Source organism: Hemitrygon akajei, chromosome 1 (assembly GCF_048418815.1).
Source record: "Hemitrygon akajei chromosome 1, sHemAka1.3, whole genome shotgun sequence".
Taxonomy (NCBI): domain Eukaryota; kingdom Metazoa; phylum Chordata; class Chondrichthyes; order Myliobatiformes; family Dasyatidae; genus Hemitrygon; species Hemitrygon akajei.
The window spans coordinates 85,891,152-86,035,330 of record NC_133124.1 but is presented as its reverse complement, the minus strand read 5'-3'; the positions used below and the strand labels follow the sequence as shown (position 1 = coordinate 86,035,330).

The 144,179-nt window shown below is 41.3% G+C and overlaps 2 long non-coding RNA genes across 2 annotated transcripts; one reads left to right on the top strand and one right to left on the bottom strand.

Moving 5' to 3' along the window:
• Positions 1-33,429: 33,429 nt before the first annotated feature.
• Positions 33,430-41,028, bottom strand: LOC140732037 (uncharacterized). Its single transcript, XR_012099968.1, has 3 exons — positions 40,916-41,028; positions 34,306-34,497; positions 33,430-33,703 (listed from the first exon to the last, which is right to left on the bottom strand). It is a non-coding gene; the product is annotated as an uncharacterized lncRNA (long non-coding RNA).
• Positions 41,029-55,159: 14,131 nt separating this feature from the next.
• LOC140731995 (uncharacterized) lies at positions 55,160-128,172 on the top strand. Its single transcript, XR_012099961.1, has 3 exons — positions 55,160-55,257; positions 65,355-65,523; positions 127,460-128,172. It is a non-coding gene; the product is annotated as an uncharacterized lncRNA (long non-coding RNA).
• Positions 128,173-144,179: the final 16,007 nt, after the last annotated feature.

Here is a 144,179-nt window from a genome sequence, read left to right as displayed (position 1 = left end):
GTGTTGGTCCCCATCAGAATTGAAACACCGCCCTTCTCAGCAGGGTCTGGACAAACCAACACCAATGTATCAGGGACCTCAGACACCCCCACATCGGTCTCTGAGGACTCCAATTTCACTGACAAATAACCATCATATGGATAATCACCAGCACTGATAACCCCAAATCTCCAGTGCCCTGAATGGTGTCAAGGGTAAATGCTTCAGATACCAGTTGTAAAATGAACAGTACGACATGACCTGCGACCCGGTGTCGAGTATGGCTTTATGATAAATACTCTCTATCCGTAGTGACACACTGGAGCATGGTCCCGCTAAGCCTTCAGGAAAAGTATCTTTCGCTTTTGTAGGTTCCTTAATACATTGCTGGGAACATGTTCCCACCCAGATGCCAGGCCGTTCACTCACTGGGTCTCCTCTAAGTTTCCCGACACCCCTCCCTGCTTAGATACCCGGGGACTCACTCTCTGAGGGGCTTCCCGCCGCTCACACTCCCACCTGAAGTGTCCCTCTTTACCACAGTTATAACAGACACTACCGGCTCCCCCCCCCCACTTCTCACGGAACCCTGGCCACCCACAGCTCTCTGCGTAGTCAATCCCCTTCGGGGTCCCCCTCTCTACCAGTTTTATCATACTGGGGGGGGGGTCCACTCCCGCTGTCAACACCCGGGACATCTCAGTTTCCACTCTGCCACAATCTCCTTTACCATCTCCCGGGTTGGGATAGTTGTGGTCACTTCACCACAAGGGGTTACTACCGAGGACTGTACCCTGCTGACAGAGCCCTCCCGTGGATCTGATGCATTCTCCTCCTCCCGTACCTCTCTGATCAGCTCAACAAAGAAGGGGGGGGTGTGTCTTACAGGACTGTCAGAGACCCCAAGCGATCATGTCCAAGATTGGGCGCCCCTGGCTATCTGGTCCATCCTGAACTTATCCACTTCAGCGGCCTGAATGACCCCTCTGCACTGCAAACAATTTCAAATGTAAGCAGAAGGCTTCTCCTCTTCTCTTGACACATGCTCTGAAACCCCGCCATGAGCTCCAGTGGGCTCACTGTCGTACCAAAAGCGCTCTCCAATGCACCCAGTTAATCGGCAAGATTAGCTGAGGGTTGGCGAGTTTCACAGCTCTCACCACTTCAGTAGCCAACCCCCTCAAACTTTCAACCAATCTGTTGGTTTACATCATCAGAGCACTGTCACTCATCTAACAACTGAAAGGTCTGCTCCTCCTAAGTCTCATACTCCTCTTTCCCCTCGGGAGTGGGCGTTATTCCGGAGAATATTCTCTCTCCATTCATGTCTTCGCTCTTTATCTCTCGCGACAAAGGACCACAAAATCCTTGCTCTCAGACCCACAAGAAAGAACAATGTGCCTCTCTTTGGCTAGCATACATTCCAAAGGCCCCATTATCTCTAGTCATAACCCAAACATTGCTGCTACAGAGAAGCCTTTACTTTAGCAATGAACCATTACAGAGAGGCTATTACATTAGCAGTGAAACCTTACAGCACATTACACGTGATTTAACTATTTTAGCAGGGTTATGTTATGCTATTATTCTTCTACAGACAGCCTACATTTCTTGATATATTGCAGGGAAATTGTACTCCAGATTGGATTTAATCACTGAAGCATAAATCACTCAGTTAAGATCTAGTAAGTTGAGCCACTTACAATACTTAGTGTAAAGTTACTGCAATCTCTTACCATTTTGATAATTATACTGCTTTCTTTTACTTCTTCAACCACGGAGGACAATTCAGATATTCCCACAATTTTTTTCTATTTTCCAGATCTTTGCCCAATCGTAATCCATTCGTAGCCTTCCTATACACTCTTCTTGATGATGTAAGTTTGTGTTTTCAGTAAATTTAGCAACTAATCCTTGATGTGTTAATCCAGCTCAGTGATATAAATTGGAGGACCCAGCACTGAACCCTGACACACACCACTTCTCCATTGTGCATATTTTAAAAGATTCCTTTAAATATTTGCCAGAGCTACTCCACTGACTTATCCTTTAATGACATATTCACTTTGTTTGATATTCTATGCCCTCATAATTGCCTTTATCTAAGTTTAAAGTCTTTTTCTTTCATCCATTCTTCTCTCCCTCAAACTAACGTTGTGATCACTGTCAGGTCTCGGCCCGAAATGTTGACTGCTCATTTCAACGGATGCTGCCCGACTTGCTGAGTTCATCCAGCTTTTGTACGTGTTGATTTGACCACAGCATCTGCAGTGTACTTTGTGTTTAGGAAAATAAGGTTGATGCTGGATCCCAAGAGGGAGAATTTGTAGACTGCCTACAAGATGGCTTTTTAGAGCAACTTGTAGTTGAGCCCACCAGATGATCAGCTATCCTAGACTGGGTGTTGTGCAATAAACCAGGATGGATCAGAGATCATAAAGCAAAGGAACCCTTAGGAGGCATTGATCATAATATGCAATTTGAGAGGGAGAAGGTAAAGTCAGATGTATCAGCGGAGTTAAGGGAATTACAGAGGCATGAGAGAGGAGCTGGCCGGAGTTGAGTGGAAGGGGACACTAGAACGATGGTGGCAGAGCAGCAATGGCCGGAATTTCTTGGAGCAATTTCGAAAGTGCGGGATAAATACATCCCAAAAAGGAAGAAGTAGAGAGAACTGGAGGGCACAGCCTCAAAAATTGAGGGGTGGCCCTTTAGAACTAAGGTAAGCAGGAATTTTTTTAGCCATGGAGTAGTAAATCTGTGGAATGCTCTGTGGTGGAGGCCAAGTCCATGGGTATATTTAAGCTGAAAGTTAATCGTTTCCTGATCAGTCAGGGCATCAAAGGATATGGCGAGATGGCAGGTGTATGGGGTCGAGTGGGATCCGGGATCAGCCATGATAGAATGACAGAACAGACTCGATGGACTGAATGGCCTAATTCTGCTCCTCTGTCTTATGGTCTTTTGGTCTAAGTATTCTAAAGGCAGGATGACGCAATTATGGCTGACTAGGGAAGTCAAAGCCAACATAAAAGCCAAAGAGAGGGCATATAATAGAGCAAAAAGTAGTGGGCAGTTGGAGGATTGAGAAGCTTTGAAAAATTAACAGAAGGCAACTAAGAAAGACATAAAGAGGGAAAAGAGGGAATATGAAGGTAAGCTAGCCAATAGTAGTAAAGAGGATACCCAAGGATTTTTCAGATACATAAAGAGTAAACGAGAGGTGAGAGTGGATATCAGACCATTGGAAAACAATGCTAGCAATGTAGTAATGGAAGACAAGAAAATGTGGATGAATTGAGTAAGTATTTTGCATCAATCTTCACTGTGCAAGACACTAGCAGTATGCTGGAAGTTTGTGAGTGTCAGGTGGCAGAAGTGAGTGAAGTTGCCATTACTACGGAGAAGATGGTTGGGAAACTGAAAGGTTTCTTCAAGATGGGAGAAAAGCTGAAGAAAGGAAATTCTAGGACAGTTAATCTGACCTCAGTGGTTGGGAAGATGTTGGATTTGATTGTTAAGGATGTGGTTTTTGGGTACCTGAAGGCACATGATAAAATGGGCCAAAGTCAGCATGGTTTCCTTAAGGGAAAATCTTACCTGACGAAGTCTGTTGGAATTCTTTGAAGAGATGACATGCAGAATAGACAAAGGGGGATCGGTGGATGTTCTGTACTTGGATTTTCAGGCCTTTGACAAGGTGCCGGACAGGAAACTGCTTAACAAGTTAAGAGCCCATGGTATTACTGGAAAGATAATTGGTTGATTTTCAGGAGGCAAAAAGAGTGGGAATAAGTGGAGCCTTTTCTGGTTGGCTGCCAGTGATTAGTAGTGTTACACAGAGGTCTGTGTTGTGACTGCTTCTTTTTATGTTATACATCAATGATTTAAAAGGTGGAATCAGTGGCTTTTTGGCCAAGTTTGAGGACAATACAAAGATAGGTGGAGTGTCAGGTAGCATTGAGGCTGCAGAAGGATATAGTCAGATTAGGAGGATGGGCAAAGAAGTGGCAGTTGGAATATCATGTTGGAAAGTGTATGGTCATGCTCTTTGGTAGAAGAAATAAAAGTGCAGACTACTTTCAAAATGAAGAGAAAATTCAAAAATCTGAGGTGCAAAGAGACTTAAAAATCCTTGTGCAGGATTCCCTAAAGGTTAATTAGCAGGGTAAGTCTGTGGTGAGGAAGGTAAATATAATGTAGCATTCACTTTGAGAGGACCAGACTATAAAAGCAAGGATGTAATAAGGCACTGATGAGGCCTCACGTGCAGTATTGTGAGCAGTTTTGGGCCCCTTATCTTAGAAAGAATGTGCTGACATTGGAGACGGTTCAAAGGAGGTTGATAAGAATGATTCTGGGATTGAAAGGATTACCTATGAGGACCGTTTAATGTCTCTGGGCCTGTACTCACTGAAATTCAGAATTTCAAAAGGCCTCAACAGAGTTGAAGCGAAGAGGATGTTTCCTATGGTGGGGGAGTCTAGGATCAGAGGGTCCAGCCTCAGAATAGAGGGACATCTATTTAGAATGGAGATGAGGAGGGATTTCTTTAGCCATGGAGTGGTGAATCTGTGGAATTCATTGCCACAGGAGGCAGGTCATTGGGTATATTTAAGACAGAGGTTGATAGGTTCTTGATTGGCCAGGGCATCAAGAGTTATGTGGAGAGGGCAAAGGAGATTGGAGCTGAGAGAGAAATGAATCAGCCATGATGAAATGGCGGAACAGACTCGATGGGCCAAATGGCTTAATTCTTCTCTGATATCTTATGGTTTTATGGTCTTAATCCAGCTTCTTCTGCCCTTATGTTCTTATGACCTCACAGTTCCATGTATCATTCACACTCTCCTCCCTCTCGTATCTGCCTATCCCCACCCCACCCCAATCAGGATCTACCTATCACTTGCCAACTCTTGCTCTACCTCTTTGTATACTGGTTATCTCCCCTCTTTTTTCCAGTCCACCTGGATCTGGACCTGAAATGCTGACAGTTCATTTCCCTCCACAGATGCTGCCTGTTGCCCCTTTGTGTTTTGCTGCAGATATCCAGCATCTGCAGGCTCTTTCAATTAGGATGTAGGCAGTAAAACTAGACAACAAAACTGACCATCAGTGACGTGAAAAATCAATAGTGATCTGCAGATTCTGGAAGTCTGAAATAAAAATGTAGAAGTCTGTAAATACTTCATGGGTCATATCACATTTGTGAGAAAAGAAACAGTGTTAACATTTCAGGTCCAGGGTTCTATATCAGAAAGACTTTGACCTGAAATATTAAGTTTCTCCTGATCTGCTGAGTAATTCAAACTTTTTCTGTTTCTATTCTGAATGTCAGTTACTGCTGCTTTAATATATTATTATTGTTCTGGACCCATCATATAGATGTAATTGCAAAGAAAGCAGGACTTCCTTAGGAGACTGCGGAGATTTGGCATAATATTGGAAACCTTGACAAACTTCCATAGATATGTGCTGGAAAGTGTACTGACTGGCTGTGTGATGGCCTGGTAGAAAGTAGGAAATCCTATAAAAGGTAGTGGATTCAGCCCTGTACATCACAGATACAATCCTCCCAACCATTGAGCATACTTACATGAAACTTTGCCATAGAAAAGCAGCTTCCATCATCAAAGATCCTCACCATCCAGTCCGTGCTCTTTTCTCACTTCTGCTATCAGGTAGAAGATACAAATGCCTCAGGACTCGCACCAGCAGGTTCCAGAACAGTTACTACCACTCAACCACCCGGCTCTTGAACAAAAGAGAATGACTACACTCATCTATTGCGACGTTCCCATAATCAATGATTTTAAGAACTCTTTATCTTGTTATTTCATGCTCTCGTTATTTGTTGCTATTTATTTACATTTGCATTTGTGCAGTTTGTTGTCTTCTATGCTCTTGCTCTTTCACTGATCTTGTTTACAATTATGATTCTATAGATTTGCTGAGTACATCTGCAGGAAAAAAGAATCTTGGGGTTGTATGTGATGACATGTATGTACCCTGATATTAAATTTCACTTTGAACTTTGAACTCTATTGCTACTTCTATTAACAACAGAATTTAAGACATTTTAGATAAGTACATGGATTGGAGGGGTTTAGAGGCATATGGGGCAAATGTGAGCAAATGGGACTAGCATGATGGGCACCACGGTCAACATGGTTGAGTTGGGTCCAAGGGCCTGTTTCTATGCTGTACTTCTCTTTTGTACATCAGTATTCATACTCTCATGTTAACTTTAGAATGATGGAAAGGGCACGATAGAGCCATAGCACAGAAACTGGCCCTCCAGCCGGTGCCAGTCTGGTATTCTGCTTAGTCTCATCTATCTGCACACACCTCTCATCTGTGTACCTATCTAATATTCTATAAAATTATACAAGTGAACTCACATCTACCATATTTTCTGTGAGCTCGTTCCACACCTTGAGTGAAGAGGTTCCTCCGCAGATTCCCTGCTTGCATCGCCGGTTAGTATGGGGGTTCCACTTCGCAGGATTGCAAGAGGCTGCAGACAGTTGTAGACCAAACAGCTCCATCACGGGTACAACCCTCTCCACCTCCAAAAGGATATCTTCAAGAGATGGTGCCTCAAGAAGGCAGCATCTGCCATTAAGGATCCTCAGCCACTGGTGTGGCCCTCTTTGTGTTACCACCATCAGGATGGAGGTACAGGAGTCTGAAGGCCCACACTCATTGCTTAGGAACAGCTTCTTTCCCTCTGTCATCAGATTTCTATGAAACCATGAACACCATCTTATTCCTCTTTTGCACTATTTATTTACTTTAATGTCTTGTCTGATACTGCTTCTGCAAAACAACAGATTTCATGACATACACCAGTGAACCTGACTCTGAGGGACTTGAGGAACAACTCCTTCATGCACAGAGTTGCTTTGAATATGGAATGAGCTGCCAGAGAAGATGGCTGAATCAGGCACAATAGCAACATTCAGAAGTATTCTGGGTAAGTACATGGATCAAAGGTCTTTAGAGGGATTTACGCCAAACACAGGCAACTGTGACTAGCTTGGTGAACACCATGGCTGTCATGGATGAAATGGGCCAAAGTGCCTGTTTCCATGCTGTAATACTCAATAACTCTGTGGTGTTACTGAGGGAAAAGGAGCTGAAGTAAAAGATCAGCTGTGGTTTCATTGAATGCTTAATCAGATTGAAGGGCTGAACGGCCAACATCTGCTTCTATTTTTATGTTTCTTTTATGATTTTGAAATAATACAAATGAGTCCTTTTAAGCTTAAAGGGCATATTTCCCAATAATTGTTATAATTCTGCGAGAGACGGAAACACCAGAGACTGCAGATGCTGGAATCTGGATTAATTGTATTAATTCATTCAGCCAGATTTATTAAATTGCAATAATGAATAAGCATAATTTATTAATTGATTACTTCCATCTCATTGCACTCCCTCATTAATGTTTCTGGCTGCACAAGGTTACTTTCTTTCAGTTACACAAGGACAGGGCTATAGGCTTTCCCTTTGATGCCCAGTGCAAATACTTATAAGCACTTTAAGAAATGTAAGTCGGGGCCTCCGGCTGCGGTGCCCTGCTACAGTATAAGAAAATGATGGTGGCTCTTTCAGTATTGTTTGATTGTGGAATGATGTAGCTCAGAAGGAGACCATTTGATACTATGTGCTGTGTTGTCTCTTTGAGCCCTCCAATTAGTCTCACTTCTCTGGTCTTTGCCCGTGGCACTAAAAAATGCCTCCTTTTCAAGTACAAACCTAATTCCTTTTCAAAGTTATCACTAAATCTGCATCCAGTGGGCAATGTGTAATCATCATAGCACAAAGAGTATTATTAATACAGTATTTTTAAAATAAATAATCAAATATTCTTATGTTTGGTGTACCTAATTCAACTAAAATAGCGTGCATGCCTCTCCATCTTCCAGCACCATTTTTACATTCCAAAGCCAGTTTAATCCTCTGCAATTTATGACCTTATAAAGCAATGATCCCTTTTGTTCATCCCTTCCCATCTCCATTGTTCCCCTGGATCCTTCCAAACATTCCAAACTACATGAATGAAGGCCTTGATTAATGCAGTAGGTTTGAGTGTCCTATGGACTCGGACCCCAAGATCCCTCTGATCCTCCACACTGCCAAGAGTCTTACCATTAATAATATATTGTGTCATCATATTTGGCCTACCAAAATGAACCACCTCACACTTATCTGGGTTGAACTCCATCTGCCATTTCTCAGTCCAGTTTGCAGCTATCAATGTCCCGCTATAACCTCTAACAGCTCTCCACACGATCCACAACATCTCCAACCATTGTGTCATCAGCAAAGTTACTAACCCATCCTCCACTTCTTTATCAAGGTCATTTATAAAAATCACAAAGAGTAGGGATCCTAGAACAGATCCCTGAGGCACACCACTGGTCACCAACCTCCATGCAGAATATGACCTGTCTACAACCACTCTTTGCTTTCTGTGGGCAAGGCAATTCTGGATCCACAAAGAAATATCCCCTTGGATCCCATGCCTCCTTACTTTCTTAATAAACTTTAAAAAAATCAATCAGACTTGTAAGGCATGACCTGCCTTTGACAAAGCCATGCTGACTATTCCTAATCATATTATGCCTCTCCAAATGTTCATAAATCCTGCCTCTCAGGATCTTCTCTGGTTCCATACACACTTCTCCACTGTCACACTTGATTGGTCCTATTCTCTCACGTCTTATCCTTTTGCTGTTCACATACTTGTAGAATGCCTTGGGGTTTTCCTGAATCCTGTCCAGTAAGACCTTATCATGGCCCCTTCTGGCTCTCCTAATTTAATTCTTAAGCTAATTGCCTGCTAGCCTTATAATCTTCTAGATCTCTATCATTACCTTGTTTTTTTGAACCTTTCATAAGCTCTTCTTTTCTCCTTGATGAGATTTATAACAGCCTTTGTACACCATGGTTCCTGTACCCTACCATCCTTTCCCTGTCTCATTGGAATGTACCTATGCAGAACTCCATGCAAATATCCCTTGAAAATTTGCTACATTACTTCTGTACATTTCCCTGAGAACATCTGTTCCCAATTTATGCTTCCAAGTTGCTGCCTGATAGCCTCATATTTCCCCTTACTCCAATTAAATGCTTTCTTAACTTGTCTGTTCCTATCCCTCTCCAAAGCTATGGTAAAGGAGAGAGAATTGTGATCACTACCTCTAAAATGCTGTTCCACTGAGAGCTCTGACACCTGACCAGGCATTTCCCAATACCAGATCAAGTACAGCCTCTCCTCTTGTAGATGGCATGCAAAACAAAATGTTTCTCTGTACCTTGGTACACGTGGCAGTAAAGGGCCGATTTACTAATTTGCAAATTTTCCAGTTTGTTGTCCTAATTAATAAAGGTGCAGTTCTCCCTCAAATCTATGCTCATGTTTTCCATATAATCAGATTCCAAAAACTGAATTTTACTTATTATGATCACTAAATATGTCTTTGGCCAAAGAATCAGAATGATGCTTCCATCTGTACTTTTCTTGGCTGTTCTGCACAGTTTAACAGAATTGACAATGCCTTCCTCTCCAAAGGAGTTCTTTCATGGCCCAGGTAAATAGCATTGCTGTTACTTGATTCCATTTTCCCTGGTCCAACTTTATCCAGAGAATCTCTTGTGATGGACTCCATCCCATCTTCACACTGATACCCTAGGAATTTCTGCAGTACTTATCCTTATTCCCCTCTTATTCCTTACTTATGTGATATCTTTTGTCAGTGTTACCTGAGGGCTTTACACCAGTCTCCAGGCAGATGCTGATGAGTCCCAGCTCTACCTCTTCACCACTTCTCTCTGACTCCATTACTTTTGTGTTGTCATCTTGTTAGTTTACTGTTTAATTCTGGATGAGCTATACTGTCTCCTAATTAAATAACGGGGAGGTCATCACAATTGTCTATCATCTCTATTTTCTCAAGACCAGCTCCAATATCTTCCTGTCCAGATTGATGATGCAACACTATTCTTCATTGCACCACCCTATTTGACCCCAGCTGATTTACTAATTATCTATCATAGTTTGCTGGGTACCAGTTCATAACCACACATCCTTTTTCTGAGTTCAGCCCGACTGATGCTCTCCTGATCAGCTGATGCCCCACCGATACTCTCCTGATCTTTTGTAAACAAACTCTACTGCCTAGGGACCAGACAGTGCTGTTCCTTTCTTCCCCCTTCACTACCGTGGCTCCCAAAGTGATCACTAAGCAGCTTGGCTTTAAGCTTCTCATTCTTGTGTTCTCACTTCCCACTGCCTCTATGACCTCTTCTACCTCTGTGAGCAGATAGAAAAGGGAAAAAGAGGAAGACAGAGCCAGAAGTGAAAAATTGATTAACAGTAGGTATGAGTAAAGATGCCATTGTTTCCTTCTAACTAGAGTATGTATAACGTCATAAGACTTTCAGCAGGAATATGTTACATATTTATCTCTGCCTAAATTCCTGTGTCAATGTAATTATAAATCACAACACTCACTTTTATAATTGGGACTCGCTTTAAAATTGTTCAAGCTGTGAATTCCATCAATGAAAATAATAAGTGGAATTTTTTTATTGGCAAATGTTTCCACTGATTAAATTGCTTCATCTCTTTCCTTTTCATCTATCAGTCGATATGTGAAGCAGGATTGTTTGTTTTCATACAGACAAAACAGTGCATTGGTCAAGTTCTGCTGAGAGGGCACTTCCCAAAATCCAGTCCATCTTTTCCTTCAGTTGCTGCACATATTTAATTCCCCATTGTAACAGATGTGCTCTTTCAAATTGAAGCAATCTTTGAAGTTCAAAAGGAATTGCAATTGTGAGTTCTGCTCACAAGCCAGTTTTCTGCCTCTGGTTATGTGAAAGATAAGGATGAAATTTGCATCGGTGAAGAAGACTGGTAGATCATTTTGCATGTGCATGTCACTCAGGTCACAGAGCTCTTTATTGCTTAGTCCTTGTTGAACTGATCCTTCCTTGTGATGAATAAAGGTCTTTAATAAGGGCTGAAGATAGTGGAAATGCAATGATCTGAGATACTGAATTTATTTCTCTTTTCACAGGCTCTGCCTGACCTGTTTTCCAGAATTTTCTCTTTTTTTATTTTAGGCTCTCAGCAGCTTTTCAAGCGTTAATTCAAAATAAGTATCACAAAGTAGAAAACTGAAGATGCTACAAATCTCAAATATGCATGAAAAAACAGGAATGCTAGAAATATTTTTACTGGAGAAAGAAGAAAGTGTTAAATTTTTCAGGCTGATTAGTTTCCATCAACATTTCCAGGATTTTCCATTCTAATTAAAAAATACCATGCAAGTGACAAAATGATTATATCTCATGTAAATTTCTTAACTAGTTAGCAATGACCAACAAATTCCATTTAAAATATACTGAGTGGAATATCTGATACATTTTGATTCGATAAGATGATGAACAGGATGATAAAACTGAATAGAATTAGATGAAAATTGAGGAGATAAGAGACTGCAGATGTTGGAAATCTGGAGGAACACGCAGAGGAGCTGGCAGAATTCAACAGGTCAGGCAGCATTTATAGAGCAAAATGAACAGTTACCATTTTGAGTTGACACCCTTCATCAGGGCCACTAGGGAAAAAGTAATTGATCATGGAAGATAAACTTGGAAGATGGAAACTGAACACTCAGTTAATCCCAAAGGTACTGGAAATTTTATTTGCTACTTTCCTAAACAATAGACCATATTCATGTGATCATATGATCCCATTCTATCAGGAATAGGATTCTCCTAGTGTAATGCATCTTACAGTCAACACCCCTTGAGTTTATATGGGTTGTGAAAGTCTGGGATGTACTTACCTGAGAGTGTTTCCTTGATTTATTTTGCATTTTATAAGGGATTGATTGTAGCCTTTCAAAAGGTTTTGGATCCCACATCATTTCACACATTCTACATGTATCTCACATTATTATGCAATATTGGAAATTGGCTAGGAGTAAAGAAAGTGCATTCTGCTGTGGCACTTAAACATTTATAGAGGAAAATTTGATTCATAGTTTGCACATTTACTTGATTTTCAGCCTGTGAGAAATTCTGTATATGAGCCAATATAGAATCACAGTCATAAAACACTGCAGCACAGCAACAGGCCCTTTGGCCCATCTAGTCTGTGCTGTACCATTAATCTGCCTAGTCCCATCAACTTGCACCCAGACCATAGCACTCTATACCCCTCTCATCCAAGTACCTATCCAAATTTCTCTTAAATGATTAAATCAACCACACATCCACCACTTGTGCTGGCAGCTCGTTTCACATTCTCATTAGACAGACAGACATACTTTATTGATCCCGGGGGAAATTGGGTTTTGTTACAGCCGCGCCAACCAAGAATAGTGAAGAAATATAGCAATATAAAACCATAAATAATTAAATAATAATAAGTTAATCATGCCAAGTGGAAATAAGTCCAGGACCAGCCTATTGGCTCAGGGTGTCTGACACTCCGAGGGAGGAGTTGTAAAGTTTGATGGCCACAGGTAGGAATGACTTCCTATGACACTCAGTGTTACATCTTGGTGGAATGAGTCTCTGGCTGAACGTACTCCTGTGCCTAACCAGTACATTATGGAGTGGATGGGAGACATTGTCCAAGATGGCATGCAACTTGGACAACATCCTGTTTTCAGACACCACCATCAGAGAGTCCAGTTCCACCCCCACAACATCACAGGCCTTATGAATGAGTAAGTGATTACCCTCTGAGTGAATAGGTTCGCCCTCATGTTCCCATTAAACATTTCACCCTTCACCCTTAGCCCATTATCCCTAGCTGTTGTCTCACCCGACCTCATCATTTATCCGATCTATACCCCTCATAATTTTGGACACCTCTATCAAATCTCCCCTCTCCCCTCAATCTTCTACATTCTAGGGATTAAAGTCCTAACCTATTCAACCTTTTCATATAACTCTGGTCCTCAATCACGGCAACATCCTTGTAAATTTTCTCTGCACTCTTTCAAACATATTCACATTGTTCCTGTAGGTAGGTGACCAAAACTGCACACAACACTCCAAATTAGGCCTCACCAATATACAATTTCAACATAACATCCCAATTCCTGTACTCAATACATTGATTTATGAAGGTCAATGTGCCAAAAGCTTTCATTACCTGTGATGCCACTTTCAAGGAAAGTTGGATCTGTATTCTCAGATCCCTCTGTTTTTCCATACTCCTCAGTGCCCTTGCACTCTCTGCAAGACTTAACCTGGATGGTCCTAAATTCCATCTGCCATTTTTCAGCCAGTTCAGATAGCACTGCAAGCTCTGATAGTCTTCCATACTGTCCACTACACCCCTAATCTTGATATCATCCACAGATTTGCTGAACCAGTTTACCACATTATCATCCAGATCATTGATATAGATGATAAACAATTTATGGACCCAGCACTGATCCCTGCAGCATGCCACTGGTTACAGGCCTCCATTCAGAGAGGCAACCAACTACTACCACTCTCTGGCTTTTTCCACAAAATCAATGTCTAATCCAATTTACTACCTCAACTTGAACACCAAGCCACTGAATTGTCTTGACTAACCTCCCATGTGGGACCTTGTCAAAGGTCTTGCAAAAGTGCCTGTAGACAACACCCACTGCCTTGCCTTCATCAACTTTTCTGGTAACTTCCTCAAAAGCTTTATAAAATTGGTTAGACACAACTTACCACATAAAAAGCCATGTTGGCTATCCCTAATCAGTCCCTGTCCATCCAAATACTTATATATCTGGTCTCTTAATATCTTCCAATAACTTTTCCATTACTGATGTCAGGCTTACCAGTCTATAACTTCCTGGCTTATTCTTAGAGCCTTTGTTAACTAACAGAACAACATTAGCTATTCTGCAGTCCTCCAACACCTCACCTGTGGCCAAGGTTGTTTCTGTAGAAGCCCTTAGGATTCTCCTTCACCTTGTCTGCTAGAGCAACCTCATGCCTTCTTTTAGCCCTCCTGATTTCCTTCTTAAGTGCTTTCTTGCATTTCTTAGAATCCTCAAGCACCTCATTTGTTCCAGCCTGCATATCCTTCTTTTCCTTAGCCAGGGCATCAAAATGTCTCAAAAACCAAGGTTCCATAAACATATTATTGTTACCTTTAATTCTGGCAGGAACACACAAATTCTGTACTCTCAAAATTTCACTTTTGAAAGCTTTTCACTTACTAAGTACACCTTTGCCAGAAAACATCTTGTCCCAATCCACACTTGCAAGATCTTTTCTGATACCGTAAAAATTGGCCTTTCTCCAATCTAGAATCTCAACCAGAGGGCCAGAGTTATCCTTTTCTATAATTACCTTGGAACTAGTGATATTATGATCATTAGATGCAGTGCATTCTCCCATACAAACTTCTATCACATGCTTTGTCTCATTTCCTAATAGGAGATCTGGTATTTCACCCTCTCTAGTTGGGACTTCTATGTACTGATTAAGGAAACCTTTTTGAACACATTTGACAAACTCTTTCCCATCCAGTCCTTTTACATAATGGGAATCTCAATCAATATGTAGAAAATTAAAATCACCTACTGTCACAACCTTCTGTTTCTTGTAAAAGTCTATGATGTCTTTACAAATTTGCTCCTCTAAGTCCTGGAGACTGTTGGGTTGTCTATAATATATTCTCATTAAAGTGGTCATAACTTTCTTTTTCCTCAGTTCATAAGGCCTCGCTAGATGATCTCTCCAGTCTGTCTAGACTGAGTACTGCCGTGACATTTTCCCTGAATAGTAATGCCACCCCCTTTAATCCCTCCCACTCTATCATGTCTAAAACAATGGAACCCCAGAACATTGAGCTGCCAGTTCTGCCCCTCTTGCAACTAAGTCTCACTAACAGCTACTGTATCATAATTGCACACTCATCTGCCTTCCCTACAATTCTCCTTGCAATGTAATATACATAGCTCAGAACATCAGTTCCACCATGCTCAACCTTTCGATTCCTGATCTTGTATGTAGGTTTAACAACATCTGTCTCTACAACTACTCCACTATCTATTGTGGTGCTTTGGTTCCCATCCCCTGCATCTCTAGTTTAAAAGTTTCATCTCTTTTCAATGGTATTTAAACTGTTCAAATTCTATTCAACTGTAGTTTAATATTTTGGATTCCTGCTAAAGGTGTGAAATCGACTCCAAATCACTTGTAGATTAATTGGAAATGACATATTGCTGAACACAAGCATGAAAAGTATCTTTCATTAATGTCAGAGTGAAATGGCACACTAACAACTGACTGCTGTCGGCACAGCTCAGAATAAGATCAGTTTGTTAAATTTACCACATCATTAATACAGTAAACTCGAATATTTCTCTGAGTTAGTTATCTAGTCTCAGAACTCACATGATGACTGCTGTTGTGAAAGCAGAGGTGGAGAAGTGACAAGGTCTTCGTGTTACAAGGGCAGAGATTCAGAAACCTGATAACGTTCTTGAGGCAGACCTGCTAGTGATCAGCCAGTAACCCAGATGTTGTGTGTTTAATATTTAAGTAATAGTCGAGAAATCTTGTGTGTATATATTGGTTGATTAAGCACTCTTGTTCATTTAAATAATTCATTAAGGATTATATGTATAAATATGTGAATTGCATATACCATCGCGCTACCATGTGATATGTCTGTATCGCTTAAAGTAAGCTCAATGTTAGACCAGCATTTTCGGACTCATGCATCTTCCTTTGAATTAGTTTAATGCTTTGAAGTTACAAAGCATAAAACTGATGACAAGAAATTTTTAAAATGAACCCAAGATGGCTACAAACCTGTTGAAATGCAGCAAAACGTTTGAACTAAAAATAGCAGTTAGAGATGGTCGAGTTACAAAAAGCAGCACAGCACACGTTCTTCAGAAGGGAAGACATGATTAAGGTTTTTAAAAGAATTCAGAAAAGGGAAGAAATCACGGGTTCCTAAATACTGAGTACTGAGTGTTAATAATCATAAAAAAGAGGAAAATGGCTGGCTACATCAGAAAGATAGACATGTTTGACTACAGAACTGATAACTGGATTTTATATACTGGGCAGATAAAGCAGTATTTTGAAGCAAATGGAACAGCCAAAGAGAAGCAGGTATAAATTTTGCTGAGTACATTGGGTTTAAGAGCATCCAATTTGCTTTGAAGTTTGACTGCTTCAACCAAACTAGCAGAAATGAGCTTTGATGATATTGTCAAAGTAATGTAGGAACACTTAGAACTGAAAGCATTGGTGATTTAGGTTTCATAACTGGAATCAAAAGGAAGGGGAGTCCATTTCAGTGTACGTGGCTGAATTGAAGAGATTGCCTGAACATTGTCAGTTTGGTAATGGCTTCATGATGCATGGAGAGATTGTTTAGTTAGTGGAACCTTAGAAGAAAGGATCCAAACATGGCTCCTAACTGAAGCACAACTCAGATTTAAAAGAGCAGTTGAAATCGCTGTTTCAATGGAAGCTGCAGACAGAGGTGCAATTGAGTTGCAGTCAGGAATGAAAGTGAGAGTGAACAAAAATTGGAACATCTAAACAGAAAGTGGCTTAGATGACTAAATTGTGTTACCATTGTGGTAGGGGTTCACGTACACCAGACCAATGCAGTTTTAAAGGTGAAACTTGCAGAAAATGCAACAAAGTAGGCCCTGTACAAAGAGCATGTCAGTAAGACAAAAATAAATAGACTGCACAGAGAAGTGAAAAAGCAAAAAAGTTAAGTTTCAGTTTCAAAAAGAGCACTGATCTGCATGCTGTTGATGAAAAATCTTATAATGATGAGAGTGACAACGGACTGGCTGGTCTTGAGATTTACAATGTGAAAACTAGCAATAGATAAGCAATATGGCCTACACCAGAGTGAATGGCAAATTAATTAAAATGGAATTAGGTGCTGGTTCAGTTGTTTCAGTCGTTCCACAGAATGAGTTTGAGAGACATTTCAAGGATACTAAACTCCAGATATCCAGCTAAGAACTTACACTGGAGAAAAGATGTAGGTTATGAAACCTGTAGGAATGACATTTGTGATAGTGAAGTGCAACAACCAACAAGCCACATTGCGTTTGTATATGGGAAAAACAGGAGGAACAACATTGTGAGGACATGAGTGGCTGATCCAACTACAACTTGATTGGAGCTCCATCCACCATTTGTATGCCATATCTGCAATGAAGCAAACTGAAAGTGAATTAAGTAAGGTACTGGATAATGCCACAACTGTCTCCATGACAAACACCATGAGCCATTGCCCAACAGGTCATAAACAGCTGTTGGTACAACCTTTGTGCCTCCAGCTGGAAAGCATATTCGACCAAGGAAGGACCATGCTGGTCAGAGGAAGCATGAAAGTGATGAAAATTCCGCTCTGACTACAACAGTTTATGTAGGCAACATACCTGAGAAAGCATCTGACACGTTAATCAGATAGTTACTTGTGAAATGTGGTTTGCTTTTAAGCTGGAAGAGAGTTCAGGGAGCTTCAGGAAAGTTGCAAGCATTTGGCTTTTGTAAGTATAAAAATCCAGAATCTACTCTGCGTGCATTAAATTTATTGCATGAACTTCAAGTGGGAGATAAAAAGCTGCTTGTAAAAGTAGATGCAAAGACAAAAGCCCAGCTGGATGAATAGAAGGCCAAAAAGAAAGGAATCCATGCAGATACAAATTCAGAGGATTTGTCAGATGATGTTGTGGATGAGGAAACCAATAGGAGAGATCAGACCATAAAGGGTGCAATAGAAGGATTAATAAGAGAATACTCTAGTGATTTAAATGCATTTTTCCAAGATCAAGAAGCACAAACTAGAAGAAGAAAAAGAAAAGTGTCCAGAGATGTCAGAACCACTTCCTGCGATCTCAGAATCAACTCCTACAACCACCATGGAGGAGGCAACAAAACCTGAGATTGCTTTTATAGCCACAAGTCTCACCTGCCAAGCAGAGTGATCTCCCTCGTCAGGAAAGACAGAATCAGAATTAGAATCAGGTTTAAAATCACCAGCATATATCGTGAAATTTGTTGTCTTTGCGACAGCAGTACAATGCAATACATAATAGAAAAAAACTGTGAATTACAGTAAGTATATATACAAACACATATACATGCACACACACACACACATATACAGTTGAATTAAATATGTAGTGCAAAAATAAAATAAAAATGTAATGAGGTAGTGTTCATGGGTTTAATGTCCATCCATTCAGAAATCAGATTGTTGTTGTTCCTTTCTGCGTCTTGTGGCATATTGGGCAACTTTGCCATTTCTTTAGTATTTGTCTGTTTTTTTACGAGGCCAAGTTGCTAGCTCAATGCACAACCCAGCACCCCTATGCATGCAAGGAGCTGGCCAGGTTTGAACCCAGGACCACTCGCCTTGAAATTTAGTGCTGATGCCACACACTACCAGCCAGCATTCAGAAATTGGATAGCAGAGGGGAAGAAGCTGTTGCTGAATTATGGAGTGTGTGCCTTCAGGCTCCTATACCTTCTTTCTGACGGTAGCAATAAGAACAGGGCATGTCCTGGATGATGGAGGTCCTTAAAGATGGATAGTTTTTAAGGCATTGCTCCTTGTAGATGTGCTGGACACTACAGAGGCCCATGACAGAGGTGACTTAAGTTTAAAACTCTCTGCAGCTTATTCCGATCTTATGCAGCAGCACCATACGCCCCCCACCCCGTACCATACAGTGATGCAGCCAGTCAGAATGCTCTCCACATTATATCTATAGAAATCTGTGAATGTGTTTGATGACATATAAAAGATCCTCAAACTCCTAATGAAATATAACCACTACTCACCCCCTACACATCAGTATTTAGTAGATGCACCTTTGGCAGCAATTACAGCCTTGAATATGTATGGATAGGCCTCTATCAGCTTTGCATATCTGGACACCAACTTTTCCCCATTATTCTTTACAAAACTACTCAAGCTCTGTCAGATTGCATGGGGATTGTGAGTGAACAACCCATTTCAGACACACATTCTCAATTGGGGGTGAATACTTTTTTATAGGCACGTAAATGCACATAGATTTTATATTCATAAAGAAACACTAGGCACACAAATATCTGTACATAAGGTGAAGGACAGAAAATGATAAAATAACAGTGGGTTAGCGGGTGGAGGTGTTGATCAGCCTTCCTGCTTAAGGAAAGTAGCCATTTTTGAGTCTGGTGTGCCTCGCATGGATGCTACGTAGCCACCTCCCTGATCAGAGGGTTGAACAGTCCATGGGCAGGGTGGGTGGGATCCTTTATGATATCACTGGCCTTTTTCCAGCATCTTTCTGTATATACATCCTTGATGGTGGGTAGCTTGTCCTTGATGTTGGCATCGGAAGTGTGGTGACACTTGTGGGTTGCTCCAGCGTGATTCTGAATTTCTATATGTACGTATCTGGGGCTGAGCAATAGGACAGAATTCTTGGGGAGTTGGAGACAGAGATTTGGATATAGAATTACAAATAATTGCAGATGTGGTGAATTATGTATTCCTGCTGAGACTTGCAGGCTGAAATCAGGTTGAGGGCTTCAGAGGTTTATAGTAAGTTTGAAGTAGTTTATTATCAAAGTACACAGTATACGTCAGTTTCTGCAAGCCTGAGATTTATTTTTCTTGTGGACATAGCAAGAAGCATAATAGAATCAATGAAAGACTGCACCGACAGGATGGACAAACAAAAAATGGGCAAAGGACAACAAACTGTGCAAATACAAGAGAAAAAAAAAGCAATAAATATCGAGAACATGAGATGAAGAGTCCCAAAGTGAGTCCATAGGTTGTGGGAGCAGTTCAGTGACGGGTCAAGTGAAGTTAAGTGAAGCTGTTATACTCCTGGTTCAAAATCCTGATGGTTCAGGGGTAAACAGAAAGAACAGCATGAACACCTTAGGAAATTTCAAACTGGAATTGAGGAGCTTGGGAATGGTTTATATTACAAATATAATAACATGTACATGGAAGGGAGTAACAGATAGAATTCCTAGGTTTGTTATAAAAGTGAATACCTGAGTATTGTTCGAATGTTGAAAGGACTAGATAAGGTGAATATGTAGTGGATGTTTCCTATGGTGGGGGTATCCAGAACTAGAGCGCACAGCCTCAAAATTGAGGGGCGACCTTTTAGAACAGAAATAAGGAAGAATTTTTTTAGACAGAGAGTGGCAAATCCACGGAATGCTCTGCCATAGACTACGGTAGAGAACAGGTCCGTGGGTACATTCAAAGCAGAAGTTGATAGATTCTTCATTGCTTGAGGCATCAAAGGATATGGTGAGCGGGCAGGAGTATGGGGTTGAAATGGGATCCGGAATCAGCCGTGATGAAATGGCGGTGTGGACTCAATGAGCTGAATGGCCTAATTCTACTGCTATGTCTTATGCTCTTATGGTAATACCTTCTTTGTAGCTGTATCCATATGTTGGACCCAGGATAGATCCTCAGAGATGCTGACATCCAGAAACTTGAAATTGCTCACTCTTTCCACTTCTGATTCATCTATGAGGACTGGTGTGTGTTCCCTCATATTACCCTTTCTGAAGTCCCCATTCAGTTCTTTGGTCTTACTGACACTGAGTTTAAGGTTGTTGCTGCAACACTATTCAACTAGCTGATATAACTTGCTTCTGTACTCCCTCTCATCACCATCTGAAATTCTGTCAACAATAGTTGTGTCATCAACAAATTTACAGATGGCATTTAGGCTGTGCCTAGCCACATAGTCACGGGTGTAGAGAGAGTAGAGGAGTGGGCTAAGCACACACCCTGAGGTGTGCCAATTTTGACTGTCAGTGAGGTGGAGATGATACTTCTGATCTGTACAGATTGTGGGCTTCCAGTTGGGAAGTCGAGGATTCAGTTACAGAGGGAAGTATGGAGGACTAGGCTTTGGAACATTTTGATCCAAACTGTAGAAATTATTGCATTAAAAGCTGAGCTGTAGTCAATAAACAGCATGCTGACATAGGCATTAGTATTGTCCAGGTGATCCAAGGCTGCCTGAAGAACCAGTGAGATCGCATCCGTGGTAGATGTATTGTGGCGATAGGTCCTCACAAAGAAAGAAGTTAATTCTAGCTAGAACCAACCTCTCAAAGCACTTCATCATTGCAGATGTGAGTGACATTATCCTGCAAGTCTAAGAAAGTCTCCATAGCAATTAAATCTTTAGCCCTGAATGGGACAATTATATAATACACTATGTAGATGTGTTGCATTCTCTGTTGAGTAGGAGCTTACAGTGAAGTGTGTTGTGTACTTAATATTTAAGTAACATTTGAGCAATCTTATATATACACACACACGCACAATACATATATTGGTTGATTAAGCATTCTTGTTCATTTAAATGATTCATTATGGGTTATATGTATAACTACGTGAATTGCATTTGTCAACACACTACCACGCAAAATGTGCACCTCGCTTAAAGTAAACTCCAAGTTACACCACAATTTTGAAGTCCCTTGAATTAGCTGAATGTTTTGAAGTTACAAAATTGACAAGACTTGTTAATCACACATCACTGAGGCTTCCTTCTGACAGGTTCCAGTCTGTTAGCACCTGAGAGGAGTCCAGTGCCCATTTGATTGGTAGGCCATGTGAAATGCGGAGTCCTTGATGGCAAATGGCCCCTGAATAGCTTTGACTGGTTGCTATGGTAATAACTTCACATTTTCATGGCAAAGTACCCGACAACATTTTGCTAATTCAAGAAAATTGAATGGAACCCATCTATTCCTCAAGTTCCATTGATATTCCATGAAGAAGATTCTTCAGTAGGAGTCCTGATTACAGGACTCTGGTCTCTGAGTTGGGGATGGTTGGGTCTGAGGCTAAAACTCTCCAGAGGAAGCCAAGAACAGCCTTGAACATGCTACCAAATCTAGGATGCCATAGGCTCAAGCCCTGGAGATTTGGGTCCAAGCTCAGGAATGCATGAGTTTGAATCCAGATGCCAGGTCCAAACAAATGCTGAAAACGCTGAAAGCACTCAGCAGGTCAGGCAGCAGTGATAGAGACAGAGACATAATCAACATTTCACATCAGTAATTATTCATCCTAACTCAGTAAGAACTCAAGATTATGCCTGCATCTGAGATCAGATGCTCAGGACTAAGCCTGTGTCTGATGGTCAAAGTTAAGTCTGGATCTGAACCCAGCACATTCAAGACTAACTATGATGAGCTGTAGATACCCATAATAACACCTGAGAAAAGCCAGAAGTGAGGCCAGGACAATGAGTACTAAGTCCAGATGATTCTGTATTTGTTGGCCAGGCTTAAGTGCCCTGAGGTCTAGGTTTGTTGAATCATGTTGCTGCTGGATCACTGATAGCAGTCATCATTTACTAACAAGAGAAAATCTGCAGATGCTGGAAATCCGAGCAACGCACACAAGATGCTGGAGGAACTCAGCGGGCCAGGCAGCATCTATGGGAAAAAGTACAATCGCCATTTCGAGCCAAGATCCTTGTTTCCCATAGATGCTGACTGGCCTACTGACATTCATCCAACATTTTGTGTGTGTTGCAGTCATCGTCTACTGAGCTGGGATGCTGAACTTAATGGAGATGGTATCATGTTGAAGAACCCAAAGTGTTCAATGGGAAGCTGATCTGTCAAATGGTCACCTAAGCCAGCTTCCTTTTGTAGTGCATCTTCAGGCATGGACCTTCTATTCTTTGTGTGTGTTTGTATGTGTTTGTTTTGTACAGTACAGTGCTGCTGAAACAATGTAACATAGTTTATATATTTGTAGATATTAAGGGAATCAGGAGGTATGAGATTAGGACAGTGAAGTTGCTCTGGAGTAAAAGATCAGCATGATCACATTAAATAATAGAGCAATGCATGAGTCAAGATAACCCATTTATTGTTCTACTTCTTGTGTCTTTTATTTTGTCATAGATCTCAGGCTGTTTCTATAGCACACTCAACATTGGAATAGTTTAAACATGTTGCCTTACAACTAACATTTTCCCTCTTTATGCATAATGTACTTGCATATATATTCTCTGCTTCCGTCCATTTGCGGAGACTTTACAAATATTACAAAATATCGGAAGCCCATAACTGCCAGCAGCTTGAGTTTACAAAGAGAGATGACAAAGTCCTTTTGAATTGGATCAGATTCCACAGAGGAAGTATTAAACTGCAAAACATATACGAGGGAAACTCTGCCCACATCTCTCAATCCAAGGAAGACAATTAAAAAATAGATGGATAAAGTTTTTGCTCCTCTTACAAGTGCACACTCAATAATTATTTTCTGAAGCCAGTTGTACCTCACATGATCCTAGTTTGAAAAATTGGTTGATGAGCCACGAGGAATACCTTGCCAGAAAACAAGGAATAAATGCTTCATATCAAATAATCACAACATTTTGGCAACATTAAGATTTGAATTTGAATTGTTGGTTCAATCAAATCATTATTATCTTGGCATTGTATCACTGGAACAAATCATGCACTCTTTTCACCCCAAATGTTGCCTTATCATCTTTGGCTTTATCCATAGAGCAGCGGAAAGATGAGATTATTATTAGCTCTTAGCAATTATTTCCTTCTGCTTCAGTTTAAAAAATGCAGTCAATAAAATATGGTTTAAGATTTACTTAATAAAACTGCTGCAGGGTTTACAGGTGGTCTGTTTCAGTGCAGAACCAAATATTCTTATCAGGGTTGTTGACTGTACAAGATCTGTGCTTCTGGTTTCATATGCATGTTACCTTAGTTAGGAAAAGATGCTTAATTAAATAAGTAAACTGGCATTTATAGTCATGGGGAAAGGGAGAAGATGGTGGGTGATATGAAGAAGCTGATATGGGAAGCTCAGAAGGAAATAGGGATGAATAAATAAGGAGGTGAATTGAAGAATGAGAAGAAAATAAGATGAACTATCTTACTGTAGCCAACTAAAGTGGCAAACATAGGAAAGCAATCCCATTTCCCTGGAGAAATCCTTGTGAAGACCTGGAAAGAATTTGATTTCAAAGAGGCCTGCAGAAAAGCAGGGCCATTTGTTTTCAATTCAGTGAGAATGAGTGTAGCCTTAATTTTTTTCTTTCTAGGTTCCTTGCAGTGAAACATAACTCATCTCAGCTGGTAGTATGGCAAGATCAAATGACAGACAATTTCACTTGAAGCCTTGGGTGTCCTTCTGGCAGCCAGAAACTCAGAACATCCTTAAAAATTCATTTTTCATTTGGATGGAAGCAGACGATGTACTAAACAGAAGTTATCATTGCCAGATGTTAGTTTGCAGGCTATCCTGTATGAGTAGACACTGCAACAACTTTGAAATAACAGATAAATGCTTGTTTTGATATACTGTTCTATGTTCCATTTCATTTATAGTCCTCAAGATATTGAGCCTCTTAGATGAAAATTGTTTCATTTGAAGTAAGTTATTTAAAGCCAACATTACCTGATTAAAAAAACCTCATGTCCTGACCATTAAATCTCAGAGTATCTAAATTGCAGACTGTACCCACATTACCGTAGAAGATCAGCTCAGTTTTTCAAACAATTTCTGTTTTTAATTTGAGGCTTTCAACATTTACAATTTCCTAAGTTTGACTTGGCAATACTTATTTTTTAGAAATGAAGCATGTACACGTATTAAAATAATATTGGTTAAAAAGTATTAGAAATTAAAAATAGCAAAATAAATCCTGTACAGTTCTTTAAAAATGTATAGATCACAGAGACAGAGGAAGTGAAGCCATTGGGTCAGCCATTCACCAGAGAGAAAATTACTCTTCCATAGTCTAACTTAGGGAATTGCACCAGTGGAAAGATTGCAAAGGAATAAAATCTCAAAATTCATATTTGCTTTCAACGACCAAGGCTTACATCTTCTAATTACACTGTACTGTTTACCAAGCACCATCTGTCTGAAGCAGTGGTTGTAAGTTTTTACTTAGTTGCTTGGACCAAGAGACGTTCAGCAATCAGCACTTCATCTTTCATTCTCTCCCATAAGAGCCTAAGAGTCAGTCATAGAATGGTGGAGTAGATAAATGGGCCCTTCATCTGATTACATCCACTGCCCATCTGCACAAATCCCATTTCCTTATATTAGGTCAATAACCTTCTATGCCTTGCCTATTTAAATGCCTGTCTTATTTATGAATTATGGGGTAACTTGTCTCAAAGACTTATTGTACATACACTGTGATGAAGTGCTTTGACAGGTAGTGATGGAACATATCAACCCCTGCCTGAGGATTGTCATGGACCCACTCTAATTTGCCTACAGCCACAACAAGTCAACAGTAGATGCCTTTTCATTGGCTCTTCATTCAGCTCTGGAACATCTGAACAGTGAAGATACATACATCAGGATGCTCTTTATTGACTACAGCTCGGCATTTAGCATAATTATCCCCTCAAAACAAATCAAAAATCTCCAAGATCCAGGCATCAATACCTCATTGTGCAATGGTATCATTGATTTCCTGACTTGTCAGTTCGGATTGGCAACAACACCTCCTCAACAATCATCACCAGCACAGGTGCACCACATGGCTGTGTGCTTAACCCCCTGCTCTACCCGCTTTGTACTTGTGACTGTGAGGCTAAGTACAGCTCCAATGCCGTATTTATGTTTGCTGATTACACCACAGTTGTTGGCTGAATCAAGGGTGGCGAAGAATCAGCATATAGGAGGGAGATTGAAAATCTGGCTGAGTGGTGTCACAACACCAACCTCTCATTTAACATCAGCAAAACCAAAGAACTGATTATTAATTACAGGAAGAAAAAACTGGAACTTCACAAATCAGTTCTCATCAGGGGATCAGAGATGGAAAGGGTCAGTAACTTTAAATTCCTTGACATTATCATTTCAGAGGATCTGTCATTGGTGCAGCACGTGAGGTGCCATTACAAAGAAGACAGCAGTGCTTCTACTTTCTCAGAAGTTTATGAAGTTTCAGCATGTCAACTAAAACTTCGATAAACTTCTATAAATGCACGGTGGAGAGTACGCTGACTAGCTTCATCTCGGTATGGAAATACCAATGCTCTTGAATGGAAAAGGTATTGACTACAGCCCAGTCAATCACAGGTAAAGCCCTCCGCACCACTGAGCACATCTACGAGGACACTATCATCAAGGACCCCCATCATCCAACCCATGCTCTCTTTTCAAAACTACTATCAGGAAAGAAGTACAGAAGCCTTAGGTCCCACACCATCAGCTTCAGGAACAATTATTACCCCTCAAACATCAGGCTTCTGAACCAGAGTGGATAACTTAACTCACACCAAGAGCTGATTTCAGAGCTTATGGGCTCACATTCAAGGACTCAACAACTCATGCCCTCAATATTATTTATTACATATTGAATTATTATTATTTTGTTTTTCTTTTCGTATTTGCACAATTTGTTGTCTTCTGTACATTGGGTCTATGTCTGACTTTGTTTATCTTTTGTGTTTCTTTGCATCTACAGTGAATAATCTCTGGTGACATATATGTGCTTTGATTATATGTTTACTTTGAATGTTGTCTAAATACCTCTTAAGCAGAGTGATTTCACCAGTTCCTCTGGCAGCATGTTCCAGATATCAATCATACTCTATGTTAAAATCTTGCCTCTCAAATCCTCTTTAAAAATACTTCCTCTCACCTTAAACCTATGTCCTCTTAAAGAGTCATGTGGAAAAAGGTTCTGACTATACGATCAATCAGGTCACTATTCAGCCCCTTAATCTCTCTCAACCCCTACAGTATCTTGGTGAATCTCTTCTGTATTCCTCAGCACAACCGCATCTTTCCTAAACCAGGTCTGCATGCAACACACCTAACCAGTATTTTGTGAAGCAGGCACATGACGTCCTAACTCTTATGTTCTATGCCATATATGTCAAACTCAAGGCCCGCGGGCCAAATCCGGCCCGCGATGGAATTATCTTTGGCCCGCGAGATAATATCTAATTACTATTAAAGCTGGTCCCAGTAATCGAAGCGCCTATGGCGTATGATATGGCTAATGCTGAGTTTATTCAGGTACCAGGTTTTCAGGGTTTTTAGTGTTTATTCGGCAGTCTTCTTCATAAGAAATGGAATTTGTAAAGTGAAACACTTTGTAGTTATAGCAGAGACTGAGACACATGAGAGCAGGCTGAAAAAACGGAGGCAACGAAAGCTGCGTTTGCACGCGTCCGACTGATCCGGCCCGTATGAAGCTGCATTTTGCTCAATCCGGCCCGTGACCTAAAATGAGTTTGACACCCCTGTGCCATGACCTATAAAGGCACGTTTCTCATCAGACTTCTTCATTACTCTACGTACCAGTCTTGGCACTTTCAGACAACTACTGTTTTGAATCTCAAGTTCTTTGTGTGCATTAATATTCCTCATGGTCCTAGTATTAGCTATACCAGTCTTACTCCTATTTGACTTCCCAAAATGCACACTTGTTGGAGTTAAATTCTATATGTCAGTGCTCCACCCAAATTTCCATCTGATCTGTTTCCCTTTGTATCTTTCCCTGGTATCTATAATACCATAAATTTACCTTTCATTCTAGTAACATCCTCAGGGAAGTCATTAGTACCTACCACAATCAGCAAAGGTCCTGTACCAATATCTGTGGTGCATGACTGGTCATAGATTTCCAACCAGAAAAATATCCCTCCACCATTGCCCCAAATCTTCTGCTAACAAGCCAACTTAGTCTGGAGTCCATGTGTCCTAACGATGTAAGACCTTGCCAAGTACCTTACTAAAATCCATAGAGACAGTGTATATTGCCCTCATTCATCTTCTTAGTTACCTCAGGAGTAAGCTGCATTATCCCTCTTTCTATAATTCAGAGCTATAAGGGTCTTCCCAGTACAGATCAAGCAAAATGGAGCTCAGTGCCAAGTGGTTTACTGAATTCTTTTTTCCTGCCACCTGCCATTTGTAATATCATTGTTCTATGACACTTAAGTAGAAACAAATAAAAATAAACTTTGGAAGCAAAATATCTGAAATAAAAGCACAAAATGCTGATAACATTCCTCTTAGATGTCATGCTGGGTGTGTGAGCTGGTGGGAGGGAGAGATGGATGGAAAAGGGACTTGTTTTGTTCCGGTTTGTTTTTTTTTGTTGTCATTGCTGCTTGTGGTAGAACATAGAACATCATGGCACATTAGCCCTATGGTTTATCTCCCCTTCACCCTCATTTCATTAATCATTCACAACTTTATCTACTTCCTCTTCAAGTATCTCCAACAAACTTTGAGGGACAAAATTCCAAAGTTTCACCATGTTCTGTGAGAAGTTCCTGTATGTCTCAACCTTAAATGATTACCCCCTCCCAATCTTGAAACTATGTCATTCAAGGTTTGATCATCAATGAAAACACCTCAACGTCTACCCTGTCATGCAGGACTTTATGTTTTAAAGTCCCTCAGGACTTTGTTTTTTTTTGTGTTTTAATAAGAATCACTTCTCGTTCTCCTAAACTCCAAAAAATATATATCTGATTTTTTAGTAACATAATAGGTGCCATAAAAAGGAGTGTGGTTGGAGGTGAAGAAGGGAATAGAAGAACAGATCAGTGTGTCTCAAAGGGAGAGATTCCTTTGAACTGTTGAAACAGGAAGGGAATCCCTTATTGCCACAACAAGCCTCTTCTCTGCCCCCCCCCCCCCCCATGAGCTACAGAGCCAGTCTCTCTCCGTGTCAGAGACTTTCCTCCGCCAGGTCAGATGAAGCTTTCTACAGTGCATTGATAAAAACTGGTAAGAGTCGACAGCGATTTGGCAAATTTCTTTAGCCTCCTGAGGAAGTTGAGGTGTTGGTGAGCTTTCGCGGCCATGACATCAGTGTAATTTTACCAGGACAGGCTGTTGATGACATTCACACCTTGGAACTTGAAGCTCTCAACCTTTTCATACTTAACACTGCTGATATAGACAGGAGCATGTGCACGGCCCCCAATTCCTGAAGTCAATGTCCGGCTCTGTTGACACTGAGGAAAAGGATGATGCCATGACTTCAAGTCACAGTGGCGACGTAGTTCCAGTTCAGGATGGTGTACAATTTAAGAAGCGATCTGTGGTGGTGGTGTTCCTATGTGCATGCTGTCTCTGATCTTCTCGATGGTGGAACTTGCAGGATTATGAAGTGCACTTGGAAGCACCTGGATCATAATTACAGTATATTTTGTGGTGTGCTACACCCTGCAGCAATATGGAGCTGGTAGTGCTTACTACAGTCAATTGAATTGCACGTTCCCAGATGGCTCTGTGTTCCTTTAGTGTTGCTGGAGCTGCTTTCACTCAGGCAAGAGATGGATATTCTTTCACAGTACTGACTTGTGCCTTGTAGGTTGTGTAAAAGCTTTAGCATGACAAGATACTCTTGTAGTCATAATAAGTTTACTAACAAAGATGAACCTCTGGTTGAAGGAAGGTCTCAATAATGTGTTTGAACGATGAAGGTAGGTACTTCGTTTCACTTTTGTTGGACATGGTCATTGGGACCTGACTGGCATGAGTGTTACTTGTCACTTGAATATTGTCCAGAGCTTACTGCATGCAGTCATGGACTTCTGAATTTTCTGAGATATGGCAAGAGCTACTTCCAACTTCCAAAGTGCTTTCTTAACTTTAAAGCGTTCTTTAGTTTTCTGAGATTTTGAAAAAAATTGACATAAATTTAGATCTTGCTTTTTTCTGTTAAGTGCTACAGTATCACTTTCAATCGTTCTATCTGCACATTTCTGAACCAGTTGCATTGGCAAATACAAAACAAAACTAAATTCAATGCTACAATCTGCACAGAAAGAAGTATATTATATTAGTTCTTATACCAATTCTACTCCTTCAGAATCAGATTTATTATCACTGACTGGGAAGAAATTTTGATTTTTGTGGCAGCATTGTAATACAAAGACAGAAGATTGCTATAAATTACAAAAATAAATTCTGCAAGGAAAAAGCAATAATGAGATAGCGTTCCTGGGTTCATGTACCATTCAGGAGTCTGATGGTGATGGGGAAGAACTGTTCCTGAATCAATGTGGGTCTTCAGGATCCTGTACCGTCTCCCTGATGGTAATAATGAGAAGTAAGAGGGCATGCTGGGTATCCACAGTGATGGATGCTACTTTCTTGAGGCTCCACCTGTTAAGGATGTTCCCAATGGTGGAGAAGGTTGTGGCCATAATGGAGCTGGCTGAGTCTAAAACACCCTGAGGCCTCTTCCATACCCAGGCTGTGATGCAGCTGGTCAGAATGCACCCCGCTGTATAACCGTAGAAATTTGCTGGCGTCTTTGACAACAGACCAAATCTCCTCAGATTGCTAATAAAGAAGAGCTGCTTCTTGACTCATGGACAAAAAGCAGATTGTTTTAAATTACAAGCAATACCTCCTTTGCACATGAAAAAGTACTGTACACTGCAAATCCAAATATTAATTAGCAAAATGATAATTTACAAAGATGAAAATGAAGCAACATGATTGATGGCTGAAACTTTGAATATGGTAGGCAGATTAAAAAATAGTTTCAAATGCATGTTTATAAAAATATACCATATGGTAGGATTTCTATTTAATTAAAGTCCACTGCAAAAGACCTAAGATGAAACAAAGAAGCAGGATCCTACCACAAATCTTCCAAACGAACATGCAGTACTCATTAATGAAGGATACAAGTTCACACATGGGACAAAGAACATTGCAGACAGATATTAATAGGGTTGCATGCATTGAAGTAATTATGGTCTGGGAGTAAAGTTTGGATAACTCTTCAACTGGCACTGAAATTTATTTACGATTTTGTTATTTTTCTGAGTTGTTTCTTTAACATGCAAATTCAGTCAAATTTGGATTTTCTAGATTTTTGTTTCCACAAGGCAAATTTTTATATTTACTACAGATTAAGCAACTATTATCTTGTCCAAACAAAGAGATAAAACTAAGGCAGGAAGGGTTATGTATCCATAATTCTTTCCATCTTCATGGTGTGTTACATCAGGAGGACTAACGGAATCGTCAGGGATTCCTGCAACCCTGGCTTTTCTGTCTTCTCTCTTTAATTTTCCGGGAGAAGATGCAGGAGCCTCAGAGTCTGAATGACCAGAATCAAAAAAAGCTTCTTCCTGTGTGGCCCCCCCCCCCCCCCACTATCAGACTCCAGAACCAATCACCACTCTCACATTCTACTTTAATTCTTCCTCTTCCGTTATCATCATTTCAGCATTTCTTTTTGCACCACTGTTCACTGAACAATTTAGTTTTTTTGTGCTTGTCACTGTATTTACTGTTGTATTTATTGTCTATCTCAGTCATTCTCTCAGTCATCGAGGTCATTGTATATCAAGCAGCAGTAAATCAAGGCAAATGGACTTGCTGTGTTATCCAGAAGACATTTCGCCACTCATCTGAGAGTCTTCTTCAGTTCTAATCCATAGTGTGTGGTTTTCTGGCCTATTAACTCCAAGAGGCATTTCAGGGTATAGCAATCACAAGAGAATCACTTGCACAGGAAGGACAGGGAGGAAGCCATCTTTGTCAAACTGGAAAACCTATCCCTAAACCTATCCCTATCCCTATCCCTATTCATGCAAAGATAAGACTAGTGACCCTCTCATTACCTCTATGACTTTTAACCACCTTCAGATGATTGCTGTACCTTTAAACAACTCAAAGAGCTTATAAACCGGAGAACTACCTACCATGGATCAGAACGGAAGAAGCCCCTTGGATGAGTGGCTTCTAGACAACACAGCAAGTCCAGTTGCCTTGATTGACTACTGCTTGATATGCTGTATTAATTACTACCATGATTTGAATTTGGCCTCTGATGCTGTTTGAGTGGAGTTTTTTTTACCATGACCCTATGGACTGCCTCCAGGTGCTCTGATTTCACCCACGTTCCGAGTCAGGCTGGTAGATTAATTGGCTGCTGTAAGTATCCCTGTAGTATATGTTAATGGTGAATAGAAACAAACAGGAATTCATGGGGATGTGCAAGAGCGAATGGTTACAGGGGTACAGGAAAACAGGAAGAGGCGAATGGGACTGATACATTTATTCTCCAGAGAGCCAGCTAACTGACCTTCTTTATCATTGTCAGTACAAAGTGGTGTAGTAAGTTACCTTGGCCTTATGCTTGAGGCCATAGCAAATTATCAAGCCATAACTGTTCTCACAATACAATTTTCAGTTTTAGCTTTCCCATTAAGACAAAGAATTCTGAAATGGTTTCAGCTTACTGCTTTTGCACCCTCCCATACTTCCATTCCCCCAGTGACCACCATCCCCGGAGGCCCATTTCACATGTTCCCACTACATTTCCATTGGCTTCCAACATTGTGAGAATTGAATGGGTTTCCTTCACTGAGTGTGAAAATGAAAAATAACAACTTAATAACAACTGTTCATCTATCCATCCAAATACAATTAACTCCACTTCCAACCTATGAGAAGTAAGGCATTAGTTGTCTATTCCATTCTCTAGTGTCAGCTGTTGTTCTTTCCAGGATGTAGTTATATAACCATTCCATTCAATCTGTCCCACTACCTAATGCTCTTCTTGGGAGCAATCCTCCATACCTCCTCAGCCCTCAACGGCAGGCACAAGTTAATCATAGAAACATTCTGTCAATGGATTTCCAGAGCGATAGAAGTAAACCCTTCTAAATTGTCCTGAAAGTAAGCAGAATAAATTCACAGTAATGAAAATGAACTAGTATGAAGATGCTGAAAATTTGAAATGAAATCAGAAAATAATGGAAACACTTTAGCAGGTCAGGTAGCATCCGTGGAGAAAGAAATAGGGTTAGCATTTCAGAGCCAAGAATCTTCATCAGAATGGATCTTAGATCTAAAGCATTAACTCTGTTGGCAGACTGATATTAGATGAATTCTCTTAAATGTATAAGAGGATTCCTTTAGGTGTAAGTTGTTTAGGAAAAGCTTTGAAATAGCAACTATTTAACAAGCATTTTAGATAAAAGAAACTACGTGGTGATCATGGAAAGCTTGGTTTTCATGTAAAGCAGTGTCTGATGTTACCTTCTTCAATTATATCCAATGTGATGTAAATCATAGCTCATAGCCATTGGCTTAAGTCTGTAATTCAAGCTTGGAATTCTGCTGATCTTCAGAAACTGCTTCTATAATCACGTGACCGCAACCCCTTAATTGGATTGTAGTCTTGAAACCCTAGTTACATAATGATTTACCAAAGTATTTATTCGGAACGCTTGCCCTTTATAAGCTCATGTATGTTTGAACCACATATTCTTCTGTAAAAAATTTAATATGTAATATGCTGTAACAATAATAATATGTATCATTCTAAAATTCAGTCATTATCAGTAGGAGATTGATTTGCATTCTGTTTGCACTATTTTATTGGTTAAAATTATTGACAAATGCTGGCTGCGGTCATGTCATAGTTTGCTGTTGAACTATTAGTCTGTATCAGGAAGAATAGGGTAGAAGCCCATCTCCAGTACCATTCCGCTCTAGATCCGGTGAGGCAACATGGTGAGGTTGTGATGAAGACAGTATTTTGTCATAAAAGACCAACAGGATGATGTGAAGAAATACAACACTCTTTCTCAGGCTCTTCTGGGACTGCGCCAGTGCCCACAGCAGTGAGCTGAATGAGCTGTTCATTGTGAGGGTCACATGGGGATCTGTGGACTGCTGGGTGGATTAGATTAGATTAGATATATTCATTAACCACCTGCGTCAAAGCATACAATACAATGAAATGCGCCATTTGCATTAAGAATCAACACAATCTGAGGATGCGATGGGGGTAGCTTGCAGGTGTCCCATATTCTGCTGCCAGCATAACATTCCCACTATGTTCTGCAGAACAACACACAGCCAACTTTCAACAAGCAATAAACTGCTTTCGTACCCACACTCCATAAACACAGATGGGCCTTCAATCCCAGGACAAGCTACCACTGGGCCTCTGACCTCCTACCTATGACCCTGGGCTGGCCTACATTGGGTCTATGACCTCCAGACTTACCATCTGAAAGGCTTTGACCTTCAGGCTTTGATGTTCACTCTTGCCAAACTTGTGATTCAACCTTTTGGACTTGCCAACTACCAGTCTATTTTCACACTTAGGACCAATTACACAGTCTCAACTGGGGTGTAGAACTGGCATTTTTCTAACTTGCAATACAGTTGGTTTTGAAGGAGATGCTGAAGGACTGATTGGATGTTCCAGATGTAGTCTTGGGGGGTTCTTGGAAAAGATGAGGATGTCATCGAGATAGACAAATACATACCCGTGTAGCATGTCTGTAAGGATATTGGAAAATGACTGGCTGTTGGAGAGTGCAAATGGCATCACCAAATATTCAAAGAGGCCAGTGGGAGTGATGAACACAGTCTTCCTGACGAATGCGGACCAGGTTGTATGCACTCTGTTGTGACAAGAGTCCTTGACGAGGATGGCTTGGACACAAATGCTGGAGTATCTGAAACAAGGATACAGACACGGTATCAAACTGGATCGAGAACTGAGGACAAAACAAACATTGACAAGAACTCTGATAATGCTTAGGATTGAGCACTGAACCCAGGTTCAGCAGATCCATAAATACTCAATTCTTTGTGTCAAAAACATGATTATCAATCAACGGGAACGTCCTAAGCCCTTAAAGAGGCCGTGCCAGCTGTCCGTACTCCGGAGAATTACAGTGTTTAATTCTCAAAAGCTGGCATGGTTGGGAGAGTCCCCTAACAGGTCCCCTCCTCTACAGCCCACTCCTGAAAGCCCTGGTTGATCAGAGAGTTGGTGATGGTAATCGTGGTTGAGAGTCCGATCCAGGATGTCCCTTTCCAGCACCCAGCACCTTTCCTCTGGTCTGAATCCCTCCCAGTCCACTAGGTATTGTGGAACACCTCGAACAGTTTGCAACTCCAGAAGTCTTTTCACGGTGAACAGTTGTTGCCTCCTTGATAAACCTGGGTGGTAGCAAGGCTGATGCTGGTGGGGCGAAGAGGCTGGTGCATACAGGTTTTAATTTAGAGATGAAAAGTAGGGTTAATCTTTAGGGTTCTGGGGAGCTGAAAAGTGTAAGCTACTGGGTTTACTTTCATGACCAATGAACTTGGGTGCTAACTTTCTAGATTCCAGTTGGAGAGGTAAATCATGAGTGGACATCTAGACCTGTTGCCCAGGCTGTGAAACAGGTCCCAGACTTCCTTTTCAGTTTGCCTTGGTCTCTAATGACATCTAATTCCTTCTGCCTATATATGGTCCATACCCCTCCATTCATATGCCTATCTAAGATCCTCTTGAATGCCCCTATTGTATTTGCTTCCACCACGCCTCCCCCTCACCCCGGCAGCACACTCCAGGCACTCACCTCTCTGTGTGTAAAATTAACTTGCCCTGCACATCTCCTTTGAACTTTACCCCCTTCATCTCAAACGGATACCCTGGTGGCCAAACTGAATTTCCTCTGATTACAGGGCAGCTCCCAGATCCACAGGGTATATGCTGCTAACTGTCGACTTTGGAAGGAACATTTTGAACTCTTCTTCAACCATAAGTCAGTGGAGACCTTTCAAATTATCCCACAATGACCTGTTGAGGATTTCCATGACATTTCATTGACTACTGGAGGGCTAAAGCAGGCTATCGACCTGATAAAGACCAATAGAAGCTCCCAGGCAGGAGGTGTACCACAGAGGCTGATAGTGCTGCCAGCTTCTGACTCATCACACAGATGAAAATCCATTCCAGAGTCAGGACAATATTCCCCTGAATGTGACAACAATAACAAACCGGAACAAGGGAGGCAAACCTGATTATAAGATCTACAGATCTTGGCCATTACTTCTCCCAACATAGGAACAAGAGAAGACAATTCAACATTTTGTGCCTCCACCATTCAATAAATTCAATCAACTATTACTCTAGAAGATGTATACCTGATGACTTACACTTATTTGCACACAGTTTTGGTCTCTTTTATTAAGGAAGGACATATTTGCATTACAGGAATTCAGAGAAGGGTCCTTGAGTTGTGGGAAGAAAGAGCTCTTTTCTGATGACTGGGTAGTGGAGGCAGCTATCCACACAATGTTTGAGTAGTAGATAGGTGAGCACTTGAATCACCAACACATGAGGACTATGGACTAAACACTGTAACGGGGATGAGTGTGAGTACCCGATGACAGCATGGAAATGGGCGAAGGGCCTGTTACTGTACTATGATTTACTGAGTATTTTGCCACCCTTCTGACTTGTGAATTATAGATAGTGGATACAGGTGCATGAGGTGTTAGCAGTTGAATCACTCACTACAGGATGCCCTGTTTCTGACTGTTCTTATAGTCAAAATATTTATGTGGTTGGGTTAACTGATGTTCTGGTCAGTAGTGACCTCCAGGATATTGATGATTCAGAATCAGAATCAGGTTTATTATCACAGGCATGTGACGTGAAATTTGTTAACTTAGCAGCAGCAGTTCAACGCAATACGTAATCTAGCAGAGAGAGAAAAAATACGTAATAAATAAACAAGTAAATCAATTACGTATATTGAATAGATTATTAAAAAAATGTGCAAAAACAGAAATACTGTACATTAAAAAAAATGTCGTAGTGTCCAAAGCTTCAAAGTCCATTTGGGAATTGGATGGCAGAAGGGAAGAAGCTGATCCTGAATTGCTGAGTGTGTGCCTTCAGGCTTCTGTATCTCCTACCTGATGGTAACAGTGAGAAAAGGGCATGCCCTGGGTGCTGGAGGTCCTTAATAATGGACGTTGTCTTTCTGAGATACCGCTTCCTAAAGGTATCCTGGATACTTTGTAGGCTAGTACCCAAGAAGGGAACTTGATGATGATAATACACTTGATTGAGAAAGGTAGATGCTAGACCCTCTTTTGATGGAGCTGGACATTGCTTGGTACTTCTGTATTGCAAGTTACTTGCTACTTTACAGGCCATTGAATATAATCTAGTTGCAGCCATGAGCTGCTTCATTTGCTGAGGAGGTAAAAATGGAACTGAACATTGTAAATCGCCAATGAGTGTCCTCATTTCTGCTCCAATGATGAAGGGAAAGTCATTGATGTAACAGCTGAAGGTGAATAGGCCCAAAACAGTACCTGGAGGAATTCTTACAGTGATGCCCTGGGGCTTAATGACCTCTGACAACACAAACACTTTCCTTGATGCACAGTATCGGCTGTGTTCAGTCGGATGCCTATTTACTTCAGTTTATTCACAGCTTGCTGATGCCACACTCAGTCACGTGCGATCTTGATCACTTTCACCTCACCTCTGGAGATCATTCTTTGGTCCCACATTTGTGGTGAATTCTGGAGTGCAATGCAAACTCATCATTGCCAAAGAAGTTATAGGGGAGTGAATTTTAGAGTAAATGGATGGGACGGTTATTGGATTTAATTGAGCAGTCTTAATACGCTCGGCAGAGGATGGTGCTCGGAGAAGCTGTGCCGGAGGGGATGGTCGGAGGCTTTGAGGTTCGACGGACTCGGAGTCCACTGCGGTCAGGACGCTTTCACTGTGTGCTGTGTCTGCGAGGCTGGGTCCGGTGGCGCTTTCATTGTGTGCTGTGTCTGCGAGGCTGGGTCCGGCGGTGCAGTGGAAGTCCATAGCGGGGGTATTCCCTTCTGCCGCTGGCGTGGGATGATGAGTCTGTCGGGACCCTGCGGACTTGTGGAAACTGTGTGGTGATATCTTTTGAACTTATAGTCTTTTAACGTCTTTGGACTATTTTTACTGTGCCCATGGTCTGTTTTTTTTTAATCAATTATGCTATTGTTTGCACTGTTGTAACTATATGTTGTAACTATGTGGTTTTGTGCAGGACTTCTGGCTTTAGTTTTTGGTCTTGTTTGTCTGGTGGATTTGGAGCTCCTTTCCGGGGAACGCGCTAAGACGGTAGCATGATATTAATACGCAGCAGCCTCTCCGGACTCTGGGTTGGGGATTGCCAAACGTTATGTGGATTTTCTGGTGTAGTCTGTTTTGTCATGCGTTTTTGTGATATCATTCTGGAGGAACGTTGTCTCATTTTTTAACTGCATTGCATTTGTGGTTTCTAAATGACAATAAACTGAATCTGAATCTGAATTTGTCCTGTACAGTTGGTCCTCCTTATCCACGAGTTCCGCATGCACAAATTTAACCAACCGTGAATCGAGAAAACCTGGAAGTGCTCTTCCAGCACTTGTTGTTTGATCCTTCGATGGAACGAAGCCTCCATGTCACCCGAGGGATAACAACAGGCCTACAACCACTGCAAGATTTGTTTGAAGATGCAAAGAAAAAGAAGAGACAGCTTCCTATAACAATGTTTCTAACTAAAACATCTGCAGTTCTGAAGTCACGACGTTCAACGCTTGAAGATCCTCAGCCCTCAACCTCCACAGATCCTGACTTTAGTATTATTGAGCCTCCTCCAAAGCATCCTTATTCCCTAAACAAGACAGTGTAACAACTACTGTACAGGTATTACAGGTTTTACTCGTTGTTTGATCATTGTTCGCCTCGCGTCTCCTTCGTTCACTGCTTGTGTTGTAAGCAAGAGGAGCATGTACAGTTTTTTTTCTTGTCAATATTCCCTAAACATTACAGTATAACAACTATTTACACAGCATTTACATTGTATTAGGTATTATTAGTAATCTAGTGATGACTTAAAGTATACAGGAGGATGTACGTAGTTCATATGCAAATACTATGCTATTTTATATAAGGGACTTGAGCATCTGCGTTTTTTGGTATCCGCGGAGGGTCCCAGATAAGGGTCGCAGATAAGGAGGGCCGACTGTATTTTGTAAACAGGACGTGCCTGGCCAATTTTCCACATTATTGGGTAGATATCAGTGTTGTTACATCATGTCAGGAAAAGCTGTGCACCAACTACTGACTGAAACATAGGAAGTTGAGCTGGTTGCTGGGCAGAGATGGCCAAGGTTTAATTCTTCAAATTTCTTTTTACCTAAGCTTTTCTTGAGCTATATGGAGTTGAGGCGTTCTATTAACAGGTAGCCTTTGCCATTTGCAAAACACAACTTTGTCAGAAGCACTAGTCAGGAAGACTATTAGGAAGACATTTGCTATCTGCAGACTTTAACTCCTCTTTCTGTCAGGCTATTTGTTATTGTTCAGAGATTCGAAATACATTTTATTATCAAAGTATGTATGCAGCATACAACCCTGAGATTCGTCCTCCCCACAGACAGCCACAAAGCAAAGAACCACAGAACCAATCAGTTCAAAGAAAAACATCAACACCCCGCCACTATATGCAAAAAAATGTGCAAACAGCAACAAAAAAACAAATAAAATCACAGAATGCAACATTTAAACTAAAGAGATATATAAATGCTGCATGTTTCTACAGTATGTTGACTGACTTAATTAATTTGTAACACATGGCAGTTGTGGAACATTACACCTCTAGCAGAACCATAATCCCAACTAATTTAATAAGTGACTTTAAGAGCAAAGGGATAACAGAGAACAAATATTGCAAAGCTATTTTTAATTCAGCCATGCAACAGCAATTGAAATGCACTGTTAACCTATTATCATAGAGTATGAAGCACAATACCAGGACTGAATAATAGCCTTCTGCAGGAAACAGTGCTCCTCACAAACTTTCTGCAAGGCTTATTAATTTAAAATCTGACTGCAGTGTTGGCCTTCACTGACTGAGCATGTCAGTGATATGCTCAGGTGTCGAGTAAACAGCCCCTGCAGGGCACTGATAGTACTGAACAGAGCAGGGTCTGTCTGTAGTGTGTGAACACCTGCTGACCACAGACAATGGAGGCACTGATTCACTGATCAGTCTTTATTCAACTCCTGTTACGTTCCTGGGTACTCCCCGCTTGACGAGAAAATAACCCCAACCCCACGAGCGGGTTTGAGAGGTATTCCTGGTTTCGGAGAAAGTAATGAAAAGGCACAGAAGTCAAGCTGTATTTCTTTCCTCTCACCCCCTGCTCTCCCATATCATCACTCTCTGGGGAGTACGAGCTATTATTGTCTTGTGAAACAGCATCCACAGTCTCCCTACAGGTCATTTCACATCTGTGAGCTCCACTTAAAAGAAATGACAGTCGAAGCCCTTCAATAAAGATCAGTGCCTGTGACAAGAATGACTTTCAAGTGATTTTCATTAAATAGACCACTAAACAGGGGCTTCCTGCACTCTTCTTCAGCACAGTAATATGTCCTGAGAGTGTCCATCATTAAACCTCTCCAAACTCACGTTTGTGTTAGCTAGTAATAGTTGATTATAGAATAGTTTATTCTGAGATGTGGAAAATTAAAAATCACGGACTTTACACTTACAAATCTTAATTGGCAGTAGATGCTGTAGTTATCCTCTCAATTTCATCCAGGACAGCTTCCATCCCACTGTTAACAGACCTCTTGTACGATAAGATGGACTTTTGACTGCAATGTTTACTTTGTTATGATCATGTATTTTATTGTTTCCTTGCACTCCACTTTCTCTGTAGCTGTTACACTTTATTCTGCATTGTTTTAGATTAACCTGATTCTTGCTCAATGCCAGATCATGATTTGATCTGTATAAATAGTATCCAAGAAAAGCTTTTAACTGTGCCTTGGCACATGTGGCAATAATAAACCAGTACCAATACCAATGATTACGTAGCCAAACTTCCCTTCTTTAGCTTAATTACTGCACCATCACACGAGGCTTGTTACAAATGTTAACCCTCAACAATATTGATCAGTTAGGCACAGAGAGGAACTGTATTTACTGACAATTACTTTCAATGTCTCAGTTAACAAACACATGAACTTAAGTACCTGGCCCACCACGAACAATTAGAGAAGAGAAAAGTCAATAGCTGGTAAATAGAGTCTACACTGACCAGGTATTCTTCTTGTTCCTGATGTAATCTCCACCTTTCCGACGTGAGGTCATTCACTTCTGCCGCTACCTGTGGTCTCAAAATCCTCCATTATATCCTTTTCCTCATTGGATCGATCTAAGATGCCTTAATTTTGTTGGCTCAAGCTCGTCTGACTGACCAGTGTCAGCTTCTCGTTGGATCTGACACAAAGCAAAAGCAATATTACTTTATGGCTCTTTCTCTCAGACTTGTGGTCTAGATAATTTATTTTTGTTCTGTCCAACATATACTGACTTAAACCAGTCTAACCAGTTCATCCAAATACTGGGCCAAGACCACCAGATCACATAACAGAGAAACACACAATAAAGATAGGTAGATAGGGTTGTAAAGAGAGCTTTTGGTACATTGGCCTTTATAAATCAAAGTATTGAGTAAAAAAGTTGAAATGTTATGGTGAGGTTGTATAAGGCATTGGTGAGGCCAAATTTGGAGTATTGTGTGCAGTTTTGGTCTCCCAATTACAGGAAAGATATTAATAAGGTTGAAAGAGTGCAGATAAGGTTTACAGGGATGTTGCCAGGACTTGAGAAACTGAGTTACAGAGAAAGGTTGAATAGGTTAGGACTTTATTCCCTGAAGCGTAGAGGAATGAGGGGAGATTTGATAGAGGTGTATACAATTATGATGGGTATAGATAGAGTGAATGCAAGCAGGCTTTTTCCACTGAGCTAGGGGAGAAAAAAAACCAGAGGACATGGGTTAAGGGTGAAGGGGGAAAAGTTCAAAGGGAACATGGGGGGGGGGTTCTTCACACAGAAAGTGGTGGGAGTGTGGAATAAGCTGCCAGATGAAGTGGTAAATGTTGGCTCACTTTTAACATTTAAGAAAAACTTGGACAGGTACATGGATGAGAGGGGTATGGAGGGATATGGGTCAGGTGCAGGTCAGTGGGACTAGGCAGAAAAATGGTTCGGCACAGCCAAGAAGGGCCAAAAGGCCTATTTCTGTGCTGTAATGTTCTATGGTTCTAAATAGCTTCTTATCTGAAAATGGTCTCAGGTTTAGCAGGTCATCAGCAGAAAAGTTATTGTGTACATCTTCTGGTAAGATGGTGCTGTGTTCGGATGCAGCGACCACTTTGGGGCCAACCAAAGATGTTTTTATTTGTTAAATGTCTTTTTAGTAATTGCAGGACAATACTAGACTCCAAGAACTTCACATCTGCAGGTCTACCCCATCAGTGAGCTGCTCGTTGATTGGAGGAGCTGGACTGACTTTGGAGTTGCTGGGCTGGGTGCAGACTGTGTGGTTGCTCGTTACAAGAAGGCATTGGAGTTGGTACCCGAAGGCGTTGTGCAGTGTAGCCGTGGGTTATTGTCTAGGACTTTTCTCTGGCAATCTCAAGACCCTGTTAGACTATGATAATGCAAGATGTCGCAGACCTGTACCCTTGTTTGGTGACAGGACAGGTGACAAGGAAGCTGTGTAGCTTCTGAGGATTAGCTTCCAGCCGTGGGCTTGCCTGCTGCTGCAGACCAGGAGAGGAGATGCCAGAGGCGGTGTAGTGTGGCATCCAGCTCAGTTGAGGGTTGGCCTCTCCTGTTGGTGCTGCCCTCCAGTGTTCAAATGGTGGAATGACAGGTTAGATTGCAATGGCTGCATACTGCCGAGAACTGCACCATCAATCTGTGGGACATGTCACTCAGAGACACATTTTTTTTGCGTGACTATGTTTTTGTTTCTTGCTCGCTAATTTGATTCATGTGCTGTGTATGTTTTGCACTTTGGCTCCAGAGGAAATGCTGTTTTGTTCAGCTGTATTCATAAATAGTTGATGATAATTAAACCTGAATTTGAATATTCAGTTGCTCTGATTAAATTGTCCTTGTGATGGAAACAGTTCACCAAACAGTTTACAAAATGGCAGCTTCCATTTCTTTGACAGCGTGGCAAGAACAAAGACATTGTCTTTGTCTACTTCCACTGCCTTTGCCTCATTCCTGTTTGCTGATTTGTAGATTTTAGTTCTTTCTGGCCAACAAAGCATACAGAATGCTCAGAATGCTCATGCACGTCATCTGCTCTTCATTGCCAGTATTTTTTAAAATTTATTAATACCTCAGGATCTAGCCAGTGTTTACTGTCAATTGCTAATTGTGCGTGAGAAGGTGGTGGTGGCCCATCTTTAACTGTATAGCTTGCAGAAAACCTTTTGAAGTTAAGCACTTAAGATGCCACATACCAGAGAGATTGGATAAGGAAGGCAAATTCCTTTGAAAGTTTTCTTAGACAAAAAGAGACCAACAGTTTTTTGTGATTATCATTGCTAGGAGTTATTGTTGCCTATTTATTTATTAATTGACAGTAAATTCCACAGCTACCATGTTGTAGTTTGGGTTTAGGTCCTCATCTTTTAGACTACTAATCCAGTAACTCGACCACTGTGCCTCTGCTTATCTGATAATGGTTAATAAGGGTGCTAGGTTGGCTACCTCATCTACAAATCTCATCACTTAGTGAGATTTGTTTCTGTCAGTTATGGAGTGATGGTTTCAAACAACTCAAAGTGCTTCTCCATGGGCCATGGACATGTTCCCTGCTTTAGGAGTCCATCATTCTCTAGGCAAACACTTCCTTCAAATTAATACAGTTCTTAACTTGCATCAATTGTATTCATATTGTGGTTCCGCCATTAGCTTGAACAGAAATCAGTCCTTGTTAAACCCTTTTCAGAGATAAATATAAATCAGGGTTCAATTTTTTTCATTAATGTACCATTAAGTGATTTTGATTCACATTGTATACTGGTTTTATGCCATCATTTAGCTCTTTAAATAATTAAGATAGAAACAGTCTTTACAAATACTTTCCACAGTCAATAAAAGAGTCAGCCATTCTGTTTCTCTATTCGGTTCATGGTGGCTGAAGCCCCATCTGTCCATTTAGTTCTATAGTTTGCTTGCACAACAGAAGTTAGGGAACTTTCACTCTTGAATCCCTGGTTTCACTCTTTTTCTGTTGGGAAGAGGATCCCAGATTTCCATTAGACAGTGTGAAGGGAATAACCTTAAAGCTGCAGTTTTAACTTCATGGTTGCATTTGTTTGTTCTGAATTCCTGTATGAACCCCAGCAAATTCAGCTCCATTACTTCTAAACATCCATATCAAAGGAAACAAAAGGCTAGTTTATGTAATTGCTCCTTGGTCAAACCTATTTAGTATAGTTTTGCTAAAAAAGGAGTATCTTGTCAGTCCTGAAAAAAATGCACAGAGAATTGAATCAAATAAGGTAAATAGGGTTGAGTTTGAGTTTTGAATAGAATCTCAGAAAAGTTACAGCACAAAAGAAGATCATTTAGCTTATAGAGTCTGTCCTGGCTTTCACCAATCAGTCCAAGTGACCACAAATTCTGTGTGTGAAAGTTTCTCCTGACTAGCTTGTGGTTGCTGGGTTTATCCTCCCAAACCTCCCCACAACAGTATCTTTTTGTTCATGGACATAAAATTTGCAATTCCCCAGTCCTTGACATCACTGTGGTCCTTACAAATGTTTGGAAAATTATGACCAGTTCTCCTGTGATTTCTACCCAAGCTTCCCTCAGCTTCTACTCTACTGTTTAAAAAACTATTAAATAGATTCCTAGTATAATAAGTTAGACTCCTGGCTTCACAATCTACAGTACCTCATTATGATCCTATTGTTTATCTGCACTACACTTTCTCTGTAGCTGTTTCACTTTATTCTGCATGCTATTGTTTTACCCTGTGATCTTTGTGAAAAAGCAAGACAAGCTTTTCACTGTATCTCAGTACATGTAACAGTAATAAACCAATTTCAATTCCATTTCCAGTTCCAAAAGATGGATTGCACGTCAACCTTAGTGATATATTCACTTTAAAAACGCTCGCCTTCTTCCCTCCTTCTGTCATTACCATTTCATTAGGGTAGGTGAAGTCTCTTGTTTTCTTTACTCTATGGCTACTGAATGTCTTCCAATTTCTCTGCAACTTTGCTCCTTTGAAATCCCCTGTTGAATGGGTGACCTTCAGATACCAGCAGTAGGGTCAACACACTGGAATTGTTTTTAAACTCCGACTGCTTCACGATGTTCTCTGTAACTGTAATGTAATCTCCACCTCTTCATATCTCTTGAGTCACAGGGGAAAGACGATGAAGGGGAGGTAGACAGATGTTGCCCCTCAGACTGTGAAAGAATTGTGCGAGCTGATGTAGGTGGTTGTACCTCCACGGAGCAACAACTTGAGGATATTATCCTCATTGACTGTCTTTCAGTATGCTAGAATAGGTGGGGTTAAAGCAAAGACCAAGAAAGGCATTAATCCATTCTGGGCAGCTGGTTATCGGAAGGATTCTTCCACTTCTCCAGCTCATAGAAAGGATACTTGTGATTGTTTATTTGGCAGATTTAGGCTTGGGGGTGCCAATCACCAGGATGGTCCGGGAATCTCCAGAAAATGAACTCTAATATCAATGACATTGCTGTGCTTGATTGTAAAAAAAATCTTGGCAGTTGTTTAAAACAAAATATTTATTAAACTATTTTTGTAATTTGTAACAAAAATATTTGAAACAAGGGACAAAATTGACTGAGTCAAAGACTGTCCAAACAAACAGCAAAGAGTGATTTTGCTTTGGCTAGCTAATGTGGGCGGATGCAAGGACCAGTGCCTAAGTGAGTCAGGGCACTAGAGCTGAAAGTCAGGAGATATCATTGTCAGGAATAAGTCCAACCAGAACTGACAACCCAGCAGAGAGCTTACACAAACATTTTGACATCTGCCTTGCTCAGTGTGAACAATTTCTTCACAGGGGTCTTTTCCCATTCCAGTTCCCGGGACTGACTCTTAGATCCTTAGCTAACGTTCAAGAGCACAACATCTGATCATCGGCCAAAAAGCCTTAAGAAGTTTGGCAGTAGAACAAATGCCACACAGGGTGGCTACTGGCCAACCCCATTGCCATGTGTCCATGCTATGCTCAAATTACTGAGACAACACAAACTTCTACCCAAGTGTGTTGAAATTTAAAGTAATTCAAAGAAATTAAAGTACTCTGTGTTGACTTTGCAGATTAGTGATGGTTGCATGATGTGTGCTAAATCAGCAGCAATGACTAGGCAATTTCCAGAGAGCAAATCCACCAATGCCTCCTCAGCCAGAAACCCTACTCAAATTCCAGTTTGGGTCACGATGTTGTAACAATAATTCTCAGGACCTTGCTGCCTTTCTGATCATGACTCCTGATTTAAGCCATAGGATTGGAAATATATCTCCTCGGGATGAATGCAGGTTTATGGTACTGTGTGAGCAAAAGTTAAAGTAGACATGGCATTGCCTGCATATCCTGGAGAACTGAGTGCAAATTCAACCTGGTACTCTGCATCTGTTGACCATATTGGGCAGCTTGTATTTGTGCAGATACTAGAGGAAGACCAAACTGGAATCAAAAGCGAATGATGCACCTCATGAATGATATTGCTCCTTTTCCCAATGTGCAAGTTTATCATTGACAGATAGCCGATCTCTGGAAACTTAGCCTACTTCAAATCAAAGCTTCAACATAATAGCTTGATTTTCGAGGCGGTGACAATGAAAGCAGAGCACCATCCACGTGGAGAGTAAGGCATTCGAAAAGGCCCCTCTTTGTGGGCTCTTCCAGAAGGTTAAGGTGCATGGGATCCATGACCTGACAATTTGGATTCAGAGTTAGCTTGCTTGTCCACAGAAGGAAAAGGATTGTGGTTGACGAGTCCTATTATAGCTGGCAGTCTTTGACTATTGTGACTCGGATGCAAACCTGGATAGATAGGTTAGTAAGTTCACATGTAATAAAAAATAATTGTGGTTAGTATAGAACAAGGGATCCCAACTTTTTTTATGCCATAGACCTCTACTATTAACCAAGGGGTCCCTGGACCACATGTTGGGAACCCAGTGTAGAAGGTTGCCAAAGGATACAGCGGGATATAGATTAGTTGCAAATATAGGCAGAGGAATGGCAGATGGAGTTCAAGCAACACACACAAAATGCTGGTGGAATGCAGCAGGCATCTATAGGAAGAAGCACTGTCAACATTTCGGGCCAAGACCCTTCATCAGGACTAACTGAAAGAAGAGATAGTAAGAGATTTGCAAGTGGGAGGGGGAAGGGGAGATCCAAAGTGTTAGGAGAAGACAAGAGGGGGAGGGGTGAAGCTAAGAGCTGCAAAGGTGATTGGCAAAAGGGATACACAGCTGGAGAAGGGAAAGGATCATGGGATGGAAGGCGTAGGGGGAAAGAAAGGGGGAGGGGAGCACCAGAGGGAGATGGCGAGCAAGCAAGGAGTGATTGTGAGAGAGACAGAGAGAGAGAGAGAGAAAAAAGAGAAAGAGAAAAGAAAAAAGGGAAAAAATAATAAATAAATAAGGGAGGGGGGCATTAACAGAAGTTAGAGAATTCAGTGTTCATGACTCAGGTTGGAGGCTACCCAGACGGAGTATAAGGTGTTGTTCCTCCAACCTGAGTGTGGCTTCACCTTGACAGTAGAGGAGGCCATGGATTGACATATCAGAATGGGAATGAGACGTGGAATTAAAATGTGTGGCTACTGGGAGATCCTGCTTTCTCTGGCGGACAGAGTGTAGGTGTTCAGCGAAATGGTCTCCCAGTCTGCGTCGGGTCTCACCAATACATAGAAGGCCGCACAGGGAGCACCGGACACAGTGTATCACACCAATATATAGAAGGCCGCACTCTGGCCAAATGTGAGGAGTTTAGGTATTGCACTGTGGGAGATCAAATATAAAGTGAAAATACACAGTTAATAGCAAGACCCTTACAGCATTGATGTACAGAAGGATCTCAGGGTCGACGGCTCCCTAAAAGTGGTCATGCAAGTTGTTAGGGTGTTGAAGAAAGCATTTGGCATGCTTTATTAGTCGAGGTATTGAGTTCAAGAGCCAGGAAGACATGATGCAGTTTTATGAAACTCTGAATAGGCCACATCTGGAATAGTTCATTCAATTCTGATGTCCCATTGTATGAATGATGTGAACGGTTTTGAGAGGGTGCAGAAGAGGTTTATCAGGATGCTTCCTAGATTAGAGGTAGTGTGCTATAAAAAGTGGTTTGACATCCCAGGGTTGTTTTCTCTAGAGAGTGGAGGCTCAGAAGAGGCTTGATAGAGGTTTATAAGGTTATAACAGGCATACAGATAAGCACCATCGAGAGTGTCCTGACCAGCTATATCACCGCCTATATGGGAATTGTAAGGCATCTTACTGCATGACCCTACAACGGATTGCGTGGACTGCTGAGAGAATCAGCGCGTCTCTCCAACCCCATCCACCCATCCAGGACATAGACTAGAAGGGCGGCATTTGCAGAGCCCTTAGCGTTGTCAAGGACCCTTCCCATCCGTCCCACAATCTCTTTGATCTGCTGTCAGCCAGAAGTTTGCACTGTAAGAACTGTTAGGCTGGGTTACAGTTTATTTTCCCCCAGGCTGTGAGACTGCCACCACCCAGTACATATCATTTGTGATGGTGCTGTATGTTTAATTGTATGTCGTATATGTTCCTTATTCAACTTTATCTCCAGTATTTGTTTTATCTGTTAATATTATTTTGTGTGTGTAAGTGATAAATGTGCTGTGTTTTGCACCTTGGCCCCTAAGGAACTTTGTTTTGTTTAGCTGTATGCATGTGTACAGTTGAATGACAGTAACCTTGAATTTGATCTTGATCTTTTTTCCCTTGGGCCAAAATGTTTCCTAGCAGAGAAACTGATAGTCCCAAAATGTCTTATACCATTGAAAGTGAGTGGCGGAAAGTTCAGTGGAGATGTGTGGGACAGATTTTTTTAACACACAGAATTGTGGGTGACTGGAATGTACTCTGATTGCAGAGGCAGATACAATAGAGGTATTTAAGAGGATCTTAGATGTACACATGAAAATGCAGAGAATGGTAGGATATGGACCATGTGCGTGCAGGTATTTAGGTCAGAATCAGAATGAGGGTTAATATCACTGCCATATGTGGTGTTTTGTGGCATTGGTATCTCAGTAAGCAACATTGTTTTAAGACATTTTAAAAAGCTATTGATACTCAAAAGTGATGAAGCTCGGAAGGCGGATTCAGGTTGCGAGAGCAGTTCCCCTTTAAGAATAAGGAAGTGAGGAAAGCACGATGGTCTGCAAGTAAGATTGAAAAGCAGAGGCTTTAGACCCCCACTCCCTACTATCCTTCTGGGGAATGTACAGTCTCCCTGATAAAACTGAGGACCTCAGAGCAAGATTACAGTACCGGTGGAACATTAGGTACTGCTATGTACCTTGTTTCACAGATACCTGGCTATTTCCCACCGTTTCAGATGCAGTGCTGCAGTTCAATGTCTTCACCACACAATGTAAAGACAAGACAGCTCAGTCATTTAAGGACAGGGAAAGTGGAGTGTGCTTTATAATTAACCCATTGTGGTGCATAGACATGGCAGTTCTGTCTCAGTCCTGCTCATCCGACCTGGAACATCTTGCAGTCAAACATCTTCCTTTTTATCTGCCGAGGGAGTTTCCAGCCATCATCCTGGAAGCAGTGTACACTTCACCTCAGGTAGTCTCTGGAGGAGCCGAGCTTCCTAATCAGCGAGCAGAAACCGCACACCCTGAAGCCTTCCCATTCATTGTGGGGAAAATCAACCAGACCAGCGTGACAAGAGGCCTAGGTGACGATGGTAAGGAGCCAACTGCTGGAGTATCCGGGGCTAGCATTGTGGCATCATTTCAAGACTGAGATGAGAATAGGGTTCTTGACGAGATGCTAGACGAGAATCTGGTGAGAATCCAAACGAGACAGAAATCCTAAATGCAATCGCAGACTGAACCAAAGTAGAGCTGATGACTGAGTACCAAACCTGCGTCCAGGCGCTCTTTAAATATCCAAATCTTGGCGCCAAAACGTGGCCAACAATTAGAGGAGCTGGCCTAAATCTTTAAAGGGCTTTCTGGTTATCCATGCTCTGGAGAATCAGAGTGTCTAAACCCCAGAGGTGGGTGCAGTTGGTGCGTACTGTAACAGCCGGCTTGAAGAGGTTCCTGAACAACTACCAGTAACAAACACCTGTGGAAACACACGTGATCACTGTTATACCACCATTCAGAGTGCTTACCGGGCTACCCCATGCTCACACTTTGGAAAGCCCGATCCCCTGGCTGTACTTCTATTCCATGTATGGGGAGAGACTAAAGACTGCAGCACCAGTGGTGGTGAGGAACAAGAAGTTATTGTCATGGGAGGTGAAGAAGCAATTACTAGGCTTCCTCGAATCAGTGGACTGAACAATATTCAGGGATTGATCTTCGAGTCTGAATGAATACGCTACTGTTGTCACTGACTTTATCAAAACCTGTGCAGATGAGTGTGTGCCTTCAAGAACGTACTGGACATACCCAAACCAAAAGCTGTGGATGAATAAAGAGATTCATAGTCTGCTGAGGGCTAGATCCGTGGCATTCAAGACTGGTGATGCAGAACTGTACAAGAAATCCAGGTACAACCTTCAGAAGGCTATCTTAAGAGTGAGAAAACAATTCCAATGAGATTAGAGACGGAATTGGATGCACATCAGCCCTGGCAGGGGTTGCAGGCCATATAAAGTGAAACCTAAGATCATGAATGGCCATGGTGCTTCACTCCCAGATGAGTTCAATGCAAATCCCTGCAGCATCCAGTGATCCTGTGATCTCCATCTCGGAGGCCAACGTCATAGTGTCTTTCATCAGGCCCTGAAGGTGTACATGGTAGGGCTCTGAGATCCTGTGCCAACCAACTGGTGTGAGTGTTCAAGGACATTTTCAATCTTTCACTGCAGCATTCAGAGGTTCCCAGCTGCTTCAAAAGAGCGATAGTCATACCAGGGCCCAAGAAGTGTAGGGTGAGCTGTCTCAACAACTCTCACCCAGTGGCACTCAGTGCTTTGAAAAGTTAGTCATGTCTAGAATCAATTCCTGCCTAAGCAAAGACCTTTACCTGCTGCAATTTGCCTTTTGCCACAATAGATGCATTCTCATTGGCCCTCCGCTCAGAAATGGATCACTGAGACAAAAGTACCACTTACGTTAGGCGCAAAGATGAGAAAATATGCAGATGCTGGAAATCCAAGCAACACACACAAAAAGTTGGAGAGACTCAGCAGGCCAGGCAGCATCTATAGGAATGAGTAAATAGTCAACATTTCGGGTTGGGACCCTTCATCAGGACCAACTTATGTTAGGCTGCCGTTATTGACTACAGTTCAGCATTCAACAAAATCATCCCCTTAGTTGTAATCAAAAAGCTGCAAAACCTGGGCCTCTGTACCTCCCTCTGCAACTGGATCCCTGACTTCCTCATAGCAGTCTGTGCAGATTGGAAATGACATCTCGTCCTTGCTAACAATCAGTACTGGCACACTTCCAGAATGTGTGCTTAGCTCAGTGCTATTCTCTCTCTACGCCCACAATTGTGTGAACTGAATCGCATTGAATTGACTTTATTTCTTACATCCATCACATACATGAGGAATAAAAATCTTTACGTTATGTCTCAATGTGCAATCATAGTAATTTATAATAATTTATAATAAATAGAACAGTCAATGTAACATAGAAATGCATTCAGATCAGCTTGAGTTAATCAGTCTGATGGCCTGGTGGAAGAAGCTGTCCTGGAGTCTGTTGGTCCTGATTCTTCTGCTGTGTTGCTGTTTCCCGGATGGTATCAGCTGGAGTAGATCGTGGTTGGCGTGACTCGGATCCCCAACGATTCTTCGGGTCCTTTTTTCACACCTGTCTTCGTAAATGTCCTGTATCATGGGAAGTTCACAACTACAGATATGCTGAGCTGTCCGCACCACTCTCTGCAGAATCCTGCGATTAAAGAAGGTGCAGTTCCCATCCCAGCAGTGATGCAGACAGTCAGGATGCTCTCAACCAGGATGTAGTCAGGATGGTCTCCCAATGAGGATTCAAGGATCAGTTGTCATAAGCTTAACCATTTCGGCAGTAAGGGCTATCAACTTTAAATTCCTCTGTGTTATTACTTCACAGGATCTGTCCTGAGTCCAGCATGTAAGTGTGGCAGGTTAAGTTCAAAGTTCAAAATAAATATATTATCATAGTACATATATGTCACCACACTCCACCATTGTACCACTCCCCACCACGGAGCCCACATCTACAAGGAACGCTGCGCAGGAAAGCAGCATCCATCACGGACCCCCACCGTCCAGCCCGCTCTCTTCTCACTGCGGCCATCACTGTTGAGTCTCAGGACCTGCACTACAAGGGTCAGGAACACTTATTACTCTTCAACCATCAGGCTCTTGAAGCAGAGCAAATAATTTCACTCATCTTCACTCACCTGGACTCACTTTTTAGGATTCCTCATCTCATGTTCTAGATTTTTATTGCTCGTTTATTTATTATTATTACTATTTCTTTTTTTCTTCCTTTTTGCATTTGCACAGTTCGTTTCTTTTAAATTTTGCAAATTGATTGTTGTCTGTTGGGTTGGGCGTGGTCTTTCATTGATTCTGTTGTGTTTCCTGTATTTGCTGTGAATGCCCTCAAGAAAATTAATCTCAGGTTGCATATGGTGAAGTATATGTACTTTGATGATAAAATTACTTTGAACAACATAATGGGCCGAAGGGCCTGTGGGTGTGTTGTACTGTTTGATCTTCTATGTCCTAATTAAAACAGGGCGAGCATTCAAAATGAAAGCAAAATAAACAATCAGTCCTCTTTACAAGATGGTTATTAATTGCATTTTTAAACTACATTAACCACTATACAACTTCCTGGGGAGGAGGGATGCAGCTTGTTCTATCTGTTTTCAAACAGACACTGCTTTTGATCAATTATACACGCTTTCATGAATCTGGGAGGGATGCATGCCTTTGAATCTTTTGGATGTGGTTTAAGTCTACAAAATGAGATAAATGGTTTAACATACAGGTATCTCTTTGAAGACAGGAGAGCCATAAACATTTAATGTACCAACAAAGCAATTATGTGGCTCCCTGCAACGGTAATGGCTGTCTGTTATGAAAAGATCCAACCAGCTACAAATGTCACAGCAAATTGATCCAATTAACTTGACCTATGACTTTGCAAAGGGTAAGCTGGCTGGATGACACACTCTTTGAAATTTTATAATACCCATACTCAGCATGTTATAAAGGATGCCACTGATCTTCATACCAGCACATTTAGCACAATGGATTACTGTGTGGGGTCAGATGGATTATCGCTCTTTTTCAAAAGTGAATTAATTTATCATCGGCAACCAAAGCACAGCACCAGCTCTGGATAAGCACAATTTTAATCTGAGCATTAAATTCCAATGCTCTCAAGTTTCTTTCTCACTCCTCCAGATCCAGACAGGAGAATAAGTGAACCATTCTACTTCAGCCTGTGCCTCCAATGGACAATCTGCTCAAAAATATGACTGGAGTATTTCTATTTATTTCAAATTTAATAATAAAGTTTTACTAAACTGCCAAGTGAAACTCGGAAAAGGTGAATGTGGTTTTTGTGATATTTATAAGGAACAAGTCACCTGCATTCATAGAAAATACACTGTTGGCTTTTGCCAACGGTGCGTGAAGGGGAATAAAGCTCGCTTCAAAGTAGTGCTCAGCTGATTTCCATATGAACTGAGATACCTTTGTTAGAATTATCACAGAAGCCAATTTCACCTCATTAACAATATGAAGAACAAATGCCTCTGACTGGTTGATTCTCATATGTTGACTGATGCAAGTTATTTGAAGCTTTCGCACAAAACTTTCTTGGCAAGCCCTTTTGGCCTTAATCAGGATCCCACTCTTATTTTACCTTTAAAAATACTTCAACTTGAATCAGCTTCAGTTGTTCTTAAGGAAATGCTACATTGTACTAAAGATTAAAGGGACCACTTACTTGTTTTCAGTTCCCTGGCTCCAAGGATGCTGCTCTGCCCTCGAGTGGGAGTCAGGCATAAAATGCATGGCTAATGGCTGTACAGTGAGTGTTCCTGACATGTTTATTTAAATATTACTTCTCAGGAAAATAGAAACCAGTGTCGTAGATCAAGAAGGATGCATTAACATGGGCTGTTAAACTTCGCCTGATAAATTAATGCACCTTCGGTAAGATACTGGCACTGAAGAATGGCTAACCACCCACCCCCGCTCCGGCCTCCTTTCACCTGCATTCAGTCAATTCATCCTGAGAAGAACAAACTGCTGTGACAATTCGGAAGCTGCCCTGTTTTAAATTCCTCTTAATCCAAGTGAGACCAATCTCAAAGTCATGCAGCTGCTAACTGCTTTTAAAATACAATGTGTTTCTTTACTTCTCCTGGAACCTCCTACATTGATTGATTATGCATGGTACATCCACCTGGTCTACTTTATTTAACGGTAAGAGTTAGAATCAAAGAGTAAACATCACAGATACAGGCCCTTTGCCTTAACCAGTTCATGCCAACCATGGTGCCGAGCTGGCTAATTCCAATTTCCTTCATTTCTTCCATATCTGTCCAAGCCCTGCCCCACAATGTACTTCTGCAAGTGCTTCTTAAATGATACCCTTGCACCTGCCACAACCACTTCCTCTGGCAGCTCATTCCACACACTCACCACTCTCTGCATGAAAAAGTGGCCCATCAAATCCCTTTTAAGACTTGTCCCTGTCACCTTAAGCCTATGCCACCAGGCTTTGGACTCCTGTACTCTGGGGCAAAAAATATTACCATCTATTTCTGCCTCTCGGCATTTTAAACAGTTCTATAACATTGTCACTCATTGCCTATGTTTCACACTCTTCAAAGAACTCTAATAAACTGATTAAACATTTCTCATTTACAGAATTATATTAATTTTTCCTGACTACTTTGAGTTTTTATCAGCACCTTGCTATAAACTATTTAATAACAGCTCTAACCTCCTTAGCAGCTGTCTGATCTGCCAAGTGTTTCTAATATTCTCCATATGTTTTGTAAGAAGAGAAACAAATTCAGGCGACTTAATGTCAGGTGTTAAAGATTATGTAAATCTTTGTTATTACACTGCGTCAGGAGAGTGAGAAGAAAACAATGGATCTAATAGGTCCTCTTTACAGGGTTATTGAATGTTTTAACTCAAAAGAGCCAGAAGCGTCTTGGAGAAGGACATGAACTTTCCATTATGGAAGACTAGAACAAAATCAGCATGGTAGTGATCTTCACTACTTTACAGTGCAAGAATCCAGGTTCACTTCCTGCCGCTGTCTGTATGGACTTTGTACATTCTCCGTCATCTCATGATTCTTGTCCCACATTCCAAAGACATACAGGTTAGTAAGTTGTGGGAATGCATACAGGTTGTGGGAATGCTACGTTGTGGGAATGCATACAGGTTGTGGGAATGCATACAGGTGGGAATGCATACAGGTTGTGGGAATGCTACGTTGTGGGAATGCATACAGGTTGTGGGAATGCATACGGTGGGAATGCATACAGGTTGTGGGAATGCATACAGGTTGTGGGAATGCATACAGGTGGGAATGCATACAGGTGGGAATGCATACAGGTTGTGGGAATGCTACGTTGTGGGAATGCTACGTTGGCGTCGGAAGCATGGTGGCACCTGCGGCCTGCTCCCAGTGAATCCTCAAGTCGTCACTTTTATTGTCATTTCGACTATAACTGCTGGTACAGTACATAGTAAAAATGAGACAACGTTTTTCAGGACCATGGTGCTATATGACACAGTACAAAAACTAGACTGAACTACATAAAAAAAACACAGAAAAAAAAATACACTGGACTACAGACCTACCCAGGACTGCATAAAGTGCACAAAACAGTGCAGGCATTACAATAAATAATAAACAAGACAATAGGGCAGTAAGGTGTCAGTCCAGGCTCTGGGTATTGAAGTCGAATTTATTGTCCAGGGAGCAGACATTGGAGAGCAGAATGGATGGGAGGGCCGGCTGGCTGGGGTTTGCCTTTTGCCTGGCACGGATTCCTGCACACCTGCCTCACTTCTGCTTCCTCACACATCGCTTACGACATCTCCATCTCCAGCTACCAGCATCAGGTGAGTCCGAGGATTGTAGGCCCGTTCCCCTCAGCAAGCTGAGGTCACGTAATCTGACCAGCAGATCTTCGTGAAGGTTTGTTTTTGGGCAATCTCTGTATTCTAGTAGTATCTGGCGATGGTAGACAGCCATGTGCCCTAATCAAAAATTGTGTATCAAACTTAAATTAGAAAATTAAGTTAAAGTAACACCAGCTCTGAAAGGCCACTGCTGCCGTGCCACGCCGCCTCATGGGAAATCCCTGACTGTGCTGGTTGTTGATGCAAATTGCGCATTTCACAATGCTTCGATGTACATGTGACAAGTAAAGCTAATCTTTTATTTTTCTTTAGAAGTTATTGGAGACATGATCGGTGGGTGATAAGCCAGGACCAAATGTCATAAAAAGTGGAATGCTGAGCCCAGAGCCAGAAACCCAGAGAACAAACCTAATCAGTTCCTTTAGTTAGAATTTAATCTATGAGACAGCCGTACAGTCATAGAGCACTACAGCACAGGCCCTTTGGCCCATCTACTCCATGCCAAACTGTTAATCTGCATATTTCCATCAACTTCCACCCTCCTATCTATGTACTTAACCAAACCAGTCTTACATGTGGAATTCAAGCCCTCATCCAGCACTTCTACTGGCAGCTCTTCCACACTCTCACCACCCTCTGAGTGAAGAAATTCCTCCTTATGTTTGCCCTTAAACATTTTACCTTTCACCCTAAACCATGACCTCTGTGGTTGTTTGGGTATCTCAGAATCTGGGTGACCTCCTGGGATTTTCATTCACAACAGTCACTAGAGTTTACAGAGAATGGTGTGAAAAACAAAAAAACATCCATTGAGGGTCAGTTCTGTGGGGGAAAGTACCTTGTTAATGAGAGAGATCAAAGGAGATTGGTTAGACTGGTTCAAGCTGACAGAAGGACGATAGTAACTCAAATAACCACACCTTACAATGGCAGTGTGCGTAAGAGCATCTCTGAACATATGACAGGTCAAGCACGTCGAAGGGCTTCAGCAGTGATGGATAAAATTTCTCATGATAATTGCAGAGAATCCCTTTAATGATATCCAGGCTCTTGTACTCTAGTCCTCGTGAAATGAATGCTAACTCCGCATTTGCCTTCCTCACCACCAACTCAGCCTCCAAGTTAACCTTCAGGGAATCCAGTACAAGGACTGACAAGTCCATTTGCACCGCTGATATTTGAATTTTTTTACCCGTTTAGAAAATAATCTACACTATAATTGCTTCTACCAAAGTGTGTGACCATATATTTCCTTACTCTAAATTTCATTTGCCATCAATTCCATCATCGAAATCATTGACATATAACTTGAAAAGAAGCCGTTCCAACACTGACCCTGTGGAATACCACCAGTCACCGGCAGTCATTACCATAAAGGGCCCCCTTTATTCCCACTCTTTGCCTCCTGTCAGTCAGCCAATCTTCTATCCATGGTAGTATCTTTCCTGTAATACCATGGGCTCTTATCTTGGTAAGCAGCCTCAAGTGTGACACTTGTCAAAGTCCTTCTGAAAATCCAAGTACACAACATTCCCTGCTTGTTAAAATCAGAATCAGGTTTCATGTCATTGACTGACAGACAGACATACTTTATTGATCCCAAGGGAAATTGGGTTTCGTTACAGTTGCACCAACCAAGAATAGTGTAGAAATATAGCAATGTAAAACCATAAATAATTAAATAATAATAAGTAAATAATGCCGAGTGGAAATTAGTCCAGGAAGAGCCTATTGGCTCAGGGTGTCTGACACTCTGAGGGAGGAGTTGTAAAGTTTGATGGCCACAGGTAGGAATGACATAAGTTGTGAAATTTGTTGCTTTGTGGCATCAGTGTATTACAATACAATAAAAACTATAAATTACAATACGGAGTATAAATGGAAAAAAATTAAATAAGCAGTGCAAAAAGAGAGAAATAATACTGAGGCAGTGTTCATGAGTTCAATGTCCATTCAGAAATCTGATGGCAGAGGGGAAGAAGCTGTTCCTGAAACATTAAGTGTGTGTCTTCAGGCTCCTGTACCTCCTCCTTGCTTATTTCCTTAATGAATACCAATAGATTTGTCAGGCCAGTCTTCCCCTTAAGAAAACCATGCTGAATTTGCCCCATTTTATTATGTGTCTCCAAGCAGTCCGAAACCTCATTCCTAATAATGGATTCCAACATCTTTCCAACCACTGTAGTCAGGCTAACTGGCCTGTAATTTCTCTCTTTCTGTCTTCCTCCCTTCTTAAAGAATGAAGTGACATTTGCAACTTTCCAGTCCTCTGGAACCATTCCAGAATCTAGTGAATCTTGAAAGATTATTATTAATATCTCCACAATCTCTTCAGCTATCTTTCAGAATCCGGGATGTGGACCAATATATTCCAGGTGATTTATCTACTTTCAGACCTTTCATCTTTCCAACTATACTCTCTTCTGCCCCCTGACACTCTTGAATTTCTGGCATACTGCTAGTGTCTTCCTTAGTGAAGACTAATGCAAAATACTTATTAAGTTCCTCTGCCGTTTCTTTGTCCCGTATTACTACCGCTCCAGCATTATCTTTCAGCTAACATTTCAATTGCCTACGTTACCACTGACTCAACCTTTAGGGAATCCTCTTCTCTTGCAGCCCATTCTTTGCGCCCTGTTACACTTTAACTCACCCCACTGACTGCAATTTTGCCCTATCATCTGCCTGTCCTTCCTTAGAATCTCAGTACACACTACATCTAGTTGTATACCAAATGCCCCATCCTTATCCCCATCATTCTGGTTCCTATCCCCCTGCCAAATTAGCTTAAATCCTCTTCAGCAGCTGCCTGCAAGGATATTGGTCCTCCTCATGTTCAGGTGTAATCCACCCTTTTTGTACAGATCCTACCTTCCCCAGAAGAGATGCCAACAATCCGGAAATCTGAACCCTTCCCCCTGTAGCAGTTCCTCAGCCACTCATTTATTTGTACTGTCTTTCTGTTCCTGTGCTGGCTGGCACATGGCGTTGGGAATCAGGACTGTGTAATTTCTTCTTCCCTCAAGCTGCGAGGCTAATGAATCCCCTACCATCACCAAGGTCTCATCACTATGACAGCGAGTTGTATACTGTACTGTTTACCTGTGCTGTGTACTTGACTACTTGCATTTTGAATTATAATTTATTAATTATAGTATAATATTTTGATTTATGTGCTGTGTGTGATAGATGTTGCATGGGTGCACTGTGGTCTGAAGGAATGTTGTTTCAGTGTGTGTGTGTGTGTGTGTGTGTGTGTGTGTGTGTGTGTGTGTGTGTGTGTGTGTGTGTGTGTGTGTGTGTGTGTGTGTGTGTGTGTGTGTGTGTGTGTGTGTGTGTGTGTGTGTGTATTCACACAATCATTAAACTTGAACTTAATCCAGAGATTCCAAAGATTTTGGGCCGAGACCCTTCATCAGGACTGGAGAAAAAAGATGAGAAGTCACAGTAAGAAGGTGAGAAGAGGGGAGGAGGTAGAAACACCTGCAGCAACTTTATTACCCAGTGAGAGCTGACTTTCCAAGACCAGCCAGGTTGGTTCAGTGATGACGCACATAAGCTGGCTGACATGGCAAATCTTTTAGATGGACCCGACTCAGCCAGTTGAATTTCTTACAAGAATAAGTCTCTCCTGCAGCCCAGTCTTCCCAGTAATTTTCAGTCGAGTTCAAGAGAATGCTGAAACTTGCAGTATGGGACCAGGAGGCTGCCCACTGACTCCTTGACCTGCGCCAAGGGAGAGACTATTCAGTAAAGTTTCACACTCTTGTGGTTGAAACTGGGTAGAATGAGAGATCTCTTATCTGCCTTCCAGTATGTGCTGAGCATGAAGGCCCAGCATGAGATCACAGGGTGTGATCAACAGCACAGCCTGGACGGCCTGACAAACCTGGCCATTCGAATAGAAACCAGGTAGCTGAGTGGTGCAGAGAGAAAATGCCCCAAGCCTCCTACTCATCACTGGTTTTCAGCCCCTCTCTTCTCACCCCGTACACAGTCCACAGAGGAGCTCATACAGGTGGGGCCCTCACCTAACTCCGGAGGAATGAGATTAGTGCAGAAAAATAGGTTTCTACCTGTACTGTGGCTCTCGAGGACACTTCAGGGCATCATGCCCCAAGTGCCCAGTAAAAGAGGAGACCCATCAGTAAGAAGGGGAATTCTGAAGGGTCAATTCTCTCTGCAAACACTATTCCCTAATCAAGTAACGCTCCCATATCATGGGGGTCCCAAACCCTTGAGCTTCTGGCATGGATTGATTCCAGGGCTGCCAGGAACCTCATAGCTATCTCTGAGGCTCAAAGGTGAAGAATTCCCACTCAGCAATTGAGAGAGAATTTTGATATCCATGCTCTGGATGGTCGGCTTCTGGATACTGACGAGATCCACCTTTCCACACTACCCCTCTAACTTGCTCTAGAGAGCAACTGTAAGGTACAGCTTTGCTTCCATGTTCATCTAAACTGCTGCTAGTGCTTGGCCATGCCTGACTATCTCGGCAAAACCCATGGATCGATTGGTCCCTAACGGTGTTCCAAGAGTGGGGACTGGCATGCTCAAGCCCGTGTCAGTGTAACCCCTCCTGAGCCAGCTGCTAGTGTGGACCTGTCTAGTGTTCTAGCTGAATACACTGAACTCCATGAGGTTTTCAGTAAGAAGCAGGCCACCATCCTGCCTCCACAGTGGCCATACGACCCTCCCATTGGCCTCTTTCCTGGTCCTTGTCCTCCTTCTGAAACAGGGACCATGGACGAATACATCAAGGACGCTTCTTTAGGATTTATCCATCCCTCTGACTCACCAGCTGGGGTGGGCTTCTCTTTTTGTGAGCAGGAAAGATGGCAAACTCTGTCCCTGCATTGATTACCAGCCCCTCATTAACATCATGAAAAAGAACTGATATCCTCTTCTTCTTCTTGTCTCTACATTTAAGCATGTCAAGGGGCAACCATAATCTTAAAGATAGATCTGCACCATGCTTGCAACCCGGTTCACATTCGAGAAGGGGACAAGTGGAAGACAACATTCAGCACCCCCACTGGCCATTATGAGTACTTCATGATGCCATTTAGTTCGGTCAACACTCCCGCTGTTTTTCAGACTCCCATCAAAGGGACATGTTGAATCAATCTGCTTTTTGTATTTGTTCCACTCTCACCAGTAACACATCCAGCATGTCTGGAAGATTCTCAGACAGCTCCTTGAGAACAAGGTTTATGCCAAATCAGAGAGGAATGAGTTCCACAAAGAGCAGGTGTCATCCTTGGGCTACATCCTCACCTCTTCCAGTGTTCAAAGGGACCCATGCAAAGTTCAGGCAGTCACCAAGTAACCCAAACCATCTATGGTCAAACAGGTGCAGCACTTCTTGGGGTTTGTAATCTTTTATTGCCACTCTATCAGAAGCTTCAGTCCCATTGCAGCTCCCATAAATACACTCACCAAGAAGGCCTCTGCAGGATTTAGGAAGACAATTGAAGCAGACCAAGATTCAGAGCTAAAGTGGCGCTTCACCACTGCCCTACTACTGTAACATTTAAAGCCATCCAGTCCATTCTTCATCGAGATTGGTGCATCAGATGCTGGCACTGGTGCTCTCCTTTCCCATGCTCTTCAGTAGATAATTGGCTGCATCCCTGTGCTTTTTTTCCCCACACTTGATTCCTGCAGGGTCAGGATCCGAGAACTTCTGGTTGTCATGGAGACACTGGAGACCTGGTAACTGTCTGGAAGAAGCAGAACACTCCTCTCTGGTACAGACGGGTCATAAAAACCTCTCCTACATTTGTGATGTCAAGAGACTCAACTCCTTTCAAGCCTGTTGGTCTTTCTTCTTTACCCGTTTTAATTTAAACCTCACCTACCATCTTAGCAGCTAGAATACCAAGGTTGATTTCTCTCCTTCCGATTTGACATCTCTGAAGACAACTCCAGTCCAGTGCCCATCCTTCCCCACACATGCATTGCTACTCCGGTGATTTGGGGAATAGGAGCAGAACAGTTGGACCCAGGCCCAGGTGGGGACTCCCAATCGGCTGTTTGACCCTGCCACCGTGCACCCCGGAGTGTTGGAGTGGGGTCACTCTTCCTATCTGGTTGGCCACCCAGGGATTCAACACATTTTGGAGTTTCTAAAGAGACAATTTTTGTGATAGTCTATGTTCCAAGATGTAAGATGTCCATCATGTCATCTTTGCCTATGTTACTTATGCCCAGGACAACGTGTCACATCAGAGCCTTGTTAACATAATGTAAGAACATAAGAACTATGAGCAAGAGGAGGCCATCTGGCCCATCGAGCCTGCTTCAACACTCAATAGGATCATGGCTGATGTGGCCATGGGCTCATCTCCACCTACCTGCCTTTTCCCTATAACCTTTCATTCTCCTACTATGCAAAAATCTATCCAGTCTTATCTTAAATATATTTATTGAAGTAGCCTCCACTGCTTCTTTGGGCAGAGAATTCCACAGATTCACCACTCTCTGAGAAGAGCAGTTCCTCCTCATCTCCATCCTAAATCTACTCTCCTGAATGTTGAGGTTATGTCCCCTAGTTCTAGTCTCACCTATGAGTGGAAGTGAGTGGAAAAGAGATGGTTGTTGACTTCAGGAGGGCACAGAGCGACCACTCTCCGCTGAACATTGACTGCTCCTTAGTAGAGATCGTTAAGAGAACCAAATTTCTTGGTGTTCACCTGGTGGAGAATCTCACCTGGTCCCTCAACACCAGCTCCATAGCAAAGAAAGCCCAGCAGTGTCTTTACTTTCTGCGAAGGCTGAGGAAAGTCCATCTCCCCACCCCCATCCTCATCACATTCCACAGAGGTTGTATTGAGAGCATCCTGAGCAGCTGCATCACTGCCTGGTTCAGGAATTGCACCATTTCGGATCGCAAGACCCTGCAGCGGATAGTGAGGTCAGCTGAGAAGATCATCGGGGTCTCTCTTCCCATCATCGCGGACATTTACACTACACGCTGCATCCACAAAGCAAACAGCATTATGAAGGACCCCACGCACCTCTCACACAAACTCTTCTCCGTCCTGCCATCTGGGAAAAGGTACCGAAGCATTCGGGCTCTCGTGACCAGACTACGTAACAGTTTCTTCCCCCAAGCCATCAGACTCGTCAATACCCAAAGCCTGGACTGACACCAACTTATTGCCCTCTGCTGAGTCTATTGTCTTGTGTATTATTTATTGTAATACATGCACTGTTTTGTGCACTTTATGAAGTCCTGGGTAGGTCTGTAGTCTAGTGTAGTTTTTTTTCTGTGTTGTTTTCACGTAGTTCAGTGTAGTTTTTGTACTGTTTCATGTAGCACCATGGTCCTGAAAAACATTGTCTCATTTTTACTGTGTACTGTACCAACAGTTATGGTCAAAATAACAATAAAAGGTGACTTGACTTGACTTGAACTTTCCTGCCTCTATTTTATTTATTCCTTTCATAATTTTATATGTTTCTATAAGATCTCCTCTCATTCTTCTGAATTCCAGTGAGTACAGTCCCAGGTGACTCAATCCCTCCTCATAGTCTAACCCCTTCATCTCTGGAATCAACCTGGTGAACCTCCTCTGCAGCATCTACAAAGCCTGTATATCCCCCTCAAGTAAGGAGACCAGAACTGCACGCAATACTCCAGGTGCACCCTCACCTATACCCTGTACAGTTGCAGCATTACCTTGCTGCTCTTAAATTCAATCCCACTAGCAAGGAAGGCCAACATTCCATTTGCCTTTTTGATAGCCTGCTGCACCTGCAAACCAACCTTTTGGGATTCATGCACAAGCACTCCCAAGTTCCTCTACATAGCAACCTGTTGCAATTTTTTTTTACCATTTAAATAATAATCTACACTTTAATTTTTCCTTCTAAAGTGCATGACCTTGCATTTACCAACATTGTACTCCATCTGCCAGACCCTTGCCCACTCACTTAACCTATCTGTATCTCTCTGCAGACTCTCTGTAACTTCTGTAAAATTTGCTTTTCCACTCAATTTAGTGTCATCAGCAAATTTAGATACACTACACTCTGTGCCCTCTTTCAGATCGTTAATATCATCGTTGCTGGTCTGCTCTGCCCACTGTCCAGGCCATTCCTCCTCAAGTTCCACCTCTGAGTGGATTTCATCACTGGTCTGACCCTATCAGGTGAAAATATTACCACCTGGTACTTGTGGACTGGTTCCCTAAAGCATACCACTTCATTGCTCTCCTCAACCTCCCAGCAACATATGAGACTTCCACCCTCATGGTTCATCATGTGTTCAGGCTGTGTGGTTTCCTTCAGGATATAGTGTCAGATCATGGACCACAGTTCATATCCCATGTTTGGAATGCTTCTTGTTCTCTTTTGGGAGCCTCAGCAAGCCCCTCATCCGATTTCCACCCCCAATCGAACAACCAGACTGAAAGAGTAAATCAGGAGCTGGAGACAACCCTGTGCACCTTTGTCTCTTCCAACTCCACAGTCTGGAGCTTCCAGCTGGTTTGGGCAGAGATCGCTAACAATAACCTCCAGGTGTCCTCCACTGGCATGTCCCCCATTGAATGCCAAAAGGGATTCCAACTACTACTCTTCCCGGACCAAGAGCCTGATAAGGGAGTCCTTGCTGTTGAACAGTGGGTCCATTACTACAAGCACACGTGAAGACAGCTAGGGATTCTCTGTTGTGCATCCAGAAAAAATATCCCCGGCAGACTGATCGGCTTCACCAACATGTGAGGCCTTTTAAACCAGGTGAAAAAATCTAGCTGGCATCCAGCGATCTTCCATTTAGAGTAGAATGCAAGTTGTTTGCATGCTACATGGGAACATTCATAGTGGAGAAGGCTATCTACAGAGCCTCCAGTGGGCTGTGCCGACCATCGTTGGTGAAGATTCACCCATTGTTTCATGGTTCCCAGCTCAAGCTGGTGATATTCCCCCTTTCTCTAGTCATGCACACTGTCCCCCCAACTCCAACTTGATGGATTCTGTTCTGTGCCATGAGTCCTCACATCTCGCTGGGTGAGGGATAGGGTCCTGCACCTTATTGATTAGCAGGGGAGTGGCCCAGAGGAATTTCCTTGGGTTCTGTCTCAACACATCCTGGACAAGTCTCTCATCCAGTTCTTACAACGGGAACAGGCCTCTGGCAATTCAGGAGTTGTGGCTAGGCAGAGGGGCCCAGTCACAACTCTGAACACTGCACTAGAGTCTGAGTGCTCCTGCAGGCAGACAACTGGAAGATGACGGCAATCGCACATGTGAGAATGCACATTCTGACCAATTAGGGTTTCTTTATAATTGTATTTAACCCTCTTCCTTTTGTTTCAGTTTTGTCAAGGCAGATGTTGAGCATGATAGAAGTCCAGGAAAATGAGAGCAGAGAGCAGGCAGGTGTTCAGCTCAACTCCCTGTGCTTCACCGGTCTTCCTCGCCTTCTCACGATCTGCTTTTGAGGAAAGTGCTGAAGTCTTGTGTTCCATGTCGCAAGGATTGAATGGTGAGGCTTGTGATTTTGGACTTATTTGGACTCATCAAATAATATATGATGCCATAGTGGTAGAAAATTCAAATCTGATTGCTTATGATAAATGTGTGTGTGATTATAAAACACAATTTCTATTGGACACTAAGTTCCTCTGACTTCAAAGGACCATAGAGTGTGACTATGCATTGGTGGCAATCTACAGTATGTAGCACTGGCCAATATTCGGATAGTGGTTAGAAGAAATGACTCAAAATGAACCCCGCCCAAATCTTTTGTAGTTTAGCCCACATGATGGAACATGAAAGAATATATAACATAAATGCATTAGTGGAGTTGTACTTCTTACTTCTATATAGTGCACTTTTCCTTTAACGCTTTTTTTGGAAACTCAGACAGCGTGAATATTGTAATGGATCAGATCTTGTGAAAAATAAACCGAGATGAAATGTAGAAAGATTTAGTCATATTACTTCCATTAGCAACTGCAGAAAAATTATTGAGCCAAAGAGTACTGCCTAGAACAAGATATGAACAGTTGGGAATGTTCAGATCGTAATCTCTCAATGTATGCTGACTCACACATTGCTGGCACTGTACTTTTCTCTGCACTCCCCCCCCACCCCCACCTCGTGATCTCTACTGTCCTCTGACTCTTTGATCATGTACTCACCCAGACTCCCTACCACAGTCATGTATCCTTCCTGGGAAATTGTCACCTCTTCCTGGATCCCCTCTTCCTTCCCTCTCCTATCAGGTTCCTTCCTCTCCAGCCCTTTACCTTCCTCCCCGCCACCTTCTTTCAAGATTTTCAAGGTATTCAAGATTGCACCAGTGTACATCTGAGACTCCTTGTGGAGCTGCAGGAAACTGAGATAGATACTTTATTGATCCCAAAGGAAATTACAGTGTCACAGTAGCATTACAAGTGCACAAATATTAGAAGAAAGAATAAAAAATAAGTTACCAGTTTTCCTCTTAAATATATCTCTTTTTTTTGCTAAGTATGCCTGCAGAGAAAGAATCCCAGGGTTGTATGTGCTGACCTGTATGTACTCTGATAATAACTTTTACTTTCAACTTTTATTCTGGCCTTTTTCCCATTTCTTTCCAGTCCTGAAAAAGGGTCTCGGCCCGAAACATTGACTGTTTCCACAGATGCTGAGTTCCTCTAGCATTTTGTGTGTGTTGTGTGATACTTTTTAATCTTGCTTATATTCCTTATCTTTTGTAACTTACATTGCTCATGATTTTCCTTCAGGTCACCCTCAATTGCTGTCTCAGATGTATCCCACGTCTCTGATTCTCTTTACTCTCTTTATGACATTTGACCCCCCCCCCCCCCCCCATTCCCTATCTGTTTATCTCTCTCAAACTTGTTTTCCCTTACTTTCTCTCTGATACTTGACTGGTCACTTAACACAGTTGAACTCTTTTACAAAGTGCTCCATTAGGCATCAAGCACATCTTTCACAGTTTGCTAGTCTGTTGTCATGGTTTCCAGACGTTTTTGTTAAGACCAAAAGTACATGGAGACAAGAATCACTGTCCTATTGAGCCATTCAGAAGAGACGATGGTAAATAAAAGATGAAGGGGTTTTTTTAAAAAAGGGCTGCTCGGTTTTGTTTTGTTGAGATAAGAATAATTTATTCAAGATGGGGGGGGGATTTCATGCAGAATATTTATGGCTGACTGAAATGAAGCTAAAAGAAATTACATGATACACAAATGTTCCCAGAAGAAATGATTAAAGGTTTGAAAGCCTTCCTTCATATTTCACATAGAAAACTGTAAAGTTTGTAGGCAGTACAAGAGCATTAAAGGAAAAGATTACTATCAGAAAACATGCCTCTCTACTCTTTGAGTGGGAGAAAATGTTTTTGTAGTATTTTTACAACATAAGGAGGAATGATTTTCATTATTGTCCAGCCAGACTGCCAGACAGCAGATTGTGGTGCAGATGTTCAAGTTAGGAGGGGAGTGAGCTTGGAATAGAATAACATCCCTTTAAAGTGAAATGCAGTTGATTTAGCAGGCTAATGTTTCCATGCTGACTTCACTGCTGCAGTGCAAATCTGGCTAGCATCTCTTGTTCTCTCAATAGACTTCAAGTCATCTGAAGCTCTTAGACTGCACCATATTTTCAAGGCACAAGGATCATCCAGCATGGAAATAGGCCCTTTGGCCCATCTGGTGCATGCCTGCCAAGATGCCCATCCAAGCTAGTCTCATTTTCCCACATTTGGCCCATAACCTTCTGAACGTTTCCTGTCCACATACCTGTCCAATGGCATTTTACAATTTGGTTATTGTACCTGCCTCAACAACTTCCAATGGCAGCTCATTCCATGTACTGACCACTCCCTGGGAGGCGACACTTTTCCTGGTGAGGTCTCCACTGTAGATTTGGGGACCGCTTTGTCGAGCACCTTCACTCAATCCGTAACATGCATGATATCCCGGTGGCCAACCATTTCAATCCACTTCCCATCAAGTTCCGACATGCCAGTCCTCCACTGGCAGATGAGGCCACTCGCAGGTTGGAGGAGCAACATTTGTGAGTAGCTTGACAGCATGAACATCAATTTCTCTAAATTCTGGTAATTTCTCCCCCTACTCCATTTCTTTTCCATCCCCATACTGGCTCACCTTTACCTATTCTCTTCTTCTCACCTGCCTATTACTCCTCTCTAGTGCCTCTCCTCCTTCCCTTTCTCCAATGGTCCACTCTCCTCTCCTATCAGATTCCTACTTCTTCATCTCTTTAACTTTACCAGCGATCACCTCTCAGCTTTTCAATTCACCATCCCCATCCACTGGGCTTCATCGAATACCTTCTAGGTTGTACTGCTTTCCCTCCCTCACCCCCTTATTCTGGTTTCCTCCTCCTTCCTCTCTAGTCTTGATGAAAGGTCTCAATCAAAATGTCGACCGTTTATTCACCCACCATAGATGCTGTCTGACCTGCTGAGTTCCTCCAGCAGTTTTTGTGTGTTACTCTGAGTGGAAAAGTTGTCTCTTGCTTTCTATTAAATCCCTCCAGTCTCACTTCAGTTCTTGAATCCCCAACCCTGGAGAGAGAGAGTGACTGTGTGTGTTAACCCCATCTATGCTTCTGTGTAATATTATCCCTCATTCTCTCACACTCCAGTGAAAAAATCCACAACTAGTCAACAACATAACCTGGATCATGGTGGACTCAGCCCATTCTGCTATTGTAATATGAACAAAGTCACAGTCCAATAACACTGAAGGGCATTGAAGCTAATGGAATTAGAAGATTTTTATTCAACAAGGACGAGCAGCGGGCATCATATTGAGACGCTTTTGGAGGAAAAAGCCTCTTAATCCAATATTACATGACTTTTTAAAATGCTAAAGATCAAAGGTAACAATTCTAATTACAATGTATCTATAATACTCCCTTTGAATTACATATAGTTCACACATACCTCCTTCTTTGCACCCACACTCCAGACACCCAAAATTAATGTTAATCAGCATTGGCTGGTTTGCAACCAACTCCAGTCGACAGCTCCAGGAAAACTACTGTTCAGGGCTGAATTTTAAATTCAATCTACAATTCATGTCCATGCCAGAGCTTTGGTTGTGGGTGAAGTAAGTATTTGCTATATACCCTAACTGCAGAATATGCACTATCACTATCACTATCCACCTGCTCACACACTGGTTCTCCGCACCCAGGAGCACAATCTCAAAGTCCAAACGCTGACTAGGCTTCAGGCATCCTCATATAGAGAGCCTACCCTCAAAAAGCCTTTGGCGGCTTTGAAGAAATGGTCAAATGGGGGAGGGGGTGAAGCTTTGAATCTTGTCAAAGCTGTGGGCCAATTTAAGGCTGTGCAGAAATATTTACAAACTATTCAGCATGGTAAATAACAAAAAGTAATTAAATTGCAAAAGAAATGTAAATTTAATAAGAAACATACAAAGTCACTCAACACGTGAAACTGAAATAAGTTAATTTGCACATCTTAAGGACTGGAGCTCCTATGAAGATCAATGGGATCATTGACACGTGTAACTGGTTGGGGAGTTGAAATCTATTTTGAAAGCAGAAAGACGTTCAATGGCAAAATTTTCTCTGAGAAGTTGTAAACTTATTAATTAGTTTTGTCCCTCTCAAAACTAATCAATAAGCTTCAAGACCTTAACCTCACTACCTCCTTGTGCAATTGGATCTTCAATTTCCTCACTTGCAAATCCCGGACAGTTTGAATTGGCAACATCTCCTCCACAATTTCCATCAGCACAGGTGCACAACAAGTCTGCGTCTGTATCCCCCACTCTACTTGCTTTACACTGATGGCTGTGTGGTTAAGTACAGCTCCAATGCCATTTTTAAGCTTGCTGCCATTGGTTGAATCAAGGGTGGTAACAAATCAGCATATAGGAAGGAGAATGATAAGCTGGTTGAGTGGTGCCACAACATCTTGTCACCCAATGTCAACAAGACGAAGGAGTTGATTATTGACTTCAGGGGGAGAAAACCAGAGGTCCAAGAGCAAGTCCTCATCAGGGCATCAGAGGTGACAACTTTAAATTCTTTGGTGTTATCATTTCAACAGACCTGTCCTGGGCCCAGCATTGAAGAAAGCATTGCAGTGCCTATACTTCCTTAGAAGTTTGCGAAGATTTGGCATGAAATCTAAATCTTACACAGACTTTTATAGATGTGTAGTGGAGAGTATATTGACTGGTAACATCATGACCTGGTATGGAAACACCAACGTCCTTGACTGGAAAATCCTACAACTAGTGAATATGGCTAGTCCATCCCACCATTGAATACATATACACAAAGCAACGCCACAGGAAAGCAGCATTCATTACCAGGGAAGCCCACCACTCAGTTCACTCTATCTTCTCACTGCTGCCATCAGGAAGAAGGTACTCACACCACTAAGTTCAGAAACAGTTATTATCCTTCAACCATCAGGTTCTTGAATCAGTGGGATAACTTCATTCAGCTTCCATCATTTCACTGTTCCTATAACCTATGGACTCACTTTCAACAACTCTTTATCTCATGCCCTTGATATTTATTGCTTACTTATTTATTATTATTATTTCATTTTTTGTACTGCACAGTTTGTTGTCTTTTGCATTTTGGTTGTTTGTCCATCCCTTTTGGTGTGGACTTTCATTGATTCTATTCTAGTTCTTGGATTTATTGAGCATTCTTGCAAGAAAACAATTCTCAGGGTTGTACACGTTGACATCTACTGTATGTACCGTTTTCTTTGAACCTTGAACTGTTAGCTTCCACAACTATTCTCTCCTTAAGTTTATTGCCTAGTAGATAAAAAGAATGTTATTGACCATATCTAACTGTCTTTCAAAGAGAAAAAAGGTGTCACATCTGGTACCCTAGATAATCCATGTAGTATGAGATTTTATTTCTTTATATTTCTTTCAAAGGACCAGATGGCCTCCCTAAACAACAAGATACCAGTGTAAAAGACTGCCACAGAACTCTGCAGAATGCTATAAGAGGTTCCAACCATTATGCCATGTGTAGATCTGCTCACCACATTTCAAAGAATGTGAAGGCTTTGGAGAGGGTGAAGAAGAGGTTCTCCAGGGTATTGTCTGGATTAGAGACTGCTAGTTATAAGGTGAAGTTGAATAAACTTTAATTCATTTTGCTGGAGCATCAGAGATTGGAAACTGCCTGACAGAAGTACATAAAATAAAGAAAGACAAAGATAGAGTAAATAGAATCTTGTTCCCAAGATGGAAATATCAAATACTAGAGAGTATAGATTTAAAATGGGAGGGAAGAAGTTTAAAGGAGATTTACAAGGAAAGTTTATAACTTATAGAGTTATAAGTGCCTAGAACACACTGCCAGGAAGTAGTGGAAGCAGATGCAATAGCAATGTTTAGGAGGCGTTTGCACCTGCACATGGGCAAGCACGGAATGGAGGTATTATAAATCATATGCAGACACATGAAATTAGTTTAAATTGGCATTGTGTTTGGCACAAACATCATGGCCAAAATGTTGTTCTTGTGTCGGTCTGTTCTATGTTCTGTGTTCCATTTTTACAGCTGGCAACGCTTTCCCAGAGTGACATGTGCAACACAGGATGAGGTGCATTCTTGCACTGAGTAGGAGATTAACTTGATCTTTAGCAGAGCCAGTAATCTTGTTGCAAAAGGCATGGACCTGAGGCTGAAAAGAGTTATAAGAACTGCAGCCATATCAGCATTTGACCTGAAGTGGAAAGTACACACAAGTACATTTGGATGCCTGGTAATGAGCAGCTAGCCTTTACAAAGAACAAAGGATTTCACTCCCTTATGTCAGCCTAGGTTATGATCACCAGCAATAGTTTACCTCTAAGCAATTCCAATCTTCCTACATTCTTCATCAGGAGCAATGTTCCCTGGACTTGTTGCCTAGAGACAAGGGATATCCTCCCTAGCCCATGCAGTTAATTCTCCAAGTACACTAGTGGAGATCTAAATCAGCTGCAGACATAACTCAAGTACTGAGCAATCCTGAACTGGCTTTGTCGTGTCCAAAATAGTATTGAAGGATGGATGCAACTGGCTACCAAGATGGCATTGATAGCCCAATAGTAGATTGGTTTCTTCCCAACCAATCTACTACAGTATTGGCAGTGGGAGGAAAATAAAACCAATGAGCTGGAAGCTCCAGGAGGATCACCTGCAACAGTGAGCCACAGTGGATGCATTACGTCAAGATTTCACTTTCCAATGCTTTTCTCAAATGACTCCAGCCCCACCCCCGACTATCAGAGTCATGAAGTAATTTTTGCCCCAATTGGTCCATGCCAACCATAGTTTTCCCCTTACTAATCCCAGTTGCCAGTGTTTGGCCCATAACCCTTCAAGCCCCTTCCCTCCATGTATCAATCCAAATATCTCTTAAATAATGCCATTGTACCCACCTTCACCATTTCCTCTGGCAGCTCATTCACTACTCTCCCCTCTGTGCAAAGAAATTATCTCTCCCATCTCTTTTAAATTTGTCCCCTCTTATCTTGTATTAGTGGCCCCTAGTTTTGTTCTTCCAACACTGGGGAAAAGACTATGACCATCCACTTCACAGTTCATGATATTATAGCTTTCTATGAGCCTCTCATTCTCCTGCACGGCAAGGAATAAAGATCAAATGTGGCTAACCTAATCCTATAACTTAGGCCCTCTAGTCCAGGCAGTATCCTCATAAATCTCTTCTGTACCCTCTGCTTACCAAGTTTTTTGCTATAATAGTGTGAGCAAAACTGTACACAATAATCCAAGAGCAGCCTCACTAATGGTTTGTATAACTGCAAGATAATATCCCTACTCCTAAACGATGTCCTGACAGATGAAGGCCAGCACGATAAATGTCTTTCTCACCACCCTGTCTACTTGCATGGCCACATTCACTTGTATTCCTAGTTCTGTCTGTTCCACAGCACTCATCAGTGCCCTGCATTCACCGCAGAAGTCTTACCCTGAATTGACTGTCTAAAAAGCATCGTGACACTTATCTAAATCCAGTTGTCATTTTTTTAGTTCTTCTCCCTAACTGAACAAGATCTACTTATAACCTGCTTCACTATGAACAAGCCTCCATAATTTAGTATTATCAGCAAACTTGCAAATCATGCCAGGCTTATTTATAGCTAAATCATTTTGCATTAATAATGAATAACAAAGCTCCCAACACTAACCCCTGGGGCATTCCACTAGTCATAGGCCTGCAGTAGGAGGGTTGACTTTCACCCATCACTCTCTGCTTCCTATCACTGAACCAACTCTGAATCTACCTTGCTAGCACCCCTGAATCCCATGGGCCCTAATCTTCCAGATCAGCCTGCTATGTGGGACTTTGTCGAAGGCCTTACTAAAGACAAAACTGAGAACCCCCTAACTTCATCTATCCTATTAGTTACCTCTTCAAAAAAAACCTCCAAAAAACTTATCAGACCCACATGCAAAAAGCATGCTGACTATTCCGAATCAAGCGCTGATCAAATGATGGTAGATCTTGTCCCTCAGAATTCCCTCCAGTGACTTCCCAATAAATGAAGTCAGCGTCACTGGTCTGTGCTTGATACTTGTCTTGAACAATGGAACATTAGCCACCCTCCTGTGTTCCGGTATGTCATCAGAAAATGTCTTTACAAGGGTCTCCATTTCTTCCCTGGCTCCCCATAAGGTCTAGGGGCGCACTTTGTCCAGCTTTGAGGATTTGCATACCTCAATGCACTTCAAGGCTGCAAATACACCCTTCTCATAGTATGCATGTGGTCTAAGACTTGCAACACTGTGCATCATAGGAAGTCATTCCTGCCTGTGGCCATCAAACTTTACAACTCCTCCCTCGGAGTGTCAGACACCCTGAGCCAATAGGCTGGTCCTGGACTAATTTCCACTTGGCATTACTTACTTATTATTATTTAATTATTTATGGTTTTATATTGCTATATTTCTACACTATTCTTGGTTGGTGCGATTGAAAAGAAACCCAATTTCCCCCGGGATCAATAAAGTATGTCTGTCTGTCTGTCTGTCTGTCTGACTTCACTATTTATTGCCCTCACTTCTTTGGCATCCATGACATTCTCCTGGTCTCTGATTACTGTGATTATTTGGGCCAGCACTACCATACACTTCATTCAATACATGCCACCTGGTTAGTTTGGGATCTGTTGGACTGGCTGCATATTACTGTATCACAAAGGTACTTCAGAAAATGCTGCAGAAGCTGAAGCAATTCAGACAGTGCCTGTAAAGGGAGAAACAGAGATAACATTTCAGGCCAGTGCCCTTCATCAGAACTACATAAAAACATAGAAAACCTACAGCACAATACAGGCCCTTCAGCCCACAAAGCTGTGCTGAACATGTCCTTACCTCAGAACTACCTAGGCTTACCCATAGCCCTCTATTTTTCTAAGCTCCATATACCTGTCCAGGAGTCTCTTAAAAGACCCTATCATTTCCACCTCCACCACCGCCCCGCGGCAGCCCATTCCACGCACTCACCACTCTCTGCGTAAAAAAACTTACCCTGACGTCTCCTCTGTACCTACTGCTGAGCACCTTAAAACTGTGCCCTCTCGTGATAGCCGTCTCAGTCCTCGGAAAAAGCCTTTGACTATTCATATGTTTGAATCACTAACTTTCTTATTAACAGAGCAATTAAACATTTAGAATTTCTTATGTTTTACTTCTGGTTTCTGTCATCTGTAATGTTCTGTTTTTCAAGTTCAGACATCCCACCCAAAATGCCACCACAGCAGATATAGTTTTCCATGGACGTGGACTAAATGGGCAGAAGGACATTTCTATGCTACAGTGTTCTACGACTCCATTCCTCTATACTAGTTCAGGGAATTGGGGGGGGGGGGGGAGTTGATTTGTCTCTTTGGAAGTCTCACTCATTTTCACATAAAGACATACAAGACCATAAGATCATAAGACCACATGACCATAAGACTTAGAGGCAGCATCAGCCCACTTGGCCCATCGAGCCTGCTCTGCCATTTCATCACGGCTGATTCATTATCCCTCTCGATCCCATTCTCCACCTTCTCCCTGTAATCTTTGAATGCCCTGACTAATCAAGAACCTATCAACCTTTACTTTAAATATACCCAATGAATTGGTCTCCACAGCCACCTGTGGCAATGACTTCCACAGTTTTGACACTCTCTGGCTTAAAAAAATCCTCATCTCTGTTCAAAATAGATATTCCTCTATTCTGAGGCTGTTCCCTCAGGTCCAAGACTCAGCTACTATAGGAAACACCCTCTCTATATCCACTTTATTTAGGATTTTCAATATTCTCCCCTGATTCTTCTAAACTTCAGTGAGTACAGGCCCAGTGCTTTCAAATGTTGAACCCTTTCATTCCCAGAATTATTATCATGAACTTCCTCTGGGCCCTCTCCAATGCCCACACATCTTTCCTTAGATAATGGGCTCAAAACTGCTCACAATACTCCAAATGCAGTATAAAGCCTCAGCATTACATCATTGCTTTTATCATAAAAATTATAAAAATCTACAGCACATTACAGGCCCTTTGGCCCACAATGTTGTGCCGACCATGTAGCATACTCTAGAAAATGTCTAGAATCTCCGTATTGCATAGCCCTCTTTTTTCTAAGCTTCAAGTGCCTATTTAAGAGTCTCTTAAAAGACCTTATTGTATCCACCCCTACCACCTTCACTGGCACTGCATTCCATGCACCCACCACTCTCTGTGTAAAAAACTTACCTCTGACATCCCCCTCGTACCTACTTCTAAGCACCTTAAACTCTATTCTAGTTCTCTTGAAATAAATGCTAACATTGTATTTGCCTTCTTTACCACCAATTCAACCTTCAAGTTAACTTTTAAGAAATCCTACCTGAGACTCCCAAGTCCCTTTGTACTTCTGATTTCTGAGATTTCTCCCTGTTTAGAAAATAGTCTATGCGTTTATTCTTTCTACCAATGTGCATGATCATATACTTCCCTACACTATATTCCATCTGCCAATTCTTTGCCCATTCTCGCAATCTGTTTAAATCCTTCTGCGGACTCCTTGCTTTCTCAACTCTATCTTATCCTCTACCTATCTTTGTATCATCCGCAAACTTGGCCACAAAGCCATCAATTCCACCATCCAAATCATCGACATATAACCTGAAAAGAGGCTGGCCCAACACTGACTCCTGCGGAAAACCACGAGACCCTGGCTGCCACCCAGAAAAAGCCCCGTTAATTCCCACTCTTTAGAACAGAGAAAATTCAACCGTACAGCACAGGAACAGTTCCTTTTGCCAACAATGTTGTTCCAAGCTTATTAAATTAAGTGCCTAACTGAGCTAATGATTTCTGCCTACATAATGTCCATATCTCTCTCTTCCCAGCACGTACAGTAAAGAGCCTCTTAAACACCTTGAATTTGCTTCCACTGCCATTCCTGGCAGAATATTCCACACACATTATGTTTGTTCTCCTTCCCAATGCAATACTGACAGAGTGAACTGCGTATTTATCATACACCTGGGTAGGAGTGAATTCAAACATTTCTTCTCATTGAAGCTATATTAAACTAGTAAATAACACAACAATAAATACAATGACAAATGCAAATCAATGGAAAGACATAAAGGTAGAAGTGCAATCTGGAGTAGTGGAAAAGAACATGCTAAAGTGACACTAACTTAAGAGTAGAATTACAGTTTGAGAATCTCTCAGCACCACCAGGAAGAGGACGTGAAAGAGGTGATTGGTTCAGAAGATGGATGGTGATGAAGCTGATTTTGACTCTGGTTGCCTGTACATTCAACTCATGTATCTCCTCCTATCAGGTAGCAGAGAGAAATGGGAATGATCAGCATGGTAGTCATCCCTGACAATTACTGTAGGTCTTCCTGATGCAACTAAAATAATCATTGGAATAGGAGCATAGTATGCTCCTATACTGTTCCAGAATGCATAATGCATAATATGCAGACCCATAATTATTCTGACATTCTATTTATTAAATCAGTTCAAAGCTAATCTGTACCTAATCTAGACGTAGCTTGGCACCTTTTCCCAACAACAATCTGTCAACCCCAATTTCCCACGTCCTTTTGCAGGAATAATATTCTAGGTTGTAAAGAATGCTTTTGGCATATTGGCCTTCAGAAATCAAATTATTGAGTACAGGAGCAGGGACATTATATTAAAGTTTTATAAGATGTAGCTGAGGCCTAATTTAGAGGATTGTGTGCAGTTCTGCTCACCTACCTGAAAGAAAGATATTAATAAGATTGAAAGGGTACAGAGAAAATTTACGAGGATGTTGTCGGGATGTGAGTACCTGAGTTATAGTGAAATGTTGAATAGGTTAGGATGTTTTACTCCGAAGCATAGGAGAATGAGGGGAGATTTAACTGAAGTATATGAAATTATGAAGGGTATAGTTATGGTAAATGCAAGCAAGCTTTTTGTACTGAGGTTGGGTGAGAATGGAACTAGAAGTCATAGGTTAAGGATAAAAGGTGAAATATTTAAAGGGCATACTGGGGGAACTTCTTCAGTCAGAGGGTTGTGACAGTGTGGAATGAGTTGCCAGCAAAATGATAGATGCGGGTTTGATTTCACTATTTAAGAGAAATTTGGATGAATACATGGATAGGAGGAGTTTGAACTGTTATGTACCCCTAGGGTTCATTTTTTTCTGTGGACTGTCACTTTAAGATGCCGAGAGAATGGGACTGACTTTTGGACACTATTTGAGCTGCTCGGGAGAGGGAGAGAAAGAGAGGGAGAGGGAGAATGAGGGAGAGAGAGAGAGAGAGAGAGATGGAGTTATTTGATAGACAATCAATGTTATGGTTTTCTGCAGCTTGTTTTGAATATACTAGGACACAGAGACACACAGTTCAGAGTCAAGATGGATTCGGTCAATGAAAGACACCAGTGAGTCAGTCGCTGGTTTAAACTTTCAGTAGCCCAAAAAGGGGTGAGTTAAGATTGATCCTGAGTATTGATAAATGACTCTCACAAGCTACTGCAACTAGAAGAAGGTTTGCAGGGAAGAGAGGAGAGGAGAGGAAGGTTTGAAATAGAAGAAACCTAGTGACAAAGAGATCACTGTTTGGACTCTCTCTCTAAGTAGCCTGTGAGGGTGAGTTTGTTTCCATTTGGCTACGAAAGTGTAATTATCACGTAGTTAATCCACAGGAATGGGCTCTCTGGTGAGGGGAAAACCTTTGTGAATACCACGTGTGTGTTTACCCTTTGTCTGGGTGTGGTAGTTCACTGAAGAAAGGCACCCCTGTGGCAAATCACTGTTGGAGTTATTTTGTATGTCATGGAACTGGATAAATGTCTATCACGTTGTGCGTGATTGGGGTAACCTTGTGGAATCTACTGGTGTTGACCCTTGCCTGGGTGGTGGTTCCCTTGAAGATGGTCCCCTTTGTGATAAGCTACTGTTGGTGATAATCCATACGTGGATTCTGTTTGTGTATCCTGTGGCCACCACTTTGGGATGTCCCATAGCTGAATTCAGGTGTAGTACCACTTGTGTTGAAAGGATATTTGTTGAAGATCGCTGTTGGTGATACTTTGTGTGTGTGGAATGGAACAGCTTCAGAGATAAAACCCTCTGCTATTGTTATTTTGTATTGCTGTCCTGGAATCTGTGGAATATCGATGTAATTGCCTTCTCACAATGTTCGCCTTTGGATTACAAATATCTCGCATTAATTAACCCGTGGATTGAACTGAACTGAACTTTCTTACTACACCATTGTAAGACTATCACTTACCACCTAAGCTTGAAGAAGTTTGGGGACCTGTATATTTACACCTATACATGCATAACACCTTTAACTCTTGATTTACCTGGATTAAGTTACTATATGACATAGTTACTAATAAAATGGTGTTTTGTTAACAGCAAAACCAGACTCCAGGTGTGTTCTCTTGTTGCTGATACTTTTACAGGGTTGAGTGTATGTAACAGTGCGACTATGGTCAGGTGCAGGTCGGGGAGACTAGGTAGAATAATAGTTTAGCATGGACTAGATGGGCTGAAGCACCTGTTTCTGTGCTCTAGTGCTCTATGACTATCGCTCCATGACTTCTGGTTTAGTGTGAAAGGTGAAATATTTAAGTGAAATCTGGGGGGCGGGGGCTTCTTCTTTCAGCGGGTGGTGTAATGGTGGAACAAGCTGTTAGGGGAGTGGTTGATGTGAGTTCAGTTGTAATATTTAAGAGAAGTTTGGATAGCTACTTGGATGAGAGGGATGGAGGGCTATGGTCCAGGCGTAGGTACATGGAACTTGGCAGAAGATAAGTCTGCATGAAATAGATTTGTCAAAGGGCCTGCTTCTGTGTTGTGGTACTCTATGACTTTAATAATATCTTTAATCAATTCTTCTCTGGAACTCGAGTTCAATAGATATTGATATTCCTTCATTCCTATTTTTGTCACCTCCTCAAAAATGCAACTAAAGTAGGCAAATATAAAGTCCAAACTCAGGAGATCAGAATTGGCACATATTTTGCTGCATGCCAGGTTTTTAATGTCAGGGTATATTTTAAGACTGCTGAACCACATGAGGGTGTTTATCCTGGGTGTAGAATTAGGGATTAGTTGTGGTTCTTTTTTATTAAAACTGTTTCTCTAAACTTGTAAAGTAAGTTGTTAAGATGTTTAACAGACTTGAGGTATTTAAATTATAATTTAATTTATGCCAGTTTTTTCCCTGTGTTAGATATGTCAGCCCATGCTGAATTGTTCAGGCTGGGGGTAGTAATGTCTGGCAGGAAACACAAGAGTGAAAGGAGTTTAAAAATTCTCTTGGTAAAACCTGTGGCTTCAACACCTAAGAAAAATAAACAGATCTGTTTTGTGTGATAGCCAGTCCACTTGTCAACTCCTCAGCAAAGGGAAATTTAGTTTTGGACAAGGAACTTGAATACGCTGAAATCAAAGTTCAAAATAAATTTATTATTAAAGTACATATATGTCACCAAACACAACCCTGAAATTCATTTTCTGCGGGCAATCACTGTAAATAAAACAAGCACAATAGAATCATTGAAGGACTGTACCCAACAACACTGACAAAGAAGACAATATCAAAGAGAAAGAAAAACAAAGTAATAGTCATCATTATAAATAAACAAACAAATAAATAGACAGATAAATAGGTGATAGATAAATAAGTACATTTTATTTATTACCTTCTACACTTCTGATCCTGTGCTGAGGACTGGCTCATGGACTTCTGGTTTCCTCCTCCTGAAGTCAATAATCATCTCCTTGGTCTTGCTCACTTTGAGTAAGAGGTTGTTGTTGTGGCACCACTCAGCTAAGTTTTCAATCCCTCTCCTATACGCTGATTTGTCACCAACTTCAGTTCAGTCGATGACAGTGGTGTCATTAGCAAATTTAAATATACCGTAGCACTGGAGCTGTGCTGAGCCTCACAGTCATAAGTATAAAGCGAGTAAAGTGCGGGCTAAGCACGCAGCCTAGATTGTGTAGGAGATGCTGTTGCCAATCTGAACTGATCAGGGACTGCAAGTGAGGAAATTGAGGATTGAGTTGCACAAGGAGGTATTGTAGCCTAGTTCTTGAAAAAAGTTGGGAAAAGTTCACTCTTATTAAGATTCAGTTTGTAGCCAGAAAAATTACTAAACTGAGCAAGCAGGGATATTACTGCAGGAATGGATTTCTCAGGATTAGAGATATATAGTAACAAATCATCTGCATATAGCGATAACTTATATATCTCATTCCCACGGGTAATACCAAGTATATTAGGTGAGCCTCGAATAGCAGTAGTTAAAGGTTCCAAGGAAATATCAAATAATAATGGGCTAAGAGGACAGCCCTGCCTGGTGCCTCGAAACAACTGAAAAAAGGGAGATCTTTGATTATTGGTAAATACCGAAACCAAAGGGGTATGGTTTATCAATTTAATCCAAGATGTAAACTTTGGGCTAAAATTAAACTTCTCAAGCGTACTAAATAAATATGCCCATTCAACTCTGTCAAATGCTTTCTCAGCATCCAGTGAAATGACACATTCTGGAGTTCTAGATGAAGGAGTATAAACAATATTCATTAGTCTCATAATAGTAAAGGACAAATAACGATTTTTTGATACTGTTGACTCTAAGATTTCTTCATGTATATAGCAAAATAAAAATCCTAGGTTAAGTAAAAAAGTACTTACAGAACTCTAAAAAGGATGGTAGTTTGGCATTACCAAATTTAAGATTTTATTATTGGACAATTAATATCTGATATTTAATATTTTGGAGACAGGATTTGGATATAATTCCAAGTCCACAATGGGTAAACCTTGAATGTAAATCTGTACAAGGGTTTTCATTGGTTTCTATTTTAGGGACTTCACTTCCTTTTGTTCTTTCTAAACTGAATAAACAAATGGCTAATCCAGTAATTAAATATACACTACGAATATAGCTTCAGTTTCGTAAATTTTTTGGTTTGAATAAATTTATCCTATCAAGCCCTATTATACATATATTTTTTCCAACCCTCTGTTATGGACCAAGCCTTTTTGATATGGAAAAGGAAGGGCATAATATGCTTTCATGACTTATTTTTGGATAACTGTTTCATATCTTTTGAACAGTTGTCTAATTAATATAACTTGCCCAGATCCCATTTTTTTAGATACCGTACTTACAAATTAGAAACTTTTTGAATATTACATTATCTACTTTTCCGACTTCATATCCAACTGATATCATGGAAAATGTTTTAGGTTTAAACCCTTATCAGAAGGGTTTAATAACTACTATCTGTGATATGATCATGAAAATACAGCCAGGTATATCTGATAAAACTAAAAATGAATGGGAAAGGGAACTTCAACTAGTATTATCGATAGAGAATTGGGAGAAAATTTTTCAATTGTTAACTTCTCCTTTATATGTGCTAAATATGTGTTAATACAATTTAAGGTGGTGCATAGGGCCCACATGTCTAAAGATAAACTAGCTCGTTTTTACTCTCATATAATCCTGTCTGTGATAGATGTTATTTTGAGGTAGCTTCTTTGACCCACATGTTCTGGTCTTGTCCGCTTTTGAAAAAAATATTGGAAAGATATTTTTGATACTGTTTCAACAGTTTTGCATATTGATTTACAACCTCATCCTATTACCGCAATTTTTGGCTTACCAATGATGGAACATAGTTATTTATCCTCTTCAGCTCATCGGATGATTGCTTTTGCTACATTAATAGCTAGAAAATCTATTCTGTTAATTTGGAAAGAGATTAACCCTCCTGCTATTCTTCAAAGGTTTTCCCAAACTATTTCATGTTTAAGTTTAGAAAAAATCAGAAGTGTCACGTTTGACCCTTCAGTTAAATTTGAAGAAACTTGGAGACCATTTATTCAACACTTCCATATGATGTGACTTGACCTTTCCGAATTCCTTTATGAACCTTAAATATATGGATAGAGGAGCGGAACTAACGACATTAATGATTCTATCTGATGTAATATAATAGCCCAGCTTTGTTTAGTTTTAGTTTTGTTTAGTATAGTTTATTTATTTTCTTTTTTCAATTTGGGTTTTTTTTCTTTTGATATTTTTTTCACTTCTTTTTTTATCATGTTTAATTACATTAAGAGTTTGGGAGGCTTAGTATACTTACGTTATTTCTAGTTTATATTCACATATGCTATTATCAATGATGTAATCCCAATCTCTTTGCACTATTACTGTTCTTATGTATATGAATTTGAAAATTAATAAAAAGATTGAAAGAGAAAGAAGCAGGTGGGTACCTCAGACCGCTGCAATGAGAGAATCAAAGATATCAGTGAACACCCTAGCTAGTTGATTCATTGAGATTTACAGTATGTGACCAGGTACCCCATCTGTACCTTTAGATACCTTCCTGAAGGATGCTCTTACATCGACCTCAGATACTGAAATTACAGGGTCATCAGGGGCTGTAGGAGTTCACAAAGATCCCTTCATGTTTGGCAGTCTAAGTGAGCATGAAAGGCATTCAGCATATCTGGAAACAAAGCCTTGTTGCCACCTATGTCGCTTGGTTTCACTTTGTAGGAGGTGATAGCATTCAAGCCCTGCCACTGTTGAGTTTCCCTAAATGATTCCAGTTTGGTCCAGAATTGACACTTCACGTGAGAGATGGCTTTCCGGAGGGTTGTACCTGGAGTTCTTGTATTTAACTTGGTCACCAGACCTGAATGCCTCTGATCTGGCTCTCAGAAGATTGCAGATTTCAAGGTTCAACCAAGGCTTCACACTTGTTTACGACTGCTCCAATAAACGGAACTCATGAATTTGCTTGGCTGTGCCAAAAACTGCCCATTATCATGCAAGAAAGTGCTGTTCTGCAAGAATGGTCACTGATGTTTACTAATAAATATAGCAACACACCAAGCAGTTGAAGATCACATGATGAATTCATCAGAATGTAATGGAACATGAGACAAAGCTCTCAACTTAACTGTGAAGAAACACAAAGTTTCCTCAAGGATCAATGTGCTACCAAGAATGAGATGAGAGACTCAATGCTACCTGGATGCTAGTGATGTAAAATCATTACATCACATTTTGAAGATTTGTTTTAATCTCACCTTCCTAAACAATTAATGATTATTGTAAGTCTACAGTTTGGAACCCACAGTTCCTTTCTAGTTCTGGCTGTGTTGTAAGGCAATTGGCTGCTTTGTTCCACAAGCGCACTCTCGTGTTTAAGTTAGAGGTTTACAAAATATGATTCAACAAGCAATCTGCTGGAAAAACTCAGCAGGTCAAGCAGTATCTGTGGGAGGAAGGGAATTATCGACAATTTGAGTCAGAACCTTGAATCAAGACATTAAACAGCTCTGAAAGCCACAAGGAACAAGATAGCAGTGAAGGCGAATACTGAGAAAGGATGCGTGGTTGGAGTAATGAGTCTTGGTAAGAATGTGTTAAAAAAGCTGAAGAACAGTAGAAACCACAGAGAGAGAGAGAGCAGTAAGAGAGGCTCACTTTGAGAGCTTTGTGATGGTTTGGTATTAATGCTTGTGATGGTTTTGATAAGGAAGCATTCAAAGTCACTCGGGGCCTGCATAAAGTTAAAGAAAATCAATGTTAGAAAAATAATCAAACATTAACATTTGCCTAAAAGGGGTTCTTTGCTGGCAGATGGGTTAATACATTGGCCTCATAATCCAGAGGCCTGTGTTCCAATATTTGAGTTCATTACCACCTTGAAATCTGTGGAATTTAAAATCAATTTTAAATAACAAGTCAACTGTACTGTTGTAAGTAAAACTTATTGGATTCACTAACACCTTTACCAGGACTAGCCTATATGTTACTCCAGTTCAAAAGCATTAACTCTTAATGCCATCATACAGGAGGTACAGGAGCCTCAAATCCCAAAACACTGGCTCAGGAACAGCTACTTTTCCTATAACTGACCTGCACATCCCATTTCCTATCTTAGCATCAGGACACTACACACCCCCTCTTGCACTACCAACTCATCGTGTATCCCATGTGCCTTAAACTTCTGGACCAAACCTCTGGAATCTCCAGCAAGCCATCCATTTAAAGGGCAATTAGGGACAGGGAATAATTTTCTGCAAATTTTTAATGGACAAATCCAAACAATTTGAAATGCAGGAAAGTTGAAAGGAAGTTCAACTGACACTTAGCCAAATTTAAAGCCATTTTTCCCTTTCATTTGAAAGACTGAATTAACTGTATGAGGTTTAAGTAGAGGACTTCCCATCTTGAACTGAGAGCTCTGTAGAAGCTCCCACTGCCTTGTGAGACTCAAAGACTGAAAAGCAGGTGCTCTGCTGAGTGAAAGACTCAACTCAGGAATGCCCTACTGGAAACGTTAACAGTTCTTTTTCCACAGATGCTGCTTGATCTGGTGAGTGTTCCCAGAAATTTCTAATTTTTTTTCAGATTTTCAGCATCTTCAGCAACAATCTGCTGGACTAAGTCAAAGAGGTTGAGCAGCATCAGTAGAGGGAAAGGAATTGTTGATATTTCAGGTCAAGGGATCTGCAGTTGGGATCACACAGAAGTTTCTTGACCCACTGGCTTCCTCCAATAGATTGCTGTTGACCCATAGTCCAGCATTTGCAGTCTTTTCTGCCTTCATTCTGGCATCTCCAGGTTTTATCTGACTTAAAATTAAGACTCTACAGAAGATTTGCCCCAAAGATTCGGAGATATATGTCAGCTGGGGAATTTAGATGACTATCTGAAATGATCACTAATGGCAAACTGGTGTAACCAGATTATCACACAAATAAAAATTACCAGGTCACTAAGGTATCCTTTAGGAAGAAAATCTGCTGTCCCTTCAGAACCACAACTGTGTGATTGATTCTTAACTGGCCTATGAAATGTGTAAACCTGCTAATCAATTCCAAGGAGAATAAAGGGTCTACAATAAGAAACTGATCTAAATTAAATCTCATAGTAGAATGTTTGTATCAAACACTTCTGGATTCTTTTGAGGAACATAGTTTTGCACTGTTTAGTTCCGTTCTATATGGACTTTAACAAAACATTTGACAAGATCCTTCATGGCAGACCAGTTCAGAAGATTAGGTCACATTTGAATTTATAAGTTTGATCCTAAATTACCATAGAAAAAGAGGGTTATGGTGGAGAAGTGATTAGCTATATACAATACCTACAAAAAGTATACACCCCCCTCCCGTTGGAAGTTTTCATGTTTTATTGTTTTACAACATTGAATCACAGTGGATTTAAATTGGCTTTTTTAACACTGATCGAAAGAAAAGATCAATGTGAAAACAAATTTCTACAAATTGATCTAAATATATTCCAATTATTAAACACGAAAAAATTGATTGCATAATTATTCTCCCCTTCAAGTTAGTATTTAGTAGATGCACCTTTGGCAGCAATTACAACCTTGAGTCTGTGTGGATAGGTCTCTATCAGCTTTGTACATCTGGACACTGCAATTTTTCCCCATTCTTCTTTACAAAACTGCTCAAGCTCTGTCAGATTGGATGGGGATCGTGAGTGCACAGCCCTTTTCAAGTCCAGCCTCAAATTCACAATTGGTTTAAGGTCTGAACTTTGACTTGGCCACTCCATGACATTAACTTTGTTGTCTTTAAGCCATTCTTCTGTAGCTTTGACTTTATGCCTGGGGTCATTGTCTTGCTGGAAAACAAGTTTTCTCCCAAGTCGCAGTTCTCTTACAGACTGCATCAGGTTTTTCTCCAGGATTTCCCTGTATTTTACTGCATTCATTTTACCCTCCACATTCACAAGCTTTCCAGGACCTGCTGCAGTGAAGCATCCCCACAGCATGATGCAGCCACCACCACGCTTCACAGTAGGGATGGTGTGTTTTTGATGATGTGCAGTGTTTGGGTTATGCCAAACATAACGTTTAGTCTGATGGCCAAAAAGCTCAATTTTGGTTTCATCAGACCATAGAACCTTCTTCCAGCTGACTTCAGAGTCTCCCACATGCCTTCTGGCAAACTCTAATAGAGATTTTATAAGAGTTTTTCTCAACAGTGGCTTTCTCTTTGCCGCTTTCACATAAAGCTGCGACTGGCGAAGCACCCAGTCAACAGTTGTTGTATGTGCAGTCCCTCCCATCTCAGCCACTGAAGCTTGGAACTCCTCCAGAGTTGTCATAGGTCTCTTGGTGACCTCCCTCACTAGTCCCCTTCTTGCACCGTTTCTGAGGATGGCCTGCTGGAGGCAGATTTACAGCTGTGCCTTATTCTTTCCATTTCTTGATGATTGACTTGACTGTACTCCAAGGGATATTCAGTGACTTGGAAACCATTTTTTTATCTATCTCCTGGCTTGTGCTTTTCAATAACTGTTTTGCAGAGCTGTTTGGAGTGTTTGTTTGTTTTTGACGTGTCGTTTTTACCAGGATACTGACTCACCAGCAGTTGGACCTTCCAGATACGGGTGTATTTTTACTACCATCAATTGAAACACTTTGTCTGCACACAGGTCTCCAAAAACAGTTTTCCATTTAACTAATTATGTGACTTCTAAAACCAATTGGCAGCACCAGTGATAATTTTGGTGTGTCATATTAAAGGGGTGGATACTTATGAAATCAATTATTTTGTGTTTTATATTTGCAGTTAATTTAGATCAGTTTGTAGAGGTCTGTTTTCACTTTGAGATGAAAGAGTCTTTTTCTGTTGATCAGTGGGTGGCAAAAAAAGCCAAATTAAATCCACTGTGATTCATGTTGTAAAACAATAAAACACAGAAACTTCCAGGGGAGGTGAATATAGGCACTGTGGTGATACAGTGATTAACTATAAGTTAGACAAACCTCGATTGTTTTATCTGGAGTGTCAGAACCTGAGGTGCGACTCGATGGAAGTACATAAAACCCTGAGGGGCAGATAGTCTTTTTCCCAGGGTGAAAATGTCAAAATATTAGAGGGTATAGGTTTACGTTGAGAAAGGGAAAGTTTGAGGTAAATGTATGCAGAGGGTGGGTAGCTGCCTAGAATACACTGCCAGGGAAGGTGGTAGAAGTAGGTCCAACTCATAAGTAGGTAAGGAATAGAGGGATGCAGATCATGTCCAGACAGATGGGATCAGTTTAGATTGGATCATGGTTGGCACAGACAATGGGGCGTAGGTCTTGTTCTTGTGCTGTACTGTTCAATCTTCTATTTTGTACATCACTGCCATTTGGATGAGACATTAGAACGGAGTATTCTGTGTCTTTCAACATCATAATAGAAGAACCTATGGTGCAATTTGAAGAAAAGGAATGAGTGTTCCCACTGTGCTGATTTTATCTAAACTCGCATCATCAACAACAGATTGCAAAATCATACATCATTTGGTAATTGGTGCCTTAGGGTCACTGAGCTAGGCAGCTCTTTGGCCCTCTATGTTGATTTTATTACACATCTAAACTGATCTTAATTGCACATATTAGGCCTGTAACTTTCTATGCCTTGCTTATTTAAGTACCTATCTAAAAGACTCTTAAATGCAGTGATTGTATCTGACTCAACCAACTATTCTGGCAAAAAGTTCCAGATATCAGCAACACTCTGTAGGAAGTTTCACTTCAGAGCCCAGTTAAAATTCCTTCCTCTCACCTTAAACCTCTTGTTTTTGATACTCCATGTTATGGGAAATATTCTGACTACCTACCCAAATTATGCCTTTTACAATTTTTTAACCTTTATCAGCCTTTTTTATTCCAGAGTAAAATAGCTCAACCTATCAGATCTTTCTGTATAGCTTACAGTATGTCCTCCATTCTGGGAAACATCCTGGAAAATCTTGTCTGTACTCTCTCCAGCACAACCAAAACTCCAACTGAAGACTAACAATCAACTTAACTTCCCAACTTATATGTCAATATATCAAATATACCTTCCTTCTTCACCATCCTATCCATCTGTGTTTCAAATTTCCGGAAACTACAGACGTGAATGCCAAGGTCTTTCTGTTTATCAGCGTTCCTTAGCTTCATACCATTTATTGTATATGTTTTACCCCTCTTCCCAAAATGCATTATCTGTCACAGGTTGCGATTAAATTCCATCTGCCAACACACTGCCCAACCCTCCCTCTGACTCATACCCCGCTATAGCCTTAGACAACGTTCCTTGCTATTCATGCCACCAACAACTTTCATGTCATAAAGTTCCACAGCACAGAATTAGGAACTCTGGTTCATCTGGTCCATGCAGATCTGATCTTCTAACTGGTCCCATCTACCTGCATCCAGACCATATCCCTCAAACCCCTCCCATGCATATACTGTACATATGCAAACTTCTCTTACATGTTACTATTGATCTCCCATCTACCACTTATGCTGGCTGCTCATTCGCCATGGCCCTCAGAGTGAAGAAGTTTCCCCTCAGATTTCCCTTAAATATTTTACCTTTTACCTTAAACCTAGTCTCATCCAACCTGAGAGTAAAAAGCTTGTATGCATTCACCTTATGTATACCCCTCATAATCTGGTGTATATTGGCGTGTGGCCCAGTGGACAAGGCATCTGGTCTAGTGATCTGAAGGTCACCGGTTCGAGCCTCAGCTGAGGCAGCATGTTGTATCCTTGAGCAACGCACTTAATCACACTTTGCTCTGCGACGACACCGGTGCCAAGTTGCTTGGGTCCTAGTGCCCTTCCCTTGGACAACATCGGTGGCGTGGAGAGGGGAAGGCCTGCAGCTTGGGCAACTGCCGGTCTCCCATACAACCCTGCCCAGGCCTGCGCCCTGGAAACCTTCCAAGGCGCAAATCCATGGTCTCTTGAGACTTAATGGATGCCTATTATTATTACTTATAAGATCTCCCCTCATTCTCCTGCTTTCTAGGGAATAATGTCCTAACCAATTCAATGTTTCCCTGTAACCCAGGTCCTTAATTCCCAGACACACCCAATAAAATTTTCTGTCATCTGCAGATTGGCTAATTACACCAATTATAATTTGCCAATAATTAATATATTTGCATCCAATTTGTTAATATGTACTGTATCACAAACAACAAGGGTCCTAGCACTAATCCTTATGGTATAGTTCTGTTCACAGATTACTAATAAAAAATGCATCCTTTCACCACTAACTCTGACCTCCTATCAGCAAGTGAATTTTATTATATAAAATTAGCCAGCAGAGGTAAGTTGGATAACTACAGGCTGGTGAGCCTTTCATTTGTAATATGGGAGTTATTAGATAAAATGTTAAGAGATAGGATTTAAGAGGTCACTGGTAGTCAACATATCTTTGTAAGGGGGAAATTCTGCTTTTTTAATTCGAATGAGTTTTTTTTTAGATCAGGTGACAAAGAATACAGATGAAGTGAGCAGTAGTCATTGTCTATTTGGACTTAAGTAAAACAATTCACAAGGCCCTGCATGGCAAACTGGGCCTGAAGTTTAAGGCACATGGGATACAGGATGCACTGGTAGTACAAGTGTTCTGTTGCTGAGATAGGAAATGGGATGTGCAGGTCAGTTATAGGAAAAGTTCCTGTTCCTGAATCCGGTGTTGTGGGACTTTAGACTTCCGTACCTCCTGTCTGTTGGTATCAGCAAGAAAAGGGCAGGACTCGGATAATGCAGATTTTGATGATAGAAATTGCCTTCTTGAAACAGCATCTCTGTAGATGTTGCCAATGTTGGAGAGGGTTGTGCCCATAATTGTCTTTATTGTATCCACCACTATTTGCTGCCTCTTGTTGTCTTCTACATTGGAATTGTCATAAGAGACCAGTCAGGACAGTTTGAACAATGCATCAGGAGAAGTTTGTTAGAGTATTTGGTAACGTGCTGAACCTCATTAAGCTTCTAAGGAAGTAGAAGTACAGATTGGCAATGAGATAAACATCATTCAGCAGCAGAATCCCTCTGTATTGGAGCTGAGTTGGTTTATTATTGTCACATGTACTGAGATACAGTGCAAAGCTTTTCTTGTGTACTGTTCATACAGGTCAAATCATTACACAGTGCATTGAGGTAGAATAAGGTGAAACAACAACAATGCAGTTAAACAATAAAGTGTGAAATCATGATGAATTATGTATATTGTGAGGTCAAGAGTCCATCTTATCATATAAGGGAACTTTTTAATAGTCCTATAACAGTGTGGTAGAAGTTGTCTTTGTGCCTGGTGGTATGTGCTTTAAGACTTTTATATCTTCTGCCGAATTGAAGAGGAGAAAAGAGAGAATGTCCAGGGTCCGTGGGGTCTTTGATTATGCTGGTTGCTTTACTGAGGCAACAGGAAGAGTAGACAGCCACCGTGGAGGGGACGCTAGTTTCCGTGATGTGCTGAGCGCTGTCCACAACTCAAGCTAAAACTTAAGGGGAGTTTTGAAGAGATAATGTAAATTATCCTGTTTTGGTCACATGCTCCTCCGTTAAATATCTCTCCCATTTATTTCCATTGACCATTGAAAATGAGAAGCAGGAGAGGGTGTCTGAAAGGCAGTGAAACAGTATTTTAAACTGTTGGAGAAAGTTGAAATTACTCCCAGTGTGCAATTGTGATTGATGACGGCTAGCAGTGAGTGTTCTGGATCATATCACCAGACAAAAATATTGCAAGATGTTTTTGACAACATCAATGTCCCTTCAGCAGCCATCAAATAGTTGAAGCATTTAATTCCTGGGTTCCAGCTGGCTCTGAGACAAATCTTATTACATTTCTGTTTTGCTTTTCATTCCACTTTGTACTGCTGTCCCCTGCCAACTTAGTTATAAACTGAGACAGTCTTCATTTATTTCACTTAGGATCCCTTGCAGCCTTTGGGAGAGGGTCCACTTGTGAGGGATAACTGAGTTGAAGGTGAAGCTGTTTAGAATTGATGCAGATTTTTAAAAAGATAAACAGCAACATGAAACTACCTAAATATTTGGGAGTTCAAGTTAACTGTTGTGTTACTGAGAAATCTGATACTGAAAGAATTAAATACAATAATTAAATTTTTAGTACTTTAATTTGGGCACTTCTGAGCATCCTTTAACTAAGGTCTTCTGAAGAGTAAAATCCATCTTGCTGACTGGAGATTATCTACCTTGCATTGATGGGATATAGGGGGAGGTTGAAATTCCTTCTCTAGCAAAAAAACAAGGGAGAATATCTGCTTTTCCTCAAAATTAATGCACCACTAATGGAATTGGCTTTGCAGAAATCACATATTTTGTATCTGCTTTTTTTCAGAACCTCCTTAGTGAGGGCATTAGGTACTGAAGGGTCTCCTGCGATTCACTGAAAGAAAAATTTTGTCCATGTGGCACAACTCCAAGCTAACAATCTGTTCAGCAAGCTTTATATTTTCTCTAAGATTTCTGGCAATAATGTTACTAATAAAATAGATCCTGCTGCTGACTATTTTATGGGACTGCATTTTACTTCAAGAGATGGGGATTGAGTGCACTGCAAAGGCAGGAAACTGAGGGTGAGATCAATCAAAAAGGGTCTAGCCAGTTAAGTTAAATACATCTTCCTAAACTTGTGTTTCTAATTCCTCAAATTTCTTTATAAATCAAGCAACTATTCAGAACAAGAGCATTCTTTGAGAAAGCTATTCGGGGAGTAAGTATGAGTGATATTTATTAGCTATTAAAATTGTTTCATAAGGTGGTGAAAGTCATGATATAAATGTTGGTGTATTCTTTTTATGCATGTTATGCTACAACAACTTACACTTACCCAATGTTTTTAATGCAGAAAGAATCCCAGAGTGATTCAGGACATGGCAGTAGATGCTGGTCAGCAAGGAGGATGTGGCAAGATGAATAACAAATGGTTAGGGACACGTTTTGTGTAAAAGGTTTTTGAAGGGGGTACTTAGTCGATGCTAAGTTGTTGAGATGTAAGCGAAGAGGTCGGATAAAGACTCATACTTCTGCCATCTATGAAAGGAGTCAGGGAGTCAAAGCTAGAAATGATCAGAAGTAAAGGGAAGAAGAGCATACGTCTTTCTGGGGGCATAGAACTGGAGGAGATGAAGCTGCAGAGGTAGAGTAAGGTGAGCCATTAATACGATTTGTAAATCAAGGTGGGCATTTGGCACGTGTATAAAGACAGTTATGTTGTTACATAAAGTTATAGCTTGAAGAGACAAGAACTCTAGTGTCAAAAGAATTCAGCCACAGGCAATACGAGGTGAAAGTGAATGCACAATCAAAAGGAAGAGCATCCATAAGACAAAAGTCAGATCCTGCTGTGTGGAGCCAAATACAACAACATTGGTAATTATAAAAAAATTGAAATGAAGGATAGAATGATCAAAATCAGTGGGAAAATATTACAACTCAATTAGAAATGAGTTGTTCATGTGGACTTCTGAAAATTAGTAAAGGTGATACCATAAATATGGTTAACATTATTTTGAGGCTAATTATTCTCAAAGCTTCTCAGGTTCCTAAATTGTGACTACAAAGGAAGTGTAAGTTCAAAACACAGGTACAATTGCTATAAACTAAAAAGACATACCAAAGATGCAAACAAACAAGTTGTTCATCACAGAAACTGAAGCTAGAGGAATGGTTTCTAGCTCTTCCGTGTTTCTTGAAGTCCCTTACCCCATCTTTAATATGCCTGAACTGCTTTCTACAGTTATACACTTTCCAACCACTTGGGTGACTTCACAAGCATGTGGTATTTCCTCAGATATACTTTTAACATAAACAGTTTAAAATCATTTTTTGAGAAATGGATTTTAGCTAGCTACTATTAATGATGTTAAGCTAATTTCTGAGTACATAAGCCTCTCGACTATAAACAAATTAGTTATTCTTATGCTAAATGATAATACCCATCTATTCTGAAAGCTTCCTTGAACCAAGCAACTTAAGAGTCAGCTTCACACGAGGAAATCTGCAGATGCTGGAGATTCAAGCAACACACACAAAATGCTGGTGGAACGCAACAGGCCAGACAGCATCTATAGGGAGAAGCGCTGTCGACATTTTGGGCCGAGACCCTTCGTCAGCTTGTCTTTTGAAACAAAGCATTGTCTTATACTCTACTCTTGAGCAACAGTAAAGCAGGTCCAGTGACTCTTTACAGACAGACGTCTTCAAAAATACAGAGCCTATTACAATGTGTTGTTCAGAATATACTTGCTTTGACCTCAAGCAGCTTAGTGTTTTCCATTTACATTTCAAGAACTAAAGTCTGACTTCCTTTTACAACCAGAAATCAAACAACTGTTAGTTGGAAGTTTACTTGCAACTCTTTATGATCTTGCAAGTGGCAGATGCTGTGTTTAGAAAGCAGGCTTAACAAGCATAAGATAGAAGTGAATATCTATCACAGTATTCAATGCATTGAAACATAACAAGCAAGTGGACCAACAAACAATCTACTGCAGTGAAGTGCTTTGAGAGGTTGGTGGTGAAATATATCAACTCCTGCCTGAGAAGCACCTGGATCTGCTCCAGTTCATCTATTGGCACAACAGGTCCACAGCAAATGCCATTTCATTGGATCTTCACTCAACTCTGCAATATCTGAGCAGAAAAGATGCATACATCAGGAAGCTCTTTATTGACTACAGCTCGGCATTCAATGCTGTCAACCCCTCGAGACTAATCAATAGGCTTCAATACATCGGCCTCAATAGTGCCTTGTGCAATCAGATCCTCAATTTCCTCACTTGCAGACTCCAGTCATTTCAGATTGGCAACAATATCTCCTCCACAATCTCCATCAGCACATGTGCACCACAAGGTTGTGTGCTTAGCCTCCTGCTCTAATCACTTTATACTTATGAATGTGAGGCTAAGCACAGCTTCAATGCCGTATTTAAGTTTGCAGATGACACCATTGTCATTGGCTCAGTCAAAGGTGTTGCTGAATCAGCACATAGGAGGAAGATTCACATCTGGCCAAGTGGCACCATAATAGTGACTTCTCATTCAATGTTGCCAAGGCGAAGGAGCTGATTATTGACTTCAGGAAGCGGAAGCCCAAGGAACATGATCCAGTCCTCATTGGGGGATCAGAGGTGGAGAGAGTCAGCAACTTTAAAATCCTCAGAGTTATCATCTCAAAGGATCTGTTCTGGGCCCAGCATCTTCGTGCAATTATGAAGAAAGCATGGCAGCCCCTCTACTTTGAAGTTTGCGAAGATTTGGCATGATCTCTAAATCTCTGACCAACTTCTATAGTTGTGTAATGGTTGCATCATAGCCTGGTATGGAAACACCAATGCTCTTACATGGAAAATCCAACAAAGAATAGTGGATACGGCCCTGTCCATCATGGATAAAGCCCTCCCCCCATTGAGTGCATGTACATGGAGCGTTGTCGCAGGAAAGCAGCATCTGTCATCAAGGTCTCCCACCACCCAGGATTTGCTCTCCTCTTTCTCCCACCATCAGGAAGAAAGTACAGGACCCTTAGAAAGCACACCACCAGTTTCAGGAGCAGTTACTCCCCCTCAGCTGTCAGGCTCTTCAACCAGTGAGTATAACTGCACTTAACTTCAGTCGGCCCTTCACTGAACTGTTCCCTCAACTTATGGACTCACTTTCAAGGACTCTTCATCTCATATTCTTGATATTTATTGCTTATTTATTTATTTATTTATTATTATTATTTTTTTCTTTTGTATTGTGCAGTTAAGTGGGAGGGTGACCAGCCAGAATCATGGTCCATGTAATACCAATGACATGGGCAGGATGAGTGATGAGGTTTTGCATTGGGAGTTCAGGGAGTTAGGTGCTAAGCTAAAAGGCAGTACCTCCAGGATTGTGATCTTAGGATTTCTACCCATGCCACATGCTAGTGAGGCTAGAACTAGGAAGATTATACAGTCATATGTGGCTAAGGATTTGGTGTAGGAGGAAGGGCATAAGATTTTTAGATCATTGGGCTCTCTTCCAGGGAATTTGGGACCTGTACAGAAGGGACAGTTTGCTCCTAAACTAGAATGGGACTAATATCTTAATGGGAAGATTTGCTAGTACTGCATGGGAGGAAGGGGATGCGGGGAGGGGAGGGGATGGGTTTAACCTAGAATTGCAGAGGGATGAGAACAGATAGCAGAGTGGTTGTAGAGATAAAAGTTAAGACCCCAGACAAAGTTAGGAAACAAAGGGTTGAGCATGGATGCACTAATGTGCCAAGTTGCATATATTTAAATGCGAGAAGTATTGTAGGAAAGGCAGATGAGCTCAGAGCATGAAGCAACAAATGGAATTATGATATTGTAGCCATTAGTGAGACTTGGTTGCAGGAGGGGCAGGACTGGCAGTTCAGTATTCCGGGGTTCCTTTGCTTTAGATATAATAGACTGGGAGGGAATAAAGGGCAGGGGTTGTGTTACTTGTCAGACAGACTGGAGAACTCTTCTACTGGTGTAGGAGGGAGGTCATAAGATTTCTGGATCATTGGGCTCTCTTCTAGGGAATGTGGGTCCTGTACAGAAGAGATGGTTTGCACCTGAACTGGACAGAGGCTAATATTCTAGCGGGAAGGTTTGTTAATGCTGCATGGTGGGGTTTAAACTAGAGTTGCTGGGGAATGGGAACCAGAGTGTTGGAACAGTCAGTGGAGAGTTTGTGGAAACAGGTGTTGGTAAGACCTCAGACGAAGTTAGGAATCAAAGGGGTAAGTGTGGTGCAACTAGTGTCCTGAGCTGCCTGTATTGCAATGCAAGAAGTATCATAGTAAAGGTGCATCATGCTGCTGAAGATGAGGTAGCTGGTTTACAAACAGAGGCAATGTGTCGTGAGTAGAGGCTGTTTACAGGGCAACACTGCAGTCAATAGGATGAGATACAATGTAAAGGAGGACAACATCAGGATGGGTGACTACAGGACCGAAGGTGTTATATTTGAATGCGCACGTTATACAGAATACGGTAGATGAACTTGCAGCACGTTTGCAGATTGGCAGGTATAACATTGTAAGCATCACTGAATCATGGCTGAAAGATTATAGCTGAGAGTTTAATGTCCCATGACAGACATTGTATCGAAAGGACATGCAGGAAGGCAGAGGGGGTAGTGTTGTTCTGTTGATAAAAAGGGAACCAAAGCATTAAAAAGAGGTGACATAGGGTCAGAAGGTTTTGAATCATTGTGGATAGAGCTAAGGAACTGCAAGAGTAAAAAGACGGGAGTTGTAAACAGACTCCCAAACAGTAGTAAGGATGTGGCCTATAAATTACAATGGGAGATAGTAAATACATGTCAAAAAGGCAATGTTACAATAGCCATGGAGGACTTCAATGTGCTTGAAGATTGGAAAAATCAGGTTGATGCTGCATTACAGGAGGGAGCGTGCCTATGAGATGGAATCTTAGAGCAGCCCAATAGAGGATCAGCTATTCTGGATTGGGCGATATGCAATGACCCAGAATTGATTAGAGACCTTAAGGTCAAAGAACCCTTAGGGGCAAGTGATCACAGTATGATAGAATTCACCCTGCAATTTGAGAAGAAGAAGCTAAAGTCAGATGTATCAGTATTACGGTGGAGTGGAGAGGAGTTGGCCAGAATTGATTGGAAAGGAACACTGGCAGGATGATGGCAGAGCAACAAAGGCTTGAATCTCTGGAAGCAACTGAGAAGGTACAGGATACAGAATATACCCCAAAGAAGAAGAAGTGTTCTAAAGGAAAGGTGACACAACCGTGGCTAACAAAAGTTAAAGCAAACATAAAAGCCAAAGAGGAGGCATATAATAGAGCAAAAATTTGAGAGAAGTTAAGAAGCTTTTAAAACATAAAGTGTGTCAGGACATAAAGTGTGTGAAATGACCATTACTAGAGAGAAGTTTCTTGGGAAACTGAAAGGTGTGAAGGCAGATAAGTCACCCAGATGGTGTGCACCCCAGGATTCTGGAAGAGGTGGCTGAAGAGGAATTAGTAATTATCTTTCAAGAATCACTAGATTCTGGAATGTTTCCAGAAGACTGGAAAATTGCAAATGTCACTCCACTTTTCAAGAAGGGATTATTAAGGTCTCAGGGTACTTGGAGGCACATGATAAAATGGACCATAGGCAGCATGGTTTCCTCAAGGGAAAATCTTGCCTGGCAAATCTGTTCGAATTCTTTGAAGAAATAACAAGCAGGATAGACAAAGGAGAATTGTTTGAAGTTGAGTACTTGGATTTTCAGAAGGCCTTTGACAGGGTGTCACAGATGAGGCTGCTTAACAAGCTATGAGCCCATGGTATTACAGGAAAGATTCTAGCATGGATAAAGCAGTGGCTGACAGGCAGGAGGCAAAGAGTGGGAATGAAGGGAGCCTTTTCTAGCTGCTGGTGACTAGAGGTGTTCCACAGGGGTCTGTGTTAGGATCGATTCTTTTTATGTTATTTGTCAATGATTTGGAGAATGGAATTGATGGCTTTGTTGCGAAGTTTGCAGATGATATGAGGATTGATGGAGGGCATATAGTTTTGAGGAAGTAGAGAGGCTACAAAAGGACTTAGACAGATTAAGACAATGGGCAAATAAATGGCAGATGGAATACAGTGTTGGGAAGTGTATGGTCATGCACTTTGGTAGAAGAAATGCAAGAATTGACTGTTTTCTAAATGGAGAGCAAATACAAAAATCTGAGGTGCAAATAGACCTGGGAGACTTTTTGCAGGATTCCCTGAAGGTTAATTTGCAGGTTGAGGAAGGTAAAAGCAATGTTAGCATTCATTTCAAGAGGACTAGAGTATAAAAGCAAGGATATCATGTTGAAAGTTTATAAAGCACTGGTGACGTCTCACTTGGAGTATTGGGATTAGTTTTGGGTGCCTTAGCTTAAAAAGAATGTACTGGAACTGGAGAGGGTTCTAAAGAAGTTCCTGAAAATATTTCCAGGATTGAATGGCTTGTCATATGAAGAGCATTTAATGGTTCTGGGCCTCTATTCTCTGGAATTCAGAAGAGGGGTGACTTAATTAAAACTTATTGAATGGTGAAAGGCCTTGATAGAGTAGATGTGGAGAGAATGTTTCCTTCCTATGGGAGAGTCTATGACCAGAGGGCACAGCCTCAAAATGCAGTGGCATCCTTTTAGAACAGAGATGAGGAGGAATTTCTTTAGTGGGAGAGTGGTGAATCTGTGGAATTCTTTGCCACAGGCAGCTGAGGAGGCAAATCTTTATCTATATTTATTTAAGTCAGAGGTTGATAGATTCTTGATTGATCAGGGCATGCAGGGAGAAGACAGGGATATTGGAGCTGAGAGGAAAATTGGATCAGCCATGATGAAATGGCAGAGCAGATTTGAAAGGCCAAATGGCCTAATTCTGCTCCTATGTCTTATGGTCTTATTGTTTGATGTCTTTTGTATATTGGTTGTTTGTACATCCTGTTGGGTACAGTCTTTTATTAATTCTATGATTTTTTCTTGGAATTTTTGAGTTTGACAGCATGAAAACAAATTTCAGTGTTGTATATAGTGACATATATGTATTTTGATAATAAAGTTACTATGAACTTTGAACTTTGGAAGAAATCTATAGGTCAAGCAGAATCTGTGGGAGGAAAGAATTGTTGACAGTTCGGGTTGATCATTAAAAATGCAGAGTTTTGACCAAAAACATTGACAATTCCTTTCCTCCCACAAATGCTGCTCAACCCACAGTATTCCTTGAGCAGATTGTTTGTTGCATAAAATCCATGCCAAATTCTGAACTGTTTACTTCCAGAGGGATTGAAAAGTAAGTAATTTATACACAAGCTAAATGAAACCTTACATATATTTCTGTTTGTTATATTATGAAAAGGATATAAAAATACTGAAGCAGATGCAGAGAGAGTTTTACAAACGTATTGCCAGCAATGTGACAATGTACACATCTGGAAAGAATGAATAGAATGATTTATTCTTCTCTCAAGGACCAGAAGCTGAGAGGTGACCTTATAGAGGTCACCTTGAAATCATGGATGAAGCACAGGATGAGGAAGGCACTAACTGGAGGTCTTCAAGTGAATAGTCAAATGTAGACATCAGAAACTTCTTCACCCAAAGAGCAATGAGGAAGTAAGATTTACTACTGAAGGGAAGTGTGGAGTTTAAGAAAGGACATACAAGAATTTGAGAGAGAAGAGAATAGTTTCATTGATAAGTTTAGATGAGGAAAAGTGGGAGGTGGCTATTGCCTTATGCTAACATGGACTGACTGATTCATTTCCGTACACCACATTCAGTGTTTGTTAATATGTAACTCAATGAGAAACTGATATTATGAAAGAAGATATGGAGAAACATTAGAAATGATAGGTTCGATGAAAAACTGGCCAAAAGGATTCCTCTGGTGCTACAAATCCATCTGTCTACTTCAAGGGTAAAGTGGATGAAGTAACTGAACTCTAATATTTTGGTCAACTAATTTTTCTTTGTAATTTATTTTTATTGAAGTTCATCATCAAACAAATATTTCCATAAGTTGTAGTTCAGATACTGTACATATATATCATATATTCATCTTTGCCACTAATCTCCACATAACATTTATCTGAGGTATACATTTACAGAAAAGAAAGGAAAGAAAGAACAAGCAAAAGGAGAAAACTGTACAAGTAGAGAGTGATCTTTTTTTTCAACATATTCATTGATTTGTGAGAATAAAATCAGGCCTATGACGTGTTCCGTAGTTAAACCATTTTTCCCAGTATGAAACAAATTATTCCAACTTATGATTAACCGATGCTGTTATCTTCTCTATTTTGTAAATATCCATTGTAATTTCCATCCATGCATTTAAAGTTGGGCTCTCCTGTGATAACCATTTCCTGGTAAGAGTCTTTTTATCAGCCACCAGCAGTATATTCATTAAACATTTATCTCTTTTCAACCACTCTTGAGGCATATACCCAAAATATATGGTCTTACTTTCTAAGGGTATTTCACATTTAAAGATGTCTTGTCGGGCATTGTGTATCCCACTCCAATAGTCTTTGATAATGGGGCAACCCCAGAAAATATGATAATGATTTGCATTTTGATTTCCCACAATTTTTCCAGCAAACAGGGAAGTTACTATCATAATGGGATTTCTGAGAGGGTGTAATAAAATATCTTACCAAGTTTTTCCATCCAAACTCCCTCCATTTCTGTGAACTGGTACACTTCCATTCACACCTCCATATTATTGCCCATCTTCTTCAGATATAATTATCCCTCCTTCCTTCTCCCATTTTTTTTAATGTATGAGGTTGAATGAGTTTTAAGATTTGACAAACCCTGATACATGCTTGAAATGATTCCACTACTGTTATCTGAATTATATGCTTTTCTAAATAGCTCTATCAAACATGTACTTACCTTGGTTACATTTTAAGTGTCCTATTAACATACTGTCACATCTGTAAATACCGATAAGTCTTGTTTTTCTAATAAGTGTTTCTCTTTAAGCATTTCAAAACTGAACAGTGTTTCTTCTTTCATTATATTGCAAAGAACTGTTATTCCTTTAGTTATCCAGTCCTTAAATCTAGCATCCAGTTTACTTGGCGTAAAATCCGAGTCATATGCACACTATTTAAGAATTGCTATATCTCCCTCTAGTTTATATTCTTTTATAATAGTTTTCCATATTTTGAGTCCATTTCACCCATGGGTTATCAATAGTATTTATGTAACTTTGTAGGTTGTTATCAGCCAAAACTGCCTGTATGGAGATGGGAAGTACCCTCTCTTCAATGATTTTCCATTGAGCATGATATGATGGCCACCAACATATCACAACTCTCAACTGTGATGCAAAATAATAATCTCTAAGAGGAGGTAGGCCCCATTCCCCCCCTTTTCTTTGGCTAATTGCGAAGTTTTGAGATGAACTCTAGGCCTTTCACCTTGCCATATATACCTTGATAACGTTACATTCATTGAATTAATTTTGGTTAATCTCTATTGGTAGGGTCTGAAAGAGATATAATAGTCTGGACAATATATTCATTTTAATGGATTCAATCCTTGAACTGAGACTAAAGAAAGGAATTAGGTTCCAACTTGTTATATCTTCCTTAATTTTTTTATATATAGGTGGATAATTGCATTCTGATAATTTTGCCAAATCATTTGGCATAATGATGCCCAAACATTTGAAAGACTCTGTTTGCCATGCCCAGGGATATCTACTTTCAATTTCTCTTGGTGGCCTATAGTTATATGAAAGTAATTGGGTTTTACCTATGTTGATCTTGTATCCTGATAATTGGCCATATTGCTCAAAGGATTGCATCAATTTAGGTAAAGAGTATGTTGGTTGCCCTAGATAGATCAAAATGTCATCCGTGTAACAGGCCTATTTATGCTCATCCCTTTAATAGTAATTCCCCTAATATCTTCATTTTGTCTGATGTATTGAGCTAATGGTTCCAGATATAATGTGAAGAGTAGTGGTGACCATGCACAACCCTGTCTCGTGCCCCTTTCTAGGGTAAAACTATATGATAAATATCCATTGATTTTAATCCTAGCAGTAGGTTTGTCATATAGTGCCTGTATAGTTTTAACAATTGTGTCATGTAAACCAAATCTATGTAAAACTTTGTAAAGAAAATTCCAATTAACCGAATCAAATGCCTTTTCAGCATCCATGCTTATCACTATTGCTTCGATTTTTTTTATATGATCCATAATATGAAGTGTCCTTCGTATTGTTGTATAAAAACTGTCTGATCATTATGTATCAGTGTGGGTAGAAAATCTTCTAATCATTTGGATATGATGGAGGTAAATAACCTATAATCTACATTAAGAATGGATATTGGTCTAAATGACCAACATTCCATTTTATCCTTGCCTTCTTTCAGTATAGCTGAGATTATCACCTCCTTCCAGCTGGGTGGCATTTGTGCCTGTTTTAGAGCCCAGTTCAGTGTGGGGAATAAAACAGGAATTAACTCATTTTTAAATTCTTTGTACCACTCTGCCGTATACCCATCTGATCATGGTGACTTGCTTAATTTAAGCCTACTAATTGTAGCTTTTAATTCAACTTCAGTTATGTCAGCAGTCATCGTTCTATTTTGTTCTTCACTTAAAGTGGGTAACTCTAGAGAATTCAGGAAGGTGTCAATTTGCATTATGCTTCCCCCTGGAACTTTGGAATATAGAGTTTTGTAAAACACTTCAAAAGCTTCTTGAATTTCACTTAGCTTATTTTTTTTATCACTTTTGTTCTTGGATCCCTTATTCTATAAATTGCATTTTCCACTATCTTTTTTTTTCAGTTTCTAAGCCAGTTATTTTCAGAGATTTAGATCCACTTTCATAATGTCTCTGTTTCAAAAACATTAAATTTTTCCTGATTTCTTGTGTAGCCAAACTATTAATTTCATTCCTAATTTTTAAAATTTCCTCCAATGTATCCTGTGCCAATCTCAATTTGTGTTTTTTCTTCTGTTTCCTTCAGCTTATTTTGTAATTCCTCTAATGTTTTATTCCTTTTTTTCTCTTATATGAAGATATCGCTGTAATTTTCCCTAAGACAGCTTTCAGAGTATCCGATGGAATGGGAGGTAAAACCTCTCCATTATCATTGAATTCTAAGTAAAGACCAATTTCTTTTTTAATTTGTTTCTTAAAATAGGGATCATTGAGTAGACTTGAATTTATTTTCCAAATAGTATTCTTTGGTTGTAGGTCAAAGTCAACAGATAAATATGATTCGGTAGGGCCAAAAGGTCTGTTTCTGTGCTGTAATGTTCTATGGTTCTATAAGTGCATGGTCACTTACATTTATTGTCCCAATTCCACAGGTGTTTATTTTGTCTTTATCCTTTCCAAATGTTATGAAATAGTCTATTCTTCTATTTACAGAATGGGGAGCAGAATAATGAGTGTAATCCCTTCTGTCGGGGAAAAGGTCCCTCCATATATCAATTAAACCAACATCCTCAAAAAGTGTATTAACTTTCTTATGTAAGGATTTTGTTTCATAGGTTTTTCTATTGGAAGAGTCTAACTTTGATTGTAATTATAAATTTAAGTTTCCCCCACATACCAAGAGACCTTCTGTTTCCGTTACCATAATATTAATAATTTTCTAGAAGAAACTAATATCACTTCCTGGGGGTGTGTATATTTTCAATAGAGTAATTGAATTTCTGTATATATTCCCCCTTACCAGAATATATCTGCCCTCTTTATAGACAATAGACAATAGAAAATAGGTGCAGGAGTAGGCCATTCGTCCCTTCGAGCCTGCACTGCCATTCAGTATGATCATCCACAATCAGTACCCCGTTCCTGCTTTCTCCCCATATCCCTTGACTCCGCTATCTTTAAGAGCTCTATCTAACTCTTTCTTGAAAGCATCCAGAAAATTAGCCTCCACTCCCTTCTGAGGCAGAGCATTCCATAGATCCACAACTCTCTGGGTGAAAAGGTTTTTCCTCAACTCTGTTCTAAATGGCCTACCCCTTATTTTTAAACTGTGGCTTCTAGTTCTGGACTCCTCCGACATCGCTAGCGTGCCCAATCCCTTAATAATTTTAAATGTTTCAATCAGATCCCCTCTCAGCCTTCTAAATTCCAGTGTATACAAGCCCAGTCGCTCCAGTCTTTCAATATATGACAATCCCACCATCCTGGGAATCAACCTCGTGAACCTATGCTGCACTCCCTCAATAGCAAGAATATCCTTCCTCAAATTTAGAGACCAAAACTGAACACAACACTCCAGGTGTGGTCTCACCAGGGCCCTGTACAACCGCAAAAGGATTTCTTTGCTCCTATATTCAACTCCCCTTGTTATGAAGGCCAGCATGCCATTAGCTTTCTTCACTGCCTGCTGTACCTCCATGCTTACTTTCAGTGACTGATGAACAAGGACACCTAGATCTCGTTGTACTTTCCCTTTTCCTAACCTGACACCATTCAGATAGTAATCTGCCTCCTATTCTTGCCACCAAAGTGGATAACCTCACATTTATCCACATTAAACTGCATCTGCCATGCATCTGCCCACTCACCCAACCTGACCAAGTCACCCTGCATTCTCCTAACATCCTCCTCATATTTCACACTACCACCCAGCTTTGTGTCATCTGCAAATTTGCTGATGTTACTTTTAATCCCTTCATCTAAATCATTAATGTATATTATAAATAGCTGCGGTCCCAGCACCGAGCCCTGCGGTACCCCACTAGTCACTGCCTGCCATTCTGAAAAGGACCTGTTAATCCCTACTCTTTGTTTCTTGTCTGCCAACCAATTTTCTATCCATGTTAGTACCCTACCCCCAATACCATGTGCTCTAATTTTGCCCGCTAATCTCCTATGTGGGACCTTATCAAAGGCTTTCTGAAAGTCCAGGTACACTTATCTCCCATTTCGAATACTTTTTCAAAATTCAGCTTGCTTGAGATGAGAATAGCGATTCCTCTCCTATGTCCTGATTTATATGAGGAGAAAAACAAATTAGTGAAGCCCATTCTCTTTAGTTTTCCATGCTCATTATCACTTAAGTGAGTTTCCTATAAATATACTACCTGGGCTTGTTCTTTCTTCATTTTTGATAGAATTTTACTGCATTTGATTGGATTTAACAGCCCATTGACATTAAAAGAAATGAATTTTACTTTGTCCTTAGCCATGTATATTTATCTGTCAGTATATCGTTGAAATTAACAGAATAAAACTTAATCGATCTACTCCCTGAAGAAATAAGAACCAAGAAATGCGAATGAAAAAAAAAGGTAATGAAGGTGTGATTCCAAGGCTGAGGTCTCTAGTAGATGACCCTGGGTGGAGCTAGAGGAAACATCTAGCCATGGGGGATAGACCCTCCTACCTTTCAGTTGAGGGCCTCCACTGCAGTACCCATAAAAGTAAGTGAAAAAATCTATGTCCATTACATGGAAAAGACTTCCCTGTGTATTCCTCCCATGTATATATTCTCACTGACGTGGGGAAAAAGGAGTGAACAAATGAATAAAAAATAAAATAATTGAGTAATATAAAATCCACATTGTATTATGTATTTCTTGAGATAAGTTTAGCACCGTCTATTTTTGCTTCTGTTTAGCTTATCAACACTTTTGAAATTAGTCAGACCTTATGGCTCTTCTGGAGCGTTTGAGGGCAGTCTTCTGAAAACTCACAGGCTCTTCCTGATATTCTTCTCTCGTCCTCCTCCTATCCCCTGCTTTCTTGATTCTCTCACTATTTCCCAAGCTGCTCAGCCGGGCTTTCCCTTGGTTTGATCACACTGACGGGCAACCCTCTGGCCTTCATGTCTGCAGTCGCCTCTTCCACTGTCTGATACAGTTGCTTTCCGTCTTCATAAAACATTCACAGTGTAGCAGGGTACTGAGTCTGGAAGCGAATCTTTCTTTGCTTTAATACTCGCATTGCTTCAGAATATTCCTTACATTTCTGCAGGACTGCTGGGGGGGTAATCTTGATCAAAATATATTAAATTCCTGTTCAAAAATACCTTCTTCTTTCCCCAGGCCTTACGCAGAATCTCTGCTTTGGTTTTGTACCGAAGGAATCTGATTACTATTGACTGTGGCTTATCTTCCCTGTCTCCAAAAGGCATGGTGTGCTCTCCTGTCTCCAGAAGGCATGGTATGCTCTCTCAATGTCAAATTCTATAGAAGAGGGAATCTCCAGCATGTCCCGTAGTTATTTTTCTACAAACTCCACCATAGACAACCCCTATGCTCCTTTGGGAACTTTATATATCCTGATATTCTTCTGTCATAACCTTCCTTCTTGGTCGAGTAGTTTATTTTCTTGTTGATTTAACACTTTTATAACCTACTTGGCATCCATTCCATGTTTTGAACGCGATTTTCCACCTTTTCAATGTGTGTCTTTGTCACCGCTATTTTTTGATTAATATTGGTGAACTTTGACTTGATAGCATTTAGCTGTTTTATGTCTTTTTGGAATTCCCATATCTCTTCCAGAATTTTTATTAAATTTGCCGCTTCACCTGAACAAGGCCCAGCATCAGCCGTGCTACCACGCTTTAGTGCAGGAGAACCGCTCGTTGCACCCCTCTCGTCCACAGGCTCCACAGTGATGCTTTTTTATCTCCATTCTTGTTCCCCATTCTTGCTCCCCTTACCAGTTCAGATGTTTTCGAGAGATCTTGTATTTGGCGGGTTAACGGGGCAAAATAAGCGTTTTTCCAGAGGAGCTATTATTTTAGGCTGCCATTCTGCACAATGACGTCACCAGAACCCCTTGGTCAATTAATTTTAAGCAGATGTTTTTACATCATGTTATTAAATGAACAAAAATATGACACATCCAATGTAAACTAATGTTAATCTTACATTAAGAGGCCAAGGAACTGTCACTGGGGGAAAACAGTCGAAGCTAAACAGAGAATAAGGAGACAGATGTATGTTTGGAATTTCACTTTTCTCCCATTTGGTTCAAAAAAAGACTGATAACATTATGTAAGTGAGAAGCTGACTCTGGGTGTGTGACAGGCATTTTCCCAATGGGCTTAGCATCCCTCTGACTCCCTTCCGAGGTTGTTAGCTGCAATGCTACCTTTACTGGCAGACCAGATCAAATTTTAAGCAAACAATTAAACTTAGTGATGGATAACCACAGGGTGCCTAAGAACAGCAATGGAACCAATAGTTGGGGGAAGGCCACTAACAGCACCTGCAGAGAGTTAATCATGAGGTCGAGAAAAGATACTTAAAATACTTAAAATAAAATGAACTTGAACTTCAGACAGCCATCAACATTACTACCGTTAAGATGATGACCTTGTATTACAGTAAAATCTTGCTCCTTTCTTTAGTCAAATGCATTACCTTCAAGTTGGCTTCAATGGTACTTCATCACTTGTAGAGAACACATTGCGTCAGTAAATAACTATGAAAGATGTAGTTTTTCTATAATTGAAATAAAAACAGGTTTTAATCTGCTATAATCACTTGATTAGTATCAGCCAGTAAAACCCTAACACAAATGGGATTATATTCCTTTTTACCCCCTCTCTTAAATTGCACTAATGCCATTCTATTTCTTGTCACGTATAACTTATGTTATTTTAAGCTTTTGTTAACTCATTGTTGTCATGTCAGTGATGTACTGTGTTGCTATTGCTGCTGTAAAATAAGTTCATTTTCATACCCTGTGCGTATATGCCTGTGACAAAAACTATGAACTTGAATTTCAGACAGCCATCAATATTACTACTGTTAAGATGATGACCTTGAATGCTGAAGAAAATCTTACTCAAATAAATTTTTGGTGGTTTTACCAGGTTCCAAAGAATTTAAGGTAATTGATCAGGTTAAACTAAGTCCTTTACTACAGCTTGTTTTTATTGGTCTATTAATTTATTAGTGTCATATGTGCCAAGATACAGTGAAAAGCTTTTCTTGCATACAATATAACCTAATGATTACACAGTACATTGAGCTAGAATAAGGTGGAACAATAACAATGCACAACAAACTGTAAAAGCTACTGAAAAGAGCAGTGCTGGTAAATGATAAAGTGCAAGATCACAACGAGATTGTCTGGAGGACAGAAGTCTAAGTTATCGTACAAGAGTCTGCTGACAGTGAGGTAGAAGCTGACTTTGAGCCTAATGGTACATGCTTTCAGGATTTTGTATCTTCTGCCCTATGGGAGAGGGAAGAAGAGACAATATCCAAGGTGTGTGGGGTCTTTGATTATACTGGCTGCCTTACCGAGGCAGAGAGAGGTACAGGCAGAGTCTATAGAGGGGAGGCTGGGTCCTGTGATGTTCTGTGCTTTGTCCAAAACTTTCTGCAGTTTCATGCAGTCACATAAAGAGTAGTTCTCATACACAGCCATTATGTTCCCAGACAGAATGATTTCCATCAAGCATCATTTCAGATTATTACTGCAATCTAATGCAGGTCTCATTATAAAAGGAACAATTGGATTGCTGAACCTGAGTGACCCCAGATCGCTTTCTGGACATGCATGCTGACACCGGAGAACGCCAAAAATACAACTTATGAGGGAAGTCAGAGATGGGTCCGAGGGCGGCTAGATGGAAGCCAGCTTGAACAATTTGCTGTTTTTTAAAACTGGAATCTTCTTTTTTGTTGCTCTTCACTGGAAGCTGTTGACTCACACTGTCACAACTGTAGCGACAATTGCTAAAAAGCTCTTCCTGGTGAACCAAGGCAGTCTGTGGGGGTGACTTCAGCAGTGCCCATTCCCCATTTTCTTATGTTTGTGTCCATTTCTATTACGGGTCACTGTATAGATAATATAACTCAGTATCAGAGCAACACAGCACAGGTCCTTCAGCCCATCAACCACATTATCCACCTAGCTAGTTCCCGTTTCCTGCATGGTCCATATTTTACCAGGCCCCTTCCTTCCATGTACCTACCTAAGTGCTTCTTATATGATACTATTGTATCTGCCTTAGCCAAAGACATGGATATTAAGAACATCAAGTACTGCAGATTTACCCCACTAGCGAGTTGCTTGATAGTGGTGGAGCCTGCTAGAGTGATGCTCCACTTCTTGTTCCTAAGTTCTACCTGTTTGGCCTCACTGGATGATCCTCGAAGGATGTGGTCCCTAAGCACTGTTTTTTATTTATCAAAAAGGCAAAATTCCCTCCTTACTCATCTGTACCTCTGTCCTGCCTGTAGCATTCGTATACTAGAACAATGAGCTGCTATTCCTGCCGTTCTCTCAGCCACGTTTCTGTTACGGTTATAACATCCCAGTGCCCAGAGGACTATGTTCACCTGTTAATACCCAAGCACTGATGTAAATGCAGTATAAATGAATATTCCTTTCCCTCCCCTTTTTGTGCTGCTGGCTATCCTGATTACTAAACTTGCTCTTGTGGCTACTGCTCTATCTCATGATTTGCTCCTGATCAGAGTCCTACCACCACCCCTGCCAATCTTGTTTAAAGCCTGTCATGTAGAATGACAAACTTTCCTGCTAGGATATTGGCTCCTCTCTGGTTCAAATGCATCTTGTACAGTCCGCCTCCACTCCAGAAAAACTCCAAACGGTCCAAGACCTATATCCCTGCCCCCTTAGCCACAGGTTCATCAGTCCATCTTTCTATTTGATTGAATCTTCTGTTCCTCCATTACTCAGTGCAGTAGAGTCAGTTGTGTATCACTGCTGTCTTGGCTGAGGTTTGCCCTCAAATTAGGCCAAAGGTGAAATCTTTCATATCCTTCAGAGCCAAAAGGACCATCAGAATCAGAATCAGGTTTAATACCACCAGAATGTGCCATGAAATTTGTTGTTACCTATATAAAATGGTCATCTACATTTTATACAGTAGGACACTTTTTGAAAATAGTTGCTGTTTTACAAAAATAATGGTTGATGTAATGGATTTGCTTTGTCACAATAATGCAAAATTCAATTTTGTATTGCAATGCATGCAAGCCAGATCTCTGGATTTTAGTGCCAAATATGTGTGAGAAAATTGGCAGGTAAATTGCTAAATTGGCTTGTTATTGTCACATATACTGAGGTACAGGTTACAATTTTATTCTGCATGCCATCCATACAGATCATTTCATCACATCAGTACGCTGAGGAGGTACAAGGGAAAACAATAACAGAATGCAAAATAAAGTGTTACAGTTATAGATAAAGTGCTGTGCAGGCAGACAATAAGATACAAGGCTAAACGAGGTTGATTGTGATATCAGGGGTCTATCCTTATTGAACTAGCGGATCAATCAATCATCCTGTAACGTGAGGTAGAAGCTGTCCTTGAGCCTAGTGGTATGGGCTTTCAGGCTTCCTGATTGGATGAGGGGAAGAGAGAATGTCTCGGGTGGGTGGGATGTTTGATGATGCTGGCTGCACTACTGAGGCAGTGAGAAGTGTAGACAAAGTCCATAAAGCGGAAGCTGGTTTCCATGACGTGCTAAGAGATCCACCACTCTCTGCAGAGTAGTTCTAGGTAGAATAGTTACCATACCAAGCATGATGCATCTGAACATCAATAATAACTGATGGGAGCCAAAGGGGATGTGCCAAATGTCTTTAGCATCCTGAGGAAGTAGAGGCGTTGGTATGTTTTCTTGGCCGTGTCATCCATGTGGTTGGCCATGGGTTTCACTCAGCTCCACATGTTCGTTGCCGCTGGATTCAAGTACAGCAAGGGACGGCATTGTAAAGTACTGCTTCGGTAAAGGCCACTACTGTGCCAGTGACCTGGGTTCATTTCCACTGCTGTCTGTATGGAGTTTTTACGTTCTCCCTGTGACTGTGTGGGTTTCCTCCCACATTACAAAGGCATATGGGTTAGTAGGTTAATTTGCCTCAAACATGTAATTGGGCAGTGTGAGCTTGTCGAGCCGAAGGGGCCTATTACCATGTTGTATCTCTAAAGAACATTAAGTACTATCAACAGTTGGTAGTTCTACATGTGCTTAGTGCAAGTGACAGAAGGCAGATTTCCACTGCGGTGTTTCTAAGTAGAATAACTCCATGGTAGCATCATTAGAGTTGCATAAACTCTTCTCGGGTTTCCAGCCGGGTCCAGGTGTCGATTTTAACCAACGTTTTGATGACAAAGTCTGCCAAGCTCATAATGGATAATGCTCAGGCATGTCTAGTCTGGTGGTATATATACTCAACTCCTATCATCCATCCCTCCTCAGAATCACAATCAGAATCTGATTCATTGGTTAGTCCTCAAACAATCAGTTTTCCACTGTCCAACTTTGTTTAAAATCATATTCCAGTTCTTAGAGCAAGGCCTTCGTCTTGGTTGAAATCCTTATTCTCTAGTCTTATTTCAATGGCTTCCTTCACCAGGTGGTCCCAAAAGCCACTGGTGTGACACTGTAGTTTTGTGCCATCAAAGTCAATCCTACCACTGATTTTTCCAGGTAACCCAAACGGATACCACCTGGCCAATAAATGCTGCTCCATATTCACAGGGAACTCTGTAATCGCCAGATGTCCTGAGCCCCAGGTCATCTTTGACCCACATAGACTGTGAATTGAGCTTCCTTACGGGTTTGTGAATGGTATTAATCTGATATTTCTTCAGGATCCTGGCAATTTTTCCAGAAAACATTGAAACGTAGGGAAGACAGGTGGTAGCAAAGGGATCCTCCTTGTTTTTGGGATTTCCTGGTTTTCTGTTGGTCCCTTAACATTGCATATGCAATGACCACAGGATCGCCTTTGATGGCCTAGAGCTACTGTGCCACACCAAAGGAACTGCCTGGTGAAGGAAGCCATTGACATTTATAACTTTGACCAACTTCTATAGATGTGCAATGGAGAGTACATTGACTGGCTGTATCACAGCCTGGTATGGAAATACCAATGCTCAGGAATGTAAGATCCTGCTAAAAGTAATGGATATGGCCCAGTCCATCATGGGTAGAGCCCTCCCCATCATTGTTCAGATCTACACGGAGCGTTGTTGCAGGAAGGTAGCATACATCATCAGGGACCCCCATCACCCAGGTCTTGCTTTCTTCTCACTGCTGCCATCAGGAAGAAGGTACAGGAGATTCAGGACTTACACCACCGGGCTCAGGAACAGTTATTACCTTTGTTGTGAGTGAGTCCAGACGATGGACTCACTCGAAACAGGAGCGTCCCAAGCAGGTCAGGCAAAGTGCTTTTAAAAATTCATTCTCAATAAAAGAGAGGTACCGGCGAGTGGAGTGGTCATCATTGGGGCGGACGTCTTTGGAGTAGGCTTCAACGAGAACAAGCAAGTAGCTATTCCTTATTCCTTATTTAAATCTAGAGAGAATTGGGGGTGTGTCTACAGAGCCAGTGTTCTGTTCTGGGTGACAGATGTGGGATTTCCAGGAAACTCTCAGCTTCTCTGATGGCCACATCTGCACCATAACCATCAAGATGAAGCTCGTGTTAGGGCTACAGCTTGATGACCTTCAGCTTGTTAAGGAAGGTGAAGCAGTGATAGACAGGAGCTACAGGGAGGTAGTCACCCCAAGACTACAGGAGACAGATAAATGGGTGACTTTCAGGAGAGGGAAAGGAGAACATCAGATAGTGGAGAGATCCCTTGTAGCCATACCTCTCAACAATAAGTACTCCATTTTGATTACTGTTGGGGTGGGGGGGGGGGGGTAGAACAACAAACCTGGGGGAAGCAGCAGCAGCCCTGGCTCTGGCACTGAATCTGGCCCTGTGGCTCAGAAGGGTAGGGAACTGAAGAGTTTGGCAACAGTAATAGGGGACTTGAAAGTCAGGGGCACAGATAGGCGATTCTGTGGATGCGCAAAGGAAACGTGCGTGGTAGTTTTGCCTCCCAGGTGCCTGGATCTGAGATATTTCTGGAGGCATTTGCAATAGCCTGAAAAGGGAGGTGAGCAGCCAGAAGTCGTGGTACATATTAGTACCAATGACCTAGGAAGGAAAAGGGAGGAAGTCCTGAAAAAAGAATTCAGGGAGTTGGGAAGGAAGCTGAGAAGCAGGATCTCAAGGTTTGTGATCTTGGGATTGCTGGCTGTGCCACACGGCAATGAGGATAGGAATAGAATAAGGTGGCAGATGGTTGTGTGGCTGAAAAATTGGAGCAGGGGGCAGGGATTCAGGTTTCTGGATCATTGGGAGCCTTATCTGGCGCAGGTGTGAGCTGTACAGAAGGGACGGATTGCATTTGAATACAAGGGGGACCAATATTCTTGCGGGCAGGTTTACTTGAGCTGTTGGTTTAAGCTAATATGACAGGGGGGTGGGAACCAGTGTGATAGAGCTGAGGATGAGCCAGCAGGTTCACAAGTAGATGATGGGTACAACGTGAACGTTAGGAAGGACAAGTCAATGATTGCTACAAATGCAGACAGAGCAAAGAGTTAAATTGTACCACAGAGACACAATTCAACTCAGAGACTGAGGTCCTTTAACATCTGCCGGATGATGCTGAGGATGTTCTACAAGTCTGTGGTGGCCAGTGCTATCATGTTTGCTGTTGTGTGCTGGGGCAGCAGGCTGAGGGTAGCAGACACCAACAGAATCAACAAACTCATTCGTAAGGCCAGTGATGTTGTGGGTGTGGAGCTGGACTCTCTGACAGTGGTGTCTGAAAAGAGGATGCTGTCCAAGTTGCATGCCATCTTGGACAATGACTCCCATCCACTCCATAATGTACTGGTTAGGCACAGGAGTACATTCAGCCGGAGACTCATTCCACCGAGATGTAACACTGAGCGTCATAGGAAGTCATTCCTACCTGTGGCTATCAAACTTTACAACTCCTCCCTCGGAGTGTCAGACACCCTGAGCCAATAGGCTCTTCCTGGACTTATTTCCACTTGGCATGATTAACTGATTATTATTTAATTATTTATGGTTTTATATTGCTATATTTCTTCACTATTCTTGGTTGGTGCAGCTGTAACGAAACCCAATTTCCCTCGGGATCAATAAAGTATGTCTGTCTGTCTGTCTCTGTCAAAAGGACGAAGAATGCAGGACTGAAGGTGCTGTATTTAAATGTGTGTAGCATTCAGAATAAAGTGGACGAACTTGTGACACAATTAGAGATTGGTCGGTATGACATTGTGGGCATCAGTGAGTTGTGGTGACACAGGGTCCGAGAATGTTGAATCTTTCTGAGTGGAGTTAAGAAACTGCAAGAGTGAAAAAACCATTCTGGGAATCATTATAGGCTTCCACATAATAGCCAAGATGTGGGGTTCAGATTGCAATGGGAGCTGGAAAAGGCATGTAATTAGTGTAATGACACAATTGTAATGGGGAACTTCAATATGCAAGGAGATTGGGAAAATCAGATTGTTGTCAGATCACAAGAGAGGGAACTTGTTGAATGCCTACAAGATGGCTTTTTAGAGCAGCTTGTTCTTGAGCCTACTCATGGAAAGGCTATCTTAGATTGGGTGTTGTGTATTCACTCAGATATTATTAGGGAGCTTAATGTAAAGGAACCCTTAGGAGGCAATGATCATAATATGATTGGATTCATATTGCAATTTGAGAGGGAGAAGCATAACCAACATACACTAGTATCACAATGGAATAAAGGGAATTTTCGAGGCATGAGAAAGGAGCTTGCTCAGGTGGATTGGAGGAGGATACTGGCGGGGATGACGTCAGAGCAGAGATGGCTGAAGTTTCTGGGAATAGTTCACAAGGTGAAGGATAGATCTGTCCCACAGAGGAAGAAGTTCTCAAATGGCAGGGGTAGACAACCATGGCTGACAAAGGAAATTATGGAGAGAGTGATAAATCTGTGGAATGTTCTGCCACAGACTGTGGTGGAGGCCAAGATTGTGCATATATTTAAAGTGGAAGTTAATCATTTCTTGATCGGTCAGGGCATCAAAGGATATGGTGGGAAGGAAGGTGTATGGGATGGAGTGGGATCCAGGATCAGCCATGATGAAATGCCAGAGCGGACTTGATGTGCTCTGTCTTATGGTTTTATGGTCTTTCAAGGACACTTCATCCCATTATTTATTTATTTATTTATTATTATCATTATTATGTTTTTATTTTTCTAAAAACTCATTCTGTTTAAACCTGAAGTATGGGCATAGCCAAGAACAATCAGTTCATAATTGCCAGGAACTTTTGGACTATTCTAGTGGTGTTTAGTATTGTGGCCTTCTGGAGATTTACATTGATGTTGCTGTGCAGCCAAATTGTTTAATGCTATTGTGCAGTAAATTTTGGACAATACCAGTTGTAGATATTACTATTGGGACAATGTATGCTCTGTTCACATTCCGTAAGACCGTAAGACCATAGGATATAGGAGCAGAATTAGGCCACTTGGCCCATCGAATTTGTTCCTCCATTTCATCAAATTAAATCAAGTTTTCTTATCATTCAAAACATACATGGATACAGTTGAACGAGACAGTGTTTCTCTGGATCCAAAGTGCATAAAGTATATTCAAAATAGTGAAAAAAACACACACTCATTGTCAATTAAGAAAAATGGTCCAAGTCCCTGAGTGACATGCAAATTGATGTTTCAGCTCCTGGCAATCCCCCCCACCCCCGTCCTTCTGCTGGTCGAACACTGGATGGCAGCACTGATGGGAGAGACCAGCTTCCACCCAAGCACAGACTCCACATTACACCATCTCCAGTCTCATCACCTGGAGAGAATCAGCCAGCAAGCCCGCTGAGGCCATCGCCTCATCACCACCAAACAAGGGAAACAGATCTGTGGCATCTCACGTTATCAATGTCCAACAGGGTAGAGAGGCACCCAAGACAGTTATTCATAGTTACTCTGCACGCTGCTTTCGCGCACCAACTCTCATGGCTTTGAGTAGCAGGCAGCAACATGGTTTCCACCCAGGTCAGCTCTTCTGAACCTTATCCAGCCTGTCCACTAGCTTCTCCTTCTCACGGCTGACCGCTGGATTCTCCTTCCTCCAACCAACCCTTGACTCTTCCTTCTCCTGGCCACCCATTGGCTTTTTCTTCTCACGGCCACCTGCCAGCCTCTCCAATTTTTCTTTCTCCTCTTGCAAATTCCTCCTCATCTCTGTTCTAAAAGGACACTCCTTTATTCTTATGCTCTGTCCTCTGGTCTTTGACTCTGCCATCAGAGGAAACATCTTCTCCACGTCCCCTCTATTGAGGCCTTTCTCTATTCGATAGGTTTCAATGAGGTCACGCCTCATTCTTCTGAAAAAGGTACTGAAGCATTCGGGCTCTCACGACCAGACTGTGCAACAGTTTCATCCCCCAAGCTATCAGACTCCTCAATACTCAGAGTCTAGACTGACATCTACATCATTTATTATTATATTGTAATTTGTCCTCTACTGTGCCTATTGTCTTGTTTATTAACTATTGTACAGCCCTGAACTGTTTTGTGCACTTTATGTAGTCCTGTGCAGGTCTGTAGTCTAATGCAGTTTTTATGTTGTTTTACGTGGTCTAGTGTAGCCTTGTGCTGTCTCACATAGTCTAGTGTAGTTTTGTGTTGTCTCATGTAGCACCAGGGTCCTGGAGGAACATTGTTTCATTTTTACTGTGTACTGTACCAGCAGTCTATGGTCGAAATGACAATAGACTTGACTTGAATTCTAGTGAATACAGGTCCAGAGCCATCAAACACTCTTCATATGACATGGCATTCAATCCTGGAATCTTTTTCAACCTGCAAATTAACCTTTAGGGAATCCTGTACAAGGGCTCCCAAGTCCCTCAGGTTTTTTTTGTATTTTCTTTCCATTTAGAAAATAGTCAACCCTTTCATTTTTTCTACCAAAGTGAATGACTGTACACTTCCTGACACTGTATCCCATCTGCCATTTCTTTGCCCATTTTCCTCATCTGACCAAGTCCTTGTGTTGTCTCTCTACCTCCTCAAAACTACCTGTCCTTCCATCTATCTTCATGTCACCCACAAACTTTGCAATAAAGCCATCAATTCCATCATCCAAATCATTAACATATAATGTTAAAAGAATCAGTCCTAACACAGACCCCTGTGGAACACCACTGGCAGCCAAACAGGAAATGCTTCCTTTATTCTCACTCTTTACCTCCTTCCAATCAGCCACTGCTTTGTCCATGCTGGAATCTACCCTGTAATATGATGGGCTCGTAGCTCGTTAAACAGCCTCATGTGTGGCACTTTGTCAAAGATCTTCTAAAAATTCAAGTACGCTATATCAAACGATTCTCCTTCAACTATTCTGATTGTTATTTCTTCAAAGATTTCCAACAGATTTCTCAGGCAAGATTTTCTCTTCAGGAAACCATGCTGACTACGGCCTATTTTATCATGTGCCTCCAAGTACCCTGAGACCTCATCCTTAATAATCGACTCCAACATGTTGCCAACCACTGAGATCAAACTAACTAGCCTAGAATTTCCTTTCTTCTGCCTCTCTCCCTTCTTAAACAGTGGAGTGACATTTGCAATTTTCCAGTGTTCCAGAACCACTCCTGACCTAATGATTTTTGAAAGATCATTATTAATGCCTTCAGCCACCTCTTTCAGAACTCTGGAGTGTGCACCATCTGGTCCAGGTGACTTAGCTACCTTCAGACACTTGAATTTCCCAAGAAACTTCTCTAGTAAAGGTAATTTCACACACTTCATGACCCTTGGCACCTGGAAGTTCTATCATACTGCTAATGTATTCCACAGTGAAGACTGATGCAAAATACTTAATTGGTTCATCCACCATTTCCTTGTCCCCGTTATTACTTCTCCAGCATCATTTTCCAGTGGTCCAATATCCACTCTTACCTCTGTTTTACACTTTCTGTATCTGAAGAAATGTTTGGTATCCTCTTTAAAATCACAGGCTATCTTACTTTAGTAGTCCATTTTTACCTTCTTAATGACTTTTTATGGTTGCCTTCTGTTGGTTTTTAAAAGCTTCCCAATCCTCTAACTTCCCACTAATTTTTTTCTCTATTTTATGGCCTTTTTGGCTTTTTAATGTTGGCTTTGACTGCTCTTGTTAGCCATGGTTGAGTCATCTTACCACTGGAATATGTCTCGCTCTTTGGAATGTATATATCCTGTGTCTTCTGAATTGTTTCCAGAACTTCCATCAATTGCTGCTCTTCCATCATCCCTGCCAGTGTTCTTTTCCAATCAATTCTGGTCAACTCCTCCCTCATGCCTCTGTAATTCTCTTTACTCGACTGCAATACTGATACCTCTCTCTGTAGCTTCTCCTTCTCTAATTTCAGAGTGAATTTGATCATATTACGATCACTTTCCCTAAGGTTTTTTTTTACCTTAAGCTCCCTAATCAATTCGGTCTCATGACACTGCGCCCAATCTAAAATAACCGATCCCCTTGTGGACCCAACCAAGAGTTGCTCTAAAAAGCCATCTCTAATGCACTCTAGAAAATCCCCCTGCTGGAATCTAGCACCAACCTGATTTTCCCAATCTACCTGCGTATTGAAATCCCCTGTGACTGTTGTAGCATTGCCCTTTTGGCATGTATTTTCTATCTCCTGTTGTAATTTGTAGAAATCCTTATTACTGCTTGGGGGCCTGTACACATCTCCCATCAGGGTCTTTTTACCCTTGCAGTTCCTTTGCTCTATCCACAGTGATTCAACACTCCTGACCCTAAGTCACTTCTTTCTAATAATTTGATTTCATTTTTTATCAAAAGAGTAATGCTCCCCTGCCCACCTGCTTTCCTGTCTGTCCTTTCAATACAATGTATATCCTTGGGCATTAAGCTCCCAGCTTTAATCTTCTTTCAGCCATGAATCAGCATCAATCTGGAATGTGCCACAAGGTCATCTATCTTATTCTGTATAGTGCGTGCATTCAAATATAACACCTTCCGTCCTGCATTCACCCTTTTCAATCTTGTCTGCCTTTTACGTTGCAGCTCATCTTGTTGACTGCTATTTTGCCCTCTCAACAAGCAGCCTCTCTTCACTACTCATTGCCTCTGTTTGTAAACCAGCTACCTCATCTTCAGCACTAACATCTGCATTTCCTACGATGCTTCTTGTATTGAAATATACACAGCTCAGGACACTAGTCACACCTCGTTCAACCTTTTGATTTCTAACTTTGTCTGAGGTCTTACCAGCATCTGCCTCCACAGCCTCTCCACTAACTGTTCTGACACTCTGGTTCCCATCCCTCTGCAACACTAGTTTAAACTCTGCCATGTCAAGTCAAGTCAAGTCACTTTTATTGTAATTTCGACCATAACTGCTATGTACAATACATAGTAAAAATGAGACAACGTTTTTCAGGACCGTGGTGTTCATGACACAGTACAAAAACTAGACTGAACTACGTAAAAAACAAAAAAAAACAACTACACTAGACTACAGACCTACACAGGACTGCATAAAGTGCACAAAAACAGTGCAGGCATTACAATAAATAATAAACAGGACAATAGGGCAAGGTGTCAGTCTAGGCTCTGGGTATTGAGGAGTCTGATAGCTTGGGGGAAGAAACTGTTACATAGTCTGGTTGTGAGAGCCCGAATGCTTCGGAGCCTTTTCCCAGATGGCAGGAGGGAGAAGAGATTGTATGAGGAGTGCATGGGGCCCTTCATAATGCTGTTTGCTTTGCGGGTGCAGCGTGTAGTGTAAATGTCCTTGATGGTGGGAAGAGAGACCCCGATGATCTTCTCAGCTGACCTCACTATCCGCTGCAGGGTCTTACGATCCGAGATGGAGCAATTTCCAAACCAGGCAGTGATGCAGCTGCTCAGGATGCTCTCAATACAACCCCTGTAGAATGTGATGAGGATGGGGGGTGGGAGATGGACTTTCCTCAGCCTTCACAGAAAGTAGAGACGCTGCTGGGCTTTCTTTGCTACGGAGCTGGTGTTGAGGGACCAGGTGAGATTCTCCTCCAGAAGAACACCAAGAAATTTGGTGCTCTTAACGATCTCTACCGAGGAGCCGTCGATGTTCAGCAGGGAGTGGTCACTCTGTGCCCTCCTGAAGTCAACAACCATCTCTTTTGTTTCATTCACATTCAGAGATGGGTTGTTGGCTCTGCACCAGTCCATTAGCCGCTGCACCTCCTCTCAGTATGCTGACTTATTGTTCTTGCTGATGAGACCCACCACGGTTGTGTCATTGGCGAACTTGATGATGTGATTTGAGCTGTGTGTTGCAGCACAGTCGTGGGTCAGCAGAGTGAACAGCAGTTGTCTGAGCACACAGCCCCCGTGCTCAGTGTGATGGTGTTGGAGATGTTGCTCCCGATCCGGACTGACTGAGGTCTCCCAGTCAGGAAGTCTAGGATCCACTTGCAGAGGGAGGTGTTCAGTCCCAGCAGGCTCAGCTTTCCAATCAGTTTCTGAGGGATGATTGTGTTGAATGCTGAACTGAAGTCTATGAACAGCATCCGAATGTATGTGTCTTTTTTGTCCAGGTGAGTTAGGGGCAGGTGGAGGGTGGTGGCAATGGCATCATCTGTTGAGCGGTTGGGACGGTACGCAAACTGTAGGGGGTCCAGTGAGGGGAGCAGCAGGGTCTTGATATGCCTCATGATGAGCCTCTCGAAACACTTCAAGATGATGGCATCATGTAGCATTAACAAACCTTCCTGCTATAATATTAGTCCCCCTCCTGTTCAATGCAAACTGTCCTTTCTGTACACATCCCACCTGGAAGAGAGCCCAAAGATCCAAAAAATCTTATGCCCTCCCTCCTACACCAACTCCTTAGCCACGTATTAAACTGTATATTCTAGTTCTGCTCTCACTAGCACATGGCGTGGGTAGCAATCCTGAGATCACAACCCTGGAGGTCCTGCTCTTGAATTTACTCCCTATGCAGAACCTCATCACTTGTCCTACCCACATCATTGGTACCTACTTGGATAACGATTTCCGGCTGTGCACCATCCCACTTAAGAATGCTGAGGATTCAATCCAAGATATCCCGGATCCTGGCACCTGGGAGGCTACATACCATCTGGGAATCTTGTTCTTGCCCACACAACCTCCTGTCCATTCCCCTAACAAATGAATCCGTTATTACCACAGTGTGTCCCTTCTCCTCCACCCCCCCCACCCCACTGTCTGAATTGCAGAGCCAGACTCTGAGCCCGAGACCTGTCCACTGTGATTTTCCTTTGTTGGGCCAACCACCTTTCCCCCCAACAGTTTCCAGTGACAAGCAAGAGAAAATATACAGATGCTGGAAATCCAAGCAACACACACAAAATGCTGGAGGAACTCAGTAGGCCAGGCAGCATCTAGGAAAAAAAATGCAATTGATGTTTCAGGCCGAGACCCTTTGGCAGGACCAGAGAAAAAAAGATGAGGAGTATATTTAATAGGTGGGGGAGGGGAGAGAGAAACACAAGGTGACAGGTGAAACTGGGAGGGGGAGGGATGTAGTAAAGAGTTGGGAGATTGATTGGTGAAAGATACAGGCTTGGAGAAGGGGGAGTCCAATAGGAGAGAACAGAAGGCCATAGAAGAAAGAAAAGAAGGGAGGAGCACCAGAGGGAGATGATGGGCAAGCAAGAAGATAAGGTGAGGGAGGGAAAAGGGGATGGGGAATAGTGAACATGTACAAACAAGCTGGAGGAACTCAGCAGGTCGGACAGCATCCGTGGAAACGAGCAGTCAACGTTTCGGGCCGAGATTCTTCATCAGGACTGAAGAAGGAGGGAGAGGGTGGGAAGGAGAAGGCTGGAAGGTAGCAGGGAGAGGAGGCAGAGTGAAACTGGGATGGGGGAAGGGAGGGGGAGGGAATTACCGGAAGTTGTAATTCGATGTTCATACCAAGGGGCTGGAGACTATCCAGACAGTATATGAGTTGTTGCTCCTCCAACATGAGTTTGGCCTCATCATGGCAGTAGAGGAGGCCATGTATGGACATATCTGAATGGGAACATGAAGCAGAGTTGAAGTGGGTGGCAACCGGGAGATCCTGTCTGTTGTGGTGGATGGAGCGGAGGTGCTTGACGAAGCAATCCCCCAATCTGCGTCGGGTCTCGCCGATGTAGAGGAAGCCGCACCAGGAGCACTGACTGCAATAGATGACCCCAGCAAACTCACAGGTAAAGTGCTGCCTCACCTGGAAGGACTGTTTGGGGCCCTGAATGGTGGTAGAGTAGTAAAGGGTGGGGGCGGTGCGCATTACCGGAAATTTGAGAAATCAATGTTCATGCCATCAGGTTGGCTAATTGGATGGAATATAAGGTGTTGTTCCTCCAACCTGAGTGTGACCTCATCGCAACAGTAGAGGAGGCTAGGAACTGACATATCTGAATGGGGATGGAAAGTGGAATTCAAATGGGTGGCCACTGGGAGATCCCACTTGGTGAATGGAGTGTAGGTGCTCAGCAAAATGGTTTCCCAATCAATGTCTGGTCTCATCGATATACAGGAGGCAAGACCAGGATCACCGGACACAGTGAATGACCCCAATAGACTCACAGGTGAAGAGTCACCTCACCTGGAAGGTCTTTTTGGGGCACTGGATGGTAGGAGGTGTAGGGGCAGGTGTAGCACTTGCTCCGCTTGCAAGGGGAAGTGTCAAGAGGGAGATCAGTGGGGAGGAACGAATGGAAAAGGGAGTCGCGTAGGGAGTGATCCCTGTGGAAAGCAGAAAGTTGGGGGAGGGCGAGATGTGCTTGGTGGTGGGATCCTGTTAGAGGTGGTGGAAGTTCCGGTAACATAACTTTTGTTGAGGGTGATGGCCACAGGGGTACTCTGCACTGAATTCTTAACCCCTGTATTCTGCACTTTGGGTGTACCTATGTCTTTATATGTCCTTTCTCTCACCTCCTCAGCTTCCATAATAATCTGGAGTTCATCCAGTTCTAGCTCATGCTTCTTAATGTGGATTATTAGAAGCTGCAGCTGGATGCATTTCTCCCAGTTGTAGTCATCAGGGACACTGAACTCTCCTTGCCTTCCTACACAAGACCATAAGCCCATAGGAGCAGAAGTAGGTTATTCAGCCCATCAAGTCTGCTCTGCCATTCAATCATGGGCTGATCCAATTCTTCCAGTCATCACCACTCCCCTGCTGTGTCCCCATACCCTTTGATGCCCTGGCTAATCAAGAACCTATCTATCTCTGCCTTAAATACACCCAAAGACTTGGCCTCCACAGCCACTCGTGACAACAAATTCCACAGATTTACCACCCTCTGACTAAAGTAATTTCTCTGCATCTCTGTTCTAAATGGATGTCCTGAAGTCATACCCTCTTGTTCTAGACTTCCCTACCATGGGAAATAACTTTGTCATATCTAGTCTGTTCAGGCCTTTTAACATTTGGAATGTTTCTATGAGATTCCCCCCTCATTCTCCCGAACTCCAAGGAATACAGCCCAAGAGCTGCCAGATGTTCCTCATATGATAACCCTTTCATTCTTTGAATCATTCTCATGAACCTTCTCTGAACTGTCTCCAATTTCAGTATATCCTTTCTAAAATAAGGAGCCCAAAACTGCATACAATACTCAAAGTGTGGTCTCACGAGTGGCTTATAGAGCCTCAACATCACATCCCTTATATTCTATACCTCGAGAAATGAATGCCAACATTGCATTCGCCTTCTTCACCACCGACTCAAACCTGGAGGTTAACATTTAGGGTATCCTGCACAAGAACTCCCAAGTCCCTTTGCATCTTTGCATTTTGAATTCTCTCCACATCTAAATAATAGTCTACACATTTATTTCTTCCACCAAAGTGCATAAACATATTCTTTCCAACACTGTATTTCATTTGCCACTTCTTTGCCCATTCCCCTAAACTATCTAAATCCCTCTGCAGGCTCTCTGTTTCCTCAACACCACCTGCACCTCCAGCTATCTTTATATCAGTAGCAAATTTAGCCACAAATCCATTTCATTGAACTACATCGTAAAAAGCAGCAGTCCCAACACCAACCCCTGTGGAACTCCACTGGTAACTGACAGTCAGCCAGAATAGGATATCTTTATTCCCACTCCCTGTTTTCTGCCGATCAGCCAATGCTCCACCCGTGCTAGCATCTCCCCTGTAATTCCATGGGCTCTTATCTTGCTAAGCAGTCTCATGTGTGGCACCTTGTCAAAGGCCTTCTAAAAATCCAAGTACACCACATCTACTACATCTCCTTTGTCTACCTTGCTTGTAATTTCCTCAAAAAATTGCAGTAGTTTAGTCAGGCAGGATTTTCCTTTCAGGAAACCATGCTGGCTTTGGCCTATCTTGTCATGTGCCTCCAGCTGTTCTGTAATCTCATCCCTAACCATCGATTCCACAGGAGGAGCATTTCACTATCCTGCCTGGCATCATAACAGTCCTAGCTGAGCAGATATAAAGAAGGGAAATAATAAATACTTAACCTAGAGTTTTCACTTACTTTCCTCTCTCTGACTGACGCCTTGAAGAGTTATTTCTGACTCTGTCCACTCAAGCTGCACTTGCCTCTGCCTTTCTTTGATTTCTAATCAATCCCAAGTGCCAATTGATACAATTCCACACTGCCATCCCAGAGAGCATCCTCACATCAACCATTACTGTATGGTCGGTGCAACATCTTCGCACAGAAGTCATTGGCTGCAGCCAACCTTCACTGCAGGACTTGTCCAAAACAAAGAAGCATTGCAGATATTACCCACCCAGCAAACTGCCTTTTTGCAAAAGGTCCTTCTGAAAAGGGCTATAGCCCTATTAAAACAAACAAAAACACAACATCTTAAAAGTTGCTTCCCCCCAAGCAGTTAATCTGATCAGCCAATTTAATTAGCTGCCTAACCCTAACTATCCGTTACCTCTGTAATGCACTGCACTGTACACACTTAAAACCACTTTTTATAAAACTGTTTACATTGTAAATACATATGGTATTTATTTATTAAGCACATTTTATTCCACATCTTTAACCTCTAACTTCATTTGATTTAATATTTAAATTATATTTATATTTATAACTTTTAACTTAATTCTTTACTTTTTATAATTTTTGAATGTTGTTGTTTCTTGTTGCATGCCACAACATGACCAACTCACCACAGCAAGTTCCTAACATATTTAGAGGTATTTGGGGAATAAAGTAGATAGAGTTGATAATGTTGAGCTTGGTATCCAGACTCACTGGCTGAACCTCCATCTGAACTTGCCAAGTTGTAGAAGGCCAGTTCTGAGGACATTCTGCACCCTTGAGTTCAGTCGTGATCGGAGCAGTGACTGGGCATCAGGTGAGGAAGACCTGCCCCTGCATCACTTTTGACAGGCTTTGAAAGCTGGAATAATCGAAAGCAGATCTTTATGAGCATGAAAATACTGAATATTTTTGAGGAGTTTTTGCTTCATTCAACTTGAAATAAATACTTAAACTAAAACATAAATTAAACTAAAATCACTTAAAATTTTAAAAGAAATCTGGTAATATGGTGGCACAACAGAATAGCTGGTTAACTGCTGCCTCACATCTCCTCTCACCCTATGAATGTTTGGGTTTCCTCCCACATCTCAAAGACGTGCAGACTGGTTGGTTATTTGACTACTGTAACTTGCCCCTATAGTGTGCTGAGTGACAAAATCTGATTGGAGTTCATGAGAATGTTTGGTTCAGGTAGGTTTAATGTAAATGGATGGTTGATGATTGGTGAGGCTCAGTAGGCTGAAGGTCCTGTTTCTATGCTGTACCTCTCTATGACTCTAAAGGCTAATTTTTACTTCTGTGTCAAATGAACAGCGTAGCCACATAACCTATGCTGCACCCTATGCCATAGCCTGACGCGCACCTCTCCAAAAATGTAACTGCACGTCGTGGTGACGCAGACCACAACAACTGTGATTGGTCCGCTTGGTAACATCGCATTTTCTCCTGTCTATAGGCATACTGTTCGTACACTGTTGCAAAATGAATGGTGGGAGACGATGAACCAAATTGTCAAATCCACCTGCCGACATCCGAAAATATTTGAAATACATTTCCGCGTCCATGTCTCTCAGTGGCCGGACAAGCACAGAAAATTCACCTTTCTTCTGCCTTAATCCGTTCAGTGGTCGTACACACCATCTCCTCCGACATCTTCTCTCTTTTCTGCGTTGCAGTAATTTCAATAAAAGTAACCCTTGTTCAACATTTATTAGCTCCAACTCCAACATGATGCACTCAGTCGCCATTAGAAACCCCACCGACAACTAGCGTTTTGGCGGTGAATTGCAGAGCGACGCAGACACACCAATGCACAGATATAAATGCTCACAATGGCGCAGGCCACTTATGAAGGCTGTGGCGTAGGCTATTGTGCAGAAGTATAAATCAGCCTTAAGACTTTAACTTAAAATACCTAGCACACGTATATAATTAAATGCACTGAAGGGAAAATACTTTCAAAAACAGTAATTTATCTTTAATTTCCTAATCCTCTGCCCTACAACCCACTGAGACTGATAGGGCCTTATATTCTACCTGAACTTAACCTGGCACAAGTGACGGTAGTTCCAGACAGACTAAGTCCTGCAACTGGATACATAGCAGAGCCTGTGTGGAGTGTAGTGTGCCAAGTGAATTGACAGGTATGGCCTTTGCAAATCTTGTACTTCCGTGCTTGACAGCATATTGTGAAGTGCAGCAGTTGTAATCAGAACCATCAGTAATAGCCAGTGAGACTGACAGCTGGTAATAATGTCCTGATGCTCTGATCTTCTTAAGAGATAATGCTTCAGGGATATATCTTGGCTGGGATACTGGTATTAATACCTCTGATTTTCTTTGAAACAGTATGGTAAAACTGTAGCCTACACTTCTTGGCTCAAGTCTGTACAGTAGCACATGATCATAAGTACATTAAGCTGAATGACCTGCCGAGTGTTCCCATCATTCTTGATTTTGAAACGTTCTCTTCTCTTTTAAGGCACCCTTGAAGACATATCTCTGATCAATTTTCTGGACATTTTTCTATCAATTCTGAGCATTCCTTGCTGCTATGTTACTGACGAAGGGTCTTGGCCCGAAATGTTGACAGTGCTTCTTCCTATAGATGCTACCTGGCCTGCTGTGTTCCACCAGCATTTTGTGTGTGTTGCTTGAATTTCCAGCATCTGCAGATTTCCTCGTGTTTGTGTTCAAAATCAACCTGATTTATTAATTCTGTTTCTTCTCTCTCTCACTCTCTCATGGATGCAGCCCGTCCTGCTGAATATTTCCAGCATTTTCTGTTTTTATTTCAGGTTCACAACATCTACAATGTGTTATACAGTAAGCTGATACTCAGAAACTCCTGTTCTATTACAGTTATTTCACAATTTCACAGGTTAATTTGTGTATGAAAGCAGGAAGCTGGGAGCTGTAGTATAATTAGCTGTTTGAACAACACATGTTGAAAGAGGGCACCTGGGACTTGGTAGGTGGATTGCAAGAGCAGCCAAAGTGTATAATAAACATTATGGAAGTGATTTAATGGCAAGATCCGCTTCTGCCCAATTTTGTTTCCATGAAAAACATACTTGTAATATCTGTACATTATGAATTGGCAAAACTTCAACTGCTTAAATGTTGCTGTCTCTCTTTTATATTTAAACAGCTTTAACCATTCTTTCATATTTTTGTTTGTGTTTCAGGATGTGTGTGTCAACAGCAAGGCCAGTATCTATCGTCCAACCCTAATCACCTACGAGAAAGTGTGTGCCGCCTTCAGTTATGCTACAACTTAATGATTTGCTTGTCTAATTTAGGGAGCAGATAGGATCCAACCTCATTGATGTGGCACTGAGATCACATACTGTATAGGCCAGTTTGGCTAAGGATGGCAGATAGTCTTCTCTGACTGGTATTGTCAGAATCAGAATCAGAATTAGCTTTATTCTTTATTATCACTGACTTAAATAATGTAAAATTTGTTACATTATTTTTGCGGTAGGAGTTAGTACCAAGACATAAAAATACCATACACTTTCAGTAAAAACAAATGAACAATAAGCAAAAACAAGGAATGACAAGATAATGTTCAGGGCCCAATAACTGAACCTGATCATTTTTGTAACAATCCAGTTGTTAAACAATTAAAAACAGAAATCCAGATTATTTAAATACCTGATAAACTCCACATCTCAATGGTGGTATTTGAATTCACATCTCTGAATCATTAGCCAGGCCACTAGATGTTAAAATTGAGGCACTATTTTCTTGTAATATGAAATGATCATTGTTAAATCTGGTTTGGAACATCACAATGAATTACTTTTATTATCAACCTTTGCTGCATAAGTTATTACACAGTTTTTGAAAAAAAATTGAATAATCGCTATCTCATATGGAATTAATTAAAGATGGAATATCCAGTGCAATTACTGCTTTTGATTCTCTGGCATTCGTCTCTTCTGTAGCAATTGTATCTTTGCATCTGGATACACATCTCGTTTGGAGAGTGGGTGTAAAGTTTCCTATTTCACTGCTTTAATTCCTTCAACAAACATAAACAGAGTTGAGATAAATCTTTTGACATCCACTCAGCTCCCATGTCAAGAGGTGCCTCCCAGGATGATCTGACTGCTAGTTCATGGAAAATGATACCTCCAGATTGTATCACGGTGTTGTTGGGGTAATGCAGTGTGGAGCTGTGGTGTTTTCAAATAAAAGCACAAAACCAAAGGCTTCTCCAGCCAGGATTACTCAAACAGAAAAGTGGACATTATGCTTGTGATCTGTTTCAAACTAAAAGCTGGCACTTCAGCATTCACCAAGAAAATAGAGAATAGGATAAAGAATAAAGATTTTGGAAATACAGTATGTACTATGAAAAAAAGCATTATCAACCTATCAGCTTATGGAGCCTTAGGGTGATACATCACACAGACAGGCCCGTCAGTCTAACTTGTCCAAAGTTCTTTGACTTCTCATCAGAAGCTGGAAGAATTAACTATTGGGCTGCCATGGTAGCATAGTGCTTATCACTTGGGCAGTTGGAGTTTGGAGTTCAAGTCCAACGTCGCCTGTAAGAGGTTTGTATGTTCCCACCCATCAGCTCGTTAGTTTCCTCGAGGTGCTCTGATTTCCTCCCTTAGTCAAAAGACATACCGGTTAATAGGTTAATTAGTCATTGTTAATTGTTCTGTGATTAGGTTACAGTTAAACAGGTGGGTTGCTGGGTGGTGCAGCTCATTGGGCTGGCAGGGCTGTTCTGCACAGAAACGTTCCCTCTAATTTATTTTTACAGCTGTGTTGACCAACCATTGCAAAGCAACACAAAATGCTGGAGGACTTCATCAGTTCTGATAAAGGGTCTCGACCCAAAACATCTTTTCCATAGATGCTGCCTGGCCTGCTGAGTTCCTCCAGCATTTTGTGTGTATTGCTTTGGATTTCCAGCATCTGCAGATTTTCTCTTGTTTGGAGACCAATTTTGCTCTGTGTGGGAAATTTTTACATGGCCTGAAAATTGCTAAAGCAGTGAAAAAATGTTTTTTTTGTAATATGCATACTTGAGTATTTAGAATGCAAACTGAAAAATCACATACTTTTGATTTTATTTATTAATTGAAGGGTATGATGAAGGGTACAACAAAGAAAATCTTTCTAATTAAAATAGTTTCTCATCTGAATTTATTACAAACCTATTGTCTACGAACACTGTCCAGATTAATTTTGCCTGCAGATGAAAGGTGTGTCTCAATCCTCATTAGATCATTCAAATGTTCCACTTGTAGTCTGTTTCTGGAGTTACATTTGATTGAATTCATAACACTGAATCCACACTCACAGTTAGCACCAGAAGCTTGAACTATTGCAACAATGTCAACAAGAATTGACAGTTCTTCATATTTTTTGCTTCTAAGCACGCAGTTCAACGTATCAGTGAGCTTCTTAATTGGTCCAGTCTTAACTTTCTCAGAAACAGCAAAATTAATAGAGTCGTAGAGTCCTAGAGAAGTACAGCACTAAAGCAGGCTCTTCAGCCCATCTAGTCCATGCCTAAAGCATTTAAACTACCCACTCCCATTGACCTGCACTGGGACCATAGCCCTCTATACCCCTACTATCCATATACCTATCCAAACTTTGCTTAAACATTGAAATCAAGCTCGTAAGCATCACTTGTGCGAGCAGCTCATTCGACACTCGCATAACCCTCTGAGTGAAGAAGTTTCCTCTCATATTCCCCTCAAAATATTTCACATTTCACCCTTAACCCATGACCTCTGGTTGTAGACCCACCCAACCTCAATGGAAAAAGTCTGATCACAAACAAGAAAAAATGTGCAGACACTAGAAATCCAAGCATTGGAAAAAAGTCTGCTTGCATTTATCCTATCTATACCCCTCATAATTTTGTATACATCCATCAAATGTCCTCTCAGTTTTCTACATTCTAAGGAATAAAGTGCTAACTTACTCCATCTTTTCTAATAACTCATGTTCTCTAGGCCTGGCAAGATCTTTGTAAATTTTCTCTGTGCTCTTCAAATTAGGCCTCACCAATGTCTTATACAACTTCAGCATATCATCACATTTCCTGTACTCAATACATTGATTTATGAAGGCAATGTGCCAAAAGCTTTCTTTACAACCCTATCTATTTGTGACACCACTTTCAATGAATTACGGACCTATATTCCAAGACACCTTTGTTCTATCACACTCCTCAATGCCCTACCACTCACTGTGTAAGACCTACCCTGGTTGGTCCGACTGAAGTGCCACACTTTGCACTTGTCAGCATTAAATTCCTGAAACAGCTATGTTTCAGTCCATTTTTTCAGCTGATGCAGATCCCTCTGCAAGTCATGATAGCCTTCCTCACTGTCCACTACACCCCCAATCTTGGTGTTGTCCGCAAATTTGCTGATCCAGTTAACTACATCATCCAGATCATTGATATATATGACAAACAACAAACAGACCCTTTACTGATCCCTGTGGCACACTATTAGTATCACAGTATTGCTGTGATATTTTTGAGGCAACACTTTTGTTGTAGTTCAGAATAGTAGCTGAGTATATTTTTGGCAGTTATGCAGCATTCTCTTTTCCAAATTCAAAATTGGTTACACTTGCAATGGCAGCAGGATCAAAAGCTTGCTATTCTGTTAACATATTGTCACGAAATCTATTATCCAAGTAATTACACACACATTAAATGAATCTGTTAATAGGTATGTCAGGACTTATAGATACAAGCAGGCCTCTCACTTTGTCACTGTAATTGGCAAATGTGAAATGTTTTTCTTGAAGGCGTCAGTGATCAGTGGGCCAGTGGTTTATTAGCTACCGACTTACATTCTATGTTTATTGTTGCAATTTTCAGCAGTGTTGTAACTTGAATCGCTAATAATGTAAATACATTGTTTACATACATTATGTAAAATTCCGGCTGTGTGGCAAGAAAGGCCACGTGCCTGGGAGCATTTCAGTTACCGCGCTGCCACGCACCCGCGTAGCTTAGAGGAAACAATGGCTGGCCCTCTCTACACTCCAAAGGTCCCGACCACTGGATGACATTTTCAATCATTTGTTGGAATAAGGTAGTGCCAGGATTATAGGGGCTCCATGCTGTGGGGTGCTGTCAAAGACAGAATGTTGGTTAAGAAGCTTTTCAAAATGTTTCTTCTGCCAGGGGTGTCAGCCTGTCTCTGTTCAAGACCTTCAGCAGTGGGGTTCCTTGCATAGACAGTGTGGACAGTGCTGAAGAATCTATGGCTATCAGCTAGACATCCTCTGCTCTTTCCACTGAATTTTGCTTCTTGAGATGTAATGGCAAGCTCACGTTTAACCTTTAATTGCAGGGTGGACATTAGAATTGAATCCCAGTTTCAGTTTGTATTGCACCAAAAATGAACTTGTAAAAGGGATCTCACACCACTAGGGAGGCACTTTTTCTCATTAATAGAACATAGAATAGCACAGCACATTACAGGCCCTTCGGCCCACAATATTGTGCCGACCCTCAAACTCTGCCTCACATATAACCCCCCCCACCTTAAATTCTTCCATATACCTGTCTATGTTAATGACTTTAATCCAAATGTATTTTCATATTTCACTGAACGAGCTCTCTCAGGACTTTGAATGCTCATTGCAAAATCTATTTGATTAGTCTCACTACCTCCTCCTTCATCATTTTAAAAGCCCTATAAGATATTTTTCCAATTTCAGAGTTAAGATTGAATCTACTTCCACCATTCGAACAACCAGATATTCCTGCTCAGAACGGCAGGCTGGTTTGGCATAAACCTCTGAGAAGTGAACCCTTCTGCATCTCACAGTGTCTCACTGTCTGAAGTACTGGCGTTAGAACTTACTGTCAACAATATTAAGTGAGGGCAACAGTGTTGTTCGAAAGCAGGAAACAAAGAGAAGCAACTTAGGGAACAAATTCTTCTGGCATCTGAGTTATGTATCAAAGTTCACAGGTGAGAGTAAGGTAGAAGGTTCAGAGAAATTCATCCTTAATTATAAGGTTCAAATCCACTATGTACCAGAGTCATCCAAGAGGTCCACAACCTTGTTGTGATTTGGAGGCCTGCGTGACACAATGTCCCAGAGAACTACATCAGCTGGAGTCAGGGCTTCATGCGTTGGCTATTGGTAGGGTCACCCATGCAAAACAAGTCAAATGATAGAGGCCAGACTAAGAGCAGTTCATTGGTCCTCCAGGTTCGGAGGTTCTGCTCAGGGCTAACAATCCTGACCAGTAAAACAAAATTGTTACGTTCACAGCAATGAAGAATTCTTTTGCATGTGAGTGCTATGGTATTCCTGAGTCCCCACACAGGACTAGCATGACTTACAGTAAGGAAAACTGAGAGGAAGTTACCGACGTGATGAAGGAAGCCCCGAACATCACCAGAGATGGAGGACCTTCATTGCCACCCTAAATGCCAGTGGTGTAATGGGCAGAAAGTAAATAAGCAATGTAGCAGGGTGCTTGAGTTGAACTCTGCTTCTCAATATCAGTTCTGCAGACTGTAATGAATCATATCCTGGAAATAGGCTACAGCATGGAAGCACTGAAGTAGATCCAATGGCTAGCTTAAGTAATTATGGTGAATATCAACACCTGTGGTTAGTTTAAGTGGTAACAAGAAGTTATAAATGGAGGCCAAGTCATTGGGTATATTTAAAGTGGAAGTTGATAGGTTCTCAATTAGTAAGGGCATCAAAAGTTATGGGGTGAAGCAGGAGAATGGGGTTGAGAGAGATAATAAATCAGCCATGATAGAATGGTGGAGCAGACTCATTGGGCTAGATTGCCTAAAACTGCTCCTATGTCTTATGGTTTAATGAAATCAACAGGTTTAAGTACATGAGGGAACAAGAGGATCCAAACCTAGAAAATGTGCAGAAGTAATTGTATTTGGGAAGCTGTGTACACTAACACTAATGCCCAACCAATGGATTGGTGAGCTTGGCTAAAGGACCTAATTCCATGCTGGCTACCTCTATGACTCTAAGATGGAACAAACTGGCTAATGGAATGTTAGACTTTATCTCAATGGAAATGGAATGCAAAATTATCCAAAGACTGGACAGACAATTAATTTTGGGAACCCAACATCAGCAAAAAGACCAGATATTACAGACTTCCAGACTCAGCACTGAGTCCATCCATTAAGGTAACTGCTGTCTCCAGCTTTTTATTTCAGGTTTCTCTTATCTGCAATGCATTCCTCTGGAGATTCAAGTTCAAGTTTGCTGTCAAGGGTTACTAGTTTCTTGTAGGTTTATCAGATCAGTTCATGAAAACGATTGCTGTGGGGAAGGAGCTTGTGCTGTGAATCTTCAGGTTCCTCTACCTCCTGCCTGATGGCAGTGAAGAGAGGAGGGCATGGTCTGAGTAATGGGGGTTCTTAATGATGGATATCACCTTCCTGAGGTTCCATCTCCTCTATATCTACATCTTATTCCCTTGTTGTCCCTTTGCTGCATTCTTTCACTCTCATCACTTTTGTCCATTTGATTCCTCCCACCCTATTGTTTTCACCTTTTCTCCCCTTTCTCAGAATCTGGGTTATTGTCACTAGCATATGTTGTGAAATTTGACGTTTTACAACAGCAATACAGTGTGATACACAAAGAAGCTCAATCAGTCAATAAACAAACAATGACTGCACCGTCAATGCAAATAGAGAGCAAAATAGTGAGGTAGTGTTCAGGGTTCAAAACTCTAATGGAGGAGGGGAAGAAGCTGCTCCTAAAACTCTAATCTTCTTCTCTGCATCTTCAAATCTGAGCAGTTCAAGTATTTTCAGTTTTAGGTGCAGAAATATTCATTGGCTTTGGAGATTCACTGGAGATGAGGCAATTCTGGACCAAATTTGAATCACTGAAAGATGATTGACATCTTTGGCAGGGTTTGAATGCTACTACCCCTAACAAAGTGAAGCCAAGTGACATACAGTAGGTGACAACAAGGCTTCACTTCCAGAAGAGCTCAATGACTTCCATGCTCGCTTTCATCATCAAAACATGGAGGAACCTTCAAGAACTCCCACCGTCCCTGATGATCCTGTGCGCTCAGTCTCTGTGGCTGACATGAGAACATCCTTCAGGAGGGTGAACCCCCAGAAAGCATCTGGCCCAGATGGGGTACTGGCAGAGTACTAAGTACCTATGCTGAGCAATTGGCTGGTGTGTTCACTGATACCTTTAACCTCTTTGGTGGTCTGAGGTACCCACCTGCTGCAAGCAGACATCAATTATACGGTGCATAAGAAGAACGTGGTAACCTGCCACAATGATCATTATGGTTGCAATTACATCCACTGTAAGGAAATGCTTTGAGAGGTTGGTAAAGAAACACATCAACTTCTGCCTGAGAGGTGACTTGGGTCTGCTCCAATTTAATTTGCCTCCCGGTACAACAGGTTCACAGAAAATACCACTTTATTGACCCTTGAACCCATTCGACCTTGGAACATCTGGACAGCAAAGATGCTTACATCAGGATGCTCTTTATCGACTAGAGCTTGGCATTCAGTACGATCATCCCCTCAAAACTAATCAATAAGCTCCAAGACCTTGGCCTCAATACCTCCTTGTGCAATTGGACCTTCAATTTCCTCACTTGCAGATCCCAGTTAGCTGGGATTGGTAACAACATCTCCTGCACAATCTCCATCAGCACAGGTGCACCACAAGGCTGTGTGCTTAGCCCCCTGCTCTACTCACTTTATACTTGTACTGTGACGCTAAGCACAGCTTCAATGCCATCTTTAAGTTTGCTGATGACACCACCGTTGTTGGTTGAAGGTGGTGATGAATCAGCATATCAGTGATGAAGCAGGAGAGTGGTTGAAAATCTGGCTGACTGGTGCCACAGCACCAACTTCTCACTCAGTGTCAGCAAGACCAAAGAGCTGATTACACTGAGCAACTTTTTTTTTCTAAAGTGTTGCTTCCTCAGAATTATATTTTGTTTATGATAGACTGCTTGAAGGTGAACAGCCAAAACGTCAACTGTACTTTTTGCCATAGATGCTGGCTGGCCTGCTGAGTTCCTCCAGTATTTTATGTGTGTTGTTTGGATTTCCAAACAATTTATAAGGTTATAATTTCAGACTATTTGTATCAGGTAGGAATTTGGAGAAACAAGAAATTATCTTTTATTCAGTATAATGTGTTTTATTGCATAACGGTGCTAATGCTTTGTAATAGTTCAATTAAGCTAAAAATATTTTGTTGATGATTTTATTTTGTATTCCATTTCTGAGGCTTCTTGCTTAAGTGTCCAACAATAATCAGCCAGTGTTGATTGATTCCAGTTGCCCTGATACCTTTTCTCCATGACCGCAATGTCCTGGTGAAACCTTTCACCATGCTCGTCACTGACAGCGCCAAGATTTGCAGTGAAGTGTAAATGGGAATGCAGAAAATGAATCTTTAGTGACATCTTGCACTTCATGACTTTATATGCCTGATGCATATTGTTAACCAGCTGCATATAGTTTGGTGCTCTGCAGTTGCCAAGAAAATTTTCAACAATATCCTCGAGTGCCTTCCATGTGGTTTTCTCTGGTACCACTGGAAGTCCTTTGAATTGCCTGTCAGTGATGACCTGTTTAATTTGTGGACCAACAAAATGTCTTCCTTAATTTTGACATCAGTTGTTTGGACGAATTGTAATTTAAAATGACAAGTATAGGTGATTTCAAACAAATGGTGCATGATAGGAAAATTTCATAGTGATTTTCATGATTAACAGCCAAAATCCATTAGATACAGCCAGAAGTATTCAGGAAGAAAAATCTTTGCTATCCAGTGTTACTAACTTCAGGAAGTGGAAACCCGAAGGTCCCCGAGCCAGTCCTCATCAGGGGATCAGAGAAGGAGAAGGTCAGCAACTTTAAATTCCTTGGTGTTATCATTTCAGATTATCTGTCCTGGGCCCAGTGCATGAATGCAACTACGTCCTTGGAAGTGTCCAAAGATTTGACATGATAGCTAATACTTTGACAAACTTCTATCTAAGTGTGATGGAGAGTATATTGACTGGTTGCATCACGGCCTGCTTTAGAAGCACCAATGTCCTTGAATAGAAAATCCTGAAAAATAGTGGATATGGCCCAATCCATCACGATTAAAGATCTCCCTTCTTTTGAGTACATCTACGCTAAATGCTGTTACTGGAAAGCAGCATCCATCATCAAGACCCCACCACCCTAGCCATGCTCTCTTCTTGCTGAAGGCATCAGGAAAAAAGTACAAGGGCCTCAGGACACATGCCACCAGGTTCAGGAACAGTTATTACCCCTCAACCTTCAGGCTCCTGAATTTCACTCAACTTCACTTGCCCCATTGCCGAACTGTTCCCACAAACTAAGGACACACTCTTCATCTCATATCCTCAACTTTTATTGCTAATTTATTTCTTATTATTATTTCTTTTTTCCTTTGTATTTGCATAGTTTGCTTTCTTTTGCTCTTTGGTTGTTTGTCCTGTTGGGTGTGGTCTTTTATTGATTCTATTGTGTTTCTTGTACTTATTGTGATTTCCCGCAAGAAAATGAGTTTCAGTATTTATATGGTGACACGTGTACTTTGATAATAAATTTACTTTGAACTTTGAACGTTGAACTTCACCAGGGCTTAAGGAGTTAAATTATGTGGACTGGTTGAATTAACTTTACTAACATTCCCTTGAGATTAGAAATTGAAGGCTGATCTATTCCAGGTGTTTCTATGATATAGGGTTTTGCAGATTCTGAAAAAATATTTATTCTGCTGGTAAATTGGAACACAAAGAAGTGGGATCTTAACATTAGTGCTGGGTCATTTAGAAGTCAAATCAGGAAACAATTTTTTGACGGAAAGACTGGCAGGAATCAGGGACTGTCTTCCTCGAGTATACGTATGCTTTGATCAATTGAACTGCTAATACTAAGATTGATAGATGGACAATGTCATCTCCATCGGCAATACCACAACCTCATTGCATGCAATCCTTGCTGTCAACCTCCCAAGAATTTGCTATCCATTTAAGGCCATACTGATGCTCTTTGATTCTAGCCACAGTTATTGTTTGGGGCAACTGATGCAGGGGACATAGAAAAATCCCTGTTTAGAATGCAACGTCTGGCAGATCAGCTAAATGCATGGTGTACGTGTTGAACAAGGAAAGTGCATTTAAGGTAAGGGGGGAAAGTGTAAAGGAGATGTTTGGGGTAGATTTGATTTACACAGAGAGTGCCAGGTGCTTGAACGGGCTGTTGGGAGTGTTGGTGAAATGAGATACAATAGTGGCATTAATGAGGCTTTTACATAGACACATGAATGTGCAGAGAATGGAGAGATATGGATCATGAGAAGGCAGAAGAGATTTTGTTTGATTTGGTTTTTAATTCAGCACACACAATGGGGGCTGGAGTGCTTTTTCCTGCCATACTGCTCTATGTTAACAGCTCTAAAGTTCATTTTCATTGATTTACTGGCACCCAAATTCAGAAACAAAGTACAACCAATGTGTTTTGGGCACATACACCCCCACACTGTTTTGCATGAGATACTTAAAGTGCTTTTTAAAAATGGCAAAAGTCAGTCATGTGTTAGTTTGTGTTATAGCTGACAGTGGCAGAGCAAGTTCCTACAACATTCTGTATGAGCAAAAAAACTTCATTCCACATGAAAAGAACCTCAGTTAATCTGTGATAGTTTCAACTTTTGTACACTTAAAAGCTTTGATCCAGCACCCAGGTAATCTGGAACATAACAGTATATCACCATCAAGCTGTTTTTATTCAAGGGAAGTTGAGTACTTTGTATCCACTTGATATCTCTGAAGCAACATACATAACTTTATGTGCATTGTCTGACATATCCAAAGCATGACCTCATTTTGTGTGTGCTAATGCTACTCTTTGCAGAGCAAATATTTTCATCTCTTTCCTCATATAAATTAATCTTCTGTCTGGTTGACAGATGTTTAAGCAAGTAAAAATAAATAGATTTGAAGAACAAAGCAACAGCCTAGAAGTTATACATCAGAAGGTCTTTTCTCTGTTACTTTTTCCAGTCAAGAAATTGGCTTTGACCATATGGTTAAGACAGGCATAATCTCCATTTTTTTGTTATGAATCTTTGTTCATCCATAATCTAAACACACCTCGTTTCCAGAAAAGATAAAATAAATAATCAGAATACTCATCATATTTGTAAGAAGAAATATACTTATGTCACCAGAAGAATGAAATTATTGTCCAGTATATCTAATAGCCCTACTGTCCATGATTCTGTAATGAAAATGAGCTGATCAATTAGACAAGTGCTGCACTGTTGTTTTGGAGAGGAGGAGAGATTTTGGCAGGAAATGACTGCAGTCGACCAGGAGCCATGAATCCTCTAAAAGCTCTTCTACTGCAGAGGGACATAGCAGTTACAGATCTGCAACAATATTGTTACTAGTAGTGGCGTAAAATAAGCAATACTCGTAAATTCTTCCAGTAAATTGTCACGGCTTATGTTTGTGCTACAAGGATTGGGCTTGAATTTTAACTCTGTGTGGGACTCTGAGGATGTAGATCACTGTACCTGTGACTGGTTGGTTGGAAACCAGTCGCAGGTACAATGCTGCAGAATCAGAAACTTGAACTTTATGTTGACATGGCACTTTGTTTATTTGCAGCATACAAACTTAAAGAGATTACTAAAACAGACTTTTAAGACAAAATAAAAAGGAATTTGAGAAAGAATGTACTTGATGTACATTCGTTGATAAACAAATCTCAGGGTGGTATATGGTGACATAGAATGTACTTTGATAACAAATTTCCCTGAACTTTGATGTTAGTGGCTCAATGCACATTGTGTAAATGTACTGTACTTCATAGGTAAGTGTACCTACAGTTCTTTTATAACTTATTTTATTAGTAATTATATTGACACATAAATGAACATGTTATTGTGGAGAGGAATACCATATAATGCATTTACATTTTCCAGTGTTCTAATTGTGTTTGAAGTTTTGTATACGCTTTTTCTAACATTTACATACTTATCTGCCTCCAAGAATTTTGTATACTTCAGTGAAGTCTGGGTATTTAGTTAATAGATATCCTTGACAACCTGTGTGTGCATGGCTGTAAGCAAATGCTGGACCTTTCCTGCTCTTTCTGCACACCATTAGGCCTTAAGTCATTGGTTTTCTGTTGGATCTCTGTCTTCAGCTGCCCAGTTCTAGATTTCAAAATTGTCCCTGTTCTGATAGAATAACAGTAAGTCATACAACACAGTAAACTGGCCCTTTTGCTCAACTCATCCAAGTTGCCTAAATCATCTAGTCCCCATTAGCTTGAGGAGTTCAGTGCTTTCTCCTTCCCTCTTTACTTAAGTAATTTTGTACCTTGCAATGTGTGGGAACTATTAAGCACCTATGGAAATTTGGAAGAGGACAAGTGCATTCACAATCTCGATCACCACTCCCTTCAAAACCTTTGAACCTTGAAATGCAGATTAGAGATTTATCATCTATTGAGCTAATTAATATCTAAAAATTAATAGTAAAAACAGAGAACCCGAGGAATGGCAGTCTTCTATTTAGGAAAGTATCAGTGTAACTTCTGAAAGAAAAGGAAGAAAGAAAATGAGAGTAAGCTAGCAAAAAATATGAAAAAAGTTTGTAAGATCTGTTATTATTTTAAAAGGACAGGAATAGGAGGAATAGGGTAAAAGTTCCCGAAGAGACAGGGCCATGAGAAATTTGAAATTGGTAACGTGGGTTATTATGTCACATGTACGGAGGTACAGCTACTTTGTTTTGCATGTGACCAGCACCTACCGTGCTACATAGAGCTTACATTGCCGGCAATCAGCAGGAGCTCAAGAAAAGCAGCTATAATCTGCGCAGAGTTATCAAGACTGTGAAACAACACAGGGACAAGATTGAGTCAAGATTCACAACGAATGGCACATGTGCATTCCATACTATCACAGACTGCAAAGCCAAATGTTGTGGTGCTGCCAACATCGCAGCCTCTCTCCCAGATGAGCTCAATCGCTTTTACGCTCGGTTCGATGTCGCTAACTCAGAGCCTCCGAGGAAACCCACCGTTACAACCTGCAACCTGGCCATCTCTGAGGCTGAGGTATGCAGGTGTTTCCAACGAGTGGAGAGCCACAAGGCTGCCCGGACGGCATCCCAGGGCGAGTACTCAGGAGGTGCGCAGCACAACTGGCAGGTGTGTTTACAGACATTTTTAATCTCTCCCTCTCCCAGTGTAGAGTGCCCTCCTGCTTCAAATTATCCACCATTGTCCCTGTACCAAAAAAGACCAAGGTAACATGTCTGAACGACTGGCATCCTGTAGCCCTCACCTCATTAATAAGCAAATGCTTTGAGAGGCTGGTCAAGGATTACATCCGCAGCATGCTACCACCCATACTGGACCCCCTAGAATTCGCCTACTGACACGATCGATCGACAGATGACGCAATAGCCACTGCTGTACATGCCGTCCTTACACATCTGGAGAAGAAGGATGCTTACGTGAGAATGCTGTTCAGCATTCAACACCATAGTTCTATCCAGGTTCGACAGGAAGCTCAGAGACCTCGGCCTTGACCTTGCCTTGTGTATCTGGATCCTGAACTTCCTGTCAGATCGCCGGCAGGTGGTAAGAGTGGGCTCCCTCAACTATGCCCCTCTGACCCTCAACACAGATGCCCCTCAGGGCTGTGTACCAAGTCCTCTCCCTTACTCCCTGTATACTCATAACTGTGTCGCCACCCACAGCTCTAACCTGCTAATCAAATTTGCCGATGACATTACATTGATGAGCCTAATCTCAAACGATAATGAGGTGGCCTACAGGGAAGAAATCATCTCTCTGACACAGTGGCGTCAAGAAAACAACCTCTCCCTCAATGTTGCGTAAACAATGGAGCTGGTTGTGGACTAAAGGAGGAATGGAGACGGGCTAACCCCTATTGACATCAGTGGATCTGGGTTTGAGAGGGTAAATAGCTTTAAGTTCCTCGGCATCCACATCACCGAGGACCTCACGTGGTATGTACACACCAGCTGTGTGGTGAAAAAGGCACAACAGTGCCTCTTTCACCTCAGATGGTTGAGGAAGTTTGGTGTGGGCCTCCAAATCCTTTCTATAGGGGCACAATTGAGAGCATCCTGACAGGCTACATCACTGCCTGGTATGGGAATTGTACATCCCTTAATCGCAGGACTCTGCAGAGAGTGGTGCGGGCAGCCCAGCACATCTGTAGTTGTAAATTTCCCATGATTCAGGACATTTACAGAGACAGGTGTGTAAAAGAGGCCCGAAGGATCATTGGGGACCCGAGTCACCCCAACCACAATCTATTACAGCTGCTACCATTGAGAAACAGTACTGCAGCATAAAAGCCAGGACCCACAGGCTCCAGGACAACTTCTTCCACCAGGCTATCAGACTGGTTGACTCAGGTTGAACTGATTGTATTTCTATGTTACATTGACTGTTGTATTATTATAATTTATTATAAATTACTATGATTGCACATTTGGATGGAGATGTAACGTAAAGATTTTTATTCGTTATGTATGTGAAGGATATAAGAAATAATTCAATTCAAGGCACCATCTGTACATATCATTTCATCAGAAGTGTATGTGGTTATGTAAGGGAAAAGCAACAATAGAAAGCGGAATGAAATGCAACAGCGACAGAGAAAGTGCGGGTCAGGCAGACAGACCATAAGGTGCAAGGTCATGACGAGCTTTAGATCATGAGATCAAGAGTTCATCTTATTGTACAAGTGGACCATTCAATAAGCTTATAACGGTAGGATCAAAGATGCCCTTGAGGTGATGGTGCATGTTTTTAAGCTTTTATGTCTTCTGCTTGATGGGAATGGGGAGGAAAGAGTGGTGAATAATGAAATAACAGTACAAGTAAATAAATACTTGGTATCTGCTTTCATGGGAGAAATCACAAAGGGTGAAATTGCCTCCTCCTGCTCCTAACACCAAAATATTTGTTCATATTGTTGCAATTTCATTAATCCTGAATATACATTTTCTGTTCTCTCTCTCTTTCTGTTAGGCACCCAAATTGACTTTAGCTGATATTTTATTTTTCATTATGTTTGTAGCTTTAACAGTGAATTGATCCATTGTTACACGCAACATTAATACTGGAGTTTTAACCTATGTTTGACAACGGTGTCCAATGCAAGGGCTTTCAGATGGAAATGGCATCTTGTATTGTGGCTATTAGAACAGCTGGAAAAGGATGTTACAGTCGTTATCTGAGCTTTTGTTGAATATCAAAACTATTACTTTCAATGTTTCTGCTATTCAGTAACATCCAAATATATTGAAAAATTATCAGAGCTCAAACAAAGTACTGTTTTTCAAAAGTATTTTGAAAAGATTTGTTAGTTTCTTCAATTAAAGTATAAATTAATTGACGCTTTTCTCCCTCACATCCCTTCCTTTCCTTTGAAGTAAATGAACTCAGTGAACCTGTAGCCTATCTAATCTGGGGCAGATTCCCCAGCAGAATCAAAGTGCCATATAACTCTGTTGCAGGACTCCTTGGCAAGTAAATCGCAGTCAGGGAGCCCCAGGGAACATTTGCTGGAGGTCCATGACTTTTCTGATCATAGCCATGTACATGTAAACATTGTGCTTCTTGGTACTTAGATGGGGGTATATTAGTATTTATTAAAAAATCCAGCTCTATGGCTTTCCATAGCATTTGTCTCACCAACAATATAACAACTTTGTAGGAGATCATGTTCAGTGTTCTCAGAATAACAAACGTCTCCTCAGAGAGAGATTTTAGAACTCTCTACACAAATATACAAAGTATTAGATAATCCTGAAAGCCCCTCTACGTTTGAGGTTAGAAAGATAAATGCTTAATTAAGTCTATGAATATTCAATTATTTTCTGAGTTTTCTTATGCATAATTAGTAAATTTTTATTAAGATGTTTTTTTTTATTATTTTGGATAATGTCCAAAACATTGCATATGATAAAATCTTAAGGCTCAAGAAAATAGCATAACAAGCAAATAAAAGCATCGGATAATAAACATGCTTTGATTGAAAGTTTAGATTTTCTGGCAATGAGACATTACATTAAAATATTTGTTTGATCCCACTGAGTGTAGAGTCATTGACTCATTCAGCACAGAACTGTTCCTTCAGGCACCATGTCTATGCCTACCTTTTTGTCCATCCACACTGATTCCATTTGTCTGCAGTAGGTTTACTGGCAGCTTGTTCCAGATATCAATTACTTTCTGTGTAAAGAAAAACCCTCCTCAAATTCAAGATTCCCAGTACATTTATTATCAAAGAACATACAAATTTATACAACCTTGAGATTTGTCTGCTTACAGCCAGCCACAAAGTAGGAAACCCAAAAGAACCCAATTAAAAAAAAAAAGAAACACCAACACCCAATGCGCAGAGAAAGAGAAAAAAAACACAAATCATGCAAGCAATAGAAGCAAGTAACAACATTGGGTCCTAAGATCTGAATCCCCGAAGCAGGCTGGAGTAGGCCCAAAGCCTCAGTCTCAGTTCATCATATCAGTGGGGCAAATCACCACAAAGCTCGCAGACATGAAGCACAGCAGCTGCACCAGTCTCACAACCTCAGAACCATGGTGAGAGAGGAGTGAATATTACGGGAGATGGAGCAAAATCAGCCCGACTCTTGTCTCCAGTCCTAACATGCTGCCATTCCAGTCTATCTGAGCCAGCGTTTAAATTGTCCAAAAGTCAGATCGTGCCTCACTCTAGGACCTGGGCTCCACTGCAGTGAGATGCTCTGGGCCTAGACCTCACCACCCAGCCTGAAGCCATTCTTGACCTCTCATAATTAACTCAGTGTTAGAGCAATTC